The sequence below is a fragment of the Rattus rattus genome, chromosome 10 (genome assembly GCF_011064425.1).
Source record: "Rattus rattus isolate New Zealand chromosome 10, Rrattus_CSIRO_v1, whole genome shotgun sequence".
NCBI classification, from domain to species: domain Eukaryota; kingdom Metazoa; phylum Chordata; class Mammalia; order Rodentia; family Muridae; genus Rattus; species Rattus rattus.
This window is the reverse complement of record NC_046163.1, coordinates 12,108,720-12,230,615: the sequence shown is the minus strand read 5'-3', so window position 1 is coordinate 12,230,615 and position 121,896 is coordinate 12,108,720. Positions and strand designations below refer to the sequence as shown.

Sequence of the window (121,896 nt, the reverse complement as noted above, 5' to 3'; positions counted from 1 at the left end):
GAACCGCCAAGGCCGAGGGAGCTCCCCGCCCCGATGCGTGGCGCGCGCCGGGTAATGATGGGTCCTCCGGTGGGTAGAAGATTATCGTGTCCGTCTCTGTGGTTACTCTAGTCTCCCAGGTTCTGCGTTAAGAGCGAGAAGACTCCAGTCTCCGAAGTTGTTTAGTAGTAGTTCAAAATTACTAGTAGTGTTTTTTTTTTTCTCTTAATTAGAAATAAGCCCACCAAGAAACTAAGAATGTAATTCACAACTCCGCTAACCCCACTTGCAGCAAGAACTGAGCACTGAGCACCACTGACCGCAGTGGGTAATTTGTATTTGTCTCGCTAAACTCTTCGGGATCATTGTTATTTTTCTTCTCCTCCCAACCCCCACTTCGTTCTTTTTTGCTTTCTTTCGATACTGGGAACCTAACCCGGGTTCTGGAGCGCGCTAGGCTGAGCTAAATCACAACTGTTTGTTGCATTGTTAAGATAACTTGTTTGGAAAGCGATGTTTGTAATATTCCTGCGTTTAGTTTCACAGTTGCATTTTCTTTTGCGGGAATAACTGGATGAAAGATACTGATAACTTTAGGACATTTTCTATAGTTTTCAATATTACTGTTTATAAAAAAATTCAGTGGCTTTACTGGAGATACCATGTGGTAAAGTGTGGGTACCCAGGGTTCAGGAGGTACTGAGTCTTTCATTATCCTCTTTTAGAATTTGCATATATATATCCATTTTCTAATGTATCATTTTGCTCTATCATATTAGTTTTCTTATTACTTATTCTAGTATGTAATATGTATCATAGCAACTTTGCCACGATAGCTGTTTGATTAGTAAACAAGTCAAACTAGGTCCCTGTCCTTGTGGGGGTGGGAGGGCAGGAGGGAGGATAACCAGTAAAAGAAGTCAATTAAATATTTAATTACAGTTTCTTTCCATGTTATAAAGAAAAGTCTGCCTACTAACAGGGCCATCTAATCTGGCCACAGGATCTGAGAATACTTTTCTGAGAAAATAAAATTTCATGTGTGAATATAGAGCTCACTCTCAAGAGGGAGAAGAATGGCAGATGGAATGCACAAAGATTTCCCTAGGAAGACAGAACCACTAGTAAGAAAGTTCTGGAACTAGATATTTGAGCTGAGCAAAGCGCTGGAGCTAAGAGCACACAGCTCCAGAGAGGTCCAGGAGGAGGAGCCTGGGTTGTTAAAGATTTAAAAGGGAATCAGATTTGTGGAGGCTGATAATCCACCAATCCACCATCTGCAGCAATGACTAGGATTGGAAACAGGTGGGGTGAAGGAACAGAAATATGGGGACACTTTATTATTGCCTAACCCTCAAGTTTGTTTGTTTGTTTTTTAATATTTAAAAACTTAAGCAATACATACTCTTATGACCTCTGGTTAACTCTTCACAGAGAGAACCTCCCTTAACTCATCTGCATTTTGTAGTTTCTATATGTGTGTGTGTGAATTATATCTCAAAGTGGAATAATATTTCACTTTTCTATTAATTTGATTTTTCATTTATTTTTCTATAATTTAATTTTCACTCTACGATAGGTTTGGTTTGTTTTAAAACAAGGTAACACTATGTAACCTTGACTGGCCTGGAACCCTATGTTTACGAGGCTGGCCTCCAACTCAGAGATCCATCTGCCTCTGCCTCCCAAGTGCTGTAATAAATGCCTGTGTCGTCCCCACTGGCTAATTTGTGCATCTTTTAAATCAGTAGGCCAGGAAAAATTTTCTTTCCTGCAACTTAGAAATAGAATTGCTATATGAAATTATGCAATTTAGTAATTTAGTATTTGTTCAAATAGCACAGTGTATGAAAATGTATATAGCATTGGAGATCCAACCAAGGACCTTAGCCATGACAGTCTTGTGTGCCTGCGTGTGTATGTGAGAGAGACAGACAGAGAGCGTGTGCGCATGCAGTAGATGTCAGAGACAGCCTACAGGAGCTGGTTGTCCTACTGCATACAGGGCCAGGCCACTTTTCTGGACTTGTTTGTGCAGTGCTAGAGTTCTAATCTAAACCTTCCAGTCCGCTACGTGCATCCCTCTTTTTTAACTTTCTCTTTTTACTTTTTTGCTTTTTTGTTTGTGAAAGTGTCTCAAGCCTCCTCACTTGGCCTACAACTTGTTCTGTGGCGAAAGATCATTTTGATCTTCCTGCCTCTGCCTCCCCAGTGCTGGGATTGCAGGATGTGTCATCATGCCTGGCTTCTGTCTCATTTTTCAGTTTAGATTTTCTTGTCTGCTATTGAAATCCGTCTTTAATCATGGTGCCACTGTTGGGACACTTGCAGAGTTGCTTCTCTATTCCCAGGCTTTCTCAAGGGCCTTTACTCACTGAGCAGTATTACCAACCATATCTTTGTTTTTGTTGTTTTTGTTTTAATGCAGCTCAAGCTAACCTGGAATTGGCATGTATATAGGTTTCCTGGAACTACGTACACTCCTATTGTGACCTTCCAAGTGCTGGAATTACTTTAGTAAGCTTCTGCGTTCTCATTTGGGATGTCCCTTTTCATGTCACCCATTTTCTTCTCTTGGGTTGTTTATCTAGTTACTATGGTTTTGTGTTGGTATCTTCTGGAGGGCCAGTGTATAGCAGGCAAGCACTCCATCACCAAGCTGTATCTCTGAAGAGACGGATGATTTGTATTAACTCTTTGTTAAACTACAGTTTTAGCCTTCAAAATATCTTTTCAGAAATTGTTTAAAACTACTTTGTCCTATTACTCTTTGTCTTTTGATACTTTCTCAGTTTTTTGCTTGAAACATATTTTATTTCATGCTATCATGGATCTGTGAAAAGAACTTGCTATCATGATATTGGGTTTTATTGTTCAAACTAACAGTAATCTAAAAGGTGCTTTTCTGTAGATAACTTAGAGTAGTTTTTGACAGCACCAGGATAAGGTGACAGTAGAAAAGCAATTTGGTAGTTTCTTAGGAAATGTGGTTATAGTGCATTTGGAATATTGTTTTCTTCTAAAAGACTTCTTTGATAAAATTAAGCATATATAAAAATCAGAAGGAAAATAAGGTTTATACTCTCAAGGTACTTACAATAAAGTAAAAGAATAAGTCTCTGATTATAATAAGAGGTTCAGCGGAAGTGTGCTTTATTGACTAGCATCAGGATGTGTTTCTGTGAGTGTGATGGAACTGAGTCAAAAGGAAGAAGTAGGAGTTAATTAAAATAGAACATCAGAACACTGGAGTCCACAGGCAAAGGAGGCCAAGCACCTATTTAAAAGCTACCTGCAGAGAGCTGTACAGCTGGTGAACCTTGAAGGCTGGTTGGCTATCCCAGATTTTTAGTTATTTCCTGGGGCTAAAATCTGTAGTACACATTGTAAAATACTATTATATATTTGGTCATTTTTCAGTTCATGGGTATTCACGTTTTAATATAGTAATATGATCTTAAAATTACCCTTTTGAAAAGAACAGATCCTGCTTTCCTGTGTTCCTGTTGCTCTTTTCACACTGTGTCTAGCCTCTGCCTGGGAGCACCTCCGCTGGTGGTGGTTACTGTAGAGTTGTGCTAGAGTATCCTGACAATTCCAGTTATTTGTCTGCTCTGCCCATTTCCCTTTTTCTGCATTTTTCTCCTGGAATTAATAATTGTCTTTATGTGTACTTAGCTATTGTTTGCTTTGCTCAAGTCTCTTAGTTGTAAAGCTAAAGACACTAGATTGATGGAGGAACTGTGAATGGTGTTGGCATTGCATATGTTTCCTTCCAATCTTGTATTTAGTATTTTCCATTATAATGTGCAATATTTTTATATAACTAGTAGCTGTTTAACTGTTTAACTTTAATGTTCTTAGTATAACTTTAAGCATAAAACTTAGTTTAAATTTATTTGAACTTTACTGAAATAGATAATTACTTGTATTTTGAATGCTCAGTTTAGAAAAAAAGCAAAACTCAGAATCTACCTCTCTGGTGTCTGGCACCTTAGGTACTACTTACGGACCCCAAACACTTGATGAACAGCGTGAGGGACTGCTTTCTCCTGCTAGATCAGCTCCGTATAAAATAAGACACTAAGTTTGAAAAGCTGCAAGCATTGATCTATATTAATAGGTGTTTTAAAACTTCATGTTAAAATCTAGCTTTAAAAGTGAATTTTGAAATGAAAATTGAATGTATTGTATTCAACATTTTGATGTGAAAAGTAATGTGTTTCAACTTTTTCAAATTAACACCGATAGCCTTACTAGATCCCACCATTAATTTGACTACAGGTTGCTGCTTTTCCTTGCGATCACTTTCACTGATTCTGTACTGGCAGAAATGCTGAGCTTCCTACGAAGAACGCTTGGCCGCCGGTCTATGCGCAAGCATGCTGAAAAGGAGCGACTCCGAGAGGCGCAGCGTGCTGCCACACACATTCCTGCGGCTGGAGATGCCAAGTCCGTCATCACATGCAGGGTGTCCCTTCTGGATGGTACAGATGTTAGTGTGGACCTGCCGGTAAGTAGGACTTTATTAGTGTGTGAGGTCACTATTACCTGTGCTGGCTGGGTGCTCGGTGGGATAGGGTGAATATGCATGAGGCACAGGGGCCGTCATGGACGTGGACAAGTGACTGTAAGCCCAGGGGACCTGGAGTTAATGTCAGTTGCAGGAAACATTGCTTGCTAAGGCAGTTGCTGATGTGAATTAAGACTGTTCATGTCTACATGCACACGCGCGCGCGTGCGCACACACACACACACACACACACACACTCAAACACACTCACACACACTTGCACTCGGGTGCCTGTTTATAGATGGGATCACAAGCTCAGATTGGCCTTGGATTTGTGAATTTCCTGCCCCAGCTGCCAAGTGTGGGAGTACAGTTGTGTGTGCTGCCTTGCTGGGTTTAAGTTTCAGAACTATTTACAGATACTAAATCTCTTTGTTCTGTTTTCAAAGACCAAAGTCTTTGTTCTGTTTCAAAGACTTGACAAAACTATAAATTATGTGATTTTGATATGAGTTTCATTGGATATTCCCTGATGTCTGCCATGCCTGTTAACATTGTACTAAAATTCAGTTTGAAGAGTCTCTTTGGAAGGCTCTGTGTCTTTGATATGCAGTTGAATCCACTCTGAAAGGCTGGGATGCAGAGGTTGAAACAAGCATTGGGTAGTCTGCTCAGGTTTCGCTGTCTCTGTTTTTGTTGTTGGTGGTGGTTTGTTTGTTTGTTAGTTAGTTTGTTTTTGAGACAAGGTCTCGGCATGCGATCCAGGCTTTTATCACTGCCTGAGTCCTGGCTCGCAGGTGTGCCCACCCCACCCAGCTCCCCAGCAGTGTTGCAAGTCCTCATGTGTATGCTTGTTATCCATAGAGACACTGGCTTGTACATTTTTAGAGTTTTTGAATTTGTAAACGTTAAGACATCCATTTTCTCCCTGTAAGGGCTTGTTGAGGTTTTGTGAGCTATTCCAACATGAGATACTTAGTAAGGTTAATTTTCATATTTTTTTTATTTGATAGGAATCTCGAAGAGTTTTTTTGTGTATTAGTCCATTAAAGTATCATTAAATATTTAGTGGAAAGCCTGAGATTGTTGTGTGAGAGCCTGCAAAAAAATGTATTACCTAATGTTTGAAATATGAAGCCTTAGGGTTGTTGATGGGTAGGCTGTACTGAGAGAGTCTGAAGGGCAGTGTGGAGTAGAGGAGAAAGGTCTCAGCCTCCAAGCAGCCGAGCAGCAGCTGTTTACTCACTGGTGGAGAATGCTCATCAGCTCTACACACATCACCAATCAACTGTAGCGACACAGTCAGTTTTAGATCGGACCTCTTTGGGAACAAAACCATGGCCTTTAACAACGGTTTTTGAAGACTTATTTTGAGGACTTTGCATACATTTGTGATCAATTGAGTTGTGATAAGGATACTAATACTGTTCAACAGGAAATTTTTTTTCTCCAACAAATGGTTATACCTACATGCAACAGAATAATGTTGAACCCTTTTTTCATACTACATAATAAAAATTAAAATAAATCAAAGACAGAAACATAAAAACTAAAACTGAAATTTTAGAAGAAAATGCAGGAATATTTATTAGATAATGACATCAATATAATGAGTAACAAAAAGGAAAATATCAGACAAATTAGACTTAATCAGGATTTAAAATGTGTGCCCTTCAAAGGGTTCCACTTAGGTAAAAGATTGTACAACATAATAACAGGAAGTACTTCCAAAGTAAATATCAGATAAAGAACTTGGATCTAGAATATATAAAGAACTGTTGCAAACCAATGAAAAGAGAACTCATTTTAAAAATAAGCAAAAAAAGATCTAAGTAGAAATTGTTTAGTTAGGACATATAAAATAGATAAGAACAAATATAAGAGAATTCAGAATCAGGCGAATCACAGGTTAGTGGCCATGTGTGCCGTCGTGTAGGAGGCCCTGACTTTAAGCCCCATTGTCAAAACCCAGAAAACAAACCACAATAAAATACTTATTCACAATCAGGATGTCTCAAAAGTCAGACAATAGCAAGGTAAAGAAACCAGGACCCTCTAAGCCTAAGATTGGGGAATGTAAAGCAGCTGCTTTGGAAAACAAGCCTATAGCTAGTCACAGGACAGAGCATTGTTATCTTGTGACTAAGTGTTTCACTTTTCAAAAGAAATTTTAATTCCACAAGAATTAGCAGCATTGTTTCTAATAGCAGAGGATATCAGGATTTATAGGTAAAGTCAAGTTACTACCCATAGAGAAATGAAATACTGACATCTATACAATGTGTCATGGGGCTAGAGAGATGGCTCAGCGGTTAGGAGCACTGGCTGCTCTTCCATAGGACCCAGCATTCCAAGCTGTCAACTGTCTGTAACTCCACTTCCAGGGGGATCTCACACACACACACGCCTTGCGCATGCGCAGCACGCGCACGCACACGCTCTCTCTCTCTCACACACACACACACACACACACACACACACACACACACACACACTCTCTCTCTCTCACACACACACACACACACACACACACACACACAGAGACAATTAACACCAATGCAGGTAAAAAAGTAATAAATTGTTTTTAAAAAGAAAAACCAGTCACAACCACATGTTTTGATTGTTTTTTTTAATAAAAGCCTAGAATAGGAAGAGCTATAGAAATGCAAAGGTAGATTAGAGGTTGCTTGGGGCAGATAGATTCCTGGGAGCTGGCAGAGAGGCGATAGAAAGTAATAGTTGTGGGATGGACTTTGTCTTAGAGGTAATGAAATGTGTACTAAAATCCAGTGACTTTCGTATTTCTGTTGTTTTTGACACAGTGTCTCACCAGGCAGTCCTAGCTGGCCTGAAGCTCACTATATATAGACCAGCGTAGCCTCAAACTCAGACATTGCCTGACTGCCTCCCAAGCACTGAGATTAAGTCTGTGACACCAGGCCTAACCTAAATTACATCCTTTTAATGGGTGAATGGGATATGAGCTACATTTCAATTAAGCTTTTTTTTTTTTTTTTTAACTTCCACCCCTCAAAACAAAAACAACAAAACAAAATACACTTTTTGGTTTTGGGTGTTGTGTTTTTGTTTTGTTGCCAGGGAATATGAATATAATGACATTTAGTTGTAATTATAGATGATAGACTTGATTTGGAAAGAAGAAAAACTAGAAACCACTAAAGCAGTGCAGGTACAAGGAGATGTAAGGTCACAGAGAGAGGAATATTTCCTTAGCACAGGAAGACGGTGAGGGGAGGATGGGGGTGAGCATGCTGTGGACCAGGTCACAGTCATGGGTGGGAATTCTGAGAGAAGAGTCAGCTGTCACAGTGGGAAACAGTGGGAGTGGAGAAAGGCACTTGGTGGGCACTTATGTTTGCTGGTCGGGTTAATCAGTGGTAGTTATGTTGTTTGGGATTTTCTATACTCTTGGACATAGTAGTTGCTTTTAACATGTTAGTTGTTTGAGCAGGTGCATGGAGGAAAAATGAAAGGTTACCAGCTAGAAAATGGCTGAGCAGGGAAACTCTTGAGTTTGTTTCCAGGGATAGGAAAATTGTTCCTTGGGAATTGGCTTTATATATGCAGACAGAGGAAGAATGTTCTGGCAGAAATAAATACCTTTACTGAGGAAAAGGAGGCTGATCAAAGCCTTTGGGACAGGAGAGATGGCTCAGTGGTTAAGAGCACTGGCTGCTCTTCCAGAGGACCTAAGTTCAACTCCCAGCAACCACATGGTGACTCACAACCATCTGTAAAGGGATCTGATACACTCTTCTGATGTGTCTGAAAATAGCTGTAGTGTACTCATATAAATAAGATAAATCTAAATGAATGAATGAGTGGATGAGTGAGTGAGTGGGTGGGTGAGTGAGTGGGTGGGTGGGTGAGTGAGTGGGTGGGTGAGTGAGTGAGTGAGTGGATGAGTGAGTGAGTGGGTGGATGAGTGAGTGAGTGGATGGGTGAGTGAGTGAGTGAGTGAGTGTGTGAGTGAGTGAGTGAGTGAGTGGTAATGATCATCTTAGTGTATAGCAACAGTAAATTGTAATTCACTCTGAGTTCCAGGCAGTTGATCGCACATTTCCACCCACCCAAGTTCTCTGGATTTGCAAATGAAAGACGCACAGCTGTACATGGAGCCTTTATATTTTAATATGCCTAACTAGCTCAGAAGCTGGATTTCTCTTTAAACCCACGTGGCTAACCCACTTTGCCCTCTGATATTCCTTAGTTATACTTGCTAAATCTACATTTTATCTCTGCTATCCCAGACCCAAGCGGGGGAGTGGATCATGTAAGCACAAACCAAATCCCCAACGTTAATGTCCCTGGAATAGAATGTGAAGGGAGGATGGGTCTGACTGAGATAGTGGCCTGGAGTCATTTGTTAAGGAGAAAGAAACTAAGTAGTAGTTCTAGGATAGAGGCAGCTGGTGTGGATTTGTAGTGGCCTAGAACTGTGCAGGTCAGTGTCCCACTCTGTCTACTTGGTATTATCTTAGGTTGTCTATTGCTGTAATAAAGCATCATGACCAAAAGCAACTTGGGAGGAAAGTAATTATTTGCCACACAATTTAACAGTCCTTCAACAGAGAAACTCCAGGCAAGAATCTAAAAGGCAGAACCTGAAGCAAAGTCCTGCTTACTGACTTGCTCCTCCTGGCATTTTTAGCTTGCTTTCTTATACAAATAGAACCCAGAACCACCTGCCCACAGTGGACTGGGCCCCACAATATTAATCATTAATCTAGAGGATCAGTGCCTTGTTCAGACCTCATCAGCTTTTTTTTTCCCCCCAGTAGATAGACATTAACACAGAGAATCACAGCTGGACAGTGTACAGAGAGGAAGACTTCTAAATGAGATGTCTTCACCAGACCCCTCCCCTCCAAGCTCGGGTATCTGTGCAGGAAAAAGGGGGGTCTGGAAAGAAGTAGTGGATGACACCAGGCAAACAATATATTCTAGCACAGCAGGACTGATGAGGGGTGCACATACGAACTCACAGAGACTGCCGCAGCATGCTTAAGACCTGTACTGGTTCAAGTCAGTAAGGTGCCAGCACTGAGAGGGGGACATGAACATGAGGTCCCAACCCTGACCAGAAAACTATTTGCAACTGAAGACAGCTGAAAAAGAGAAAATCAGTTTTTCCAATGGTTTGTCACTGGGCATGTCAACTGCCCTGCAATGCAGACCCACGTCCAGGAGTAGTGAGCCAACAAAGCAAACCCCGGGGGGGGGGGGTGTTACACCTTGGCGTTGTTGACATTTGATTTTGTTTTTAGTGTTGTTGGAAAGAGAGAACAAAGTTGGGTGAGTGGGTCTGGGAGGAAGTGGGGGAGAGGAAACATTTTGCATCTCATAGGTACCTATGCCTGCTCATCTTACTCTTGCTTGACTTCTGTCTGTTTCTGCTCTCCGTGCCACCAAAGACTCAGGACCCCCTCCTATCTTTATTTTGTCTGCACTGAAAGTGGCAAAGCTGCATTTGTCTTTTAGGCTCAATTTGAAATAAACCCCTGAAGCTATTGGTACTTTGAGGCAGATCTATCAAACTATAGTCATTCCTTTATTGCAAAAATAGCACTTGTGGCATGTTTGTTATGTTTAAACTATTGTTCTTGGATAATAAGCCTTTAGTTACTCTGACATTATGAACTAGGTTTGTCAAATATCCATGCTATTCCAACAGCCAGATTATTTTAAGAAATTCTGTTTTAGATGTAGATTTGTTTTAGATTGGGCATCACTGGCTTAAGGAATTTGAAAATGCCCATGTCTGCATTATTGGATGGTTCCAATTGGCTTCTTACTAAAGAAGGTAAAACACATAACCTTCATACATCCAAGAACTGGCTCATTCTCTCTCTGTCTTGCAGAAGCCCATCCTCTCTAGGACACAGCTATCATACTTCAGAAGGCTGGGACTGATACTTGGACAGGAGGGGGTCATGGTGGTGGTGGTGGTGGGTGGTGGTGGTGGTGGTGGTGGTGGTGGTGGTGGTGGTGGTGGTGGTGGTGGTGGTGGTGGTGGTGGTGGTTGGTGTTTTGTTTCTGGAACAAATACAGAATGTTGATGGAATGTGAAATTAAATCTAGAAGGGTACTTAGAATTGATGTAATGGAAGTTGGACACTTTGGTGCATTGGGAGTTAGGGGAGAGGATCAAGAGTTTAAAAACATTTTGGGCTCCCTTTTTGTTGATGGCACTTTATAAAATAAGCATAATATTACTTTTTATATTTGTTAACAGTGAGACCAGAGAGGTAGCTCAATAGTTAAGAGTGTATACTGTTGTAGAGGACTCAAGTTCGATTCTCAGCACTGTATCAGAAAGCTCACAACAGCAGAGGGGTCCACTGCCTCTGCCTTCACACACACCTACATTTATATGTACATCCCATACCCAATCAAAAAAGGTATCTTTGTCATGCCCAATAAACTACTGTTCCCTTCCTTCCTACCACCCGTATTTGTTTGTAGACTGTTGAGACAGCAGGCTTGTTCTGTTTGCCTATTCAGTTTCAGTGTTTAAGGGTTAATAATCTGACACATTGGGCTGGAGAGATGGTTCAGTGGTTAAGAGCCCTGGCTGCTCTAACAGAGGTCCTCAGTTCAATTCTCAGCAACCACATGGTGGCTCACAACCGTCTGTAATGGGATCCAATGCCCTCTTCTGGTGTGTCAGCAACAGGGTTCTCATACACAAAATAAATAAATAAATCTTTTTAAAAAAGGGGAATCATTCCACTCTGCTTCAGCTGTGCTGGACTTGTCCCTGATGGCCTTTGCCCTTCCAGTGTAAGGACTTTGCATTTCTGTAGGGAACTGCTTCCTGTATTCATAGTTCATTGAAATTTTTCTTGCTTAAAAGAGTCTTCCTATTTGAATAGTATCTCCCATTTATTCTTCATCTTGTCCTTATAATCTTTAACAACATTATATTATTTCTTAAAATATAAACCTCTTGAAGACAAGTGCCCTCTTGTTTTGTTCTTCTGTGTAGTTCGTTAGAGCATCACCTGGCACACTGTAAGTGCTCTATTAATATTTGTTAAATTAATCAAAGAAATTAGCAGTATTTGAAATAAATCTTTAATATAGAATATAGATTGATCCCCAAATGAAGTTAAAATCATCCTCAATCCCAGATTCCTTCATGAAACATTTGGCTCTATTGGGACACAAAAGGAATTTCTGATTTCCTGCTTAAGACTAGCCCATGAAGGAATGTTTATAAAACCTAGGAAATAAATGCAAATATTAGCAAGAGTTCTGGTTCACACCTCCTATTATTTCTTCCCTCTCTCCTGTGTCTTTCTCCTCTGCCTCTTCTGCCCTGTCTGTCGGTCTCCCTCCCTCCCTCTCTTCCTCTCCCTCTTGCCTGGGATAGGCATGGGGTTATCCTGGCTGCAGACTGGAGTGTCCCTGGAAAGAAAGATAACTGAAGAAAACAAAGTTTGAATACACGTCTTGTTCTCACCCTTCCATGCCCATTGTGGTCTTGATCTTTAGTGTGTGCCCTCCAGGGGGTTCTGTAGCAAAAGAAGCTTGGGACAAAAGGCAGGCTGTGGTGCCTGTTAGCATAACAAAAGGGGTGCTGGCCCCTTGCTCCCTCCCTATCACCAGTACCTGTTCCAGAGCCAGGATGCCAGCCTCTCAGCGCTTCTCACCCTGCCCTCTACTCTAGGCTTAGCTCACAGGGCTCCCTTCCCCCAGCTTCCCATTCCCTTATAGCCTGAGGTTCAAGCTCTCCGCTTGCTCGTTTGGTCTCCTCTGCCTGCACTCTTGGGCTTCATCTCTCTCCTCTTTTCTCATGGCCAGCTAGTCTGTTGACCATGTTTATTTTATTAATCTTTCTGCTCTGGACTCTTCCAGATTCTTCTGCCTGTATTCTCCCTTACATACTCTGCTTAACCATACCTTGGAGCTGTCATGCCGTCTATTTATGTATCCTTGCCTCATTCTAGAACCCCCTAACCTGGACAGAGTTCCTTCCCTATTGCCTGGCACCCAGTTACAGTTGGAGGAGTGTCCCTTCTAGGGACGGGAGTGGATCTCTGTCCTTAATGCTATGCTGTATAAAATGCAGCAGGTATAATGGTGTGGGAGGGAGCACTCAGTGAACTGCCACGGTTCCCCTCAGGTGAGCCTCAGGACTCACCACTTAGAATGGAGAAGGTTTATTGGTGGAAAGGGAAGGGGACCTGGAAAAGGAGTAGAGGCAGAGAAAGGAATTCTTGTTGAAAGTTAAGTGATTAACTGATTTTGTGGTTCTTAGGGCTCTCTTCTCTAGGATCCTACCCAGCCTGCATCAGAGCTAAATGAAGCAGTCATAAACTTTAGGGTTAGATTGGTTTTTCTCGTTATATTTAGTCTGGAGAGGGTAACTTCCACTCCTGAAATACAAAGACAAGTACATAGAAGTATCTCGGAAGTCAAAGATGACAAAAACTACATTACAGATCATCCTCAGGCAAAGGCAGGTAAAGTCAGGAAGGTTAACATGGGAAATAAGAGCAGTGGCTTATTATATCCCCGTGGAAGGATACATTAGGTGGGAAAGTATAATTAAATAGAAAATACAGAGAGTGGAATTTGGGATTGCACATCAAGAAGAAATTTGGGCTGGAGAGATGGCTCAGTGGTTAGGAGCACTGACTGCTCTTCAGAGGCCCTGAGTTCAATTCCTAGCAACCATATGGTGGGTCACAACCATCTGTAATGGGATCCACCGCCCTCTTCTGGTATGACTGAAGAAAACAACAGTGTACTCACATAAAATAAATAAATAAGTCTCTTTTTTAAAAAATGAAGAAATTGGTGAGGTTGTATATGGAAATCTTCCAATTGGAGGAAAAAAAGCATTTAAGAAAATTTAGAAATAAGTGGAAGACTAAAAGAAGTACTTTTTCTCTCTAAGATCAGAAATAGGACAATGACCCTGCTTAAACCACTTATTAATTCATCTTCTTGCCATTTCAGAAAAAAGCCAAAGGACAGGAGCTGTTTGACCAAATTATGTATCACCTGGACTTGATTGAAAGTGACTATTTTGGTCTGAGATTCATGGACTCAGCCCAAGTAGCAGTGAGTATCTTTTGGAAGTTCTGTTATGACTACAGAAATAGCAATTTTCAGATCATGGACTAAGTGCTAAAATATACTCAATGCTTTCTTTATTTTTGTGTCATTTCCTATAGCCTGAAACACAATCTTTATCTTATTTTACTTGTTGGTTAAAATAGGGTCTTGCTCTGCAGCTGGGCTGGCCTAGAGCTTGACACTCTTACCTTACCTAAGCCTTAGGATTAGAGTTGGGTCCACTATACTTTGCAGTTCTTTACAATCATCTGAAATAATTTTTTACAAAAAGATCTGGCCCTAATCTGACTTATGAAAGCACATTTTTGAATATGAGGTTTGGAAATCTATCTAGGGTGCTATGAACCACTGTGTAAAGAATACTAATACTGGAGTTTTATTTGCTCTTAGACAATTGATGTTAATTTCTACTTTATAAAGCCAGCAGACAAGCATCTCTAAGGTTTCTTTCAGATCTGTGATTCTGTGTCTATAAAGACTATTTGTGCCTTTCAGATGAGCGAACAGAGTAGGAAGTTGGAAGCTACTCAAAGAACTGAGTGCTATATTATGATTTCACTGAGGTGTGTGTGAAAGAAAGTAGGTGGTAGGGTTGAGAGGGATTAGTGGTTATCCTTAAAACTGACTATCAAAATTGTTAAGTAATACTTGGAATACTTATTCTTCAGTAATTGGAATTGGATCTTTTGCAAGCAGATTATTTTTGTTTGAGAAAGTTTTTTTAAATATTTATTTTATTATTTTTATGTTGGGGCATGTTTTTCTACATGTATGTCTGAAGTCAGAAGAGGGTAGCTGATCCTCTGGGACTGGAGTTACAGATGGTTGTGAGTCACCATATAAGTGCTGGGAAGCAAACCTTGGCCCTCCACAAGCGTATCCAGTGCTCTGAACTCTCTGTCTCTTGTTTCAGAAAATTCTATATAGAAAAATCGTATAGGAGTCTTTAGAATAAGATAGACTGAAGCCAAGAAGAGTTAGCGCTGGAGAGATGCTCAGCAGTTAGAGCACTGGCTGCTGCTCTTCAGTTGGATCCATGTTCAATTCCTGGTCCCCACATGTCTATAACTCCAGTCCCAGGGGGCCTAACATCCTCTTCTAGCCTCTGAGCACTGCACTCACTTGGTTCACAGACATAAATTGAGGCCAAGACCAATACATAAAAATAAAAAAAATCTTTAAAAAAAAATATAAGAAGTTATTGTGATAACACTGGTAGAAGTAATAGTAGTGATGGTGGTGGTGGTGGTGGTGGTGGTGATGATGATGCTGATGATGGTGATGGTGATGATGATATAGTCAGAGAAAGCAGAAAGAATAAGGGCATCAAGGTATTGCAAGGTATTGCATGTGTGCAAGCACATACATACATGCACACCCCCCAGAACTCTGAGATTATGGGAAATACCTACAGATCTCTTCATATGTATACACATATATCTAAAGTGGACAGCAAAATATAAGGATCCAAGGTATTAATGTATTATAGTTTAGTCATAACCATGTGGCATGTTCATACATCTAAAACTAATGTACCACATTTTAATTCATTAGTATTACCAAGCAGTCCTAAATGTGTATGATGCCTATTGAATAATGGAGTCATCATAGAGATAACCAAAATTAATAAGTAGATTGGTTACATTTATTTTTCTGTATGTATATATAGATAATTGTTTGGTTTTTTTTTTTTTTTTTTTTTTTAAACAGTCTCACCTTTTATTCCTGGCTGTCTTGGAATTCTCTATGTTGACCAGGTTGGCCTTAAATTCAGAAAGAGCTGTCTGCCTCTGCCTCCAATATACCAGGATTAAAGGATTAATATACCTTACTAAAGACTTTATTTCATTCAGTCATTTTATAGTTGCATACACATTCAATAATTTCATAGTTGGAACAGTCTCATATGCACAGAACAGTCGTAAGAATGATTCAAATATCATTTGAAAGTTGGAGAGTAAGATGTCCCATCATCCTTAAATTCTTTCATGTATGCTTTCTGTAAACAAGCATGGTTTATAATTTCATACCACCATCAAACCCAGCAATTGAGAAATCTTCACCATCCAGTCTTTATTTTAGTCAATGGAGTTGTCTCTAGAATGCCCTTGGTAGCCCCCGAGGTCCAGTCAGAACCTGTTTTGCTTAGTTATCATGTCTAGTTGCCTTTAATCCGAAACACTGTGCTTCTGTGGCATTTTTATTTTCATGACTTTGAAGAAACAAACCGGTTACTTTGCATGCTGTCCCTTTCTGTGGATTCTGCATGCTGTCCCTTTCTGTGGATTCATTACCTGCTGAAGTAGGTTCATTTTAGAGTTAATCCTGTGTTCCATTCTGTCCTACCCCAATTAGTGACACTAACTTTATCACTTAATGACATAGTGTGTCTTCCAAGCCTCATTTGTAAGTCACTTTCTTTCCCCTTTGTATTTTTTTCATACATCCCAAACTCTACTGTGTAGGTGAGCTAGCCAGCATCTGTGAAGCTCCTGCCTCTGCCTCTCAAGCACTGAGATTGCAGGTGTGCACTGCGTGCTCCGGTTTCCATTTTTCCCTTTGTAGTTAATTGTTTATTAACAGTTTCTCTGAGACTGTTCCCCATCAAGCTATTTGTAAATAGATTCCTATTTCATTCAGTGTCCTGCTGCTCTCCTTTATTTTGATGCTCACATTTTCCCAGTTTGGTCAAATGGGAGCTACTTCAAAGTATCTTCATGTTCATTTAACATGAATATGTCATTCTTTGTGCACTAGCTTACTTTATGCCCAAGGAAATGTTCCAGGTTCGTCTGGTATTTCCACCTCAGTCCTGGAATTAGCAAGATTTTTAGCAAGCATGGTGATAAGATTTGAGAGCATAAGTTCACAGTGATTTCTATATAGAGATGTATAGTGGATGCCATGCAACGTCTATTAAGTCCAATTTGAGTCGGATACTACAAAGGTTTTCACCTTCCATATTTGTAATAATAGTTCTCATCTACGAAGATGCCTACTGGAATTCCTTGACTTAAGATGGAGTATGTCCTAATAAATCTATTGTAAATTGAAAATGCTATAAGTTCAAAATGCATATATCTATGGAATATATCATTCTGAGCAATCTGTGATTGCTTACTCAGCAGTCATAGCTGAGCGCTGGAGTGAATGGCAGAGTCCTGGCTGTTTATCACATGATAAGCAGCCCTGGAACTGAAACTCTTGACTCACTGCCACTGTCTCTCAGCCGAGAAGGTAATGCTACTTGTATTATTCGTCTGGGAAAGAATCAAAAACAGAATGTTTCTGTTAAATGTGTGTTCCAACTACATACCTAAAGAATTGTGGCTGTGTAACCAAACCTGATCAGTCGCTCCATTTCCCTTGTGCAAATGCTGACTGTATTCAAGCCATTGAATTATTCCTGGACTCTTTTTTTGGGGAGGAAGTAGAGCTCATGTACTGTAGTGTTCAGTTCTCTCGACTACTGTAGCACAGTCGTTAGGGAACGCCTTCGAAGTTGTCTACTCTGGAGATACTGTTTGACAAGGAAGATTAAAAGGCATGCCTGAGGAAAACAGTTGATCTTAGCTAGGAGCGCCATAGCATTTTTTTGTCAAAATGAGGCCACTTTGAAAAATCGAGATATATTTTTCATGCTATAAAATTTGCCACTTTAGATTTTATAATTTATTTTTATCACATTCAGAACTATGCAACTATTATCGCCAGTTTCAGAACACTCCATCATTCCTTAAAGGAGCCCTGGATATATTACCACTTGGTTCTTATTAAACGTCTCCAATACTTTACTTTGGCAAGTACTGTATTTCTGTCCATATTGATTTACTTATTTTGAAATTTTTATATATTTAGTGTTTTTATATCTTATTTTTTTATGTGGTTACAGCCTTTCTTGTCAGAGTGTTCAAAGCTAGTGTTTGTTGTACTTGATCCTGTGCTGAAGCTGGATGACTTAGGACTGACTGTTCTACGCTTTTCGTGTTCAGTAATGGATGTGCATTTCCTTTGCTTCCGTTTGACTGTTACGAATGCTGCCGTGACCATCAAGTCTCAGTTCTCCAGGTTATGCACCAAATGGTGCATAGAAAGGATTGGGTTAATCTGGTAACTGTTGACATTTCTGTAGAAAGTTCAAACTTTTCCATAGCAGATGCACCATTCTACATCCCCACTAAGTGCATGAGATTGCAGTGTTACATGGTGGCTGCACGGGCTCACCTTCCCACAACAAGGTAGAAGGGGTCCCCCCACTTTGGTGATAGCCATTCTCCTGGGGTGAGAAGGGGTCTCAGCTGTAGCTCTGATTTGTCTCTTCCTGAGAAGCCTAAAGAGGCTGACTTGTCAGTGTACTTGCCAGCTGTGCTTTTCATTTGAAAAGTGCATTTTCATTTCATTTGCCCATTTTCTGTGTAGACTGTATTCTCTTAGGTGTTTGATCTCTTATGTCCCAGATACTGGTCCTCTTGGAGATGAGTAGCTGGCAAGGTTCCCTGCCGTCCTCTTGCCTCTGGTGATTGCTTCTTTCACATTACAGGAACTTTTAATTTTATGTGTTTTGGGTTTGGGGTGCGTGCGTGCGTGCGTGCGTGCGTGCGTGCGTGTGTGTGTGTGACTCGAGTGCACATACATGACAATTTGGGGAGTTGGTTTTTATCTTCTACCCTTTTGGGTGGCACCTCTTTTGATTCTGCCACCGCAGACATCCTAGTTGGCTTTTCCGTCCTCCCCACCCTCTGCCCAGTTCCCTGTGGCCGTGTTAGCACTACAGATGCATACCCCCGCATTGGGTTTTGTGGGTTGCTTTATTTTGTTGTTTCGTCTTTTTTTTTTTTTTTTTTTTTTTTTTCTTTTTTTTTTCGAGCTGGGGACCGAACCCAGGGCCTTGCGCTTTCGAGGTAAGCGCTCTACCACGGAGCTAAATCCCCAGCCCTTGTTTGCCTCTTTTAATCTGGGTTACAGGGTTCAAACTCAGATCCTCTGATTTATATAGCAAGAATTTTACCTACTGAGCCATTCCTCCCAGCCCCAAGTGTGATCTTTAACAAGTTGTTCTATTCTAGTTGCAAGTCCTGAGAGGTTGTGCATCCGTGCTCATCACGGAGTTCTTCATGGTTTTTTGTTTTGTTTTGTCTGTTGAGTCCTTACCTGGTTTTATTATCATGGCAATACTAGCTTTATAGCAGAGAATTGGGAAGCATTCCTTCCCTTTGATTTTGTGTAGTACTCTAAAGATCATTCATTGATGTTGGTTATCTTTAAAGTGAGTATATTTGGTACTGGGCTTTGTCCTAGTCGGGAATTTTTATTACCATATCTTAAATATTGTTTTTAAGATTTAATTTATTTGATGTATATGGGTGTTTTTCTTGAATATAGGTTTGCGTATTATATGTGTACATTGCCTACAGAGGCCAGAAGAAGGCATTAGACCCCTTGTAACTAATTATAGAGAGATGTTAGCTGCTGTGGCAGTGCTGACAATTGAATGTGGGTTCTCTGGAAGAGTACTCAGTGCTCTTAACCCCTGAGCCATCTCTCCAGCCCCTCAATATTATTCTCGTTCAATCTCTAGGTTTAATTTTGGTACATCATTTGTCTAGGAGGTTATTCTTCTTTCTCTCTCTCTCTTTCTCTCTAACTTACAAGTTTTCAAAATGGACGTCTGCAGTATTTCTTGTAATTTGTCTCTAGTATTATAAATATAACTTATAATTAGAAGTAGTTTAGCCTGTGGCTCACCAATAACTGCTTATCCTTCCAGGGAGCCATCTCTTTGTTATGTTAATACTGTTTTTTTTTTTTATTACTACTTCATTAATCTCAGTTCTTGCTGAGTTAGGTTTGGCTTTCTTACTGGTTTTTTGACCTTGAGGTGCACCATTGGGTCATTGATCTCTCTGATTTCTTAATGTTTAAAAGATCTATTTTCATTTTATGTGAGTGCCTGCATTTATGTATGAGCAATGCATATGTGCCTGAGACCCCTGGGGCTACCTTCTGTAGGTACTGGGAACTGAAGCATTATGAGTGAGAAAGAGGCTGACTTAACACCTGAACCATCTCTCTAGCTCCAGTGTATGCACTTTAATACTTTTCTTGTTGCTGTGACGAAGTACCTTAGAAAAGCACCTTGTGGAAGATCTGTATCCTTTCCTGACCTCCACAGGTACAAGCATGCATGTGGTGCACATAAGATAGGCAAGACAGAAACACAAAAAGAATAAGTGTATTTTTTAAGGTGATTTACATACTTAGGTCACCTATATTTCAGACATGAATTTGACAGTTTACAAAATGTTAACAAAGATACCTTGAAAATATTTTGTAATGGCTGGTCTAAGTCTTTTGAAATATTTAGGACAGACTTAACTCTAAGGAAAGCAGTCACTAAGGAAGTGTTTCTTAGCATCTAGACTAAGCAGAAGTGTTTTATTACAAATCCTCTTCTCTCTCTCTCTCTCTCTCTCTCTCTCTCTCTCTCTCTCTCTCTCTCTCTCTGTGTGTGTGTGTGTGTGTGTGTGTGTGTCTTTTTTCAACAGTTCCTAGAGTAGTTTGAAATGTTAAAAATGCCTCTGCTTACAGAGCTATTTCTTGCGAAGGCTGTTTTGAAAGATAGCTAACATTTCTGTGTTTTACATGCCCTTTGCCCTCTCAGCAGTGGTGGGAGCTTCTTCAGGCACTCAGAGGCTGGGCTCACTGAAGCACTGCATGCACACTATTTGGATGGAGGGCATGGAGTTTGTGTGTGTGTGTGTGTGTGTGTGTGTTGTTGTTGTTGTTGTTGTTGTTGTTGTTGTTGTTGTTTTAGAAGCTTCCTAGGTGATTCTTCTTTGGTTAGTTATACCTGTTATTTTTGTGATTATATATTATCTTTTAAGATATATGAGTAAATTTTTATTCCATAACCAGATGCTGAGAGTGAAAGGAAAGACAGCTTTCTATATTGTTTTTAATACCTTAGTTTTTAGTATCAACTAAACTTTAAAACTAAAAGTCAGAGGGAATTATTTTTTTTCTAAAGTTTGAGTTTTGCCCCGGGAATCAGTGTCTGCATGCTTTCCATCTTGATCTTCTTAGCACTGGAAATGTAACTCTTCAGACCTGGTTTAGGAAGCACATCAGCTCCTGACTCTGAGCTCTGAGCTTTCTAGTCCCTGGCCATGGAATGCAGAGGAGAGGAAAGAAAACAGACTTGAGAGTCCATGAACATGAGCTCAGACCTCCCTCATAAGAGTGGTGACCAGGACTCCCCCAGCTCCTAAATTGCATTTTCGGTGTGTTTGTTTGAGTTGTCCACTGAAGTGGAGCTACAGGACTCCATAGTGAAGACCGAGATTACTGTACTGTGTGGTGTACACCTCCAACCTGTCTCTACCGGCAGAACTTTGTATTAATGGTAGTAAGAGTAGAAAAGTGTAATCAGGAAGATAGTCTTTCGGTTTTTGTTTTTATACTTTGTGTCGTGTGTTTACCTACATGTGACACACATGGGAAACTCAAGGGCAAGTTGGAGGAGTCTGTTGTCTCTTCCACCATGGTCCTACAGGTCTAAGTCATCAGACTTGCCTGCAGACGCCCTTTCCTGCTGAGCCATCTTAATGCTCCTGAAACTAGCCTTGAGTAGATCCAACCAGGAAGAGGGTTCTACACCTGGGCATGATTTTAGTAAGTGTTCTGTTTCCTTCTCTTATTTCCTCAGTATAATGAATTGGCCGAGCGTTGTAGAGTGTTCCTTTAATCCCAGCACTAAGGAGACAGTGACTCTCTGAGATCTAGGCCAACCTGGTCTACACAGCAAGTTCCAGGCCAGCCGTGGCTATAAACTGAGTTCCTATTGCAAAAGAGAAAGAGGAGTAGGAGGTGAGGTCTTAAGTAGCCTATTAATTTATCAGTGCAATGTTAACTGTTCTTCAGATATAGACATGCAAGATGGTTCTTCCAGTTTGGAAAAAGTTGAGAAGGAATCACATGAAACCATACTCGAGGAAGTGCATATATTTGTAGTGGATAGATCTTGGAGTGTGTGTGTGAGAGAGAGAGACAGAGAGAGACAGACAGACAGACAGACAGACAGACAGACAGACAGACATGTGTGCAGGTGTGCATGGAGGCCAGAAAAGGGCATTGGCTCCCTGGAGCTGGAGTTAAAGGTGAAGCACCTGACGTTGGTTCTGGGAATTGAACTCGTTCTCTGAAAGAGAAGCAGGTACTCACAACAGCTAAGACAACCACATAAATCTGCACCATAGCAACTGAGTGCAGATAACTGCCTCCGCTTTTTAATATTCCTGCCCCAAACGTGAATATATTATCTATTATCAGATGTATAATAAAGGTCTGTATTATTCTTTGAAAGAAATGTGTTTGTTGCAGAGTAAATTGAAAATATAAGAAAGCAGAAAAATATCATTAGTTATCTTCTTTTAAATACTTTTTGCTCGCTGGAGAGATGGCTCAGTGGTTAAGAGCACTGATTGCTCTTCCAGGAGTCCTGAGTTCAATTGCCATCAACCATCATGGTGACTCACACCATCTGTAAAGGGATCTGATGCTCTCTTCTGGTGTGTCTGAAGAGAGCAACAGTGTACTTAGATACATAAATAAATCTCTTTAAAATACACTCTCTGCAGTTTTATTTTTCTTTTATGTGTGTGGGTGTTTTACCTGCGTGGATGTCTGTGCGCGGCATGTTCACAGTGCCTGTAAAGGCCAGAAGAGGAAGTCACATCCTCTAGAACTGGAATTGCATTAGGCTGTGAGCCACCTTGTGGATGCTTGGGAGTTGAACCCAGGCCTTCTGGAATAGCAGCAGTCAGTGCTCTTAACCACAGAGCCATCTCTCCGGCCCCTCACCAGTGATCTCATTTACTGTTTTATTGCTACCTCAGTGTTAAAGAATATGCATTTTATGTGTATACATTTGTACATTTTGAGGAAGGAATTTGTAATACTTTACAGTATGTCCTTTAGAATACAGCAGTATGGCCAGGCATGGTAGCACACACCTCTAATCTCAGAAGGAAGAGGCAGAAGTTCAAGGCCAGCCCAGCCTACATAGATCCAGGCTTTCCGCCACCCCTCCCTATATCCTCCGAAAATACCAGTAAGGTGTTTCAGATCTTTTAAGTATTTGCTTTCACTTTTTAATTGCTATATTTATGCTATACCTTTGTCATATTTAAATGTTTTATCCACTCTATTTTTGGATTGTTGTCTTGGCTTTTTCTTATGAAATTCCTTGTACATTTATTTCTGAGTTAGACAGTCAATTGATATTTCTCGATCTCTCCATTCCTCCCTCCCTCCTTCCCTCCCTCCCCCTCCTCTTTTAAGATTTATTTATGTATGTGAGAACACTATAGCTGTCTTCAGACATACCAGAAGAGGGCATCAGATCCCTTTACATATGGTGTGAGGCACCATGTGGTTGCTGGGGCTTGAACTCATGACGTCTGGAAGAGCAGTCAGTGCTCTTAACCACTGAGCCATCTCTCCAGCCCTAGTCGTGAGTTCTTGAGACATTAGCTGCTGTCTACTAATAAAAATTCCTGCCTGAGGGGTGTGCTCATTTGTACTCAGTGCCATGCACAACAGGACTCCATGAGTGAGTGACAAGCCATGGATAGGGTTTTGGGTTTGTCTTTTGCAGACACTCCCCAACTACAGTAAGAGAAATAAAACCTAAGCAATGTCTAGGTTTGTGGTTCTGAGAGTAAACATTCTGGACACAAAAACTTTTTATTTCATGCTCAGTGTGTAATAGCATTAGACTGTCGCAAGTCTGAGATATTTGAATATGGGTTTCTAAGCCAAAATGAAAGCACTATTTGCTGTCCCAGGTTGAAGTCATTCCCAATAAGTCAAACTTTTCTGTCAGTAAGATTTGTACAGCTGACCATTTTCCATGCTGAAAGATGTTTAGAAGGGGGGCATCCAACAGTTTATTAAATGAAAAATGTCTAAGTAGCATACATAACTTTGAATCCAGAAGAAACATTAACATGGGACTGGCATGTGACTCAGCTGCAGGTCTCTTGACTAGGATGTTTGAGGCCCTGGGTTCAGTCCCCCCTAGGCCCAGAACCAAGACAGAAAGAAAGCCTTGCACAGCTGCACTGAAATGCTTACGAGAGCATCTTATTCAAGGATAGGGGGCACACTGCTGGCACAGTTTTCTTTCCTTATGTTGGGGAAGAAAGGAGAGAAGAAGCCAGGCATTTGTAAGGAGAGCAGACAGAGCCATGGCAACAGTGCTGCCTAATTCATTCTTTGCTTAGCAGGATCCTTGAAACTGTATCCTCGGCTCTGTGGACTAGTTAGCTAGCACAGAGCCTCCCTTCTTTGGTGCTTGGAGTTGAAAGCATGCTGAGGAGCGCTGCCCCTTGGGTCTGGTCCTTCAGCCTGCTGCAGTAGGGTCTGTTAGGAGGGGTGTGTGATGAGCGCTGAGCGGATGGTGCTTTGTCAATGCAAGCATGAGATTGATTCAGGTGTTTTGTGTCATGAGCAGTTCCCCGTGAAGAGGCCATGGAAATTAAAAGGCTGATACTGCTGTACTGCTGAAAGCAGAACTCTGCTTGTCAAGTAGCAACATTTTTATTTGTGAAGCAACTGCTTCATTCGATAGATGTCGTAATTTTGAGAAGAATCTTTTTTTTTTTTTTTTAAAGCCCTTCCAGCTCTTTGAATGAGTGCTAAAATCAGTTTTGCCGTATTTAAGAAACATTCTCTGCTCAGTGTTAGGTCTGCTGGAGAATCTTATAAAAGAATGGTATTTAATGTTTCTCTAGATTTTATTTATATACATGTTTGTAGTGCTATCCGAGTGGTATCTACAGCCGTCTTTTCTCTAAGTCTCAAGAGCTGTTCAATTGGGAGCTGGGGAAATTAGGGTATAATCTAAGCCCTAAGAGCCACCTCTTTCAAATTCAGTCCCTTTGTAGAATATCGCTTTGTGGTTGTCAACAAAGTTACAGTAAGCAATAACTCTTATTAAACATTAAAGTCCTGCCAGTTGCATAAGTACTCAACTGTTATTTTTTCTTTTTACAGCATTGGCTGGATGGTACAAAAAGTATCAAAAAGCAAGTAAAAAGTAAGTGTTGGGAAATCATGTGAAAATAGTGCAAATAAAAGATATCAGAAATGCTGATTCTTAATAGTAAGGACATTTCAAAAATTATGTTCCCTATGAGTTTCTTTACCATCTGCTTTTTGGGGAGTAGGCTAAGGGTTATGTCAGCCAAGAGTCTCAAGATACGTAGCCTAGGCTGGCCTCGTGCTCAGAACCTTCTCCAGCCTCCCAAGCATTGCTAGGATTTTTGGTGTTCTCTACTTGTGCCTCACTGTCTGTTTCAGCATAATGTACCTACTCCAGGTTTAACCTTAACCTAGACTCTTCTAGAGTCTTATAATTTGAGTTTATAGAAGAAACATTTGCAGCTTACAAATTAAATTGAACTTTTATGCAATATTTTGCTTCTCTGTAGGTAATTACTTGTGTGTTGAAGTTTCTTGATTGGTTGGTTGGTTTTTGGTTGTTTTTTTGTTTTTTGTTTTTTTACTGTTGGTTTTTTGTGGAACTCCCTCAACTAGGCTGGCCTCAAAATAGAAATCCATTCTGTCTCTGCCTCGACCTCTGAGTACTGGGATTAAAGATGTGTGTCACCACCACCCAGTGTTGAAATTTTTGGGTTTATTTGGGGGGGGGTGTTGTTGGTTTTGTTTTGAGAGTTCTACCTGTCTCTAGGAATCATTTTGAAACCTTAAGACTGTAATAATCTTCTGCCCTTGTCTTTTTGGAGATTCATGACACAGACTAGGCATAGTGGACTGATAAGAACTACATGGTAGATTTATTGTCTCCTCTGACTTCGTGTAGTCAGCAAACAGCAGAAGCCTGTCTTTTTTTTTAAACGTTTTACTTAAATTTATTTTTATTAGGTGTAGGTGTATGAGTGTTTTATTAGGTGTATGAGTGTTCTGCCCGCATGCATATATGTGAACCATGTGTGCCGAGTGCCCTGGTAGGTCAGATTCCTGGGAACTGGCGTTGGACGGTTGTGAACCAAAGAGGTGCAGGCAGGCAAAGCCAGGTTCTTTGTAAAAACAATTGTCTTAAGCAATGAGCTATTGCTCCTGCCTTTACCTGTATTTCTTTTTAAATTAGAATAGTGAAACAGTGCTGGAAAGATGGCTCAGCATTTAAGAGCACAGTGTGGTCTTGAAAAAGATCCACATTCAGTTCCCCACACCTGCAGCTCGAGGGGAATCTAACATTTTCTTCTGTACTCTGCATGAGCTATCTTACCTAGCTAGAATCCAACACATGCACATCGCCCCTCCCCACACACACAATTAAAAATAAGTCTTAAGAATAATGAAGTAATTCATATAAAATGAAGTATTATAAGTGGGCAGAACTAGAGAAAATACCCGTGTCTGCTCCCCACAGTCTGTCTTGTTCCTGTAGTGTCAGATTTCAGGGCAGTTTAACTGCCTTTATAAAATACATAAACCATCTTTATAAAATATTGGAGCAGACTTGCTGAGAACATAGCCGTTAGTGAATCCACTGGACTGAATTTGAAAGTGTGGGATGCTTGGCCTTGAGCTACTTCATGTTGGCGATCCTCGGTGCTCACTAGAAGGACAGATCAGCGGTTTTCCGGGCTGTTCGATTGTTCCACTAAGATTATACATTTGCCCCTTAACTGTTAGAATCAATGTTTGACAGATGAATGTGATAATGCTGTGCTGTGCTTGGTATGCTATGTTCTTCTTAGAAGCAATGTTAAGTAATCTGTTCTTTCTTTTTTTATTTTAGTAACTTTGAGCAAATTTTCTCACTGAAGATTACTAGTAAATTAATAAAAAAATTAAAGCTCTTTTCTTTTTTTTTTTTTAATGGCAGTTGGTTCACCCTATTGTCTTCATCTTCGAGTTAAGTTTTATTCCTCGGAACCAAATAATCTTCGTGAGGAGCTAACCCGGTAAGACCACTGCTCAGAGGTGTGTCAGGAGTGCTGAGACCTTTAGAAGACAGATTTTAGGAGTCTTCAGGCCTATCAATTAAGTGTCAGACGAATTTTTATTCTAGAACAAGATGTTTAAGATACTGGATTCTAGCCACATAAGATAGCACGTCTGTAATCCCAACACTCAGGAAACTAACGCAGGAGGATTACTGTGAATTCAAGACTAATCTAAGTCCCAAAGTGAATTTCAGACTAGTCAAAGCTACAGTGTAAGACCTTGTCTTAAAATATTAAAAATAATTGAAGTGTTTGATTATTTTATTTGTTGTAAAAGATGAAGAGCTGATATTCATGCATCCGTTGGGGGTGACCAGTGAGCCAGTTGATGGGATTTGAAACAGAATTGATAACATGTTAATCAGTTATGTTTATTGACTTCACTCTAATGTGTCTTCTGTTAGGATGTATCTCTTTATTTTACACTGGCTCTTAATTGCATATGTGTTGCTTCGTGGTGGAAAAGCTGAGTTGTTAATACCGTTTGAGGGATTGTCCTTTGAGTTGACTGCTGTTATCCTTAGGCCCCTCAGAGAAGGCGTGCACGTTGACACAGTTGGATAACCAGGCCCGTTTGCACACCGTGCTCCTGACGTTTGCACACCGTGCTCCTCTCATTTGCACACCGTGTTCCTGACGTTGTACACCGTGCTCCTCTCGCTTGCACCCTGTGCTCCTCCCCTGCTTACACACCATGCTCCTGACGCTTTACCCTGCTCCTGACGCCACACACCGGCTTCTCGCTTGCACACCTCCTCCGCTTGCACACCGTGCTCCTCACGCTTACACACGTGCTCCTCACGCTTACACAATCCGGCTCCTGACGCTTTCTCTGGAGTTGCTCCGCCCATTCTGCTCCTCTCTGTCCTGCTTTTCCATCTCTTACTTAGATTTGCCGTCTCCCTTCCTCCTTTCTGTGCCCTCTTTTTTCCTGTATTGTTTTTCCCCTTGTACATTTTTTGGCAGTGAAATTCTGTAAGATGTTCTGTCAGTCAGGCAGTGATGGCACACGCCTTCAATTCCAGCACCCAGAAGGCAGAGGCAGGCAGATCTCTGAGTTGTAGGCCAGCCTGGTCTACAGAGTGAGTTCCAGGACAGCCAGGGCTACACAGAGACCCTGACTTGGAAAACCAAACCAGAAAAGAACATTTTCTCAGGGTGTGGATGTGTACACCTTTAATATCAGCAGTTGGGGGAGAGAGGTAGGAAGGTCTCTGATTTCCTAGCCATTTAGGACTGCATAGTAAAATCCTGTTTGAAAATAAAAGTATTCTCAAGTTAAAGTGATAGGATTTTTTTCTCTAGTGAATTGTTCTATTTAATTAATTTGTGCCTTTTATTTTTCTTAGGTATTTATTTGTTCTTCAGCTAAAACAAGATATTCTCAGTGGGAAGTGAGTATTAAATTACTTAGTATATAACTACAAAATCCTTGAGTAGTAGAAAAATAATTTAGAAAATAGGTTCAGTTCAGGGCTGGAGAGATGATGACTGAGCAAGCAGAGTCTGACTCTTCATCCCGCACCCATCCCAGGAGCAGTGTCGGTGTCTGTGGCCCCAGTGCTAAGGGCTCACTGGCCAGCACAGTAGCTCAGTGAGCCCCAGGTCCGTGAGAAGCACTGTCTCAAACACAGTAAAGTGGGAAGAAACAAAGGAAGATTCTTCAGACAGGCCTTGGGCTTCCACATACACATCCCTGGGGACGTAATGTGTTTGCACACTAGTGAACACAAATAAGTTCAGAGTTGTGTAAAAACAGATGTTCAAGGTGCTGTTCATCTTAAAATTAAGACTGTAAATTGATGGAAATTTGTATTTTGTTCTTAGGTTAGAGTGTCCCTTTGATACAGCAGTTCAATTGGCGGCTTATAATCTGCAAGGTACGCGATTCTTGTGCTTGATTGTTAAGGCTGAGAATAATTCTTTTGTGTGATACATGTCTAAGGAAAAATCAGATGACAGGCTAGAAAAGCTACAGCCCTGTTTCTGTGAAAAACTTCCAGTGTCCAAGTCCTGATTTCTGCTTGGTTTTACAATACTCCTTTAAAACGTTATTGTCTTCATGTCGCCTTTTCCTCTCAATATTTTCCCTTTTTTTCCTTTCCTTTTCTTTTTTTTAGTTATTGTACTTTAAGTGTACAGGTATTCTGACTGCAGTTGTGTCTGTACACCCTGTGTGTGCCTGGTGTCCATGGAGGCATTGATGTCCGGGAACTAGAGTTACAGACAGTTGTAAACTGCCATGTAGGTGCTGAGCATCAGGCCTGGGTTTCCTGGGAGAGAAGCCGGTGCTCCTTATCCTTCTGTAGTACAAAGATACAACTGGCAGCCTCCCTGGTAATTGAATAGATGTTAATATAGAATGCTAAGTTGATTTCTTTTCCATGGTTCCTGCATAACTTGCTTTCTTTAGTCTTCTTAAAATTGAGTTCATGGAGACTCAGGATGCACTTAGACAAGATCAGGCCAGTACATATATTAAACTCCTGTTGCTCACTTTATTCTTTAGTAAATGAGATTAGTGGAAAACTTACCCAAAGGGTTAAATTGCTTCTTGTTAAACTTAGGGATTTTCTCTTAAAAGTTGACATTTTAAAGGAAAACTATAATTTGAGTCCTTGTTCATGCATTGAAAGGAAACATTTCGTGTGTGTGTGTGTGTGTGTGTGTGTGTGTGTGTGTGTGTGTGTGTGTGTGTGTGTGTGTGTGTGTGTGTGTGTGTAATGAATGCTGCTGTGACTAGAGTTGCTCAAGACTAGGTTTTTGCCTTCTTAGTGGTTGTACCTTCGCATTCTAAGATCAGTAGTGTTTGTCACTGTGTAGATAATAAAACTGCATTTGCATCTTTTACAGTAAACCTGGTGTTTTTATTTGTTTCGAATATATGTTACTAAAGAATATTTTTCTGGTGATAAGAATTTTTACCTACTTGGTTTTTTTTCATTATTGTAATCTGTTTCCAAATTTAAACATGCTTTCTATGTGAGCAATGAAGGGGAGACATTAATTTAAAAATGCTATCTGTGTTCTGTTTGACCCCCATGACAGCCAGAGTATGTGTTTACAAGTAGGGTTTATGTGGGACTGTTAGATCATTTAGTGAGTAAGGGTTCTTAATCTGCTGATAGAAAGATACCAGTACATGGCCCCATATCAGTATCTGCCAAAGTCTCCTAGAATTTTTGAGCCAAGATCCAAAGGGTTAGAGTCTCTGGCCATGGTGGCAGGGAGCATGGCAACAGGCAAGCCAGCATGTCACTGAAGCAGTAGCTGGTCGCACATCTAATTGGGAAGTGTGAGGCAGAGAGAGGCTGACTGGGAATGGCATGGGAATTTTAGACCTCAGCGCCTACCCCATTAACATGCTTCCTCCAACAAAGCTCCCTCCGAATCTTTCCCAAACAGTTCTACCAACCTGGGGGCAAGCATTCATGGGCCTGTGGGGTTCTTCTCAAACTGCTACCTATGTGTACGGACCAGTCCTAGGTCTAAACTAAATTTAGAGGGGAATGGTCTAGGCATTGGGAATGTCCGGTAGCTTAGGAAGGAGTTTTACTATTCTTCTTAATCTTTGTTTACAAAAAAATTTTAAAGCATTTTCTTAGTGTTACTAATATGACATAACTGTGTTAATTTGTATCTGTAGCTGAACTTGGCGACTATGATCTTGCTGAACATAGTCCTGAACTGGTCTCTGAGTTCAGGTTTGTGCCCACCCAGACTGAAGAGATGGAACTGGCTATTTTTGAGAAATGGAAGGAATACAGGTAACTCATCACACTTTTAATATCACCACCATCATTATTTTATTTTTTTCTCTCTTTAAAAAAAATCACTGTGTGCTTATTATCTCATAATTACTATATTTAAAATTTCAGAGGTCAGACACCAGCACAAGCTGAAACCAATTACCTGAATAAAGCCAAATGGCTGGAAATGTATGGCGTTGATATGCATGTGGTCAAGGTGAGCCCTGTGTGTGGTACCTTTGTAAAATGTTATGCTGGAGCTAGAGAGATGGCTCAGCAGGTATAAGCAAGCCTGTGCTGTTCTTGTAGAAGTCCTGAGTTCAGTTCTCAGCACCTGTGGTAAGCTCCACAAATACCTGCAACTCCAGCTCAAGGGGTCAAGGGGGTCTGACACCCCTTTTCTGGACTTTGTAGAGACACGTGTCCTCAATGTGCGCATATATATATATATATATATATATATATATATATACATATATATATGTATATAGTTAAAAATAACAAAGCATTTTTAAAAAATCCATTCCAGGATTAAAGGCAACTGTGAATGTTATAGTATTTGGAAGGCATAGAGTTTCTATTAAAATATCTGTGAGTATTTTGGATGTGTAGTAAGGTAAAATGGTTGAAATTAGAGATTGAAAGACTAGAGTCACCTGGGATGGGTAGCACACACCTTTAGTCTGGTTATTCAGGAGGCAGAAGCATAGGCAAATGAATTTCTTTGAGTTCAAGGACAGCCTGGTCTACGTAAGACAGCCAGTGATGTGTAGAGGGACCCTATCTTAGAAAACAAACAACAGAAAAAGCAAAAGACTAGAATCTAAAGAAAAATTGATCATGAAACAAGAGAAAACTAAAGTTCCAAGAATTACATATAATCCTTGTAGTATAAATGTTGATTTTTTTTTTTACACTGAGAAAAAACATTTTTAGATTACTTTTTATTATTTGATGCAGTTTGATATCACCAATGCTCACTACTAAGGAGACTTTTCTAAAAAGTAGTTTAGGGAGCACGGTTGACACTTTATAACCTGAAGAGGATTGTTTGTCAGAAACATCTGGAATATTAATAGTAGCCTGTGTATAATTAATATTTAGTGTGAAAAAAGAACCACTTGTATAAAAACATGAAACCTGCTTCGTGTATACAAACACAATGTACTTTATTCTCTCCTTAAATTAGGCTAGAGATGGCAATGACTATAGCTTGGGACTGACTCCAACAGGAGTCCTTGTTTTTGAAGGAGAGACCAAAATTGGCCTGTTTTTCTGGTAAGCAATGTTAAATATCAGAAGTACTCTTGTCTTGTTTGAATGAGTCAATGTATTTATATCAATTAATGAAGAAAAAATTGTGGAAACAGAATCAGGAGACATCTGCAAGGGAAGTTACTGTTTCCTATTTTCTCTTACTACTCCTCTGTAACCTCTCACCCCAGAGGCAGACTCAGGTCTGTAGCCCATTAGTTTCACAGTGTGTCAGTGCATGTCTTAGTATTCTTATCTTGTGTTGTGTACTTACAACATAGCATGTTCCTTAAACGATGACCCCACCCCACCTCCACCCTTCCCCAGTGTGGCTGTCATCTCAGTGTCTTCCATAGGCTGTCTGACCTCCACAGAAAGGGAGGGAGATGATAGTGCTTCTGTTCCTACTTTCAAGCTTGGCTCTTTCTGTTTTCCAATTTCTGTCTTCCATACTTAGAGTTGTTGTACAGATTTCATAACCTAAAGCATAGAATTGGGAAACTATTTACATTATTTACATTATTACATTTTTGTTAGAACTAATTCAGAGTTTTGGCATATGTTACAGATAAGAGCTAAAGATGGCCTATGCTGCTCATTTTGTGGCATGTCAAGACTGTTGGCTTCAAGCCTTTCCACCTAAACTCAAATTCATTTCCAGGTGTTGCTGCTAAAAATATAGCTGAAGATCATAACCAGAGATACTTTCTTTTATGCCCTTCAAAAATATTTAGTGTCTTTTTGCTATATCTAATTCCTATGCTGTTTAATCTTGAAACATTTTACCTAGGGTTACAGAATTTATTATGCCACATTAGGTGTGCAAAATACACTGTATTTCTTATTTCCTTTATAATTTTAAAGTCTAATAGATGGGCAGCATCATTTTGTCAGTTGGTTGCTTTTGAAATATGTGTTTGCCTTCTTTCCTTAGAGACTTTGACAGGCGGGGCTGGCTGTGCTTCCCTTACCAGTGTTGAGAGTTAAGATGAGGAAACCTACTTAATGCAGAAGAGGATTTCCCTTATCTCACTGTTGGTCTCATATTATTGCAGGCCCAAAATAACCAGATTGGATTTTAAGAAGAATAAACTAACTCTGGTGGTCGTGGAAGATGATGATCAGGTAGGAATCTGCTGTACTACTTGCTTAACAGTTCTTAGGTGATAAACAGATGGTGTCGTACCCCATCGTATGCAGAGCCTTCAAACAGAAGCTTAGTGTTACTCATACGTGGAAGTATAATACCTCATTCAGGCCATTCTGTGCCACCAAGCTCAAATGTTTATCATGTGGTGAAAGACCCCCAGATCGGGGAGACCCTCACTCAAGTCTCGGGATAATGCAACCCCCCAAGAACTCACACAAGACCATCTTTGCTGTAATCACATGAGGTTTATCGATAGAAACCAGTGCACTGGGGTTGAGACTTGTATCCCACGCAGGGACAGTGGAGTTCGACCCCGAGAGGCTGGGAGAAGGGGTATTTAAAGGGAGAAACCACAACCCGAGGGGGCAGGGATGGCGTCATTGGAAAGTGTGTAGAATAACAGTGAAAAATCACAAGGAAAAACTCTCTGTTTTTCAAGATTGTTTCCTAGGAGAAGCTGCTTCCTGCTTCTCAAGATTGTTTAACTTCATGGTCCGCTAGTTCCTAGGAGAGGCTTCCTGGAACATACAATTCTGAGGCCTAACCTGTTTCTTCTGCTCTAAACTTTGTGTCTAGGGGGCAACTTTAAAACTTTTATCTTTCAGTGGTTTTTTTGTTTTGTTTGTTTTTGTAGTGTACAGCATTTAGATGACTCTATGCTTTAATTCCTAATGAAATTGTTAAAAAGAATAAGCCAGTTGGTTTTTATCCCAATACTCTGTAGGCACAGACAAGTGGATCTCTGAGTTCAAAGCCATCCTCCTCTACATAATGAATTCCAGAGGGCCAGTAAGACCCTCTCTCAAATAAACAAATAAGAAAGATCCACCTGCTGGTATTCTTCACAACAAACTCTGATTTCTTATTTTTGTTCATTGTTTTAAATATATAATTTCAGTGTTCTCCCATTTAAAATTATATTCTCTTAGCTTTTATCATATTCAAATATATTTTCGTGTTTCCATTCAGCTTACAATTGACCTTTTGTTTTTTCTTCTGTAAGAAGTGATAAGCAGCAGGCAACAGTTCTAACAATTTTCTGAAGTTTGGAAGATATAAGATTTTAGAATCTTAGTGTTTTAAGTTTCACATCTTTTAATTGTCAAAGATCAGGTACAAAGATTCTTGTGTTTTGATAAGAGCCTTCTTACATTTCCCATAGTTAAGGGTATATGTGGCCTGATAAACATCGTAACTGCCCGAAAGAGTCAGATTGTAGCTTAAGTGAGTCCTTAGACAGCTGTACTGTTTCTTAAACTTCTTTAATACAGACAGGTCGCTTTTGTAAGAACAGCTCTGAGTATGGCATTAGTAAGATAGTTGGTAGTTTATCAGAACGGTTTTTCAGGGGAAGCACTGCTCTTCACTCAGTACACTTTGATCTTCTCTTGTTACAACTCTAAACCTGTTTATTAAATAAAAACAGGATTCTTGTGGCTGACACAGTGTAATGCTTTTTACTTCACAGAATGAATGAGAAGCATTCATATTCTCGGGGAGTTAGAATGCAGTGGGATTATCCATTGGGAAAGTTATTTTAATAGTGTGGTTGGTTAGTGGTAACAGGAATACATGGTCTCGGCAAGTCTGTAAAGATAGCTAGATAGGAGTGCTCATGGTGCCATTTTCATGAAATAAAATGATTCATAACTGAGAAAAGTACAGAATTGACACAAAAAACTTTATAGTGCTATAGTGAATGTTTGTGGTAGTAGTTGTATATTTAGGTCTTTTAAAGCAAATTTTGTATTTGAGAATTTCCTACCTGCATATGATGCCTTGTCATCAGATCACCCACACTGCCTCCCCGCTAGTCCTCCCCCCCCCCTTTTTTTATTTGTTTTTTGTTTGACAGTACTTCATGGAGAGAGAAAAAGGAGTAGGGCAGATTTCAAGCTGTTTTGCCTTTCGTTGGAAGGGTAGTTTTAATTTTGGATGATTTCATTTTTTCTCTCTTGTTTATATTTTCCTAGATGTGTTTCATAAAACCAGGGACAAGTCACAGGAAATACAAAGGTTCCAAGTTCTGTTATGTTTATTTTTATTTATTTGTTTGTTTTTTGGTTTTTGGTTTTTTTTGCTTCTAACTAATGAGTCACCTCAGAGGTCCCTGAAGAGGTCCTTCCTGAAAATAGTTTATATTACTATCACTTCCCTCTTTGTGTAAGTATAGATGTGCTCTTGGTTTTGATTTTAAAGTTACTACCATGACCACCGCAACTCTTAGAAAAGGAGAATATGGGGGTTGGGGATTTAGCTCAGTGGTAGAGCGCTTGCCTAGGAAGCGCAAGGCCCTGGGTTCAGTCCCCAGCTCCCAAAAAAAAAAAAAAGAAAGAAAGAAAAGGAGAATATTTAACTGGGTCTGGCTTACAGTTTCAGAGGTTTCATCCATTACAGTCAAGGTGGAAGCGTAGTGGCATGGAGGCAGGCATGGTGCTGGGTTCTACATCTTGATCCACACACAAAAGAATATTGTCACACTGGCCAGACTTGAGTTCATAAGACCACAAAGCCTCCCGACAGTGACACACTTCTTCAGACAAGGCCACACCTATTCCAATACGGCCACGGCTGGTATTAGTGCCACTCCCTATGGGCCAAGCATTCAAGCATATGAATCTGTGGGGGCCATTCCTATTCAAACCACTGCAGATAGAATATATGAAAAAATAAGATATTTATGTATTACAGATAGAATATATAAAAAAAATAAGATAATTATGTATTTAGGGATATGTGGTCATAATTTAATTGATAACCTTGTTCTTTGTCTCATTTGGGAGTTTTTGGTTTGGTTTTTTGACTTTCAGTTTTTGAGACAGGGTTTCGCTTTATAGTCCTGGATGTGTTGGAACTCAGGCCTCAAACTCGTGGAGACCCCTCTATCCTATCTTCTGGGTGCTGGGATTCCAGGCATGGAACACCACATCTAGCTTTAGCATGCCTTAAGATTTACTAAAGCACATGCTGGGTGTTTGTTTGTTTGTTTGGTTGGTTGGTTGGTTGGTTGGTTGGTTGGTTGGTTGGTTGGTTGGTTGGTTGGTTGGTTGGTTTGGTTTGGTTTGGTTTGCTTTTTAGTATTTGATGACAGGGTTTCTCTGTATAGCTATGGTTGTCCTGGATCTTGCTCTGTAGACAAGGGCTGGCCTCTAACTGAGAGTTCCACCTGCCTCTGCCTCCTAAGTGCTGGAACTAAAGGCTTCTATGCCAGTGGCTTAGCACATGATCCTGGGCTTTTCATGTGTGTTGTGTATACATGTTCATATGGAATTGTGTATGGTACACATGTACATGTTCATATGGAATTGTGTGTGGAGGTACACATGTACATGTTCATGTGGCCAGATCCCAATGTTGATTACTCACCACCTTACCTGTTTGCATGAGGGTCTCTACTGAGCCTGGCACTTACCTATCTGACAAGACTAGGTGGCTAGTGCCAAACTCACCCATCCCACCAAAACATTTCAGAGAACAAAGTAGAGACTTTATTGTTCTTTAGGGTTTATTTTATTTTCAATTAAGTGTTCAGGGTGTGGGTGGGTGCTTAGTGCAGATGACCTTGGAGAGCGTTAGGTGTAGAGCTGGAGTTACAGGCTGTTAGGAGTTGTCTGATATGAGTGCTGGGAACCAGACATGTCCTGAAAGAGTGGTGCCTACCCTTAACCATGTAGCCATCTCTCCAGCACCTTTGTTGTTTCCTTTTCTGTCCAGCTGGCCTGGCATTTACTGTGTATGCAGGGTTGGCCTTGACCTGGTGGCGTTCCTTCTGTTTGCTGGGATCATAGGCCTGTGGCACATGCTTGGTTAGCTGCCCTTTGGTATTGGTTGGTTGTCTTTCCCTTGCAGCAGTGGAAGACATGGCCAGTTGATGTAATAAACACTGCTTTCTTTGTCTTTTTCAGGGCAAAGAACAAGAGCATACCTTCGTCTTTAGATTGGATCATCCTAAAGCCTGCAAACACTTATGGAAATGTGCTGTGGAACACCATGCCTTCTTCCGACTCCGAGGACCTGTCCAAAAGGGTTCTCATCGATCGGGATTCATTCGACTAGGATCACGATTTAGATACAGGTCCATTTCCCTACATTTTCACATCATTTACTCTTGCATTCAGGCCAGAAAACTACTCATAACTTTTGATTTTACTGAGACAGAAACAAGACAGGAAATAAAATGTTGTCAAATATATCCATTAGCCAAAATTTTTAAAGAAGTAATGTTATTGTTAATAATTTCTTGACTAAATGGGAAATCAATTATATTACTGATATTTATATTGACACATTTTATACATAATAAGCCACAATTTAAATTTATGTAACAAGGTAGATTGTCCATCTGACAGGTTTTCATCTTATACAGAAAATGTATGGGACATTAGTATTGAATGCTACTGTGGCTGAAGACCAGTTGGCTTTTCCAACTCCTCTGTCGTGAGCTGGAAATGTCCATGCTGTGTTTGAATAGCGGGGTCAGTTGGGTCTTCAGTTAAAGCTGGGTGACAGTGCCAGTGATGTAACAAGTCAGCCCTAGAGAGTCTTAAGATGATCTCAGTTCTGCCCATGTCAGAAATGTGGGGAATTTTCTTAGCTGGAAACCAAAGAAGTACAGTAGTGGTTTTAAAAGCATATCTAGACTTTTTTTTGTGGAGATAATCACAGAAAAAGTACCTGGAATTGGGACTGAAGATATAGCCCATTGGTAGAGTGCTTGCCTAGTGCGTGTAAGGCCTGAAGTTTAATCCACAGGACTGCAAAAGATGAACTATGGAAATCTTGAGGAAAGGAGAGGGTGCTTCCCTGATAGCATGGGCATTTTCTTCCATTTTAATAGGTGATATATAGGTATTTGTATAGATGATATATATATGCTTAGAAGAAATCCTATATTATTGTTACATATTTCACCAAAGCCTGGAGAATAAAAAAGTATTTGGATAAAGAGAAAATCATCCAAAACTACGGGATAATATGAGTGTAGACATCTTACCTGTGTGTCTGGTTGCCTCATACTGTTTTCCTGTTGACTTGCTTCAATTATTTTAGTGGAAAAACAGAGTATCAGACCACAAAAACTAATAAAGCAAGAAGATCGACCTCCTTTGAAAGAAGGCCCAGCAAGCGATATTCCCGACGGACCCTGCAAGTGAAAGGTGAAGTGTGGCCCTGCTCCCCAGGCTCGTCCTTCTTTGCCAGTCTTCATGTACTCCACTTCCTGTTTGCTGGGAGGAAGCTGCCCGGGTCTTCTCAAGTCTGTTTTAGATAACTGAAAATATCTTTGTAGGGCTTTCCTAAGCTGCTTATAATGGCTCCCGTATTTGGCTGAGGTTAAACTCAGTAGCAATCTCAATGCAGATGCTCTGGGCAGTGTTGCACTTAGCGTGTCTTCACTAGGGTGGTGTTTTCTCTCTCGTGCCTTTCCAATCTCGTGATGAAATGCCAGTTGATCCCCTTGGATATTTTTTAATATTAGCGTGTAATGAATACATTTAAATTTTTTTACTTGTACATGTGTACCTATGCACACATGGAAACATGCATGTGTGGCGTTTGATGTCCCCTATGAAGGCCAGTTGTGAGCTGCCTGGTTTGGGTACTGAGACTTGAGACAAGACCTCCGGAGGAGCAGCAAGTACTCTTAACCACTAAGCCATCCCTCCCGGCCCAAAGAAGTTTTCAATAAGAATTTTTCTCTATTAGGCTGGTTAGGTGGCTTACAAGGTAAGTGCCCTGAGCTGACAAGTCTAATGACCTGAGTCATTCTCCAAGACCTACAGAATGAAAGGAATTATTTTTTATGCACACCTATGCACATATTGCACACACCATGATATGTGTTTTCACACAAAAGACACAGACAATAAGGCAATATAAGTGAGTAAATGAAAGCCGGGTGTGATGGTGTATGCCTTTAATCCCACACTCCGGAAGGAGAGGCAGACAGATCTGTCAGATACCAGCCTGGTCTACAAAGGTACTTTCTCGGTTGGTTGGTTTGTTTGTTTGTTTGTTTGTTTGTTTGTTTTTAACAAAGTTACTTTCAGGACAGCTGGGACTGTTACACAGAGAAACCCTGTCTTGGAAAAACAAATAATATAAAATAAAGATGAGTAAATGATATTGTTCCATATTACAATTTACTAATGAAAAATCTCACTAAATAAAATTTTATCAATGTCTGTCATGCATAGATATTTACAAATTCATAAATGTTGTCTGGCACTTAAGAGATTTCAACTGTGTAAGAAGTGCATAGTTAACATTATACATAAATTAAAGCGTTTGTTTGCTTTCTAAAATACAAATTGAATTTAAGCATATCTACGTCAGATCACTAGCATCACTCACGACACATCTGCCGCGAGCTGACTCTAGCAGTGGTTTTTTTTTTGTTTTGTTTTGTTTTGTTTTGTTTTTTTTGGTTCTTTTTTTTCGGAGCTGGGGACCGAACCCAGGGCCTTGCGCTTCCTAGGCAAGCACTCTACCACTGAGCTAAATCCCCAACCCCAGCAGTGGTTTTAAATTCATGTTTTGCCTTATCTATACTCAGTTTTTGTTGTGGTTTGTGAATTTAAATACATGATTCTGAGTTAAATAATTTAAAGCCTTATTATCTCATCCTTCTACTGACAGAACTCAGAATCAGTTGCCGTGGTCCAGGAGACTTAGAGAAAGTCAGTTTAAAAGACCGATGTGGCTGGCAGCCGAGCTTATGAGTGCAGTTTCTCATCACTGAGCCTGACCTGAGTTTGACCTGCAGGGCCCAGGCCATTTCAGAAGAAGAGAATGGACTCCCACAAGTTGTTTTTTGATCTTACACATGCTCTGTGACACTGACGTGCACACACAGAAAGACATTTTTAATGGAATTTTAAGACGAGTAGATGTTGGGCTGCAGAGATGATTCAGCAGTTAGAAGCAGATGCGCTCCTCCAGAGGGTCTTAGCCTGTGTCCGATGAGTCACTGTCGCCTGGAGCTCCAGCTCAGGGGAATCTCACCCCTTTGCTCTCAGGCACCTGCACATACACACGCACTCACATACACAAGCTTCTAAATAAAATAAATGTGAACATAGAGTAGGGTGCTGGAAAGATGGATGGCTTAGTAGTTAAGAGAGCATACGGCTTTTGCAGAAGACCTGAATTCGGTTCCAGCACCCACATCAAGTGGCTCACAGGCGCTTATAACTCCAGCTCCAAGGGATCTGATGCTACCTTTGGAACTCCAGGTACACTGCGCTCGTGTGCACCTACCCCCACACACACACTCAGGCCCACGGCAGTAAATAAGAGAACAGACACTGACGGTGGTTGCTGCTGTTGGCCTTACTGGGCAGGCCTGTGCACAGCCTGTGGTCGAGAAGTAAGTTTTTACAGAGCACTTAGTCAAGGTCTTACTTTAAATAGCACAGCAATTTGTCATTCAGACTGGACTAATAAGATGTTACCTTTTCTCTTTGCCAGCAAGCACAGCAAAGCCTGACGATCTTGGGTAAGTAATGCCTTGCAATGTCGGAACTAAGAAGATATAGATAGATAGATAGATAGATAGATAGATAGATAGATAGATAGATAGATAGATAGATAGATAGATAGATAGATATGGTTGCAGTTAAGCGAATATTTCTTGAAAACCTCGAGAAATGTCAAATTTTCACAGGCATTAGGATTATAGGGAACAAATAAATACCAGATAGAATTAACGTTCAGGAGAATTAAGCTATTTACAGAAGTAGATATGGTAGCTATGTTATTCATAATGAGAATGTCAAAGAAGAAAGGTGGGTTTCTAGGTAAAAGCGATTTACTCTAGGCAGAATCCAGTCGTTGTATATTACTAGATTTAGCTTGCTGATATTAGTGTCTGTGTGTCTGTGTTCATTAGAGGTCTTGTTCTGTGCTTTTCTTAGACTATTTTTTTTTTTCGCCAGTTTTGGTATGAGGGCAATTCATAGGAAGGCAAGTGAGTCCTAATTTTTGCAAAGAATGTGTAAGGACTTGATCTGAATTCTTTCTTAGCACTGTAATGGTACTTATTAATCTCTTGTTAGCTTTTAAAATTCTTAATCTGGTCACCTTCTGTAGACATTGAAATTTTTTTTCTTTTTTTTTTTCTTTTTTTTTTTTTTTTTTAACCCCATCAGTCAGGTTGGGAATGTGGAAAATTAGTCCCTTTTTTCTGTCTTAATACCTTGGAATGTAGTTCATATTTTTTCATGTTGTTTCTCTAAGGTCTTTTGCTTTGCCTGATTCCTTTCTAATTTAAACTGATTTCTTCCCTTTTTTTCTTAGTTCAGCTGAAGATTGTCAGTTTGTTAGCCTTCAATTGATTTTTGCTCTAATATTTCTTCTACTTGTTACTTAAGATTAGTTTGCTCTAGCTGCTTCCTCCTCTTCCTGGGTTCTCGTCTGTTACCCAGGGCCTAGTGCGGCCAGCTGGGAGAGCGCTCTGCAGCAGCCACCTCAGACCGAGGCTGTGTTGTTACTTTCTGTTGGTTTGTGAGACAGATTCTCACTTTGCAGCCTTGGCTGGCCTGGAATTTAGTTGTTTTGAAGCCAGGTCTTAAGTGTGATCTTAAATGTGTGGACTTTCTGCCTTCGCTCAGGGCTCAGCATTGGAAGGATGCACTGCACAAACTGACTTGTCCTTTCGATGTCATCTTAAAGTGGGCTTAGGACTTGTTGTGTACCCTACACTAAATTACTCTGTCCTGCTGATTCAGCCTTTCTACTGGTGGGCTTACAGGCTTATGTGCCAGTATAAAGTCTTTTATTTTTTAGGTAACAGTTCCAGCTGTAAAGTTCCCCTTGAGCACTATTTAATTGCATTTTGTAAATCTTAGTGTGCTTTGTTTGCATTTTGGGGGTTTGTCCCACTTGATTTTCAGAAACAATTATGTATTATTGTTATCTCCCACATGCTTATTAAACAATCAGATTCAAAGCTGGGTGTGCTGGCACACAAGCCTTTAATCCCTGCACTTAGGATCCAGAGGCAGGTGGATCTGGATCTCTATGAGTCTGGGGCCAGCCTGTTCATATAGCAAGACCTGGTCTCAAAAAGGACAACAGCAGCAGCAGCAGCAGTAGTAGTAGTAACAATAATAAGAAGAAGAAAACAATAGTAATAATAACAACAACAACAAGAAAGTGGTAATGGTGGTGGTGGTGATGATGATGATGATGATGATAAGGAAGAGGAGGAAGAGGAGGAGGAGGAAGAGGAGGAGGAGGATACAAATCAGATTCAGGCCAATCCCGATAAACATACCTTTGTGTGGGTTGTAACTGGATGAGTCTGTCTGTCTGTCTATCTGACTTAGGACTTCTCCAAAAGAGGTTTGTTATTTTAAGGTACTGAGTAGTCAACTTTACCTTTAAAAGAAATTTTTATTACATTTGCTTGTTTATTGTGTTTAAGTTTATTATACTTCCAGCTTCCAGCTTCTGAATTGTCTTCCTCAGTTTTATTCACTTGAAGCTGTTCAAGCTGGGTTGTGATCAGTGGTCCATTACAGAAAGACTCTGCTGCTGTGAGCAAGGACTCTTTTTTTTTTTTTTTTTTTTTTCTTTTTTTTCGGAGCTGGGGACCGAACCCAGGGCCTTGCTTCCCTAGGTAAAAAGCGCTCTACCGCTGAGCTAAATCCCAGCCCGAGCAAGGACTCTTAAGCCTTTCTGGGCACTCTGCCTCCCTTCCCCCCTTCTCCTCCCAGCTAAGCTATTTCGAAGCTGTGCTTGTAAGGAAATTGGGAAGTAATGTAATCTTTGTGGTTTTTAATGTCGTTGTTTATTAGTAGGTCATGTCTTGCTTTGACCTTACAGATGGGCCAGGAAAGAAGTAGGAATAGGAAGAAAGCATTTAAGCAGTGACGTGATACTGAATTGTTAAGTTTTATTTGCAAAGTAAAAAGCCCCTCCTGTAAGATGTACTGAAGTACAAATTTTTAATCAGAGCATAATGAAAATAAGCATGGTCCCTTTCTTGATTAGTTTCACATTAGTGGATAAATGCCATTGTCTCTTCATTGGTGGTACTTTTGACTCTAGAAGACCACAGAAACAGGCCACTTAAGAAATGGTAGTCCTGGGGTTGGGGATTTAGCTCAGTGGTAGAGCTTGCAAGCGCAAGGCCCTGGGTTCGGTCCCCAGCTCAGAAAAAAAGAAAAAAGAAAAATAAAAGAAATGGTAGCACTTTGGAGGGAGGAAAGGGAAGGGAGACATGATATAATTGTGTTTTAATCTCAAAAATTACACAAAACAAAGTTCAGTGGCTCACAGCCCCAGGTGATCTGAGTTGGCTTCCAAGGACACAGTTACATGCATGTACTCACACACAGACACATGCACAGACACATAAATAAACCTGGATATGGGCTTTCAGAAGTTAAAGGATGAGAGAGCGCCATCCCTCCTGAAGTAACCTCATACAGTACTCTGGAAAACCCGAGTTCGTATTGGCATCCATGCCCTCTGTTCTTACCCTTGCCTCTGTTTGCATGAATGGTTTTGCTCCAGTGGACCATGGAGAACAGAGCCTTTTTTATAGGGTACAACTATTTGACCTAGAAGTTTCTTGACTTTGTACTCTGCTCTCTCATAGAGTATACCGGTTTGAGTAGCAGGTTTATAAGTCTCTTTTTTCTTGTTATATTTTCCCTTCTTGTGAACTTGAACTAAAAATACATTAAGAAAAGGTAGTGTTTTAAAGGATAGTTGATGGTTTGGGTTACAAATACAGTTTTTTCCTTCTCCCTGAGTGGTGAGACTGTAGGCATATGCCTGCATATGTACCTGGGTTAGAGATCTCTGAGACAGGGAAGGGGAAGGAGATTAAGTAAGTGCTGTACATGAGCAAAAAAGGGTCAGTTATTACATGTGGTATTTTATACAGAGGCTCTTCTCTAAGTTGCTCTAAATATACATTTTTGATCAGAAATCAAGTTACTAGTAAGTATTTTGGATTAACGTCAGTTGTCTCTTCATCACTGCTGCTTAGTTTCTACCAGTGAGCTACATCTCAAGCCCTGTCTTTTAGTTATTAAGTTCATATTATTCAAAACAGGAAGTTGTGATTTAGTTTAAATGGCTTTATTTGTTTTTCTCACTTGAAATCTTTATTTATTTATTTATTTATTTATTTATTTATTTATTTTGGTTATTAATGAAGTTATTCCCAGCTAAAAGAAATGTTCCAAAGCAACAAGTGGACCATAGACTCATTGAGGCTAACTTCTGCTCCAAGCAGGCTTGGTGAGATTTTACACATAGACTAGGAAGTCACTTTCACCAGTATAATAGAGTCTGGAAACAGCAACCACAGCTCTTTAGAAAAAAAGGGCAAAGGGAGCTAGGACTTAATGGTGGGTCTCCTAGACGTGGTACAGCACCCTTAATAGTCAGTCATAATGTAATAATTAAGATTCAGTGCTTTAGCATGCTGGCTGGTCTTGTGGAGGCCCCAAGCTTCATTCCCCACTCCCACATTGGGTCATTCACAACTGCCTACAACTCCAGTTCCAAGGGATTCACGCTGCCTTCTGGCCTTTTCAGGCACCCTCATACATGTGTGCACATATGCATACACACACAACACGCAAATACATAAAAATAGAACGAATCCTTTTTAAGGGTGAGGGATGATAAGATGAGTCCACGGATAAAAGCACCTCCCCCAAAGCCTGGTGTTCTCACTTCAATCCTAAGGACCCATGAGGTAGAAGGACCCTCTCGCCAGCTGTCCTGACCTCCAAACACACACGCGCACACGCACACGCACACACACACACACACACACACACACACACACACACACACACATAAAGTAAATGTTCAAAAATAAACAACAGCAAAAACTTTTAGAATTCATATTGTTTTGAGTGAAAAACATTTTACAAAGGTATAATGTTTATGATGAAGCCTAAGTCCCATTACCAGATTACTCATACTAATTAGACTAATTATGCACAAGTTATATAAAATGAGTGCTTTGAATATAATTTATTAATGAAAATAGAATTACTAATTTAAAAAAATTAACCTATAACAAAAATGAGTTATGGGGAAGGAAGAATAACCAATTAGGTCAGTGGTTCTCAATCTGTACATGGTGACCCCTCTGGGTTACATACCAGATATTTACATTACAATTCATAACAGTAGTAAAACAACAGCTATGATGTATCAACAAATAATTTATGGTTAGGGGTCAGCACCACATGAGGAACTGAGTTAAAAGGTCACAGCATTAGGAAGGTTGAGAACTACTGAGTGAGGTTATATAGATTTTTAAAATCTCTTCAGAGATCTGGAAGAGAGGAACTTGAAGGTTCCAGATATAAACGATCCTGGGATGGGAGCGCTTGGTGTCCTGATTGGCTCCTGGCACCTGATGGTAGCATGTGTTGGAAGATCCCTAGTAGTGTAAAGCAGTTGTAGCTGTGTCTATGAAAAGTGCAAATACCCATAGAAGTAAGTGTCTGATAGTGAGTGTGACAGGTGCAGCTTGAGAAACCACCAAACCAGCTTCACTGGAACAAGGCATTAGCCTGTTGGGGCTGCTTTGAACAGTACATACGCAATCTTAGACAGCAAAACCGCTGGCCGTGGTGCCACACGCCCTGAAGCTCAGCATCCGGGGCAAGGGCTGGTGGGTCTGAGGTTAAGGCCAGGCTAGTCTACATAGCCAGGTCAGGTCAGGTCAGCCAGGACTGTGTAATGAGACCCTGCCTCAGAAAGAAAGGAGAGAGAGAGAGAGAGAGAGAGAGAGAGAGAGAGAATTTTATATGTAGGGTTTCTTTAACCTAGAATGCTTTATGTCATTGGTAATAATAGAAAAATTGTAATTATACATCATTAAAAATAAAAGTTAATGAAAAATAACAGGTAAACCTTATGTGCATGTATACATATGTCATTGTTATCAAAAAGATTATACAGTTATGCTCTTGGATCTTATTTTCTCAGTGATTCAGTTGCAAAGCATGAATTGATTCGTTAGATCTAAGATAGGTGAGCTCATAAACACAAGATGTTACTGATAACTGGTTTCATGAAAAAAATTTAAAATGCTATAAAGTAGCACTTTAATATAAGTTTTTTATTATGTTATTTTCTTCTTTACAGTGTTCATAATGCTTCGGCCCAGAACAATGACTCCCAACAGGTGAGACAGTAGTAAGTTTCTAAAGTACTAGAGCACATAGCTAATTACAGTGACTGTCATGGTATTGGTTGGATTTCTGTAATGTGTGACCTTTTACAAGTTTTGTACATTTTCTTACCCCCACCACTTCTCCTGTTTTACTAAGATATGTAAGTAGAACCGATGATTCATAAAACATTTTCTGTTCCTATAAATCTGGCACATCCATAAGTTGTGAATGTTCGTTTATTATTTAAGTCTACTATGTAAATTCAGATTCAAACATTTGACTGCCACTGAGTGTCTGCCTCGGTGCCTATGGTGCCCGGATTGCTGGGAGGCAAACACGGTCTGTAACGGGTGTCCTCAGTCCCTGTTTTTCCAGGTGGGAAACAGCAAAGTCTGTGGTCCCCAGTCTCCTGCATATCTTGGTGCCACTGGCTTAGTCCTGGGATTTGGAAAAGGGGTTCCTAGTCAGAGCTTTCCCTCAGGGTGTCCACGAACCAGGCTGGAAGGGGAAGACGTACCCCTCGGGGATCCTGAGGAGAGGGTCCTTGCTTATTCAGACCGCTTTATTTGTTAGCAAATGTGAATGAAACACCTTACTCAGGGTGAAACAGGGTTCAGATACCTTCTGTGAGAAGGGATGCCCAGGAAGGGAAGCTCATTGGCTGGGGCCTATCTAGATAGCACATTAGCACGGAGAACTCCAGGTTCTATGCTGCTAGAGGCAAGCACAGGGGCTTAGAAGCCCCCAAACAAGGTCAGTGAAGGAGAAAACTTGCTAACAAGGGGGTCTCCCATTTTGTGCTGAGCTCAGAGGCTGTCCAGTCATGGTGGATGGACTTTAATATTAATTTGCAGAGTGTTCCCACATTTGAGCACACCTTTTTACTATACAGAGGGCACTCCATTTTAATATTGTGTTTCTAGATGTTAGTGTTTCTGTCTGTTAGTATTTAACTGTCCTTATGCTTTGTCCAAAGGCTTGGGGTATGAAGTCTCCTGTGCCTGTCACTTCTTTCTCATCCTCTGGTCCTGTGCTGGTGGAGACAGAGAATCTTCCACAGAACTCTGCAGCGGACCAACATGACAGGAAACGGTTTGTCAGCTTCCTAAACCAAAATACTGCTTGCATAATTTTATTCTAAAATTTAAGCTATAGCCTTAAAGCACTTTAAGTATGATTGGAAACAAAGTATTCATATTTGTGAGCTGAAAGGGAGCATGCTGAGCAGCCAGAGGGATGGTGAGCATACGGTTTGTGGATGAAGGAGGGAGACATTGTCAAAGGCAGAATGTAAGCCAGCTGACTTTGCTTTCCTTAGTCAGGTCTGGGAGTGACTGCTTAAAGTCCTTTCAAACTTCCAAGGTAAAGATATTTATATAAATGGTAAACACACAGATGTGGATACTTTGTGGCTTGTTGGATTTAATCGTTTTAATCGGTTGGGTTCATGCTTTCCTGGGAGCAGTGTGGCTTGGTGAGGGGCACCTTAGAAATTATTTGGACTGAGCAGTCCTATTGGATATATCATCTGTTCAAGCTCTCATGTCTGTTTATTCAATGCACTTGGATGATTCATGAGATTCCTTTCTTTTTCTCTTGCTCTTAATTTGTTAATATCTGAAATCTAATGAGATTCTGTGGTGATGTCAAGGTTCGGGTTGGATTTTCGCGCAGCCGTTCTTCCTGCATGGTGCTGGGAGCGGTGGTGGTGACTGTCTCTGCTCTGTGCTGTGCACTCTTTCAGTGGTATTGTCGGCTTACCTACCGGGCACTTTGCTTGTGGTGCTTGGGTATATTTTATTTCAGTTTAGGTAAATTACAGTTGCCATCAAAGAGGATTCCTTTCTTGTTTGGTTCTTTTTAATATTTTTTCCCTTTTGTGGTTTTTTTTTTTTTTTTTTTTTTTTTGGGAATCTGGTAGAGAGTACATAGGTGTGTATTCATATACACATACCAAAGGTTAGGTCTAAAATGTCGTTTTAGTCTTTATTTAAGACATTAAACGCTTCAGTTTCTTGCTGAAGCTAACAGCCCTGGCAAGCAGTTATGCTCCGTAATGTGCCACTGAAGCTCATTGTCACGGAAAATAGCGGCGAATCTTCAGCTGTAAAAGGACTGTCTTAGTGTCTGCATGTCTTACTTAATTCCAAGTGAGACTCTGATTAGTTACCATCCTGTGTTACAATGCTGTCTTTATTTAATTCCATTTTAATGAGTACATATTTAAATCTGCTTAATTTGATTTGCTAGGCACTACCATTCTTTTTTTGATGTAGCCTTTAGAGAGAATATTGAATTTGAGATTCAAGAAAATTGAAATATCTTGGAGCTGTGTGTCCTCTGCTTTTATAATGGTTGTGCCGAGACCTCCTTTGCTGAAATGGAGTAGAGATGACCCTAAAAGCCTGATGAGCCTCAGTACGTTAGCAGAGCATGGAACTGAACTACGGCTGGCATGCCTTAGAGCTACTGATTCTCTAGCCTCAATTCACGGTGCATTCTGCCTCTTTCTTTGTTTCTGCATGCTTAGATTTCCTGTAGAAAGTGGGAATAAAATTTGGAAACTGAGTACTGCATTGAGCAGCACAGAGTGTGGAACATCTCTCTGGCAGATAATCGGGGGCAGTTTAATTTAAACTGGTTCTCTGGTGCAGTCTCCAGCTTTTGTTTCCTGGCATCCTAAATGAAACCATTAACCAGGTGAATGATGTGATGTGTCAGCAACTTAGAATTTTTACTTCACGTCACTTGGAATCCACAAAGTGTTTATTTACAACAAGAAACCACCAGACTGTGGTATGTGCTTGAGAGGCTAAGGCCTAGAACTTGAGTCCAGCCTGAGCAACAGTGTAAGGCCTTATCTCAAAACAAAACAAAGCCTGCCTGTAACCCCAGTGCTTGGGAAGAACCATGATTCCCGGCCCAACCTTATCAAAAGAAAAAAATAAATAAATAAAACTGAGAAAATACTCTATCTATAAACAGAGCAGAAGCCTAATTTAATTTCTAAATTTTTAGAGACTCTAAATCAAGGGCCATGAATTTTGCTTGTTGGATCTGATAAGCAAGTTGAATTTCATTGGAAATAAAATGATGGTAGCACTTAATTCAACATCCTGAGGAGAAAATATTTAAAATTAAATTAATATTTTATTGCGTTTGAAAAATAAAACTATTTTTTTAAATCTAGATTTTTGGATGCCTTTTATAATTGGAACGATCATTTTCCCTTTGTGATTGTGTGACATGTACTCCTTTGTCACATCACAGAAGTTTGACTTTTAAACTAGGGCAGGTGTCCTTTCTACGGGAAGACTCTTGTCACTCCACCCAGACCTGCTTTTGTGCATGTGGGATGCATGTCTGCCTTCTAGCTCCTGTGTTTGTGATTCCTGCTCTTCCTTTGTATGTGCACCTGTGAATCCTGATTACAGAAGGTACAATCATCACTGTTAATCAGTCTGTGCCCATACCACCCTGAACACACCAGTCTCACCCGTCGCTTAATTTGGAGCACTGATAGAAACTTGCTTGATGTCTAAAGGCAGGATTCTGTTTTTTGTTTTTTAATCCTCCTGAATTTTGTTTCCTGGATTATACCTTTTTAAAATTGTATAATTTTGGACATCATTTTTATAATTCTTCTTTTCCCATATATGTTTTTGTTCTTCAGTTTTCAAATATTTGAATAAAGCTCTACTTGGATTTTTTTTTCCCCCCACTAGAATCAACCAACTTTTCTACCTTGGAGTTACCCAGAAACATCGGGACTAGAGAATAGTATTTTGCCTTCTGTGACTTTGTTATACTAATTAATTCACTTGACTCATCACTGCTTTTGTGTGTTTCCACATTGGGATTCTCCATTCCCTGTGCCATGTTACTGTGGCTTTCCTCCTTTGCTGGCCTTGAATGTTGGCACTGCACGGTAATGCTCGGCACAGTGGTGCATGCTGACCACATCGCCTCTCCTTTGCACATCCGTGTTCTCTGTTCTACTGACTAACTGTACTCCCCACTCCTCAACCATCTAGGCTCTCTGCTACCAGTGACCGCTGCCAGCGAGGTGGAAACCAGTGGAACCCAAGGGCCTTGCCCCCACCCCAGACTGCATATAGAAACTACACTGACTTTGTACATGAGCACAATGTGAAGAATGCAGGAGCCCATCATGATGCTCATTTAGCTGGCCGTGCAGCCATGACTGACATATGAGTCATTACACCTTTTAGGCCATGGAACTCTGTCGTCTAGGTCGATAATGTATTTTGTGACATTTATATGGAGGACCGATTTCATTAGGAATATTGGAGAGAACTTGTTTCATACTGAGTCACTAGTTACACAGTGCTATGACTGACTTCTGTCTGCTGTGGAAGGGAAGAGGATCTGAAGAAGCCGCAAACTGTCACTGACATGGCAGATACTGCTGTGTTGAAAGGGTGTACATACCCCTGTGTCCTTGGGAAGGGTTTTCATAATTTTAGCATTTAACACATCACCTAAAACATCTCAGGAGGTTAGTGTTTATGACAAACTGTCAGTTCTCATCCACATGCCATCTAAGAAAAACTGAACTGTAAAGATAAGGCACAAAATGTACACCCAAAAGGAACCATGTTCAGTCATGGTGTGTCAGCCTTTGTGGTGCTGTAGTAACACTGTTCTCAAATTCTACTTTCTGAAGGACTCGTGCCTTCATTTCAGCTAAGTGCCTGCAGTTTAATAAAAATTTACCATCCTTTTTTTAATAAACATATTTTGTTACCACAGGTCTAGAAATTGCAATAACAGCGTGATTCCTGTAGAAGATAATTGAGTCTAAGTGGTTTCTCTAGGTGGTTACCTTACAGTTAACTTGACTGGTTACATTGCTAACAGGTAGTTACACCAAGTGCAAGGTGGAAAGCTTCCTTTACTGTTTCTCTTTCTTACTGACATCCTTGACTGATCACTCAGGTTTGTAATGCCCTCATAATCCGACCCAATCAACCTTTAAAATAAAATTCAGAAGTCAAAGTATTACCATTTTGAAATGGATTGCCTATATTTTCACTTTTAGTCCTTTTTGAACTTTACAATGTAGTTAACTCAAGCTCTTTGGTTTAACTCACTGGATGCAAGTTGGCTGGAAAAGCACGTGATGATTGAGACACTAAGGAAAAACAGGGTTTCCTCTTTTACAGTTATTTTTAATATTAGAAAAATTTCTGAACTTTAAGCTATATAAAGAGAAGTGAGAAGGGTTATATTCAGAACTATTTATGCTTTGAAATAATAAAGCTTTATTATATTTAACTTGTCCTGCTGATCTCAGAAGTTGACTTCATCCTATAGGTTCTCTCTGCTGGGCGATGAGACTTCAGAGGGCTTTGACAGAAGGCTGCTGTTGCAGATATAATAGGACTTGTCACTAGAAGACAGGCGGGTAACCAAGAACACTTACAGCATGAAACTCACAGACAAATATTGATGGGATTTTTTTTATTATATAAGAGTATCATTGCTTAAATGTACTGTAGATGTAGGATGGATATTCAAAATATTAGTATATCCTGCATAAAAACTTAAATAGCTGATCTTCAGACTATCACTGTCTAGTGTGCTTTAAACTAGCACTAATGTAGGACCCTCTGAGGGGTTTGTGGTTTTGTTTATAGCTCAGATTGTAACCACTAAGTATTCCCTATGGTGTTCTTTCCCCTTTTTAAGACTTGTTTATTCTTGTTCACTTTATGCGAACGGGCGTTTGCCTGCATGTATGTCTCTGTATCTGTGTACCCATTAGTATGCTGCCCTGCAGACTGGAAGAGGGTATTGGATCCCCTGAAACTGGAGTTGTGGATGGTTGTTGGCTGACATGTAAATGCAGGGAACTGACCCTGCATCCTCGGGAAGAACACCAGTGCTTGTGATGCTGCACTATCACTCCAGGCCCGCCCCCCTTGTTCTCTCTCTCTCTCTCTCTCTCTCTCTCTCTCTCTCTCTCTCTCTCTCTCTCTTGCACTTACAGGCAGCAGCAAGGAACCCAAAGCATTGTATCTGTTTAACCATCAGCCCACGTCCATAAAAACTTACATGGTTCAAGTTCCGTCTCACAAATACTTTGTATGTGTGCATGCACAAATATTTGAAAATCTTATCTGAAATGGAAAACATTCCTGGTTACAAGTGTTTGGGATAAGGGGTATCCATCCTGTACTGTAAATATTTGCTCTTGTGAATGCTAGTCTCAAGATGGTAATACATTTTTCTGGAGCAGTGAAGGGATTTACAAGTAGTTCAGCCTCAGTAAATAAATTGTCTCTGATATATTTCTGCCTTTGTGATCCTCTAGCCCTAGACTTGAAGGCAGAGTGAGATGATTGAGTAGGTAAAGACACTTGTCACCAAACCTGGCAACCTGAGTTTGATCCCTGGAATACGCGTGTTACAAAGTAAAGGCCACCCCAACTGTGTGTGCACACATGCAAATAAAAGTAATTTTCAAAAATTGGCAGATTTTGAAGTTAAACATCACCTAGAAGGCTCACTCAAACTTGGGAGTTTAAAGTCAACCTGAGCATGATAGTAAGACCCCTGTCTCAGTGCACAAAACAAATCTAGATGGGAGAAATACTTTTTCCATAATCACAGGACTGAGCAATGTTTTGGATACTGTTACTGAATATAAGTATAACATTTTCATTAGATTGGTTATGTTCTATGTGTTTTTATAAACAGGATTTTTAGAGAGGTAAAAATCCAGTGTCCTTCATAAACAAGCTCTGCTAATCATTGTTTTTGTGATTAAAAACATTTCTGCTGACTGGGCAGTGGTAGTTCACACTTTTAATCCCAGCACTTGGGAGGCAGAGGCAGGTGCAACTCTGAGTTCAAGGCCAGCCTGGTCTACAGAGTGAGTTCCAGGACAAAACTACACGGAGGAGAAACCCTGGAGCGTGGGGAGGGGAGGTCTACTGGACATGGCAGTTCGTGAGTGGAAGAGGGGGAGGAGGGAGGCAGGAAGATTGTCTTGAGACTTAGACCCTCTGAAAACAAAAGTCCTAGGGGTTTTTTCTAACCTGTCTTTTAAGTATGCTATAATTTTTCTGATCTTGAGATGATAATCACTTGCATATTTTAAATGAAGTTACAAAAGAAAACTATTTTATCCCATCCTGTGCCTGTTTTTTTTTAATTTGAAGATTATAAAATATTGGTTTATTGTAGAAGAAATAAAAGAATAGCTGGTTAAATTCTTTCCTGCATACTACCCATTGCAACCAGGATGTCGTGAAGAAAGAAAGAACACAGAGAGAAAGGGTTCTCAGGTCTCCTGTAGTCAGCACAAAGGGTTTGATGAGGTCAGAGTGCTGTCAGGCACCAGGGCTGCTAGACATTGAGGATAAACTGAGGACGCTTGTTTTTTATAGCAGCTAATACACAGTTTGATATCATATCAGCTTAATTCATCGTGACTTGAGATTCTGGGCACATGCCTGTAATCCCAGTACTTAGGAGGCAGGAGCAAAAGCATAAAGTCAGCTTAGTTACATAGCAAGTTCCAGGCCAGACAAAATAAAACCAAAAATGTCATTTCCCAGGGAAGTGACCTACAGACATACACCCCAGCGTACACACATACAGTAAATTATTGGGTCAACCACAAAAAAAGTTGAACTCTTAAGTGGGAATTAATTGGTAACACTGTCTGGGATGTAAAAATTATTACGTAAATATACCATATAAAAACAATATATATGTAGAACATTGATATAAAAATATTCTAAGCGAAAGGTTTTTTAAGGTAATGTAGTTCATTTACATGCCCTCCCCAACGCTCAGTGTAGAACCTCAAGCCTTGCACATGGTGAGTGCTCCATCGCTTAGCTACGTCTCTAGCTTACTTGGGTTTGTTGTTGTTTTTTTTAAATTGCATTACTGCACATTTGATTGATGATTTTGATTTGTTAATGTTGCTCTATTACTTTTGTATGTCCCTAAATAAATAAATTTATCTTTCCATTTTCCAAATCGGTAGCTGAGGGAGATTGGGAGGGGAGGAACTTACTGGGGAGGAGACCGTCTTCCCTGGCACGGGACCCACCCCTCAGCCTCGGTTCCGCTCCTGCCCCCATGTATTCCCGAGTGTGAACAAAGGTCAGGAGTGGTTGCTGTGTATTATCCAGCACTGATGTGCAAAGCCATGGATAAGCACAGAGGGGCTCTGACCTTTCAGTCAGTAGGCTCTCCTTTCTAACCTATTCCCGGTTATTTCCAGTGTGTTAAGACATTAGGTCTGAAAATCATCCCACGTTGGATACATTCATTTTATTTTTGAGATTAGAGCTTAAGGATTTTCAAAAATAAGATGTTGGTTCCATAACTCTAGTGTCTCTTCCTCTGAAGTGTTAGTTATCATTGTGTGTACCCTCCATGGTACATGGAAGTCTGAATACTTGGAGAGTCATTTCTCTCCTCCTGCCTTTCTGCGGTTTCTAGAATTAACCTCAGGTTACTAGGCTTACAAGACAAGTTCCTTTGCCTACTGAGCCATCTTGCCAGTCCTTCATACATTTTGATATAAATTATACCACAGTATTAATTATATCTTTTGTCCAGAATTGTTATGAGCACTCACATGTAAAATGCTTTGACATTTTACACACGAAACATTGATCTTTGGAACATGAATCTCTGTGGTATAGAAATTATGACATCATGGCCAGAAAGATGACATGTTAAAGTTCTTGCTACCAACCCTGGGACCAACTCTTACTGCTGATAACACACATGCATGTGCATAGATTAATTTCAAAAAAAGAAATGAGCAAATGAAGCGCATCACTTTCTATGTAAAATATATTAAACTTCATTTTTTCATTAATTCTTGTCCATTGTTAAGTACTACTTGTTGTCTGAGCAGTTTGGGATACTGAAACAGAACTTATAAAGAGAAAGGAATTTTTTGTAAGTTGAAAACATTGTGTGACTTCATTACTGAGAGTTTAGAATACATGTTCCTGTTCTTCTGGAGGAACTGTTCTCATGATTTTTTTTTCTTACTAATTTCCTATAGTTGTGTTCCCAAACGCTGCTAGCTATGTCACTAGCTACACAGTGGTTGGAGGTGGCACAGGTTGAGTGAACGTTGTACAATGTGTTCCTGACAGCTAGCCAGCTGTGTTTATATTGGCAGGAAAAAGGTAACCCGACCAGGAGAGCAGCATTCTCCAGGGACTGGGACCAAGGCCTTGTGTGTGCCACAGTGAATTTGTACCTCACTTTCAAAAGCAGGCTCAACTGGCTATAACTGTTGTTGTTGTGGGGGAGGGGCTTTTTAACTCATTCTACTACTAAAGGAAAATGTAGATGCATGTATTTGTGGCTAGGATTTGCAACAAATTGCATATTCTTTAGTAATGGCTTGCTACAGATGCATAATCTTTGTTAATAAAATAAGGGTGAATAGTAGGAAGGGAAATGCTGGTTTGCCTCATCCTGTGGAGTAGTGTGCTTTGATTGAGAGAGATCATGCAAAGCACCCCAGAGTGTCGTGGCCATTTTTACCTATCAGGGATCTCTGAGTGGTCCAGCCACGGCTTCATAGGTAATTGTGGACTCTAGGAGTTGGAAGATCTAGGTATGACACATTGCCTTAATTCTTTCTGGGGACACTATTAGCAATCCTCTGGGAAATCTTTGGAAAGACCTGCAAACATTTGGATAATTCTGAGTATCCAGGCTATCAATCAAATTTCACAATACTGTAGAAGTAGTAACATGAAAATGTGGTGATACACAGCCTTACCACTGATGAAGAGCAAGCTGGTCAAACTCAAAGAGATCTGTCTGCCTTTACCTGTCAAGTATTGGAATTAAGGTGTTGTACCACCATGTGCAGCCTTTGATAACTTTTCGAAAAATATTATGTGCAAGTGTGGAATCCATTCCATGACACACAGTGAAGGTCAGGACAACTTTGGGGAGTTGGTTCTCTCCTTATATCCTTATATGGCTTCCAGGGGTCAAACTCAGGTCATCAGGCTTGCAAGGCTTTGCCCTTTGAGCCACATCTGTCAGTATTTTAAACGCCAACCTCAGCACCTCTTTGGTCCTCCCGCACACTCACTCTGCTGTGTGCCCTACATTTTCTTGGCCTTCTCTGCACACTTCTGGTTAAATCCAGCTGTGCCCCTATATCAGTAATTCCCACAGGTCACACATCAGATCCTTACATTATGAGGTTACAACAAATACAATTTCGTGGTTGAGGGTCACCACAACATGAACTGTGTTAAGGGACTGCAACATTGGGAAGGTTGAGACCCACACTGCTGCCTCATGGCTTTGGTCCACTAACAACCATGGAAGAGGAAGTTTACATTTTTGATAGTGGCTCTCCAGTACATGGTGCTGTCTTGATCACCATGTTGTATGTTCATTTTGTAAGAAATAGAAGCCTGTCTCTAGGAAATCCACATAGTGATACTGCATGATCTAGTCACAGTAATACCACCTCTGCCAGATAGTTTGCTTGGGTCACAGATGACCTCCATAATCGGTTCACAGTGGATTTATTGGCACTGACAGCAGCTGCTTTCTTCCCTTAGGGACACTGCTCCTGTCTCCTAACCTCCCCAACGTTTTTAGTTCTCTTGCTAGCCCCGGTGTCTGACCCTGTAAACTGTTTAGTACCTTTTTTACTAACTCTCTGGGTAATTTCCTCTAGTGTAATGATATTAAAGCCCATTACAGGACGAAGGAGATGGATGATTCAGTGAGTAAAGTGCTTGCTGTCCACACAGGAGAAACAGCTCGAATCCCCGCATCCACAGTGCTGTGTGCCTGAAGCTTCAGGGCTGGAGAAATAGAGGCAGAGACGATAAGGAGGAAGCTAAGCCCTAGGCTAGTGAGAGACCCTGTGTTAGAGACTGTATACTGAACAGTGTCTCGTGTTGACCTCGGGCCTCTCACACATGTTCATATACCACACACACATGAAAAGATCATGTACATTCTTGCAGTTTCTGGTTTACATCATGAGCTTGGGCTTGATTTCTAGATGTACATAGCATGTACGTGACATTTTTTACTTAAGTATTGTAAGCAGGCCTTTTTATTAAAAAAAAAAAAAAAGTGGGAGCAGTGTTAGGCTCACTGCTCAGTTGCAAAGATGATGCTGAGAGCTCCCACAGCCCTCACTTTTGTCTTGCTGGATGCTAATGTCCTGCCTGACACTGAATTCTAAAATCTAAAATTAGGGTGGGGGAAATCGGTCGGTAGTGTTGCCTTGCAGACGTGAAGGCATAGGCTCCGTTTCAAGACGCCATGTCTTCAAACATCTAGGTGTAATGGGTTGTGGCCGTAGCCCTGGTGCTGGAAAAGTGAAGACGAGGAAGAAGATCCTGGTGCTCATTTAGATCGCACACTAAGCTCTACACGAGCCGTGTGCACACACATGCAGAAAAATCCAAAAATGAACATTGCCTCTATCGAAGCTGGACAGTGTTTAAGTTTTGTTAGTCTCAGCCCAATGTTCCAGGGTGTGGCATTTAGCCCCCTTGAGTCTGTGATGTTTTGTGGTTTTAATGATATTTGAAAGAGTACTTGCCAGATACGTCACAGAATGTCCTTCAATTTGGGCTTTTGCATGTGATTCAATTGAAGCCATGGATTTGAAGGAGAAATGCTGGGCTGATACTATGGCATCCCAGACTTAATAGATATCATTCGTTTTCCCATCTCTACAGATTTTCCTGCCTTAATAAATCTGTTATCTATCCCTTTCCTATTGCCAGCCTTGGCTAGAGCTTTTGAACAGAAACTATGGCGGACAGAGGGTCCTACAGATTTCCATGCAGACTACTAGTCACCTTTGCTCCTCTTTGCCTTCTTACTGGGGAATTCTGTGAATTCTGCAGAATGTGTCCAAAGCCACCGCTCGCCCCCATCTCTTCTGCTGCACCTGCTTCAGTTTGTTATCAGGAGTGTCCTCTTACCAGGCCTTCCAGGCAATGTTCTCTTCTGTTTTAATTTTCTTCAGTACCCATGCAGCCATAACTTAGATCATACTACCCTCTGCTCAAACCGTCTAGACGTCTCAGTGCCAACTGAAATAAATCCTTCCCTTAGTACACATGATTTCCCCTCTTCTGATTCTCTGCTGGTCTGATCGTGTTTCCTTGCCTCCTCATCTCCTACCGTTTCCTGTCTGTATTTCATTGCTAATGCCTCCAACCTTAAAGCTTTATAGTTCATTCTAATACCTTCACGATTTGTTTGTTTTTAATATTTTTAATCTTGAAATTTTCTTACATAATCCCCCTTCCCATGGTCCTCTCTTTTAAAATGATAGCCCACTGTGTTTAATTAGGTTCGCTCGACTGAGTCTGTGGGGTTACTGCCTGGATAATGAGAAAATTGACCAGAGGCTGCACCCTGAAGAGTGGCCCTCCCTCCTTCCCCCAGCAGCCACTCATTACCAACAGCTCCACAGCTGGAGGGGCTTTTGTGCCTTCCCATCCATGGTGGAATGTTGACTGCAGGTAATCACAGCTCCCGTGAGTTCTTGAGTTTAGCAACTATGTAGTGTCCAGAAAACAGCATTTTACAGCACACCTCTACCTCTGGTCCATAACCTTTCAGACCCCTGTGACAATATTGCCTGGGGCTGGGGCTGGGAAGTTGTATAGATGTTCTATTTAAGGCCACACGCTCAACAGTCACTCACTCTTAGCACTCCAACAAATTAGGAATCTATATTCACCACTACCCTCTACAAAAATAATCTCTAAGGTTGAAAGCAACACTAATCTATGGAGATACACACACACACACACACACACACACACACACACACACACAAATATTTAGAAGGCTTTTGACAACATGTCCATTTAGCAAACTAACAGTAAGTAGGTTCTCAGGGTCTACGATGCCATCAGCTATGGGTTTCTGGCCAGGTTTGCAGTAGCCGCATGAAATTCTCCTGTCAAACAGGCCTCAGATCTGATCAGAAAGAGGTGGTTAACCCCAAACATTCATATCACTGTCGGACTAATGGGCATACCTTGTGTAGTGGATCAGTATGTAGCATGCAAGGTGAACCACTGGGTAGAAGCTTAAATGTTTTCTCCCTGGTGGCACTCTGTAAGCCAGCCAGCAGAAAGGAAGATCAGTGCCAGCTCTATTTCTCAAAACCTTACAACCTAAGTATGTAGTGTCTTCAGCCACGGGGTCTGGTTCTGTATGGCTTAGAGCAATGGCAAACCCTGCCTTGCTTGGGGGTCTCTGGCCCTTCCTGGCCAACAACTCAATAGGGAGGCATCTCACACCAAGCACCTAGACTTCTACTTAATACCCCATGTTATTAAGTTTCTTAGCAGTAAATCTCCTGACCACTCTGAAATAATTGTGTGCACACTTAATCTTGGCCTTCTCTAGTCCCTTTCTCCATTTTTTTCTCCTCACTTCCTCTTATATAGTATGTTTAGGGATTTCCTCTCCATATTTCCTAGATTGTCGATTCCATTAAAGGAAAGCATTTGCTTGTCTTGAGAATATGAACTTTGTACATAATCTTTGGATGGATGGATACATGCATGCATGCCCGCCATGCAAAATATACTCAGAACTCTTTCATGAAATTCACAAGCTGGGGACAAGCAGCTTTACAAATGCCTGACAGAAGCATATGCCGTTAGGAAAACAAACAGCCTTTTAGGAAACTTAGAGCTTGAAGTTAAGACTTTGAAGTCAGTGCAGACCAAGTCTCTAGTAAGGAAAAATAACTTTTTACAACTTTGTCTTTCTAGCAAAAACAAAAAACAAAACCCTTTAAAGTAGCAAAATACAAGGTGTGTATAGTTGAGGAATGATGAATCATAGTTGGATAAAGTTATCTAAATGGTGAATACGTGTTGTTTATTCAAAAGACAGCCCAGAGACTTCTAATTCAGATCGCCTAAGAACCACACAGGTTAGGTACCACTTCATGGCAGCCTTGGTAGGGCCTAGAGTGGAGAACAATGGAATACAATAAAAATTGTGAGCTAGAAAGATGGCTGTGGAAAGACCAGATGACGTACACAGCACAGCAGCAGAAACAAGGGATACTCTCCCTCAGCAAGGTGGAAGGTCAGAACTGACTCAGCAGGGCTGTCTCCTCCCTCTGCTCTCCTCTCTCCCGCACCTCTCTAACACACACACACACACACACACACACACACAAAATCCATCCCTCCCTCCCTCCTCTCAACCCTTTAGAAGATAAGCTTGGTGACTTATGCTTTAATGAGAGGGGGAAGCATTTAAATATCTGAGATATGGTCCCAGCTTTCAAAGAAGTTAACCAAGCCATGTATGTTTGTGTACATACTCCTTTTTTTAAAAGAGAAAAGACTTAACTCTCACCAACGTACAACCTGCCCACTAGGCTAGGCTGCACAATCTGTGGGCCCTGAAGATGGTAAAATGCTACCATCTCACTTGGTTGGTGATCTACACCCTATATCTCAAAAACCAAGAAAATAGATGTGTGCATACACACACCTGCTCACGATCTGCCATAGCAGCATTAGAAGTCCTAGCCAGGAGTGACAGCTCAGGCAGAGTCCCAGAACTTTTTCTTCCCCCAACGTTAAACATTGAGTGTACTGTTTCCAGGACTTTCCTCACATGCCTACGTAGTTTTCATTTAATTACATATCAGAATTAGTAACTAAACTATATCTAGTGGCTTGGACTTGTAATCTGAGCTATTTGGGAAGCTGAGACAGGAGGATTGCAAGTTGATGGCCTGCCTGAGCAATTTAATAACCTGTCTCACAAAGAAAAATGAGGGCTGGAAATGTAAGTATGACTCAATGGTAGAGCACTTCACCTAGCATGGCGACGCCCTGGGTGCAGCCCTCAGTACTGGGGGAATTCAGTGCTTCTTGTTAATAAGTCCATTTCTTGCTACCCTAGGTTCTAAAAGTAGAACAGTAACGTGCTAATGCACCAGTAGATGAAGATGCCGTGATCACTGTGGGTGACGACAGCGTGAGAGGTGGAGATAAGGAGTAACCACGGATGACAGTATTCCATCACTACGCTAGTTCAGAGACCCTGAGATGAAGGGAAAGTGGTGACAGTTGAAGGATAGAGTGAAAACCGATGGGCAGAGCTTAGTCAAGGAAGATGATGGCTCTGAAGGACTAAGCAAGGGATCCCGCACCTCATGGGCCATGGCTCTCACAGCTGGGAGTTTAGTAAATTTTAAAGAAGAGAATAGCATGCTGATGCTTTTAAGACTTCCTTGTTTAGGAAAATAGGGGTAAAAGTGGATTTCCCTCCCTGTATTCATTGACAGCAATTTACAGAGCTTCCACGTACAAATTCTTCAGTGGGTGTGTTTTAAGAGGAAAACACAGTTCTCTTTTTTCATACATCCTCGAGGCAGCTGCTGCACTGACTCAGAAAATCAAGGAGCTAGAAAGATGGATGGTTCAGCAGTTAAAAGAATGCTGACCAGTCTTGCAGAGGACATGAGCGTGGTGCCCAGCACCCAGATATCTCTAGTTCCAGAAGCCAGACACTTCTAGCCTCAGAAGGTACCTGCATTCACATCATTTAAAGTGATAAGTTATTTTAAAATGGCAATAAAAAGATACTGCTGTTATATAATAGTCTCTTCCACATTCTGATTTCTTGGTTTTCCCAGTGTTTCCATTCATAACAACATCTTTGATCCATACCAGATTATATGTATTAGTTTATTGTGTTTCTTGGGTCTAATCATCAGTTCCTTACCCAGGCCTATCCTGTCTTTTTAACACTTGTTACTTTGTTTTATTTGTGTTTCATCTACGTGTAGGTCCATACCATGTGTGTAAAAGCCAGTGAAGGCCACAGAGGGCATTAAATCGAATGAAACTGGAGTTAGAGATGGTCATTAGTCACCATGTGTGTGCTGGGAGTAGAGCCTAGGTCCTGGAGGAAGAGCCAGTGCTCTTAACCATCGCGCCACCTCTCCAGCCCCAAAGCTTGGCTCTTAAACAGTATGTTTGTTCCACAGACAGTTTGGATTAACCTGATTGCTTCCTCTTGATTCGATCTTAGTTATAAATTATTAACAAGATCTGTGATGGGGTTGGAAAGATGGCTCAGCGGTTAAGAGCTCTGACTGCTCTTCCAGAGGTCCTGAGTTCAAATCCCAGCAACCACATAGTGGCTCACGACTATCTGAAGCAGGATCTGATACCCTCTTTGGTGTGTCTGAAGACAGCTACAGTGTTCTCATATACATTAAATAAATAAAATCATTTAAAAAATAAAAACGAGACCTGTGATATGCCTATAATCCATCCACCCAGAACCCTTGATGTCAGTTTGTCCTATCTCTGGCATTAGATTACTTGGTTATAATGGGTAAAGTAATATATATCAGTTTTTTTGGTTGGTTTGGGGTTTTGGTTTTCAAGACAGGGTTTCTCTGTGCAGCCTTGATTGTCCTACAGGGCTTGTTTATGTGTCTGTTTGAATACGTTTGACTTTTTTAAGGATTTTATGTGTATGAGTGCTCTGTTTGCATTTTTGTATGTATGTGCACCATGCTCATGCCTGCTGCCTGAAGAGTCAGGTCTCCACAGCTGGAGTTACCGATGGTCACAAGCCACCATGGGGTGCTGGGAATTAAGCACAGGTCCTCTGCAAGAGCAACAAGAGCCATCTGTCCAGTCCATATATCTATCAAGTTTTCCGTTCTCAAGTTAACCTGTGTTTATAATAAATTTACCACATGCACTGAATTAATATTTTCTCTCCCTCAAAGATAACCGAGGGCTAGCAAGGTCAGTCAGGTAAAGGCATTTGCTGCCAACCCAACAACCTGAATTCAACCCCCAGGATCCAGATGGTGGGAGGAGGGGACCGACTCCCACACGAATTGTTCTCTGACCTCCACACCTGCTCCGTGGCGCACGCAGTAAGCAAGTTAAAATGTAACCTTCATACCTCCTCTGCACTAATGCTGTGCTGTCCTGGTTACTGTTGCTCTGGAATAAGTTATCAGTGGGATAAGTTGTTTATTCTGCTCCTGTGGTTTCTTCTCTGCTGCTTCTATGAATACATAGCTGGTGCACTTGGAGTAGTCTGACAGTTTTACTTTGTTACTTACTAAATAGTTTGGTTGTCCTTAAGTTTTCTGAGGTGTTTTCAGGTGTGGTTTACCTGGTAATAGGTTGAGCCTATTAGATCTCTTCTTATGGTTTGTTAGGTCTGCAACACACGGTGCTTCTGTGGGCTAATGCTTTCACTACAAATCCCATGCTCCTGTGACTCGGTGCTCTGTGAATTATGTCTTCATTTTTATCAGTAGAAACAAACACTTGGCCCAGTGTAAGGACTCAACTTTCCTCTAATCCCTTTATTCTTTCCCAGGCCTGGAAACACCATCTCTATGCTTCTCTCACGCCTCTTGGCATCCCCAGGACACTGTAAAGTTTGCTCCTCTGGCACTCGGCCTTTGATCTCTTTCTGTGGCAGAAGCTAGTAAGGGGAGAAGGGTTTCTTTGGACTCCCAGTTCAGAGGAATGCAGTCCATTTCTACTGTAAGCATGCTGGCAGGTGTAGCTTGGTGCATGGTGCTGACAAAGAAACATAAAGGTGAATGCCAGTGCTCAGCTGGCTTTCTCCATCTTCCCTTCCTTTTAGCTATTATTTTTGTAATTGGTGTGCACTTTTGTGTGTGAGTATGGTTGAAGGGACAACTTGAGGTGTCGGTCCTCACTTTGCATCCTGATAGAGTCTTATTGATCTTCACACACTCTAGGCTAGCTAGCCATTAAAATGCTCCTGTCTCTGTTTCGAATCTTCTGGTAAGGGTATTGGGATTAACATTTTTGTCTGCTACTGTGTCTATCCTTGTGTGAGTTCTGGGGCTCCAGACTCAGGCCTTTATGCTTGCAAGGCAAGTGTTTTCCTGTAAACCATCTCTCTAACCCTTTCCCCTTATTCATTCTGGGATCACAGCCCATGTCTGGTACTGGTCACATTCCACACGTCCCTCTTCTGATAAACTGGTCTGGAGACACCCTCAAGGATCCTAGCAAGGGTGTGCCTCAGTACTAACCCAGGTGTTGGTTCACAGAACTCTGGCTACCTTGATCTCCCCAAACTCATCTCTTCCCGATACCTAAGATAGTCCCCTGTTCTGCCACCTGTCCCCACCTCTGCACAGTGGCCTGAATGTGTTCTCCAGGCAGTCATTAGGGTCACCTCTTATATCTTGAGTCTAGTGATATTTCAGGTAAGAAACTAACCCATTCCCTTTTACTCCATCTTGACTGGAAAAAGTATATCCAAAGATTTTGAAAGGTGAATAAAGTCAGTTCAGTAAACTCTTGAATTAATTTTTTCAATATTGCTTCTTGTTTGTATTTTAATGATAAATTTCCTGGTTTAAGTAAACTTTCTGTTACTTTTCCAGCTTGCCCCTGAGCATTGATTTGCTCAGTAGCCCAGACTTACTAGAAACAACCATTGGTGATGTAACCAGGCCATCAGATACTTCTGCACCATTCCCAGCACCAGATGACGTTAATGTAGCCACCAGGTCACATGAATTAGAGGAACTCAAAGCTGACTGTGAGAGTAAGTACCTGCTCTGTAATTTATGACATTTAAAACATTCTTACTGCATGTATGTATTTGATGCGGTATGCCATGTTATGTATGTGGACATTTGAGGCAACTTTGAGGGTCTTGTCTCTCCTTCTACCCTGTGAGTTCAGGAATCAAACTGAGATCCACATCCTCAGGCCTGGAATAAAGCACCTTTACCCTGATGAGCCATCAGCAACACCAGCACCTTTTGGATCAAGATCTTTAAACCACTTCTTCCAAAAATGTTGTGTCTAATAGCTTGGTTGAGAATATTTAAATCCCCTTGCCTTTTGATTTAAGAAGACTACTGTGGAAAGTTTAAGATAATACAATATTACTAGGTTTATAATATGATGGATTGTACATGTATGACTATTCACTCTGGGTTTATAATTGTTCTTTGAGTACAAACTGAGAAGCTAAAGGAAGCAAGAATGCAAGGATTGTGAGTTCAAGGCTGCCTGGGTGACATAGTCTCAGGCCAGTCTGGCTGTGAATAGTGAGTGAAACTCTGTCTCTGACAGTTTCTCTAAATGTCTTCTGGGGCACAAGATTGAGCGATGTTTTCTCTTAAGCACCTTTTAGCTACTAGAAGATATTGTCTATTAGTGCCTACTTGCCAAAACGAAAATGCAGAATGAATGCTGCTTTCGTTAGTTTTTTTTCAGGGGATAACAAGTAGGAAGTAAGTTGCTCATTGAAAAAACATGTCTATTTGCAAGCTAGGTTTGATTGCAAAGGGTAAATTTGATGGTAAAAAATACTGTAAGTGTAAAGTTTAAAACTGTTTTAAACAGGTCAATGTAATAGGGTTCATTTCCAGGCAGATCATGTTTTATATGGTTCTTGCCACTTTTGGTTTTGTCATAGGTAAAATTAGATGCCATCTCTCTGCCACCTAAAATCTTTACAGCATAGCAGTGGTATTTAGTAATTCAGGATGAGAGTGTTAGATAAAGAGCAGTGCTTTGCTTCACAGAGCATGCTGAAGTACCACTGGCGAGCGGAGATGATCCTGGGCCGGCCCGCTAGCGCTTCTTGGTAGTGTTTAAACCGTGCAGCAAGAGTTGCATAGTTATGTTGGTAATGTTAGAGTAGTATCTTTTAGCTTTTCTAAAAGCAGTGAGATATTGGACATTCTCCACTAGAGAGAGATGGTGTAGAGATTAAGTGAACATACGCTTTGAGTTTGGTTCCCAGAACCCATATATTGGGTGGCTCACAATAGCCTGTAGCTCCAGGGCCATACATCAACTCTGGCCTCTAGAGGCAAACTGCACACACATGCACCTACCCAAACACGCAAACACTCCCACACATAATTAAAAATAATAGTATAAAAAGATATTTTCTATTGCCATTTGTCAGATATTATTGTTTCCTCTGCCATAATTTCTTTTAGGTAGTTAATTTTGGTAACCCTGTCCTGGACTCTACCATCTGTTAGAAATAGTTACTCATCCTTTTTTTTTTTTTTTTTTTTTCCCGGAGCTGAGGACCAAACCCAGGGCCTTGCGCTTACTAGGCAAGCGCTCTACCATTGAGCTAAATCCCCAACCCATAGTTACTCATCCTTAACTTAGAAAGATACAAGATAACAAACCAAAGCTGTCAGGATCTAGATCTTGCCAGGAGCAGGACTACCTTAGAGTAAAGCACTTCTAGGATCCGAGTAGAAATAGTGTCCTGTTAGGAGACTTTCTCCTCAGGGCAGGTTTCCTGGACAAACCAAAGTATGATTCCACCAGAGTTCATGGTGGGCAACTAGTGAGTTTATTGGGCTTCCATACTGAATGTGAGTGAGAAGCTACAGCTGACCCTAAAGCAGCCGCACCGGAAGATCTGCATCCAGCATGACTGATAACTCCCTCATAGCCACTGCACGTGGGGCCTCTCAGGGTCTTCCTCTGCCTGTATAGTCTGGCCTCGCTCTCAGGTGCCTTCTCCCAGCCCTTGTGCAGATAGGGGAAAATTGTATCCAGATGGCTAGGAGGAATGGCTGGGTACTCAGATGAGGATCCGGTGACCCATCTTCTGTTCTATGAGCAGTCCACAGGGCCAATCACAATGGACTCATGTAGACAGAATTGGCCTCATCAATAAATACAATGACTGCTGGACACAAAGAACTGTTCTACATCCTGTCTGTTTGTTTTGGGTTTGGTTTTTCAAGATAGAGTGATAGGGTTTCTCTTAACAGCCCGGGCTGTCCTTGAACTTCTGCTGTAGACCAGACTGGCCTTGAACTCAAGAGATCTGCTTGCCTCTGCCTCCCAAGTCCTGGGACTAAATGCATGTGCTCCCACACCCATCTTCTTTATGGAGGTGGAATTGTTATTTACGTTCTATTTGATGTCTTATGTTAAATTTTAAAAGTTTAATTGTTCCTTTATTGCATAATTTTGTATTGCCAAACAGTTATTGAGTATGTAATTGTTGGATGATTGTGTCAGGTAGAATAGCATGATATAATGAAATAGGGATCCCTGTAATGATCAGATCTGGGGCTAGTAAGGCATCTCAGCCAGAGAAGTGCTCACTGCACAAGTCTGATGGCATGGGTTTAATCTCAGGAACCCACATAAAGGTGGAAAAGAACAAATTCAACAGTCCTCTGACTTATGGCATGGGTATACTCCCTCCCACACACACATCATGCACTAATAATAATAATAATAATAATAATAATAAAAATTTATAACATTAAGATATGATAATTCTCTTTTTTTTTTTTTTTTTGGTTCTTTTTTTCAGAGCTGGGGACCGAACCCAGGGCCTTGCGCTTCCTAGGCAAGCGCTCTACCACTGAGCTAAATCCCCAACCCCATGATAATTCTCTTATACTTTCCAATTATATATGAAATAATTTATAGAGTTTTATTGGTATAGAGAAGAAATTTACAAGTGTAGAAAGCAAATTTTGTATCAATTTAAGAAAAATATTTTACGGGTTGGGGATTTAGCTCAGTGGTAGAGCGCTTGCCTAGCAAGCTCAAGGCCGTGGGTTCGGTCCCCAGCTCCGGGAAAAAAAAAAAAAATATTTTCCGTTCTTTCTGCCATACCCTCGCTATAGATGCCTAAGAATTAGTGTTTCTCATTATAGAAAGTGTTCAAGAAGGGATTGAACATTATGGAAGGGTTGGAACAAGAAATTCTTCCAAAGTTTAGAGAGCTCATTAATGTAGCATAGTTCATATTATAGCGTTTGCTTAAAGTCAGTCAATGAGACTAGTCAGAGCGTTTTTATTTTGAGCGTAAGTCTTAGGTGTGGGGAAGATGGCTCCACTGGTAAAGTTTGTGCCACTAAAACATGAGAATCTAAAGTTCATAGCCACATAAAATCCAAGCATGACAGCACATGTCGATGACCCCAGCATGGCAGGGGGAAGGGCAGGCAGGGTCTAAAGGATCCCCAGAGCTCATTGGCAAGACAGTCTAGCTAAATGGATGAGCTCCAAGTTTAGAGAGAGACCCTGCCTCAAAAAAAAAGTGTTAAGAGAGAGAAAACTAACATTGACTTCTAGCCTCCATGCTATGCACATGTGCACACATACACATAAAAATACATACATGCATACATACCATACATACACACAAAAAAACTTTGTTAGAGAATGAAAGTCTGTGGTCTTGCTTTGTTTTGACACAAGGTCTCAGTACAAAGGCCAGGCTCTCCTTAGAACATGCTATGTAGATTAGGCTGGTTTTGATCTTGTAGTGATTCACTACCAGCCTTCAAGGTGTTGGAAATACAAGCATGTATTCTTACGCCCAGTTTGTCTTCTCAGTCTTCCCATCCTCTGTACTGTGTATTTTGTAATGGTTCTGGTATGAAAATGAAGACTCATGTAAGTCATTTGAAAAGAGTACTCCTAGGGTTGGGGATTTAGCTCAGTGGTAGAGCGCTTGCCTAAGAAGCGGAAAGCCCTGGGTTCCGTCCCCAGCCTCCAAAAAAAAAACCAAAAAAAAAAAAAAAAAGAAAGAAAAGAGTACTCCTGGCCTCACAGAGACGCATGAAGACAGCCACAGAAGCTCAGCAGCATAGCTTTTGTCAAGGGCGCTCTACCACCCAGACCAGGCAGGCAGGCAGGCAGGCACCCCAGAGTAGGAAACTCACTCAGTTTCTATCCTGTCGCTGGGTACTGACTGTCACCCCATTGGTGGAAGCTTACGCTGTACAGTGTGACGTGATTTGCTGATTCCTAGATAGTGCCAAAGGAAGGGGTGTAGTAGAGTCAGGTCTCAGGAATGTTTGGCATCCAGGAGTCTGGCAAACAGGCATGTATGCAAGAGGTTTAGAAAGTGGAGGAGGTTTGTAAAATACTGGCTATGGGTGGTTCCCATCTTTATAAGAAAAGACTTTCTGACAAGCCCCTGCCCCCAAGCATACATTTATTTCATACTCAGCCAGCATGGACTGACCTTCTACCGTCTCTAGTAGCAGTCAGTTATTGTGGAAGTTGACTGGGAAATGTTGGTTGAGAGTGGTCTGATGCACCCTAGGACAAGGGCCCTAACACATGGAAGGAATTTGCCATCATGGCTTAAGGTGAGCCATCTTCCTAGCGATGATGGTCCTTGGCCACGAAATTGACCTGGACCAACTTGAGTGGTAGGCCAAAACTTCTCTTGACTAGAAGTTTTCTTTTAATGAGCCTTTGCCTTTTCTAACATTATCCTCTCTGAAAAGGTAACCTGACCATTTAAAAACCACATTAGAGGTCAGAGCTCCCAAGCACTTCTGGAATCTCTAGCAAGAACATTTCTGGCTTCCGTGGAGGGGCAGAGGCCTTCCTACCGTAAGCTGTCAGGCACTTTCTGCCTCCTGTTCTCCTCTGAACCTAAGGCCAGGATAGGCCTGGGCGGTGTCCAGTATGGGCAGACAAGGTACAAGGTTAAGCCCACAGGCCTAACCAAAAAATGACAAGAGTACACTGGAAGTGTTATTTAAATTACTGCCAGGATGAGGGGGGAGGGGTCCTTGGCTGATGCCTGGGAAAATGTGAGGGAGAATTAAAGGCAAAAGCTGTTCGCATTACAAGGCCTATGCCAGGGATCAGGAGAATCGAGAATACAGGATATTTTTTAAATATCAAGATCAAAATCCACTACAGTTCCTTAATGCACTCACAAGTGCATTTTCCATTTGGTTCTATCTCTTTTTTTCCCCTTGGGTGCCTAAGGCTGGTCCTGAAAGGGTCCATTTTCAGGCTCTTTAATGGCTCTTTAAATAGCTAGTATCACAGTCCCTCCAAGATAGCTTCTCAAGTACAAGGGAAGGAGGGAGGGAGGGACAAAAAATTTAACCATCATCTCATTCTTAGGTTAAAACACTAACGGGCCTGCCTCTCTTGGTTGTATGTAGGTGCTGGAGTGTTGAATTGAGCAATCTGACATTTTTCTTCCCAAGAAGAGAATTGATAGTGAAAAATGGTTCTTTAAACATTCTGTACTTCATGGCCAGGTTGGCCCTGACCTTGCAGAGATCGGCCTGCTTCTGCCTCTTCTTGCTTCTGAAGTCAAGGGTTGTGAAACCGTGCCTAGCTCTAGGACTAATTTTTTTTTTAAACAGGGTCTCACTATGTAGACCAGGATAGCCTCAAATTCATAAAGATCTATCTCTCTCTAAAGCCATACACCAAAAAGCCCAGCCGTAAGATTAACTTTTAGTTGAGTTATTAGAGAGTTATTGGAAATGTTTGTGTTCACCTTGATTAATCCACTTCTAATGAAGGGAAAACAACTTCAGTGTATACCCTCATGTAACCATCAGCCAGGCAGACTGATGAGAAGTTTTGCTTTTTCTTTTCTTTTCCAGCATTAAAAGATGACACGGAGAAGCTTAAACAGCTCGACATGGAGCAGAATATCTTGCCATCTCTTCACCCTGCCATTGACATTAATGTCAACAGCCAGGTATTGGGGCCTCTCTGTGTCTACCTGATGCACGGCCGCTTCCAGAGAGACCGTGCCTTAACTTGCTTTCTGCTCCTGGGGTACAGACTGTGGCCAGAAGCCACTTGGAGAGGGATGGGTTTATTTCATCGTACACTTCACCATCGTCATGAAAGAAAATGTGGGCAGGAAGTGAAGCAAAAGCCGCAAGAGGGCTGCTGCTTACTGCCTTACTCTCCATGGCTTACTCAGTCGCTTTCTTTTCAGAAGATCCTAGCTTGTGTCAGGTCGACAGAAAAACTAACCAGCACTGCTGTCTCATTTTGGGTGGGAAATCTGTCTGTGTTGAGCTCTAATCGACCTGTTTTCCATTTCAGACGAGGAAATGTGTGGATACATAGGAGGGAAGGGAGAAGTTTGCATGATAACATTAAGAAATTCATGGAGCTGAAGAGGGCTAGGCTCGGGGTGTGGTGCTAAGAGATGGCTCAGTGGCTGAGAGAGTATTTGTTGCTCTTAAAGAGGACCCACATGTGATTCCATGTATCCACGTGGCAGGCAACAACCATCTCTAACTCCAGTTATCCTCTTTTGAATTCTAAGGGCACCATACACACGTGTGATACATATATGCATCCAGGCAAAACATGTGTACACAGAAAATGAAAATAAATCACAGAAAAAAATTAAGGTCAGAAATAGGCTTATCTCAGTGAGTTCCAGGCTAGCCTGGTCTACATAGTGAGTTTTAGGCCAGCCAGAACTAACTAGTAAGATGCTCTCTTAAAAATAAAATTTAAGGTATCTTGTTTTTTGTTTTTTTTGAGACAGGATTTCTTTGTGTAGTCCTGGCTATCCTGAAACTCTTCTTTGTAGACCAGGCTGGCCTCAAACTCAGAGATCTGCCTCCCAAGTGCTGAGACTAAGGACTTATGCTGTTTTATAAAGACACACTGAGGGGGGGATGGTCAGTGGTTGAGATTACTGGCAGCTCTTCCATAGACCTGAGTTCCCAGCACCCACATGGAGGTTTACCCGAATAGAGGCTCGCAACCATCTGCCGTGCAGTCCCAGGATATCCAGTGCCCTCTCCTGACCTTGCACTCACATGCACATACAGATAAGTACATACAAAAATTTCAAAACTAAATAAACACAGTGAAAAAACATTATTAGGCTGACTTAGAGTAATAGATTACATGGTTTGGTTTGGTTTAGTTGGGGTTTTTTCCCCTTTTTAATTCCTTGTGTTTTGAGACTTTACAATGAGGGTTGTTGTAATGTGCAAAAGATGACTAAGGAGTACTCAAGTCTCAGGAACACGGGGAGATGTCAGTCTGCTTGGATGAGCCATGATTGTACAAGGACAGAGACAATCTCTGTGACCTGAGCTTGGTGACTCAGGGCCATAATCCCACAAACCTGGGAAGCTAAATCAGAAGAATCAAGGCCTATCACCTTGTGATGTCACCATCAGTCTGGACAGCTTAGTGAGATCCTGTCTCTAAAACCAAAGAGGGAAGGGGTTGGGCGCACACACTGCTAGGATCAGTCCCCGGAAACACGCGCACAGGGACTAGGACTAACTTCTGCTATAGGAGCTAGGAGATTACAGGGAAGGTCAAGTCTTAAAAAGGGATTTTCAGATTTTTATATCAGAATTACATAGGAGAGCTTGTTGAAAATTCAGACTTAGAGCCAGACCTGCTAGTATAGTCTTATAAGCTCAACCTTTGGGAGCCTGAGTCAAGATTACCAGCTCAAGATCAGTCTGAGCTACACAGGGAGAATATCTCAAAAAACAAAAATTTTAAGTTCAGATTTTGGGGTGCTACCTAGAGGCTGAAATAGAGACCACATTGAGAAATATCAAAAGTGGAATAAGAATATCAAATACGTCCAGGCATGGAAGGTGGTGTGGTATTCAGACCTATGCCCATTAGTCATAACTACTTAAGTTAAGCAAAATAATAAATGTAATAAGCTTATATTTCTTTCAAAAGTATTGGTCTGCCTCCCTTTGTGTATTTCTAACTACTGATTTTAAACTACAGTTCTATTGAGTGAATTTGTGCATTATATTTTATCAGTGTGTCTGAGAATGTTTACATATTTGTTACATTAATTGTTACATATAATTTGTTACAAAAAGCCACCTCCTTCATTGGTGACAACTCCAGAGTTAGAACCGTAAAGGATGAATGGTCAGGACCTAATGTCCAGTCTTTAAGCAACTGAGTTACTGAAATGTTTGAATTAAAACAGTCACAGAGAATATATGATACTTGCTGACATTTGTCCCAGGTAGGTTTCAGACTGGACTCTCTAGGGGCCAGTCCCTTTGATTCTGGAGCTCTGTATCTGCAGGTAGATAGTTAGAGGAGTTGGGTATGTCTGGAACAGGAGGTAGCTGCTCGAGGCATGCTATTTCTTCATTGTCTGAATATGAACTTTCAGCATTCCTGTTTCTGCATAACTGTGGCCTATGGAGAGTGATTATATCTTTTAACCTTCAGGAAGAAGTGGTAAAGTTGACTGAGAAATGTCTTAATAATGCTATTGAGAGCCCAGGATTGAACGCAGTAAGGGTTCCTCCTGACTTCAAGAGTAATATTTTGAAAGCTCAAGTAGAAGCTGTACATAAGGTAAGCATCTTTAACAGACACGGTCCTGAAGTATGCTGGCTAGTTTTATGACAACGTAATACAAGCTGTAGTACTCAGAGAGGAGGGAGCCTGAACTAAGAGAAGATTGGACTGTAGGCAGGTATGTAAAACACTTTCTTAATTAGTGGTTGATGGGACAGGGGCCCAGCCCCTGGACTTGTGGTCCTGTGTTCTATCAGAAAGTAGTCCGAACAATCATGATAAGTAAGACAGTAGGCAGCACCCTCCATGGCCTCTGCATCAGCTCCTACCTTGTGTTTCTGCCTGACTTCCTCCAATGATGACCAGCAATGTGGAGAAGTGTAAACCAAATAAACCCTTTCATCCCAAGTTATTTTAGTCAAGGGTGTTTCATCACAGCAATAGTGACCCTGACTAGGACAAAAAGTTCAGTGATTGACATCTGGGACCTGCTCCCAATTCTCTGGACTCCAAAGCACCAAAGTAGCTTCACTTCTCAGGCTCTACCCTCTACAGAGCACATAGCTTTCGTCCTGGGCTCAAAAGCTCCACACAAACTCTACTGCTGTCCTTGATGATTAATCCATGGTACCAGCATGTCCAAAATTCTGGAGTCTCCACTGTAACTAAGGCTGCGCCTTCACCAATGGTCTCTCCTCACCTCTCTTCAAGAACTCCGACCCTGACATGCAGTGCAGAGCCTCAGCTGTTCTCCATGACCTTGAGAACCAATACAAACAGACTGACTCTTACACATTACCAAGTTTGGCTGCTGGCATAGGTATGGCCTTGACTACTTCTGGCCACAGCTTCTGTATGATAAGCCTGAGGAAACACTTCCCACAAGATATCGCCGCAATGATCACAGTTGATTCTGCAGCCCCAGCTGACCAGAACCACAGAGTCGTCATACAAAACAGCATACCAACAGCTCCAGTAGAGTCTTTACTTCCCTCTAAGATTTTATAAAGTAGACCTTCATGATCTGCATGTTCTCAGCTATGTCTTCTAAGTTCCCACAACAGCTCATTAAGCTGTGAGTATGCAACTGCCTTTCTAGCCCAAAGTTCCATAATCTGCTCCAAATTACGGCAGGCCTATTTCAGTAATTCCCCATGAACCTGGTACAACCTGCCTCAGTCATCTATTGTGATAGAACAGCATGACCAAAAGCAGTTTGGGGAAACAGTCCATCACTGGAAAACATGATGGCAGCAGGAACTGAAGCAGAGGCCATGAAGGAGTGCTGCTTACTGGCTTGCTCCTCTTGGCTTGCCTGGCTTTCTCCTTTATACCCAGAGCCACCTGCCCAGGAGTGGTATCACCCACAGAGGTCTGTGCCCTCCATATTTGAATTAGCAAAGAAAGGGGCGGGGCATGCTGCCAGGACTGACAGTTTCAATTTAGTCCTCAAGCCCCATGTGGTGGAGGCAGAGAACAATTCCCACAAGTTACCGTCCAACCTCCATGCTTGTGCTGTGGCGATTGATACCCATCACCCAAACACATTTATAAGTAGAATGGTGGTTTACAAATCATGATGCTCTAAAGAAATAAAAACTAAATAAATAAGTAAAAACTAAAGAAGGCAGCTTATATGACATTGTATGAATGTTTTCAGTCAGGGGAGTAGTGAGAATGTTGTATTTGTTACGCAGCTGTGAATGTTTTTCAGAAATCATCAGTTGAAGCGAGCACATTTACCATCTTAAACATTGCCTTAGAAATGTTGGATAAAACTGAGCTCTTTAGATAAACATTTGGGTTTCCTCCTTGAACTATTCATTTCTTTTAAGGAGAAATGGGATCAGTGATACCGCTAACCATTTTCTTTTTATCATTGAACTTTGAAAACTTTGGCATTGAATCTTTGTGAATTTGTCTGTGTTGGGTAGCACTCTGTGTGTCTTAAGTAAGTAACAGCTGTGGATAAGAAGATGCACCATGTGTATTCTGAACTTGAGTCTTTGTTGGTCTGGCTGTTGGATAGGACTGTACTAGATGTGACATTGGTAAGATATAATTAACCTCTTACTCGAATTGAAGCAATTGATTTCTCTATTTTTAGAAAAATGAAAGATAAACTTGTTACTTGAGTATTCTTTCAAATATTTAGTGCTTTCATTATTTAATTTTCTTAGGCTACAAGAGAAGATAGTTTATTAACTCATAAAAATGCCAGCGTTCAGGATGCTGCCACAAACAGGTACAGTCTTGGGTAAACTGCATTAAGTTGATTTTCTTGTTTTTTTCTTTCCTTCTACTTCTTTGTCCATCGTCAGTGCATTGACTATCTATTTGAATTCACTGTTTGCTGTCCATCAGAGAGCCAGCTCGTATCTAGTTTTAGATTGTTTGAAGATATTCTTAGTCACTCTTCATCCTCATTTTTCTTTGACTCAAACTATAGAGCAACAAAATCAGGTTTAGTTAGTGTGTCCTAAGACTTCTGAGTTCACAGTTCATCTCAGCTTCGTCTTGTCGTCACCGTAAACTGACATTAACTCAGCAGAGGTGTTTGCTGTCCCTCCTTTTATCTTTATTTCTCCCTCATTCTTGAAGGGTAGCTCCTTGGATGTAGATTCTAAACTGACATTTTTCTTTTTTAATAACTTTTAAATATGTCATACAATGCTGTCTAATCTTGGGTTTTCCATTTGGGTTTGTTGTTATTGGATATTTGGCAATTTTATTTTTTTAATTGAAAAAGTTTTTCTTCATATGCTATCTTCTAATCATGGCTTTTTCCTCCTTCAGCTCCTTCTAGATCTTCTCCGGCTTGCCACAAACCAACTCCACACCCTTTCTTTCTCTCTTTAAAAAAAAAAAAAAAAAAATTTAAAAAAAAGAAAGAACAAAAGAAATACAGCCCCCCGACGGACACACACACACACACACACACACACACTCTCTCTCTCTCTCTCTCTCTCTCTCTCTCTCTCTCTCTCTCACACACACACACACACACACACACACACACACACACACACACACACACAAAGACTGAAATCAGAGTATAAGCAAAAGGCCAATAAGACCAAAAAAAAAAAAAGCTTAAACAAAGCAATTTGAGACAAAAATTCTACAAAAATACCATTAAGTTCATTTTCTGTGGGCCATCTTCTGCTGAGCCTACCATGGTTTGTGGTTTATATTCCCAGTAAGACTCTGTTGGAAAAATTATTCTTTATTCACAAACAGTTGTCAGTTACAGAGAGCTTCTCGGTTAGAGGTGAGAGTCTATCTCTGCTTCCCCCTCAGTAATGAGGCCCTGTCTGGCTGAGACCTGTGCAGCTGTTTGTCCGCTGCCACGATCTCTGAGTTCACATGTGCATCTGCCCTGCTGTGTCTGGGGCCATTCCCGCTGTTACCGCCTACCTTTACCGTCTTTCTGCCTTCCCTTAAGCGTAGCTCCCTAAGCCCTGGGGGGTGGTTGGATGAAGACATCCCATTTAGGTTGAATGCTCCAGAGTCTGACTGTCTGCATATTGTCCAGTTGTGGGTCTCTTGTTCCCATTTACTGCAAGAAGCTTCTCTGATGACGGCTGAGCAAGGCCCTGACCCATGAGTATAGCAGAATGTCGGGAGGAATCATTTTATTTCTCTGTTTCTTTGGCTGAGTAGTAGTATTTGATTTTCCTTAGGCACATGTCCCATTCAGTCTCGGCTCCTGACCACCCAAGCAGTGTCCGTAGGAGTCCTGTGTCTAGAGTGTGTGACCTTAACTCCAATCAGAGCGCTATTGTTCTTCCCAAAGCGTGTACGCCACTATCCCACAGTGTATCTTGTAGACAAGATCACTGCTGTAGATCACAGGGTTTATAGCTGGGCAGGCAGTTACCTTCCTCCTAGTAGCATGCAGAGGACCGTCCAGTCCGTGAACAATAATCAGTCAGATAAAACCAGCTTGACTTCTCCAGGTTTGTTGAGAGATGTCAGTATTGTCTTCAACAACAGAACCTTACCCTCAGTTGTAGACACCCACCAGTGACTTTGACCTGAGATGTTTGGGGGTGCCCCTCTGGTTAATGAATAACTGGATGTAACTCATTCCTACCACCTAGGTTTCACTTGATGGAAGATGTCTAAGTAGGTCATTGTCTTCCCTTGTTTGGTGACTCCATCTACATTACTTTCATATTTCAGTGAGCCTTGGTGTTAGTTGACCTTCCCCATATCCCCTCCTTTATTCCGGTTTTCCATCCTCCTCCCATTTAATCCCTCCACACACAGGGTTCCCCACCAAATGTCTTTATATATAAAGTGTTCAATTTTCCCACTCCCAACCCCTTACTATGTGGCTGATCTCTGTGTTTATGTAGATCATAGCATGCACACCAAAGGCTTAAAATCCAGCATCCATGGGCTGGAGAGATAGCTCAGTGGTGAAGAGCACTGACTGCTCTTGCAGAGGACTCCTGTTCAATTCTCAGCACCCACACGGCAATTCACAGCTCTAGTTTCAGGGGTTCAGACATCCTTTCACAAACAGATGTACAAGCAAAACACCAATGCACATAAAATAAATGAAACAAAACAAAACAAAAAAATAGCTGAGCAGTGGTGGACATGCCAAGAAGAGGCAGCAGAGTTCTGAGTTCGAGACCAAGCTGGTCTACAGAGTAAGTTTCAGGATAGCCCAGGCTACACAGAAATCCTTTCTCAAAAAAACAAAACAAAACGAACAAGATCAACAAAGCCAACATTCGTATATAAGAGAAAACATATAATATTTGTATTTGGGGATCTGGGTTACCTCACTCACTCAGGGGAACCACCACCTTGATTTCCATTACAAGTTTGTACTCCCACCAGCAATGAGTAAATCTTCCCCTTTCTCCATGTCCTCATCATGAGCTGTAATTTGTTTTGTTGACGTTGGCCATTGCGACCAGTGCAAGATGAAATCTCAGAGTAGTTTTAGTTTGCACTTCCCTGTTAGCTAAGGCTGGTGAACATTTCTCTAAGTGTTTCTCATCCATTTGTGTCTCATCATTAGAGAACGATCTGCTTAGTTCTCTACCTCATTTTAAGTTGGGTCATTTGTTTTCTTGATGTCCAGGATTTGGTTGGTTTTTGTGGTTGGTTGGGTTTTTGTTGTTGTGGTGGTTTTAGCTCTTTATGTATTTTCAATACTATCCTTCTCTCTGATGCATAATTAGTAAAAATCTTTTCTCTCTCTGAGGCCCAAGGTGTGTCCAAATGATGGTACTTCCTTTACCATGCGAAGCTGTTCAGTTTTATGAGGTTTGTTTGTTTGTTTGTTTGTTTGTTTGTTTGTTTGTTTGTTTGTTTGGAGCTCGCTCTGTTGCTGTCTCATGAAGAGTATTTTCCCGTGCCCATGGGTTGAAGGTTGTGCCCTGGCCTCTCTTCAGTCAGGCTCAGGGTATCTGGTCTTCCATTGAGGTCCTTGATCTATTTGGAGCTGAGGTTTGTATGGGGTGATAAATGTGAATCTCTTTGCATTCTTTTATATGGAGCTGTCCAGTTCAACCAGCACCATTTTTTTTTTTAAGATGCTTTTTCCCAATGTGTATGTCTGGCTTCTTTCTCAAGAATCTGGTGACCATAGGTGTGTGGACTTAGTCCGGCTCTACACTTTAATCCCATTGGTCAAACTGCCTGCTTTAAAGCAATTTTTATTTCTGTTTATTATGTGCTGTTTTTATTACTATATCTGTAGTATAACTTACAATGTAGGATGAGATACCTTCATCTGATCTTTTATTATTTAGAATTGTTTTAGCTCTTTTGGATTGTTTCCATATGAAGTTGAAAGTCATGTTTAAAAATTCTGTGAAAAATGGTGTTAGAATTTTGATGGGAAGTGCATTGGATGCTTATTTTACTATATTAATTCTACCAATCCATGAACATGGGGAATCTTAAATCTTTTAATGTCATCTTCAATGGCCTCATTGTCTTATGGTTTTTATTATATAAGTCTTTAACTTGCTTGGTTAGAGTTGTCCCAAGATTGAGGCTGTTACAAAAAGTACTGTTTCCCTGGTTTCTTTGTCAGTCCGTCATTTGAATGTGCAAAGGCTACTGACTTTTATGTGTTAAATTTGTATCCAGATATTGTACTAATAATGTTTATCAGCTGGAGCAGTTTCCAGGTGGAATTTTTAGGGCCATTTATGTATTTTGACTTCTTTCTTTCCTATTTATATCCCCTGATCTCCTTCAGTTGTCAATAAGATGACTAGCTAAGAATTCAAGTACTAAATTGAATAGGTATGGAGAGTGAATAACCTCATTGTTTCTGATTTTAGTGGAAATGCTATGGGTTTCTCTCCATTTATTTTGGCTCTGGGCTTGCTCTATATCACCTTTATTATATTGAGATGTGTTCCTTGTATCCCTAGGCTCCAGGCCCTTTATCGTGAAAGGCCCTTAGATCTTATCAAAGGCTCTTTCTGCATCTAAGGAGATGATCATGTGGTTTTTGTCTTTCAGTCTTTTATGTGGTAGATTATATTTATCAAATCATATTTATTGAACCCTCCTGTATCTTTGGGATGAAGCCCACTTGGCCACGGTAAATAGTCTTGTTTATGTGTTCTTATATTCAGTTTACAAGAACTTTATTGAGGATCCATGTTCAAAAGGAATATTGGTGTGTAGTTTTTCTTTTTCTTTTTTTTTTTTTTTTTTTTTTTTTTTTTTTTGTTGTTGTTGTTGTTTTTTTTGTTTTTTGGATCTTTGTGTGAGTTAAATATCAGGTTAATTGTACTCTTGGAAATGAATTTAGAAATGAATTTGGAGATAATATGAGAAATATTTGGTATTCTTTTTTGAAGGTTTAGTAGAATTCTGCCCTGACTCCAACTGGCCCTGGGCTTTTTTTGGTTCGGAAATTTAACTGGTCTATTTCACTAAGGATTACAGGCTTATTTAAGTTGCTTATCTGATTTAGCTTTGATAGGTCATATATATCACGAAATTCATCCATTTCCTTTCAGTTTTCTAGTTTGCTGGAGTACAGGTTTTTGAAGTATATCCTTATGAGTCTCTGGATTTCCTTAGTCTGTTGTGATGTCCCTTTTCATTTCTAATTTTATTAATTAGGATCTTCTCTCTGTTTCTTTACCTAATTGGGCTAAGGGCTTTAAGTCTTGCCCATTTTGTCAAAGAACTAACTCTTCGTTTCATTACTTCTTAAAATCTTTTTCTTTGTTTATTTCTGTTTCATTTATTTCAGCCCTGAATTTATTGACCACTATGTCTGCTCTTTTGGGGTGTTATTTGTTCTTCTTGTTCTTTGGAGAATGCCACTAAGTTATTGATACAAGATCTCATCAATTTTTGTATGTATGCACTTGCCTCTTAGAACTGCCTTTATTGTGTCCTATAAGTTTGGGTATGTTATATTTTCATTTTCATTGAATTCTAGAAAGTTTAATTTCCTTCTTCATTTCTCTCTTGACCCATTTTTCATTTGGTCCTCAGTTTGAATACTTTCTTTTATTTCTGTGGTTGATAACAACCTGCAATCCATGGTTATTAGATAGGATGCAGAGTGTCCTGAATTTCTTTTATTTGTTGAGACTTGATTTTTGTCAAAGTATGTGGTTAATTTTGGAGAGTTCCATAAGCTTCTTTTGTGTTTGGGTAAATGTAAATATCTTCTAGGTCCATTGGAATTTTGGTATTATTTAACCTCTAGCATTTTTTGTTGAGTTTTTCTGGCTAACCTGTGTATTGGTAAGAGTGCAGGATTGAAGTCACCCACTATGACTGTATGGTTTTAGCTGTAGTGGTGTTTCTTTTATGAACTTGGGTGCCCTTGTGTTTGGTGAACTTTAGAATTGATGGATTTTCCTTTGGTGAGTTTGTAGTGTCCTTTTTCTTTTGATTGGTTTTGGTATGGAGTCTATTTTGTCAGATATTAAAATGACTACACCTACTTGCATCTTAGGTCCATTTGCCTGGAAAACCTTTCTTCATCCTTTTACCATGTCTATACTTGATGCTAAGGTGTGTTTCTTGGACCCTGTTATCTAGTCCAGTCTGTTAGTCAGTGCCATTTTACTTGAAAATTGAGACTATTAATAATGCGTTACCCATGAGCATGTTTATCGATTCCTGTTATTTTGTTTTTATGGTGTGGGTTATTCTTCCTCTTTAATGTACTGTTCTGGGATTATTTATAGCTTGTGTCTTCTTGGGTGTGGTTACCCTCTTCAGACTGAATTTTTCCTCTTGTGCCTTCTGTAGATTTGGTTGCTAGATAGATATTGCTTAAAATTGGCTTTATTTATAGAATGTTTTTCTCTCTCAGTCTGTTGTTGTTGATAGTTTTGATGGGTAGTAGACTAAGCTGGCATCTGGGGTCTCTTAGAGTTTGTAGAACATTCATCCAGGCCCTCTGGCTTTCAGAGTCTCCAATGAGAAGTCAGGTGTTTTGGGCCTACTTTTGTCTTTCTCTTGAACCTTTTAATATCCTTTCTTTGTTTTATACATTTAATAATTTGATTATTATATGTTGTTGGGAATTTCTTTCCTGGCCCAGTCTCTTTGGTGTTCTTTATATCCCCTATAGACTCATGTGTTTGCATGCTTGGCCCATAGGGAGTGGCACTATTAGAAGGTATGGCCTTGGTGGACAAAGTCTGTCACTAGAGGGTGGGCTTTGAGGTCCAAAAGCTCAAGCCCAGGATCATTAGTTCAGTCACTCCTGCTGCCTGCTGATTCAGATGTAGAACTCTTAGCTCCTTCTCTAGCACCATGTCTCCCTGCGTGCTACCGTGCTTCCAGCCATGACAATAATAGACTAAACCTCTGGACCCGTAAGCCGTCCTCAATTAAATGTTGTCCTTTATAAGAATTGCTGTGGGGGTTGGGGATTTAGCTCAGTGGTAGAGCGCTTGCCTAGGAAGCGCAAGGCCCTGGGTTCGGTCCCCAGCTCCGAAAAAAAGAACCAAAAAAAAAAAAAAAAAAAAAAAAATTGCTGTGATCATGGTGTCTTTTTACAGCAATAGAACCCTAAGATAGTTTCTTTTTTTTTTTTTTTTTTTTTTTTTTTTTTTTTTTTTTTTTTATGAGCTGGGGACCAAACCAAGGGCCTTGCGCTTTTTGCTAGGCAAGCGCTCTACCGCTTAAGCTAAATCCCCAACCCCTAAGATAGTTTCTTATACCTTGTTAGGCACCACGTTCTTTAGATTGGAGACATTTTCTTTTTATTGTGCCTTTAACCTGGGTTCTCTTTCTTCTGCATTCCTTATTTGTAGATTTGGTCTTTTCATAAGAGTCCCAGATTTCCTGGCTGTTTTATGCCTGGTCTTTGTTTTGAACATTTTCTTTGACTGAGTTAATCATTTCTCCTAACTTGCCATCAGCAACTGAGATTCTCTTTCCCTGCCTTTACCCTGTCAGTGAGGCTTAACTCTAACTTTGTTGACAGCCTACATTTTTCGTTTCCAGATTTTTTTCAGCATGGGTTTCTTTAGTGATTCTACTTCTTCTTTCCTGTTTTGAACTGTTTATTTCATTCCTCGGTCTCCTTGTGTTTGCACAGACTTCATTAGTGGATTTATTCGTGTCCTCTTTAAGGTCCTTGAATATGTCATACTTGCTATTTTGAAGTCCTTGTCTTGTGTTTCAGCCATATTGCATTTCTCAGGGCTACAGTAGGTCTTGGTGGAGGCATGTTGTACTGGCTGTGCATGTTTGTTCTGTGTTGAGGTCTAGGCATCTGTAATTAGGATTGAAGTGTTTCTAAGTGTTGGCCCCTGGTTGTCTTTGGATGGGGATCCATCCTTTGACTGCTGTTGCCTTCTCAGGATCCCAGGTAGAAAGTTCTGCCAATCAGCGGTTGGCCAAGAGGAATAGAAATGAGCTTGGAGAAATAGCTGAGAGGAGCTTTGGGAAGAGGTGGGGTGATCCAGTCCTCACCAAAACGCAGGTTACCCAGGGAGTGGAGGTGTGAGGGGAGGAAGGGCTCCTTAAAGTTGGCCCAGGAAGACAAAGAATATGTCTGGAGAGACAGAGATGAAAGGACTAGGGAGATCCTGGGTCAGCATCAAGAGTCAAAGTCTTCGGTGAATAGAATTGGCGTGGGAAAGGGGGGGGGACCTCTAAGCAGACTACCTCAGAGCTGAGGTAGGACTGGAGAGACTGTAATGGAGGAAGGAAGGATGGTGAGTGAAAATCACCTTCCTGAGTCCCAACAGAGCATGGCCATTGTGGGTTCTTGGGAGAAAGTCTTTCTGGATATTGGCAGCTCATACAAAGGAGTGGGGATGAGTAGAGGGGAAGGCTGTGAGACGATTGGAAAGGAGCTCAGCTGGGTCTGCATCAAGAGGCAGAATGCCCAGGGAATGCTTTGTGTAACCCAGGCTCCCCATGACCTGCTCCTATTTCAGTCAGTTGCTGGGGTTACAGGTGGAGGTTTTCTGATGAAAAACTGACCTTGTCCATGTAAGGATCCATTGAGTGAGAGGAGTCATTTCTCAAAAGTCTGCTTATCTCTGGCTCTCAGTACTGACTGGTTAATACAAATGGCATAGACTTGAGTTTACTTACCCTGCAGAGTTTAATGCGCTTATGCACTTTCTCTTCTCTGATCGTTCCCAGCTGTCGTTCTTTCAGGCACACTGCCTACACACTTCTCCTAACTCTGTTTTCCATGTTTGGCTTCTGCTCTTGATTTTTCCATAGACTTGGTTGCTCTGTTCAAGCCTACTGATTCTTCTGCCTTACTAAATCTGCTGTTGAAATGGTGTAGAAAATTTTAATTAAACAGTTATACTTTCTGGCTCTAAATTTTCCATTTGGTTCATTTTTCGTCTGTCGTCACACTGTTGTGGTTTCATGTAGTATGTTTTCTGAGAGAATTGACCCAGTTGAGCCCTTTGCCCACTGAAGCTCTCTGTGCTTTCTGAGCTTCTGCTACAGTCTTTCTTCTTGTGAATGAGGCATGGTTTGTCACATTTAATTTGAAAAGTGGACATTTTGATCTTGATGATGTAATTCTCAACGCTGAGTCTTCTCAGGCTTTCTTGATTCTGCCTGCTGTGTGGTTATATAATAGTTGGTAACTGTCCAAAGTAACATTTTGAGATGTCTTTGTAATCTGTGGTCTCTGATGCCTGCTGCCCTAGTTTAGAATTCAGCTAGTGATTTGAGAGTTCATATGACTAGAGCCAAGACATAAAAGAAAGTGAAAAAACAACAACAACCACAAAAGAAAAAAAAAAAAAAAAAAACAGAGAAAAGTAGGGCTGGGAGCTGCCTAAGAACAGCCAGCTCCTTACCGAGGGCCTGGGTTCACTCCCAGCACCCACAAGGCAGCTCATAACCATCTATAACTGTAGTTTCAAGAGATCCAACTCCTCCTCCTCCTTTTCTTCCTCTTCCTCCTCTTGCTACTGCTGCTGTGTGGCACCAGGCATGCATATGATGCATAGACATATATGCAGGTGAAATACTAATACACATAAAAATAAAAGTAAATAAATCTTTGTCTATTCACTCAGTGAATAGAGGGGCTTGTTGCCAAGTGTGACAACCTGAGTTTAATCCCTGGACCCATGTGGCAGGAAGAGAACTGACTCCCACAATTTGTCCTTCTAGCCTCCACACACGCACACATTGCCTGTGCACAATAGCACATGCACTCGTGCATACACGCACACACACACTCACACACACACACACACACACGTGCGTAATAAAATGTTTTAATAGAGAAAAATGTTCTCGAAGTCTGTATAGTTGGCTGTGATGGGACATATTTTGCAGCATTTAGAAGATTGTCAGGGCTGGGACTGCAACTTAGTGGACGAGCGCTGCCTCCCATGCAAGCTGAGCTCCAGTCTGCTCTCAGGAGGAGACCTAAAGTCCTACCCTTGACACGTTCAGCATTTTTCAAATTGCTCCATTTTGTTGGGGTTCAAGGGTTTGTCCCCCAACTTTCTTGCTCTGTGGCTCTGCCTCTTAGCCTTTTTTATGTGCACAATGACGATGATTGGTGACGGTGGTGGTGGTGGTGGCGGTGGTGGTGGTGGTGGCGGTGGTGGTGGTGGTGGTGGTGGTGGTGGTGGTGGGGAATTGGTCTGGGAGTAGAGAGAGAGGGTGTCACCCTGAGCTGCAGGTGGCTTACAGTATTTCCAAAATGCACAGGTTCCTGGCATCATTTTCTAGGGAATTTGTGCCCAGAGTAAAGCAGAACCAGTGCAAGTCTGTAATCCAGCCTGCAAGAGGCTGGGGTGCAGAAGCCAGAGGAACGCCTCACTGTCCTGTGCTGTCACTCTGCCTCCCTTGAGACAGGCTCTGTCACCAAGTCTGGTGCTATACTGGCAGCCATCAAGCCCAAGTGAACCTCTGTCTCAGACACCTATAGGTGTCCTCACTCTTCTCCTTTGTCCACCGAGCTGTCTCACTGTGCAGTTTATCACAGATCAGAGAGAGAGGCGGCCAGGCTTGGAGGCACCACATCTGCAGTCCCAGTACTTGGGAGGCAGTGGTGGGGATGTCTGTGAGTTCAAGGCCAGCTGCTCTACACAGTGAGCTTCAGGACAGTAGTGAAGGCAGAGCAAATAGTGAGCTCCTGCCTCAAAAGAGGAGGAGATCTTCCTCAACTCCTACATAATCCCTCCAGATTTGAGCCTCTGACCATACTTTTCTGAAGGGTTTAAACTCTACTAACAACTCTTAGTTTTTAGGTCCTACCTGTGATTTTTTTCCCCTAAAAACGAGTTTTCTATCATTTTAGTGTGATTTAGGAAGGAAATAAGATAGTGTCACCTTTATATAGGTCCTCCATACTCTTCCTGAGGAAGTAGTGTCACCTTTATACAGGTTCTGCATGGCCTGCTTTTTTTTCCTTTCAGTACTGTGTTCAGTGAAAATAACATGCCTCTCTGCAAAGATTCTCTCACTCCAGTGCATGGCACAGCTGCAGACAGTGACTCTGTACTAAAGGTAAGAAGACTGCTTTCCATTTTTCTAAAGACAATATTGAGTTTAACCTATAATATGACCAGGGATATCTGGGGATTTCTAGTTGACATTGGGACTTGAAGCAGGAGGAACAGCTGAGCCTCCTCTCTTGGGAAGACCCTGTTTCCCAAGAGCAGCTAGAATCTGCTCCCCACTTTCTACATGCTTATGTCTGCTTCAGCTGGGGATAGTCTGGTTGCTGGCTGTGCTTCTGCCTGTTTTCCTCCAAGACACATTGTTCTATGCAGATAGATGCATTGAAGGTGTTTGGTAGATGAAAGTGTTGAGGCTGTGTATGTCCCGCACATCTACCGCTTTGCTGAAGTTTATAGTCTGATTTTCCTAGGTCACACAGCTGTGTGAGTGGACTGACTTGTTCTGTTGAGTCAGCCCCTTGCTGTGGCTCAGGCTGGCCTCGGTGGTCAGTCCCTCCACTCTCTCTCCCTAGGCAAGGATTCCGGCAGGATGCCAGCAGGCCCGGATAGTCTGTTTGGTTCAGTCTTGTATTCCTCGTACCTCAGGTGGTACCTGGCAAGTAGTAGGCACTAAGACAGTGTGTACAGCAACAGGCACATCTCACTGCTTTACAGCATAACCACCTCATTCCAGCTTCTGCCCTTGCATGTTCACTTCCTGTATCCTAACCAGTTCAGAAATGAGAGGCTCAGGCTCTTTCCAACTCCACCATTTCACTGCACAATGAACATTGTGTAGAAATTTACCAGGTCTTCACAAAAGGGAAAACTATGAATCGCCTTTAGTCCTACTGTGCAAGGCCAATATATAGTTGATATTTACTTATATTACATTTCAATTAGAGTTTATCTTAGTTTGAGTTCTTTTTGTTTGTTTGTTCGTTTTTTTCTTTTCTTTTTTTCAGAGCTGGGGACCGAACCCAGGGCCTTGCACTTGCTAGGCAAACGCTCTACCACTGAGCTAAATCCCCAACCCCTTAGTTTGAGTTCTTATTGTTTTGCTAAAACATCGTGACCAAGAGCAACTTGGGAGGAATGTAGCTTACGTTTCCACACCATCCTCCATCCCACAGCTGAATGAGGGCAGGAACTGAGGCAGAAGGCATGGCGGAGCGATGCCAGTTGGCTGGCTCCTCACAGATGCTCAGTCTTTTTTCTAATAAAACCCAGGACCACCAGCCCAGGGGTTACACCACCCACAGTGACCTGGACCCTCCAGTTCGGCTGTGTCTGTTAAGATTTTTTTTCTAAGTATTAAATCAAAACAGAGCACATATTTAGACTTCTCTTGAAAATAATTGTTTTCTTTATGCAAAGGTGGTGAAATTACAGCCCAGAGCCTCATCTAGAATTGAAGAAACAGCACTTTGGTAAACATCAGTTTGTTTAGTAAATGCCGCAAAAACAATTTCAACAGCACATGTTTTCCCTGAGCTCTCTGTTGTCAAGAGCCCTGCATTTCAGACAGTAACTTCTTTTCGTACACGGTCACAGTCTGTTGCTGACTGGCATTGGCCTTCCGCTCTATGTATTAGATGGCCTGCATCTCACCACCATCTCATTCCCTTCCCCTTCTCATCTTAGAAGAACTCAGCCAGGACACCATGACTGTCCTGTCCAAACCTGCCAGGCCCGCTGCAAGCCAGTCACTCTTTTAACTCTCCAGGTTTTCTCTGCGTAGATGCAATAGCTCCATGAATATTTACAGAACACTTCTTTTTCTAGTTCTGATTGTAGTATAGTTTCTTCCCCCTAGAAATGGAGCCATTGATAGCTCATTTCTGAATGTCCCGTTTTGCGTAAAGGTCCAATACTAGCTAGATCCTGGTCACTATTAGAAATCCAGAGATTGGGAGAGCTTAGTGCGATGGCAGTCATCCATGGGTTGGCGGTGCCTTGTCTTCTCTAGGATGCTACTGATGAGCTGGACGCCTTACTTCTTTCTCTGACTGAGAATCTGATGGATCACACAGTAACACCTCAGGTGAGTGCGTCTTCAAACAGCTAAGTCAAAAGATAATTTGCTTTGAAAATGTTCCTGCTCGGTTACAATTTTTTTTCTTTTTCTTTTTCTTTTTTTTTTTTTTTCAGAGCTGGGGACTGAACCCAGGGCCTTGCCGAACCTAGGCAAGCGCTCTACCACTGAGCTAAATCCCCAACCCTACAATTTTTTTCTTATTTAATAATTTTGTAAAATTTTCATTTATTAAGAGTTTTTAGGACTGGGAAGGTGGCTCTGTGGATAAATTACATGCTGTACAATCACGAGGACCTGAGTATGGGACGAACACTCATAAAGCTGGACACAGTAGTTCACATAAAATGACGGTTAAATAGAATTTCCTGAAACTCTTAGACCAGGAGCCAGATATACACACTGGAACACAGGAAACCCTCCCTCAGACAAGTAGACTGACACCTGAGACCTACACATGTGCAGTGTGGCCTGTGTGCACCCAAACAAAGAGCCTGTATTTGCTTCTTTAGCCTTGCCTTTTTGTACTCACATTCTGCTACTTTGAATTGGTATTTCTCTCTATGGAAATCACATGTCACTATAAAACTATTCACAATTCAATACCATATTAACTAGCATGAGAGAAAACCTGTAGCCTGTTCCAGTATAAAGAGGTAAGGTGGGGTTGGGGCTTTAGCTCAGTGGTAGGCGCTTGCCCTAGCAAGCGCAAGGCCCTGGGTTGGTCCTCAGCTCAAAAAAAAAAAAAAAAAAAAAAAAAAGAGGTAAGGTGGTTGAGAGTTCTGGCCGCTCTTACAGAGGACCTAGGTTCTATTCCTGCCATCCATACAGTAGCTCATAATACCAGGTAACTCAGTTTCAGAGGATCCATTGCCCTATTCTGGTCTCTGCATTCATTGAACACTTTTACATACATATAGGTAAAACATTTTTACACTTAATTAAGACAATAATCTGTGCTTGGTGTCTTATGTCTGGATTCCAAGCATTCAAGGAGATTGCCACGAGTCTGAGGTCAACCGGATCCATGAAGCAAGTTCTAGGCCAGCCAGAGCTATAGCAAAAGCCCGTCTATGTTTATTACAAGTGTTACAGCTATAAGGGCGTTATCTTCAGAAAGATAGAGTCATAATTAACAGTTAGTATTGAAAATCTCACCCCTTGTTTAGCCTGCAAGGCAGCGGTACTCAATACCATAGCCATAGAGCAAATAAGGCGGTTCATTTCTTCACCTACACTTCCAGTCAGGTAGAGATATGAAACAGCGTCAGGGACTGTGGGACTAGAGATGCTGAAGGAGCCTCATCCCTGTCTAGGGATTCAGGAGGTGCAGGTGGCACGTTCTGTAGATGCTTATGTAAACCGTAATTAAACAAACGAGTGTATCTCAGAGTTGCCCAGAAGGTGTACTAAATAAATAAATAGACTGTTGGGCTTCACCTCAGAGCTTCAAATTGTGTATATCATGGAAAGATCCCAAAATTTTCATTTCCAAACATGTTTCAGGTGATATTAGTGATACAGATTACCACTTAGATAAATAAACAAGAAGACATTACCAAAGGAGAAGTAATCCCAAATCTGATCTGGACCCATAATAAGTCTTGAAAGAGACGAGACGTAATCTCTAAAATCAATGCCTAAATTACCTGAAGCCCAGAGAGATGTAACCCCCAAGAGCATCGCTCAGAATGCTCGTTCTGTGTCCCACTGTGTGCCGAGCCTTAGCAACCAAACAGCAGGGTGCAAAGTGGTCCTCACCTTAGGCCAGCACTTGGGAGGCAGAAGCTGGGGAGTCTGCTACTCTCTGCTGACTTCGTGGGCTTCTGCACATCTGCGGTGTGCAGACTTGGGTCAGCAGTAGCACGCTCACCTGGAAAGCAAGTTTGTTATTTTATGTTTTGTCTAGATGATGGCTCCTGTTCTGAGGCATTCCCAGGGATGCAGATGTAGTCAGTGCAGTGATTTCCTGGGTTCAGTCCTCTAATATAAGCTGGTCTACAGGTCACGTTCCAACCGTTAGGTTACAGGTGTGAGTCTCCACCACACCTGCGTATCTGACTTTTAAAACTTTATTGCCATGTGTTTATGTGTCACGTGTGTTTATGTATGTGCGTGGGTATGTGAGCCACTGTGCATGTGGGGTCAGAGAACAACTTACAGGGGTTATTCTTCCCTAAGATCATGTGTGTGGCAGAATGGTCAGGCTTACTTACCTACACGCGCCTTTACCCCATGAGCTCACTTACCTGTCTGACTTTCTAATTTTGTCCAGTTTAATGCATTATCTCACTGTTTCAATGATGTAAGTTAAATTGGATATCGCCTCCATATTGATTCTAATCTAGGCTTCCTGTGTGTAAGGATCCTAGTGGTGGCGTGTGCCTCTTCTTGTTGCTTCTCCTTTTTCATACTCATTTCTAGAGCTGTAGTTTAGATATCAACTGGAGGTTACCCACTATGCATTCCACAGAGAGGAAGGTCAGCACAGGAGAAATGTCCTCCATGCTTCTAAGCAAAGCTATGGTCAAGCAAGGCCTTTGACTTCTGTAGACAGCACAACTGGCCAAAGGAGCCAGTGCCTTCCCTCGCCTGGTGACCTCTGAGGGCCAGACCCGTTCATTTGTTTGTTTTTAAAGTGATTGGTTTTGGCCACCTGATGTTCTCAAGCACCCTGTGTGAGGTATATTTGAACCAAAGTTCAAATAGTGGATAATAGAAACCAACCTGGGCTATGCTTAACAGGTCTCTGCGTGACTGACGTGCTAGGTGGAACAGTCACAGCCATCCCAGATGTGGCCAAATTTAAAGGACTCTCATCCTCTTCCTGGGGTTCTGTGTATATTTATGATTATTCTTCTCATGTCTCCTTTGGTTTATAAAGTTTGTAAAATCAGACTAAGACCACACCAGATACCACCATCTTGTTGGTGAATGGCTGTAGTCCTGGGTCTCTGGACCTTGCGTATCCAACACTATTTTAACCCTCCACTCATTTACAGTCTAGCCACATTTAGATGCTCCTGTGATAACCTAACTCCAGTGCCTGGAAGTCAGCCAGAGTGGAGACCATAAATCCTTCTAGGGCCCAGTGCCCACTAGCAGTTCATGTCCTATGCACGCATGCATGCTCGCTCTCTCCCTACCCCCCTCTCCTGTGTGTGTGTGTGTGTGTGTGTGTGTGTGTGTGTGTGTGTGTGTGTTTGTGTGTGTGTGTTTGTGTGTGTACACAAATCAATATAATTTAAATATTGAAAAAAATATTTTAGTGGTGGCACTTGCCTTTAATCCCAGCACTCAGGAAGCAGAAGCAGGTGGATCTCTTAAGTTCAAGGCCAGCCTGGGCTACCTGGTCTACAGAGACAGTTTGAAGACAGCCAGAGATACACAGAGAAACCCTGTCTTGTGAAAGTAGAAAGGGAGAGACAGTAATAAAGGAGCTAACAGTGGTTGTAGCATCCTGAGTTACAGCTTTTCCTGACACTGTCTGTTAAGTAGTTTGAGTGTTGCAAAAGCCTGGGCTGAGAGTTGATGTTAGCTCAAGAGGCTGGTTGGGAAGTGCACCCCTGTGGTGTGTTTCACAATGACAATGTTGTGAGTGGAATAAGTCCGTCTTCCCTGAAAGTAAGTAGCTGTGCACTTTTTTAGGTTTCCTCGTCATCCATGATCACACCCCGGTGGATTATTCCAGTAAGTTCCTACTCTATGATTCTTTTGCTCATAATTTCAGAACATTAAAGGACTCTCAAGCTCTTGTTTTTCCTACAAGTATTGGAGCCATTATCAATGCTCTATTAATTTAATGGCTTCAGATTTGTGGCTCAACTTTTCTGTAAATGCTGCATGATTCAGACAGAATAAAAATAAAAATCTGAGGTGGAAGGGGCTCGGACGATGATTGGTGGTCGAGTACTTACTTTTATTGCAGAGGGCCTAGGCTTGATTTCCAGCACCCACGTGGCAGCTCATAACCATTGGTTATTCTAGGGGGTCTGACTCTTTTCTGGACTCCACAGGTAGACTCAGGCTCACCTGTGGTACACAGACAGACATGCAGGCCAAGCACCCATGCGCATAGACACCTGGGCTGCTCCAGTGAGTGAAGGGGATGTGAAGCTTCTTATGGGACAAGGCTGTCGTCTCTGTAAGACATGTTTGTTGTTCCTCTTCCACAGCAGAATTCTACCATCTCCAATGGGCTCGCAGGATATGGGGCATCTTTGACAGGGACAGAAGGATGTAATCAGAAAGATGGATTCTCGCTGATTTCCCCCCCAGCACCATTCTTGGTAGATGCTGTGACCAGGTGAGGAAATGACCTCTTAGTTGCAGCTTTCAGAGCACCTGATGGAAGATGTAAGCTGATTGTATTTAAAATGATAGTGTTCCTTTAAGGTCTTAATTGAACCTTGTTGAAAGTGTATAATAAGCCTTTTCTCTGAATACTGTTTAACAGTATTTTTTCTTGGTATTGGTAATTATTCATAAACCTATTAGGATTTGTTTGTGAATTCTTTAGTAGATAAAAATATTAGTAGACTTATCTTTAAATGTCTTGCATTTTGAAGTTGCTATTCACCCATTCCTGCTTTATTCTTCTGATTGTGCCTGCAATCCTAGTAATGAATGGTGGTACTCTACCACACAGGGCAAGGCACGTGTGGGGTGGGAGATTGGGACAGTCCCAAGGTGAGGGCCCTGGTGGAGCTTTTACTGGATAGGAGTGTGAGCACGGGTGGTATGGGTCCTCGGGTCAGCCTAAGTCTCCTCACCATAGAGGATGAGCAAAGTCAGTTCAAAGGGAAGCAGGGCGTGTTGCTCTTGTGTTTGGTACCATGCGGTTCTTCCTATTCGTGAAGAAAGGTTTGACTGTACTTTAGGCTGGAGTCAGGGGAGCAGGAGCATCACTATGTAGAAACCGTGCCCTGCAGAATTCTCACTGCTCATGCGGTAGCACTGCATCTCCAGTTAGGTCTGTCATCTCTCTTCTCAGCATGTCTGTGTGGGTACTGCAGACATGAGCCCATCGCTTACTGGGCCTCTCTCTTCCCTGCAGCTCTGCCCCTCCTCTGCCTGGAGACTCAGCCTTGAAGCAGAAGTGCTTGCTGACTACTGAGCTCTGAGGGCTGCTGTTCCCTACCTGTACTGGGAATGCCCCGCACCATCCCCGGTCAGCCCTGGGGCCAGCTGATCAGCTCCTTTACTTGGGGAAAGCCTTCTACCAGGATTTGACTTTAACTCCATGAAGAGAGTAGCTACATTCTCCGTCCAACTGGAAGTCTACCCCATATCACTGCTTAATGAAGATACCTCCTCCTGTAACTGTACTGCATCGCCAAGTCCTGAAGACATGAGGGGAGTTTCCTGCAAACTGTTGGCTCCACCTAGCGGTTGCAACTGTTTATAGCTTAGAGCAAGGCTTGCTGTCCAGAGCCTTTCACTGCTGGTCCCTGTAATGTCAGGTGAGCACACCCGACCTGACCTGCGACCTGCGTGTCTGCTGCAAAAATGAGTGGCACTTTCCTGTGCATTCCCTGGAAATCAGAATTGAGGAAACAGATGAAAACCCCATGTCAGTAGATTCAGGCCAGCTCTTGCATAGTTCCTAGAATTCTTAGAGAAGCTGAGAACATAGAGGGGTGAAGATGTCACCCACACTTCCACTTCTGAGCAGTGTAACCTCAGTATGTAACCCATTTATCAAAGATAAATGTTGTCTGTGGGTAACTACAGAGAGGTCGGTCTCTGGGCATGTCCTCCTTAGACCCCTTTTCCTGTCAGAAGCATCTGAATCATCACCTGTCTGTAACTTTGCAGCCTAGAGGCAGCCGGTGTCTGCTCAGACCCGAGGCCTCAACCTGAGGCCTGTGCTCTCCTGAGCAGTGGAGAATGCAGCCCTACTAGGCTTTCCAGTTGGGAAGGGCTGTCTTTAGGCATAGCTTCCAGTTCCTTTTGGGATACACTGAAAGGAAGAGAAAACATCTGGCAGAAATAGGGAATGGCGGTGAGAGGGATGGGTCCTTGATGAGTGTAATGACCGAAGTCAGTTTACATTAGGGGTTTTGTATTCATTTTAAACTTCTCAAGAGTTCCCTATTCCCTTAGCCTGTACCAAAAGAAGTGATGATGTTATAGTACCCACTCATCATAGCAGAGTGTATGGAGGTGTCCCTGTCGGCCCAGCACAGGGAAAGGACACTAAAGTAGCTTTACCTTGTCGACTGAGACCTGAGGCCTCAGTTGCCATGGAGATGAGGGTGATGTGCAGACGTTGGTGATGCCAATAGTGTTGCCTTGTTACCACACACTGATGCTAAGCTGTAACAACCCCCGGGGGGGAGGGGTGCTCAGCTCTGCCCAGCATGTGCTGTGTGTACTTGAGTAGTCATCCTTACTTCTCAGTTACGACAACACCCAGCTCTGCGGTCTTTAAGGGGCTATGATTTGAACTGCCCTGGCTTCCTTGTGACATAGTATATGCTCAGGCAAACACTGGTGTCCTGATTGGTAAGCTCAGAGGGTTCAGTTTCACAGTGTCCAAGAGAGCTGGACAGTTTAGAAACCACTTTTGCTAAATGGTTTGCTGGCTGTCTCCCCTTAGCCAATATAGTGTAGCTTGCCAGTCCTCAGTGATAAGACATTTCTTAGAGTATGACGCCTAGTACTGGTAATGTGACCCAGGACACACTGGATTGGCTATCAGATTCCTGCTGTCTGGAAGTCCTGGGTGGCCCACAAGGCTAGCTGTTCTACTAACACAAAGCTAAGACACAGTGACTTAGAGGTCCTAAGTGTCCTGTTCTGTTTAGGAGCAAGCACTGTCCCTTCAAGATTGAGTCGCTGAAAGTATCCATGACATTTTTGTCTGCAGGTACATGAGTTCTTGCTAGTGAGAATGTTTGTTACGGACTTGGTTAGGATTCACTTAAATCTCCAGTAAAAAGAAGTCCTATGTGCTACTGTCGAGTCGTAAGCTTACCCGTTACTACTTGAGTGACTGATTTGCCCTGACAGATTAGACATTTCCTGTGCTGTTACAGTGTGCAGGACTCTGCTCCTTTGAAAATGGTAGTGCTAATGAGACAGGCCTGAGGGCACCGGTGAACAGTAGGAATGGGGCAAGTGCGTGAGGCAGTGAGGATGCTGAGTGAGGCTGGAGGTGTCAGCTAGGTAAAAAGGCAACTGGCCAGTGAGCTAAATCAGGAAGATGGGCAGCTGCCGGCCATGTGGGTTTATGTCACAATGGAGATAGAGCCAAAAGGCTGTCCTGCTGCATGCCTAGGGAGGGAGGGAAGGAGGGGTCTGGACAAGGTTCATATTGTGTTAGGGACTTGGCATTGCAGTTTCCAGTAAGATATGAAGGTTCAGTTAGCACACAGAAAGGAGTCTGTACATGTGAGGGAAGGATCTGGATTCTGACAGCTTCTGGGTAGCAACTCTTTCCACATAGGCAGGACTCCTGGTTACATTCCTGCTCCTCAGGATGGTGAACAGCAACAAGCACACAGGCTCCTTGGCATTTTACCTTGCTTTGAGAGACATACATGCCTTACAGTCCTGCTCACTGTCCTAGGCCCTTGCTTTGCACAGGTTCCGCTCTCCTGGGCATGCCTGGGGCGAGATCTCTGGGCTGTTACTAGGATCTCCTGCTTGTTTTTCTCAGTTCTGGCTAAAGCTTGGACCTCGCTTCTCTTAACTGAGCCCCAGAAAACTGCTGTCCCTTGCTAGATTGTTTACTAGCCACTCAACTGATGGAAAACTGGAATTCACTCTATAGACCAGGCTGGTCTCAGATTTAGAGATCCTCCTGCCTCTGCCTCTGCCTCCTGAGTGCTTCATTAAAGGCCTGTGCCAGTGCACCTGGGAACTTATTTTCTAAGTAAGGTTCTTGTCTTTTCATTTGACAGGTATCATACTCCTTTGTTGTTTTGTGTTGTTTCACTTTGTTTTGTTGTTTTGAGACAGGGTCTCACTATGTAACCCATAATGGTCTTGAACTCCTAGCAATCCTCCTGCCTCAGCTTTCCAGGTGCTGGATTTTCAGTCATGAACCACCAAGCCTAGCATGTACTTGTTCTGACAAGTTTTTTGTTTGATTGGCTTTGTTTCTGAGTTGCTAGGGATCAGAACCAGGACCTTGGAGTGGAGATGGTGGCTGGTGCCTTTAACCCCATCACTCAGCATTTCTGAGCTGCAGGCAAACTGAGGCTACATGGTGAGGCACTCTGCCACCGAGCTATGTCCCCAGACCCACTGCGCTTGTTCTGTAGAGAGCCTGAGGTCACAGCTACTTCAGTAACCAGTTCTGCTGGTGCTGTAGAGCACAGAGGGCAGCGCTCAGCACAGCTGACTCCCTGGAGCTGGTTTACCTGCCGCCTCCCAGCTCTGAGCACAGAGAGCGCTGCCTGCAGTTCATGTTCTGCAGCCCTAGCAGCCTCGGGCAGGCAGCACCTCTGGACACTGTGGAGTTGTCCACAGGGCTGCCAGATGAGATTGTGGGTCTCTCTCAGCCGTTAAAGTCTTGGTCCTATTATTTAATCCATCTCTTGGCCATCCAGTTGACTGGAAACCTTCATACATGTATACAATAAAGAATGTGGCTTATAGGTCACTGATGCTTCTTTTCAGGAAATAAACTTGGGTTTGGATGGTCAGAATGGACAAGAAACCTTCCTGTGTTGCCAGCTTCGGGACTTGGTTTGCACTGTGGGAACTTGTCCTGAGCTGTGCTCTGCTGCGCGAACTTGTTGGGGCCGCTTCTCTGCCTCCTTATTGCACTGTTGGGAGTGATGTCCACTAATGCTCAGGATTCCTTCTTACGTTTGTGTGTGTGTGTGTGTGTGTGTGTGTGTGTGTGTGTGTCTGTCTGTGTGTCTGTGTGTGTCTGTGTCCCTGTGTGTGTGTCCGTGTGTGTGTATCAGTCTGTGTATCTGTGTCTGTGTGTGGATCTGTGTCTGTGTGTGTGTGTATCTGTGTGTGTCCGTGTGTGTGTATCTGTGTGTGTGTATCAGTGTGTGGATCTGTGTCTGTGTGGATCTGTGTCTGTGTGTGTGTGTGTATCTGTGTGTGTATGTGTGTGTATCTGTGTGTGTGTCTGTGTCTGTGTGTGTATATCTGTGTGTGTGTATGTGTATCTGTGTGTGTGTATGTGTGTGTATGTGTGTCTGTGTGTGTCTGTATCTGTGTGTGTGTGTGTGTGTGTGTGTCTGTATCTGTGTCTGTCTGTGTGTGTGTGTATCTGTGTCTGTCTGTGTGTGTGTATCTGTGTGTGTGTGTTTTCATGGAACTCTGTATTCTTTCTGTTTTCACATCTGGATACAATAGATGGTTATGAGGACTCACCAGCTATTTTGTGTTTACTTTTTCTACTTGTTAAGCTCTGCAGTAGCTTTGGAACTGTAATTTATTTTTGTATCACGTGCACTATATTCAGTGACTTCCTGTTGTATGTGGCCTGTATTAGAAGCGCTGCACTGAACTGTGAGTTGTCTATACACTGAACAAGAACTCTAGATATGACCCACTCCAATAAAACTCCACAGATGTTCATGTTTTATGTGCTGTTTCTTGAGCATGAATGGCCCTGGCTGAATTGTTAAGTCCGAGCCACCATTAGAAGTGACCAGATGGAGTGAGTTGCTGCACTGACACAGTTGGGATTCGTGTCAGTGTGGGTGTGGGAGATTGGGAGTGGAAATGTTTCCAAAGACCAAAACCCTCACTGGTGGCTGGGGAGATATCTCCGTGGGTAAAGCACTTGCTGCACAAGTGTGAAGACCTGAGTTCAGATCCCCAGAGCCTGTGTAGAACCAGACACAGTAGCACACCTATAATCCCAGCACTCCTGCAGTGGGGGATGCAGAGGCAGAAGAATCACCTGAAACTCACCGGCCCCTTTGCAGAGATAAACGAGAGACCCTGCCTCAATGGATGCCAGCATCTCCACATGAGGCTGTCCTCTGACCTCCATATGCATGTTTCTGCACTTACACACGTGAACATGCACACAGCACAAAGTTTTTGAAGGCATTGGTCAGCGCACAGTACAGTACATACCTGTAATCCCTCCCAGCACTGTCGGAGTGTCAGCATAGACTAGAGCAACACTGTCTCAAACTAAAAACTCTGACTGGTCATACGCAAGCTACCCTGGAAGGCCACGGTGTCATGGAAGGCCACAGCGTCATGCTGGGGAACACGGGATAGTAGATACATATCTGGGCCTTGAGTGCACACTGCTTACTACCCACAGGCATAGAGTTAGTCATAGACTACCGTGTCATGTCAGTATTATCCTGAAAGGACCCATGCAGTGTGACTCTCACCTCCACCTTCTGTGAACAGCAGGACTGTCCAGGTCATTTGTCAGGCTTCTCCTGGTAGCAAGGCAGCAAGGCTTCCAGGAAAGTCAGACCTTCCTCCCATCCCCTCCTTTTCCTGGAGAAAGGTGGGCTTTGCTAAGCCTTCACCTGTGCTGGAAACTAAAGAAAATGCCTGACAATAAGTAACAAAAGCCATTCTGACATAAGCAGGACAACCCATGGGAAAAGTGAATTGTTCTCCGGAGCCACAGGAAGCTGTCGTGGACAGAAACGAAGTGGGTGTTGGTGCTGACAGGTTTCCACCCAGCTGTTCTGACTCAGAGGGTGGGGCCCCTGCCCAGGCTGCACTTCCCTGAAGTAAAAGGGAATGGATGCTCAGCTCCAAAACACCCCAAGTACCAGGTGGGCTTCTGAGGCCTGCACTCGGCGAGCCTGCAGGTGCAGAGGTAGCAGATCCTGGGTCAGTTACAGTCAGGGCCCTGACGGGTCAGACTAGAGGAACTCGGGGTGCTCTGTTTGTCAACAACAACAGGGAGCACAAATGTCCTAGGCCAGAGTAAGTCTAGCTCATGCTCCTAGGCTCGACAGGTGCTGGGGAGGAAAGAAACAGGATGAGCTGTCCTGGCTCCTCGGGGTAGTTGAGCATTTACCCAGCACGAAGTCTGGAATTCACTACCATTCATCCAGGCATGAAAATGAGCTCACTTAACCCCAACATGGGAGGGAGGAGCAGAAGCATCAGGAGCTCGAGTCATCCTTGACCACATAAGGACTTTAAGGCTAGCTTGGGCTACATGAGAGTGACACACACCCCCTCCACCCCCATGCACAAACTAAAGAAAGATGACCTGTTCGGGATCCTCAGTGTATAGATAGGAAACAGCCCCAAAGAGCGACAGGGACTTGTCTCAAGCTTGTGGCCCAGATCTTGAGACTCCAGGGCACTGACTCACTGCTGTCTGGTTCTTGTTGCTTCCATTGCTACTGCTTGTTGCCTTGAAGCAGAGCTGCAGCTAAGAATCATGGCTCCGTTGCTGCCCCACAGAGTCCCTTCCTGTGGGGATCTGGGATCCCCGCAGGGAGAGTTTATCACTGTTAAAACAAAGCAAACATCCACACACAGGTCAGGGATGTGTGTTCCTGTGCCTTCCTTTTGGGTTCCTCCTCTCTCCTGAGTACAGCCAGCACTTCCGACCACCGTATGTTCTCTCCGTTCCTGGCATGCTCCCCAATCCCCCAGTGTACTGTTTCTTTAAGAGTTCTAGGTAGCCAAGTACTTTAATTCCAGCACTCAGAAGGCAGAAGTAGGCTGGTCTCTGAGTTTGAGGCCAACAAGTTTAAGGACTACATAGACCCTGTCTCAAAAAACAGAGGAGGTGGGGTGGAGGGGACACAGAGGAAGAGAAGCATCCATTTTCTGAGAGGCCCTACCAGCAGCTGACTGAAACAAATGCAGATCCTTACAGCCAACCACTGGACTGAGGTTGGGGACCCCTATGGAAGAGTTAGGGGACACCTGAAAGGAGCTGAAGGAGATGTCAACCCCATAGGAAGAACAACCAACCTACAGCCTTCAGAGCCACCAACCTGAAGAGCCTAATCCTGGGGAGACTTGATTCCCCAGGGAATGAGGATACTAGGGGAGAGGGGTGCACCCTCTCAGAGCCAGAGGGGAGAGGGTGAAGAACTCGGGGGGGATGGGAAGGGGGCAACATTTGTAATGTAAATAAATAAAATAATAAAAAACATAAGTTAATCTAGAAAATTACACACACACACACACACACACACACACACACACACACACACACACACACACACACACGGTCTAGTGCTCAAGACCAGCCAGAAACTCACTGTAGCTCACTATGATGATCTTGAATTCCCGATTGTCCTGTCTCCATCTCTCAAGTGCTGGGAATAAAGATGTGCACCATCTTCCCCGGTTTTATGGTGCCTGGGATCGAACCAGGCACTCTACAAGCTGAGCTCCACCCCCAGCTTGCTCCTGGCTGGAAATTCTGTTTCAAGTTACAGACCTACAAATCTGGACAAATGGGAGGTCTGCCACATAATTTCACACACTTCCTGATCTCTAGGGGCCTTAGCTGGCGGTACTGATCATTCGGCATAACTGTCAGGTGAGCCAGAGAATCAGAGGGGTCTGCTGTTCAGAGAAATCCAGTATGAAAGAACTGCTCTCCATCAGCAGAAAGCGCAGAGAGGCTGAAGAAAAGCAGACAGATCCAGGAGTACCGGGTGCAATTTCATTTGGGCTCAGAGAAGCCTGGCCCAGAGCAGCAACTGGACCATTGGATCCCTGAAACTCAAGTCAGAAGATGAAACTGGAATGTTCTTAGTTTATCTCAAGCTGTTATCAAGGGTGCCAGGCACATTCCTGATGCCGACAGGACTAGAGTCTGGCTACAGAATTCCACACACCACCCTAGGGGTTTTGTTTATCTGTACCAGTGGTTCTCAACCTGTGGGACATGACCCCTTTATGGGTTGCAAAGCAGATATCCTGCATGTCAGATACAATTCACAACAGCAAAATTACAGTTTTCGAGGTAGCAACGAGATAATTTTATGGTTGGAGGTCATCACAACACGAGGAACTGTATTAAAGGGCTGCAGCGTTGGGAAGGTTGAGAACCCCTGCTCTAGAATATGCCGAGAGACTGCAGAAGGGGGAATCATGGGGTTACTCAGAAGCCAACATGACAATTCAGCATGGCTGCAGTCAAGTCAAACTGGGTCCCTGCACAGTTTTCAGAGTATAAAGTCCATGGCTAAGAATGCGAAGTCCCATGACATTTGGAAACCAGCCATTTAGAATATTGCTGAACTACAGAACATGCTAAACCCTGTTGGAACCCTGTTCACCATTCCCTTCTGCCTGGCCCGTGTCACATGGGGGTGCTTATAACGACACCTGCTTCGTGTGTGGTAAAGACTGAGTGTGTGCTGCAGAGACGGCTGCACACAAAGCAGGGAGGTGGCTCATGAGGACCCGAGTCGGAATCACCAGCAACCATTTAGCTGGGTGTGTGCATGGTGTGTGCATGTAACCTCGACGCTGGGAGGAGGTGCACGAGAAGGTCCGTGGGGCTTGCTGTCCAGCCAGTCTAGCGAAGTAGTAAGCTCTGGGTTCGGTGACAAACTCTCAACAAATAGGGAATAAGTTGACTTCTGACCTCCACGCGCAGGCAAGTGCGTATACGTAGACCCACGCTGTAGTGGCTTGACTGAGACATCCCCTACAGTATCAAGCATCTAAATACTTGGTCCCCAGTTGAAAGTCCTGTTTAGGGAGGCATAGGAGGTGGGACCTTGCTGGAGGAGATGTGTCACTGGGGGTGGGTTTTGAGGGTTTAAAGACATGGCCAGTTTTTGAGTTTGTGCTGCTTTCCGCTTGAGATTTGAGATGTGAGCCCTCAGCTGTTTCTGCCACCATGCTGCCACAATTCTCTGCCATGGTAGGCTCTCACCCCTCTGGAACTGTAGGCCCAAACAGACCTTTCTATAAACTGCTTTGGTCATGAGGTTTTGTTTTAATATTTACTTTTTTATTTAATGTAGACGAATGCTATATGTACATATACACCTTTGTGTCAGAAGAGGGCCTCAAACCACATTGTAGATGGTTGTGAGCCACCATGTGGTTGCTGGGAATTGAACTCATGACCAGTGCCCTTAACTGCTGAGGCATCTCTCCAGCCCCTGTCCATGGTGTTTTATTACAGCACCAGAAGTTCGAACCAGAGAGTGGGCTGTTGCTGCGATAGACCTCACCATGCTGGGTTTTGTTTTGTTTTTGATCAATGTGGAAGGCTTTGGACCTCCGAATTGAAAAGTGGCAGAACTCTAAGGATGCTTAGTGGGCCGTCCTACCGGGAGCTTGGAAGACAGTGCTGAGAGCAATGTGAACCTGAGGGCCCAGCTCAAGTGGTTTCCAAGGGAAACATTAACAAGCCGGGCTTCTCACAGTTTGGATTTCTATTGCCGTGATATAAGATCACGATTAACAGCATATTGGGGAGGGGTTTGTTCAGCTTAAAGATCCCAGAGACTTAGGAGGTGTGACCTTGCAAGAGGAGGTAAGTCACTGGGCCTTAGCGTTGAGAATTTTAAATCTTATGCCATTTCAAGTCTGCTCTGTTTCTGGCTTGTGGTTTGAAGCCGCAGACTCTCAGCTGTTCCAGCCAGCATTACTGCCACCTGCTGCCCGGATCCACCTATCTTCCTGGAACTATAAGCTCAATGAAACCCTGAAGGGCTCTTGCAGGCCCGGGTTTGGCAAATGTGGTGCTACCAGGCCTTGCCTTTCTTCCCCATTCCCTCTATCTTGCTAAAAACCACTAGATTACATTCCTAAAGCCATTCCAAGGTCTGTTCCTTATTTGGCCGCTTCCTGCCCCTCCTGAGACTGACTACCAAGGTCCAGCTATTGAAGTACTGAAATCCAGCCATCAAAAGACCCCTTTAGCTCACCTAATTAACATTCCCAATTAAAATTAAACACCTCATCTTAGCATGGGGTTTCCCCTTCAACCTTCATAAATTGCCATTTTCCTATGACCCATCTCTGTCTTCTCTTTTCAGAGAAGGAGTCCTTCCCCTCCCCCTCCTCCCTTGTCCCCCTCCCCTTCTCTCTCACCCTCTGTCTTTGTCTCTTAGTCCTGCCCTCTGTCTGTCTGGGGCAAATAACTCTTTGGTGCTGAAAAACTTGGTCTTGGGAGTCCTGAGCGCCAATACTGTTCCTTTCGAACACTTTCTTCTATAAGTCGGCCATGGCCATGTTTTATCACAGCAATAGAAAAGTAACTAAAACACACACACACACACACACACACACACACACACACACACAGAGAGAGAGAGAGAGAGAGAGAGAGAGAGAAAGAGAGAGAGACAGAGAGACACAGAGAGAGACACAGAGAGAGACACAGAGAGAGACACAGAGAGAGACACAGAGAGAGAGGCCACAGTTCCATGTCAATTTCTTTACAGGAGCTGGAGGCATGTCTCATGACATCCACGTGTCAACTCTCTCCATCCATCATGTGTATCCCAGAGCTCAAACTCAGGCTGAGCACGGGGGGCCAGTGCCTAAACTACAGAGCCATCCATCTCATGGCCCTGAATACTTCACGCTAGACGTTAATGGTGATGGTGTTGTGTCCCTGGCCTACCCTCACCCCTGCTCAGCCCACTGACCTGGTCATTTCCGTATTGTTGGATAGATCCTGCCACCACTCACAAGGGCCCGATCTCACCTACAGAGAACTGCCTGACTCTCCCCTCAGGGTTTCCTTACTCTAAGTACACGGTCTCATACATCCATGATTAAAACAGAGTGTCTTGGGCAGGACCATTCCCAGCAGTCCTTCCTGCAGCCGTACCTGCTCTTCCTTCCTGTTGAAACAGAAGTGGAGTACTAATGGATCCATTGTGTAACACTGCCTTCCCTGTACTCCCCATCCTGTCTCAGTGTGGTACTGAAACCTTTCCACCTGCTTCTGATGTGCCCAACTCCCCCTGCCGTGTCTTCTAGCTCTCTTTCATACACACAACTCTCGAGAGAGTTGCTCCCTGTCTCCTGACTCCAGCAGCCCTGACCAGCCTTGCCCGGCCTCCTGGTAGCATTTGCTGTTTGTTCTCTGCCTCCCTTCTGAGGAGCAATGCTTGGGCTTGTCCCATCTCTGCCGGAAAGTGACACCCGTCCCTGTTGCTGAGCAGAACAGATCACAAAGGTGTGTCTGTATTCAGAGAGGTGGGGCAAGGGTAGAGCACAAGCTGACTCCACAGTGTGCCTCTCGGGCTTCGCACTACGTGTCCTGTTCTCCTGCCTCTGTGGGATTCACATACACCATCCCTGTCCTACGCCTGTCCGATGCTATTTGGCTTGTTTTGTGAATTCCTTCCTCCAAGGCAAGGGCCTAATCCCTGTTCTTACTCTCAGGCTCCCGAGGTGTGGCAGGCAGCTCAAATGGCTCCACTTCTACAACATCAGATCTCCAGTCTGCATCTCCCCCTGCCCTCCCTCTGGTGCCTGTTTGGGTTTTACATGAACAACTCGGTGTCAAGAGGAGCAGTTTTTTTCTGTTAAAGACAGTCATCCCATATTTCCCAAACCTCCCTGTTCCCCTCTGTTGTTCCCAGTTGCATTAGATTGGGACGAGTTTCCCACCAATGAAATGAGACTCAGTCACCACCTACATCAGCGATAAAAGGCAGCATTCGTTTCGGTGAGTGTGTTTGGATGCTTGCTTACCTCTTTTTGTAGAAGAATCACCTTAGCAAATTGCTTTCACTTTGTTCATGTGTGTGGCTTAGTGCAACACCAACGTGATTCTTTTGCCAATGGTGTGTCTTAAGCAAATCCCACAAGGACACAAAAGAGCTCTCAGCTCTGTGAACAAAAGTTCCACAGGAGCTGCACCTTCCACCATCCCTTCTGCAGGGCTAGTTAGTTTCCGTGCTGGTGTAAGGCTTGCAGTATCCAGAGCCCAATTACAGTTTAACTTGGGCTATATTTTTAGTCACCTAAATAGCCATTCCTTGCCCACCTCTTTTTTTGCATCTGACAACCTGTGGCAGATTGTACACCTTCCATCCCAGCACTGTGGAGGTAGAGCCAAGTGGACCTTTGTCAGGTCAAGGCCAGCCTCGTCTACATTGTGAGCTCCAGGCTGGCTAGGGCTACACTGAGACCTTGTCTCAATAAAAAGGGGTTGAGAGGATTTAGCTCGGTGGTTGAATGGAAAGAGGAGATGTTTTAATAAAACCATAGTTGTCATTAACCAAAAGGCTAAAAGTCCTCAGAGAGCATCTGAGGCCTACGGTAGAGATCCTCCATGTTGCTATAACATGTTTCCACCGGTGTATTTGGAAAGTGTCTTGATTTATGTCTTTCTTTGTTCTATCACTATAAAAACTTCACAAAACTGATTCCACATTGGAACATGGATTTTGATTTGATCTTAATCCACACTCTGGGCATAGTCACTCATATTTGGCTCTTCAATAAACTGTCCCTTTGAGGTAAGAGTTGTGGTTTTGTGTCAACATTCTAAAGAAAATAAGAGTGTATAATGAAACAAGAGGGGGTTGGGGATTTAGCTCAGTGGTAGAGCACTTGCCTAGCAAGCGCAAGGCCCTGGGTTCGGTCCCCAGCTCCGAAAAAAAGAAAAGAAAAAAAACAAAACAAAACAAAAACAAATGAAACAAGAGACAGCATGGCCTGCAAATACAGGTTCATGATACCCCCCAACCACCATGTTCCAGCATGGTAACGGTTTCATGGATTTTTATAGTAAAAGAACAAAGGCAGTTAACAATCAAGGCATTTTATAAATTCATGTTTCTACCAGGCAGACAGGTTACAGCAAAGCAGGGAAGTCTCTGCTGTCGGCCTTAGATGCTATCAGGTGACGTTCTTAGCCTTTGGGATGAAAGGGAAAAATCTGTTGTGCATTCCAAAGGATTTACCTAACAGTCACAAGGCTGTTAGGTCAGACAATGAGGTGAACAATAAATGGCCATTGCAGCCTAACGCTAGCACGAGGGAATGGCTCCTGATCTGTCACAGTGCAGCTCTCTGCAACCAACCAGTTTAACAAGCCTGGCTATGCTGCCTCCCAGAGCCCCGGATAGCATTGGTCTTGTTGTGGGGTATTCACCAAAGAAGACTACTCAGACCCGGGTTTAAGCCGACTACACTGGGTGTTTGGAATCACAGTCTAGCCCTGAGCTTCCTCAGGGTGAACTTTCAAGAACAAAAACCATGTTCTGGGTTGACAAGATTAGGTACTTCAGTTAACAAGAATAGGTACTTCAGTTAACAAGAATAGGTACTTCAGTTAACAAGAATAGGTACTTCAGTTAACAAGAATAGGTACTTCAGTTAACAAGAATAGGCAGCCAGAAGCAGAAGTACAGCAAGGTGAGTCCGTTTAGACCTTTCCCAGGGTTGTGGGCTTCGATGGATCGTGCCTCTGCTTTAGTTTTGAAAGGTGGTGCTGCCTGTGTGCATGGCACTTTTGTCATGGGGTCCACAGTGCTAACGTTTGGGGCCTGTTACAGATATGTCTTAATTCTTTTATCTCCTCTTCTGCCTATCAGTCTTTGGTGCCTACAGCCAAAGTCCTTTTAAATTATCATGTCATGTGTGGGGTTGAAGTGCACAGCACACAGGAAGGTCAGAGGACAATGTGCGAGAGTCAGTCCTTTCCTCCTGCTATGTCAGTCCTAAAATGAGAATTCAGGTCATCTGGCATAGTGGCAGGCATAGCGGTAAATTGTCAGAGTTCGCTCTATGCTCCCAGTGGGCGTGCACCTCCTCTGCACCTTCACGAATGAAGTCCGCATGCTGGCTTCTTTTTTAATACGCCTTAACTAGCTCATTGGCTGGGCCCCCCTGAACCTCGAGGTGGCTAACACATTCCCCTCCGCTATTCCTGAGCTAACACTTGCTGAATCTGTATTTTTATCTTTGCTGCCCACGGACCCTTCTGAGCGGCTCTTCTGGGCCTGCTTTCCCCTTTGCACCTACATTTCGGCTGTCTCTCCCTCCTGCAGCTTCCTGGCAGCGTGGTGAGTCCTGTGCCTTCTCTTAGCAGACTCCCCTCTTTCTCATCAGCAGGCAGCGGATTTCTTCCCTGGGGATCCTAAAGGTCCCCCCTCTGTCTCCCTGCCCAACCATTGGCTGACGGCAACTTTATTTCCCAATCAGACCCAACTGGGGCCAAGCTTCCGTTAGCCTAAGTGCAGGACACTACAAACAGGTTTTTGGGTAACAACTAGCATGAGAAGACAAGCCGCAGGCACTTTTACTCTCTGAGCTGTCTCCTGAGCCCTCTAACGTCCAGTTTACCCCAGATGGGCACCAATAACCGACTAAAATGTGGCTTTTTCCAGTCTACCGTAGTGAGACCAGGTGGTTTACTGGACTTGGTAATGGAGCACAGGTGACCCAGAATGGCTTCATCATAGCATTAGTCCCTCCTCATCATGAGTAGTGAAGGGCTCTAGCAGGCCAGAGCATGGTAAACGTAGCCCTGGCAGGCACTTTTTCCTCTTCTCCACTTGCTAAAAACCTTTAGATTACATCCCAAGCTAGCCCCCAAGGTCCTATCCCATTTTTGGCCACTGACTCATTCCTGAGACAAAACACCAAGGTCCAACAATCAAAATTCATTATTTGGCTAACATGTCCAATCAGGATTTACCAACTCACCGTAGCACAGACTTCCCCTTTCCCCCTTCAAACCCATTCCTGCAAAAATACCTGTTTGCTGCTGCTGCTGCTGCTGCTGCTGCTGCTGCTGCTGCTGCTGCTGCTGCTGCTGCTGCTGCTGCTGCTGCTGCTGCTACTGCTGCTGCTGCTGCTGCTTTTGCAGTCTCCCCTCCTAAGCCTTCTGGGGTAATAAGTCTCCTTCGTGCTGATTACTTGGTGTCTGGGTGTGCCGTGTACAGATTGGGGCTGGAGGAAGGACCTCCCTTACACGTACCAACCTCGTTGGATTACAGGAGTATGCATCATAATCCACCCCCAGGGAGTTTGGGTTTTTCATTTATTTGTTTGTTTATTCCCAGCCCCTTCCCCACTCCTCTCCCAATCACACCCACACAAATTCCTCCCCCATTATCCCCCCCCTTCTCTGAGGAGAGGGGGAGCCCCCCTTGTGTACCGCCCCACCCTGGGACATCAAGTCACAGTAGAATTAAGCACATCCTCTCCCACTGAGGCCCAATCAGGTAGTCCAGTTAGGGGAAGGGGCTCCAACTGCAGGGAACAGAGTCAGAGACAGCCCCTGCCCCATTTGTTCGGGGTCCCACATGAAGGCCAAACTGCACATTTGCTACAAATGCAGTCCAGCCCCTGCAAACTCCCTGGTTGCTGCTTAGTGGCCCAGTCTCTATGATCCCCCATGGGCTCAGGTGAGTTGACACTGTAGGTCTTCCTGTGGTGTCCTTGTCCCCTCTGTTTCAATCAAACCCATCCCGCACTCTTCCACAAGGCTCCCCGAGCTCTGCCTAGTGTTAGCTGTGGGTCTCCGCATCTGCCTCCATCCGATGCTGGCTGAAGCCTCTCAGGAGACAGTTAGGCTTGGTTCCTGTTTGCAAGCATAGCAGGATATCCATAATAATGTCGGGGGTTGGCTCTCTCCCATGTGTCAAGATGGGCTAGTCCTTGGTTGGCCATTCCCTCGATCTCTGTTCCGTCTTTATCCCTGTCCATCTTCTAGGAAGGACAAATCTTGGAACAAAGTTTTTGTGGGTGGGTTGATGCCCATTTCCCTCCTCTGGAAGTCCTACCTGGCTACAGGAGGTAGCCACTTCAGTTTCCATATCCCTCATTGGTAGGCATCTCAGCTAGGGTTACCTCCATATCCCAGGACCCTCCCCTATCCCAGGTCTCTGGCCAGTCCCAGAGAGGCTCAACACACACACACACACACACACACACACACACACACACACACACACACACACACACACACACTGATTTCTGTTCTCCCAGCTCTCTCTCCCACCTTATCCCCATACTTGTTCCCCTCCTTACCTCCCTTTCCAAACCAGATCCCTCCCTCCACTGACCTCCTCAGATGACTTTATTTCTCCTTCTGAGTGAGGTTCAAGAATCCTCCCTTGGGCCCTCCTTGTTACTTAGTTTCTTTGGGTCTGTGGATTGTAGCACTGGTATCCTGTACTTTGTGGCTAATGTCTACTTATATTGAATACGTGGTAATGCATGTCTTTCTGGCCTGGCTTCCCTCACTCAGGATGATATTTTCTAGATCCATCCATTTGCCTGCAAATTTCATGATCTCATGGAGTTTAATTAATCTTCTTATATATTCTACCTACCGTAGGGTAGGCCCTCACACATCAAACCTTAGTCAAGAAAAAGCATTACAGACTTGCCAGCAGGCCAGTGTGATGGAGGTATTTCTCAAATGAAGTTCCTCTTCCAAATAACTCTTGCTTGTGTCACATTAACCACAGCAGAATCTGACCAGCAGCACACCCTGACTAGACCCATGTTCTTATGGCCATCAGCGTAGAGCCTGATGACATCACCTTATGGGCGGAGGAGAAATTGCTAACCATAGACACACCAAATAGAGCTCTGGATTTTCCCCATTAACTCACCAATCCAGTCAAATGGATACCTTGAACCAACCTTCACTCCTAATCGCCACATTGTTGATACTGAAATGTTCTTTTGTGCATATGAGTGTTTTGCCTGCATGTGAGTCTTCCTTGGTGCCCAAGGAACCCAGAGGAGGGTAATCAGATTCCCTAGGACTGGAATCATAGACAGTTGTGAGTTGCCATGTGGGTGCCGAGAATTGAACCCAGGTTCTCTAGAACAGCAGCCAGTGCTTTTACTGGTTCAGCCATCTCTCTGGCCCCCATCCTTGACACACTTTTGAGGTGTTTACAAACAGCTAGCAAATCTCAGTGCTAGAAGAATTGGACCAAGGTTTGTGTTTGGAGCAGACTCTCATGTAGCCCAGGTTTCCCTCAGCCTCTCTAAAGAGCAGATGTCCTTGAAGGTCTCGTCCTCTTGTCTCCCCCTCCTGATGTTCAGATTACAGGTGCGCACCACCACACCTGGTTTATGCAGTTTCTGGGGACCGAAGCCAAGGTGTTGGGCACGCCAGGCAGGTACTCTGCCAGTTGAGCTACACCCCCTGGTGGCGGGGGTGGAGGTGGGTGGGGTGAAGCTGACTGCCAGAGGTTAGCTCTTCTGGAGAAAGACAGAACACTGTCTATGCTCACCCAGATCGAGTCACAGCTCCCTGAGAAAGGGAGGGGTGGTCCCAGTAGAACAGCAGTGGCAGCCTTTTTTTTTTTTTTAAGATTTATTTATTTATTTATTTATTTATTTATTTATTTATTATATATAAGTACATTGTAGCTGTCTTCAGACACATCAGAAGAGGGCATCGGATCTCATTACAGATGGTTGTGAGCCACCATGTGGTTGCTGGGAATTGAACTCAGGACCTCTGGAAGAGCAGCCAGCTGGGCATGCGCAGAGTCCCGGGTTCCATCCCCCAGCCCTGCACAAGCGGAGTGTGGTGTGTACACCTGCATCCTCAAACTCTGGAGGTGGATACAAAAGGATCTGAATTCGAGGTTATCCTCCAATTCTTAAGCTGACTCAAGGCCAGCCTGGGCTATATGCTACCCTGTCTCGAAAGACCAAGGGAGAGGAGGGTCATAAAGAAAAGGAGACGGAAGAAAAGCCAGCAGAACTTTGCAGGTTAGGGCAGTGTGTTGGCCTGTGGCTGTGACAAAATGTCTGCCGTGAAACAACAGGAGAAAGGAGTTGTGCTGGCTCACAGTTCCAGAATACAGACCCATAGTGGCGGGGAAGAGGGAAGTGGCTGAGAGCGTCACCTCTTCAGTCAGTGGAGGAGAGAAGGAGGAGGGGAGGAGGGGGGGGGAGGGGTGGAGAAGGGGGGGGGAGGGGGGGGGGAGAGGGAGGGGGGGGGGGGGGGGGGATGGAGGAGGGAGGAGGAGGAGGGGAGGAGGAGGAGGAGGCATGGAATGTGGGTACACATAGAATTGGCCTAAGTTTGCCTCCTAGTTGATCCTAAGCATCACAAGCTCTGGGTGAGTAGGGTCCTTTTGTACTTTTCCCAGCCCTGTTGCTCACGCATGCCTCACCTATGACTGACTTGCTCTTCCAGCGGGAGGGCGTGGTCAGTCAGCCCCTCCAGTCTCAGGTAGCAGAGGGAAAGGGGCTTCAAGGACCTCAGGACTTCTTACCCAGGCTTGTTCATTAGGTCACACATCTTTTCTTTGTCAAAATGCTCAAGCCACCACTCTCCTGTGCCTTTGACCTGAATCTCCACTGGGCATGTGGCCAACCCATCAGAGTTGCCCCTGACACATAGAGAGTAAACAAGGAAGGAGAGGGCACCTAGGTTGAACCACTTGCTCACATTGAGACCTAGGCATGCCCTCCAGACTGCTGACATGGGCCTAGTGGCGCTGTTGGGGTAGAAGCAGCAATGAAAAGAGGACTTGCTATGGCATAGATGCTCACAATGGTGTCTCCTGTGGTAGGGCGGGGGTGAGCCCTGGGCATGAGGCAGAGTCTGCCTAGACCTTGGCACCAGGTGCTGTGCCTCTGGTTGAGGCAGTCTGCCCCTCGGGAAGGCAGGTGATGATCCAGGCTACCCAAGAGGGCACTAAACATGTGTTCATGACTGGAACAAGTTCCAGTGTCACATTGGCCTCTGGGATGTGGAAGCAGTGGCCACCTCCCTGGAGTGGGGAAGCAGGGCCACTCAGCACAGTTCTGGGCCTTCTCATCAGAGCCGGTCACCTTCCTGTGTTCTTCCTAAGAAACCTCTTGTGTGAGGCATGCTGTGGAGTGTACTTCGTGCTATTCCTCAGAGCCACAACACCACCGTCAGGGAAATCCTCCCCCTCAGAGCCGTAACACCACCATCGGGGATGCCCTTTCAGAGCTGTAACTCTTCACAATGACACAGCTAGAGGAAGAAATGGCCCAGATGCCTGAGTGGAGTCAGGAGCAGCAACTGGCAAAGCTTTGTAGTCTCTTTCCCCCTTTGCTGAGAGGAGAGATTGTCATGTGCCTTGGTGAGCCACACAGATGAAGGTAGGTGCATGCCAGACATCTCAGGAAGGGGTGGGGTCAGTGTCTATTTATATAGCCTCCAGGTACGTTTCTGGTTTTTTGAAAACCCTTTATCAAGTGACTAGACTTGATACTAGACTCTAGTGACTAGAGGTAAGACAGCCACATGACCTCGTTTCTCCAGCTCTACAGGGTCCAGCGAGAGCCTACACCCAAGGCTGACACAACTCTGTCCTCCTCCTCCTGGTCTCTAGCAGGTAGTTATGTGACAAAACTTTTCCTGGGAGACACAACACAGGTCTATTTACTCCAGTTAGGGAACCCATACATGGATACCACCAAAGCCCGAGTTGATGAACCAGTGAGTTTCGTTAGGGTTATTTATAGCAGTAAAAATTATTCAAAGAGAGCAGTATCACCAAGGCCTACTCCAGCATGGGTGACAGCTCACAAAGCTGGGAACCTGGAGCATACTGCACAGCCTGCAGGCAGCTCAACAGGTTGGAGAGAATCCTTTCCAGGTGCCTCAGTTGGTCTGAACCTCTTCCAGGCAGCATGGTTGGTTTCTGCTGCTTCTAGGCAGCTTCTTTGCAGTGTGGCTTTCTGAGTCTTTGGCCAGTGCTTTCTATGCAGGGAGGGGCCTAGTGAATCCTGTTCAGTTTCAGGAACTTCCTGAAGCTATTTTGAGCTATTTACCTTCCTGCTCCTTAGGGAGCTTCCCTGCAGGATGGACTGTGTCAATCTCAGAGAAGACATTCACAAGGGTGGTTGAGGAACTTCTGGGGCAGGAATGACACTATTAGTCCCTTTTGGTGGTAGAGTCATGTTGCCAGTGGCAGTGGTTCCAGTGGCAGCCTCTTTACCTCCTGGTTCCCTGAGGTACTTAGCCCTTGACTCGGGTTCCAGGTGTGGCTTCCAGGGTCCCAAGCATGTACTTCCTGCTGCCTATTACCTCGGGAGCTATCTCCCAGTAGTTTCCTGTTCTAACCCTGAGCCCTGGAAGTGGCCAGGTGGTGGCTGCTGACAAGGCCACTGTCCTCTCTGATTTCCACATTTCCCAGTACCCTCTACCTGGATGGCCTCCTTGTACCATCCTGACTCTTCCAAAATAACCTTCCAGCAAGGCCCCTCAACTAATGTGTGTGTGTGCATTTGTGTATGCCGTGGTGGTGGGAGGACTCCCCCCTTGTCAACCTTCAAGACAGGGTCTCCTATTGCTTTGGAGCTTGTCAATTAGGCCAAGCTGTTGGCAAGCAAGCCCCAAGGGCCCTCCTAACTTCTCCCCACACCTAAGGGCACACCACCATGTTTAGCAGTTTTACACGGTTTCTGGGGCTTGGCCTCAGATCCTCATTAAAAGCTAGTGCAGGACCTTGATATCACTCCAGTAGTTTTAAAAATACTTTTATTTTTATTTTTGTTTCTGAGACAAGATTTCATCCAAGGCTGGCCTTAAACTGATCTTGTTTCTTCCTCAGGAGTTGAGACTGGCACTCTCATAACACTGTGCTGAATAACTGCTGAGATTCCCCTCCACTGTTCACAAAAGGACCTGAATAGGACCTTCCCTGGGTTCCTTTCAACAGTGGCAGCTTTTGAACACTGAAGAAACCAGTGATCTACAAATCTTGGTTCCTTTAGAACCACCTGTAACACTTTCAGTTCATGGACTGACAGCTCCCTGTGTAGACTGACTGCCTTTTAGTCCCCTGGACACATACTGCCTCCCCTGACAGGCTTGCCCATGTTCCTGGGCCGCTGGAACTGAGCGGGCTGGCATCTGTCACCTGTGAGCAGGAACTATTTGTGCTTGCAGACTTTGGCTTGGGCTCCTTCAACCTGGCATCAAAGAGACCTGGCATAGATCCCAGTCCTGAGTGTATTCCTCGGCCAACTTGCAGCTCCGGGGAGGAGTCTGTAGTTATGTCTGTTTACACTACTGTTTGTGTGAGTACAGGTGTACTCACGCGCTACAGCATCCTTGTGAAAGGCTGAGACTTTTCAGGCGTGTACTCACCCCTTCCACCATGAGACGCAGGGATCTAACAGCTCATCAGCCTTGTGCAGAGCTTTTTCCTTCCATCTTCCAGCTTTTTAAGGCCCATCTTGCTGGGCCTTAAAAAAAATTTTGTCCTTAGGGTTTTTTTGTTTTTGTTTTAGACAGTCTCCCATTGGCATAGACCCTCAACCCAGGGGACCCTCACCTGTGCCTTCCTTACACTGGGACTCTAAGTTCACGCTGCTCCTGGCTTTTGTGGGATTCTAAGGTCCTTGTGCTTGGGGGCCCTCGTGGTTACACAGCCACACACTCACTAAGACAGTTACCCAGCCCAGCCACTAAGATCTCGGAAGTTGTGGAGAAGCAGAGACATCCCTTTGCAGAAGCTGTGACAAAACCGACCTGCGCGAAGTGTGGAGCTGCTGTGCACAGCCCTCTCTCTTCTTCAGCTTCACAGGGTCAACGACTGACCACAGTCCTCCACTGATACCTGAAAGTCTTGATGTAACTGAGGCCGGGGACAGGGATCTAGGTGGGATATTTGTAGCATGCGTGTGACACTGGCTCTCCGACACTACTCCCATTGCTGGGAGAGCACTACTGAGCGTTACAAACCCTCTTAACCAACCCTTCAGTTGCTTCAGAAACACCTGCTCCTCCATCCCTAGATATTTTATAATTTATTTTGTGAATATGGGTATTTTTTAAAAATATGGAACACTTCACGGATTTGCGTGTCATCCCCGCACAGGGCCCATGCTGATCTTCTGTGTATCCTTCCAATCTTGGTATATGAGCTGCTGGAGTGAGCACACAGATGGGTATTTTTTTTTCTTTTTTCTTTTTTTCGGAGCTGGGGACCGAACCCAGGGCCTTGCGCTTGCTAGGCAAGCGCTCTACCACTGAGCTAAATCCCCAACCCCACAGATGGGTATTTCGCCTGCGAATACGTCTATGTACCACATACATGCCTGCAGAGCCCAGAAGAGGGAGCTGATCTCCTAGAACTAGAGTTACAGATGGTTGTGAGCCACCGCCTGAGTGCTGAGACTTGAACCCAGGACCCCTGGAAGAGAAGCCAGTGCTCTGACCTTGAGCCATCTCTCCAGGCCCCACCTTTAGGGGGTGAAGCAGTTATCAGAAACTCTGGGCGGGGGATGGAGGAGAGGTAGGGATGTGGTGAGGGGGGGAGGTAGAGGAGAAGTAGGTGCTGAGGTAGGGGTGTGGTGAGGGGGGAGATGAGGGGAAGTGGGTGCTGAGGTGAGGGTGTGGTGAGTGGGGAGGTAGAGGGAAGTGGGTGCTGAGGTAGGGGTGTGGTGAGGGGGGAGGTAGAGGGGAAGTAGGTGCTGAGGTAGGGGTGTGGTGAGGGGGGGAGGTAGAGGGGAAGTAGGTGCTGAGGTAGGGGTGTGGTGAGGGGGGGGGTAGGGGGTGGGGTGCTGAGGTAGGGGTGTGGTGAGGGGGGGAGGTGGGGGGAAGTAGGTGTTGGGGTAGGGGTGGGGGGGAGGGGGAGGGGGGGAGGGTGCTGAGGTAGGGGTGTGGTGGGTGGGGAGGTAGAGGGGAAGTGGGTGCTGAGGTAGGGGTGGGTGAGGGGGGAGGTGAGGGAAGTGGGTGCTGAGGTAGGGGTGGGGTGAGGGGGGAGGTAGGGGAAGTGGTGGGATAGGGTGGCTGCCTGAATCACAGGTGAAGGTCACCCAGAAGCCAGCAGAATTCTTTCATGCTACTGTGTCTGCTCCCACACAGGGGATCACTATGAGAAGCAACTTCTCAGTGTCACTAGGAGCCCTGAAGCTTTGGAAGCACTCACCCCCACTGCTGTTCAATACTGCCTTACATTCCCCTAGCCAGTCCAAAGCAACCACATAGCAGGTACACAGAACTCCCCAGTAGCTTTGCATGTTGTTCCTTAGCACGGATACAGACCGTATTTTCACATGGTTTTGAATGATGCTAAGACAGTCCATTCGTCTTGTTTGTGCATCTGCATAAACCAGAGGTGAACGTCAGATGGCTTTCTTTATTGCTCTCCAAGTTTTAAAGAAAACTAACTTCATGTGTCTGGGTGCTCTTTTCACACACACGTCTGTACATCACCTGTGTGTCTGTTGCCTGCACAGACCAGAAGAGGGCACTGGGTCCCCCCGGAGTTACAGTTGTGAGCCACCATGTGGGTGCTGGGAATCAAACTGTGGGCCCTCTGGGAGAACAGCCAGGGCTCCTAACCACTGAACCATCTTCCCAGCCACTTTATGTTAGAATTTGATGGCCAGAGGACGACTTGAGAGTTGGTTCTCTTTCATCACGTGGATCCCAGATCTGGAACTTAGGTCATCAGCCTCGGTGGCAGGCACACTTACCTACCACCATCATGCGGACACTCCACCTTGCATTCTGAGGCAGGCTCTCTCACAATCTGGAGCGCCATGTTTTAGAACGGCTAGCTAAAAGCCTGGGAGTCCAGCTGTCCCTGCTGCTCTCCTTGCTGGGGCTGGCTGCCAGAGGTGTGAGCACAGGTCACGTTTGCACCGCACACTTTACCAGCACCTGACTTTCCCTTCAAATAGGACAGGACACCGTGCCACACCCAGAGCAAAGGAGCACTATCGCCATGGGACCCGATGTCGGTAATCCTTAGTAAACTGACAACCGCCCCACCCCGGTCTTCTCCTCGTTGATGAGTACTCCATGTTACTTTAACTTCCATTTTCAAGTATTTATTTCTTCCCAGTCAGAACCTTATTCTGAGGAGCTCTGGCTTTGTCCTCTGGTTTTGATTTCCTGGGGTGACTCCAGCTCCTGAAGAAACACTGTACTCATCTTTAAAAATAACTAAACATTTGTTATTTGTTATTGATGAACCAAGGACGTCGGCCCTTACAAGACCTCACGCTGTTGGTTATCACGCTCAGCGTCCCAACAGTAATGCTTGACATTATGACAGACCTTAGGAATGGCCAAACCGTGTGTTGCGTATTTTGGTTGTTCCTGGAGAGATGATACCACCAGTGAGAAAGAAGCCAAGGTGTTAAGTGACAGTGTTTGTGGCCTGGCACCATACTGGACATGTCTCAGTGTCTATTCTGAGTGGTGGTGCCCCTTTTCTCTGGGAGTGCAATCACACACTTTAAAAATTTGTAGCACTCCTGTTATCTACCACACCAGACCTTCATTCCTAGACTCAGACAGGGTCCCATGTCAGGGACATATTAGCATCTCGTTCAGTCTTTAAGGATAGTTTCAATAAATACGGATCTTCACACAGAAACTTAAAAAAAAAAATACTTTAACACAACACATTACTGCCAAGAACTACAATTCAACACAGATAACACTGCTAAAACATTCACATAGGTACTAATATACGCAGAGTCACTCCATTAGAAAATTCTATTAGAATACTAGAGACCTGTGTCAGCAAAGCCCAAGGGAAACGATTTGAACAGTAGGAGTGCTAGAAAAACCAACTGTATGAGGTTTATGGAACGGGGGTGGGGGAGAATTTGGTACATTTACCATTACGTCACAATGGGCACAATCTGATATACAATTTTAGACTAGCAGTATATAAAAATACTTTTTAAACAATACTTTTGGTAGGCATAGGTAGCACTTTTAAAACAAACAGCTATGTAGTTTTCAGGTCTTTGGAAGGCCTAGAAACAATTCTATTTACCGCCTTTGGCTAGCTCGACGAGGACCTGGAAAGCAAGCTCTCTTGCACGTTATGTACACCCCCCCGCCCCCCAACTCTACAGGCTGCAGCTTCTGCCTACACAATGACCACTGCAAGAGGTTTCCTTCTGTCTCACAGTGGGTGTAAAATGAGGAGGGCCTGTTTCCAATTCCAGGACTGGATGAACACAGGGGAAAAAAGCAAAGTGGCATTCATGGGTATAGGGTTCCTATTTCACTTTAAGGCCCAGCCTGTGAGTTCAGTCTGGCATATCAATGTTTAACTTGGGAGGTGGAGGGACGTATTTCCCAGGGCTCTGTGTTATAACTACCCGGGCCTTCTTTCCAAACATTGGGGCAATTTTCGGAGCTTCTAACGCCGACGCGTCTTCAGCATCTTCGCTGTCTTCGTGATGGAGATCGTAAGAGATATTCCCATATTCTCTTAAAAATGGGAAAACCTCAAGTAGAAACTGACAGAAATCCCTGCGAATACCGAACCACCAATGATTGCCCCCTTTCCGCCTGAACGTCGTGGCCATCAAAGTCAGTAATGACAGCCAAAGAGGGGTGAATATGGAAATGTAAGAGAACGTATTGTGGCCATCCAGTCTGTGAACTAGCAGGACCTCAAAGGTGAGCAGGGGCACGACAATCGTGATCCAGCTGATGGCCATGGTCACATGTGTTCTTCGCTGCTCTGCAACCACATCCAGGGACCGCAGGAACAGGAGGGACCACACGATGTAATAGAGAACCACCAGGCAGAGGAAAGACATGAGGATCCACAGAGGCACGAATACCACCAGCCACGGCCAGTGGATAATCCTGTCCAGCCTCAGAGCGATGAAGATAAACTGCAGGATGTTGACGGAGCACAGGATTTCCAGTTCCAAAGACCTGTCATGTCGGAAGCCCCAGACGCAGGCGGCCACGGACACCGGGGAAACGAAGAAGAGTGGCATGAAGACCAGCAGCCAAAAGTGGGTGCCCCTCTCCACCCGGTCGCAGACTAGTATCTCAAACATGAGCAGCAGCAGGTGGATGCCCACAGCGATCAGCATGGCTTTGAATTCCACACAGGCTTCCCCCTCCGTACGGTAGCGAGGGTTGCGGGCCCACACGCCCGCACCCACCGAGGCGCCCACGATGACCAGGAGCTTCCACAGCCAGATGGGGGCGAAGACCGCCCAGTAGCTCCACTGGATGATGCCGTCCAGACGCAGGGGCAGCAGCACGGAGAAGAGCAGCAAGCAGGCATAAATGAGGAACTTACTGGGGTTGAAGTCCTGGAACAGGCCCCTGGGATTCATGGCGAAGGCTGCACAGCCACTAGATGGGCATCCGCCCGCTGTGTGGAGGAGACTCCAGATCACAGCTCCGAGGGGCCGGAACACGTGCGCGCAATCACGTGGTCCGGCCGGAAGCGAGCCGAGGACACAGCGTGCGCTGGCCGGGTACGGTACGGTGCCTACGCCGGGGACACTGCCTCGGCCCCGTAGCTCAGGCTAGGGTTGGTGCCCACGCCGCCTGCCTTCATTCCGCACCCTCGAGGCCGACGCCGCGAAGCGTGCGGTATCGGGTGGGACGTGGCGCGCTGCGGACTCGGCGACCCGCGGGTCGCTGGCTGTGAGCTAGCGGAGACCTCCGGAGGACGCTTCCTGGAGGAGGCCGGAACATGGAGGAGGGAATGAGCTCACATCCTCCCGGCAGGCTCGGGGGCGGGGCCCAGGGCGGGGCGGGGTCGGAGAGCGGAGGGGAGCGGAGGGAGCGGAGCTAGGCGGAGGGGCAGGAAGAGCCTGTCACGGCCGGGGCCGGGAGCGGGCGCGGGGTTTGAGGTCTTTGGGAGTGGGGAGAACAAGAGCAGCGACTTGCCTGGTGCGGGAGCCTGGGTTTGCACGGGCAAAGGCGGGTGGCTGGAGGGCAAGTGAGTCTGAGAGCGCGCCGGTAACTGTGACTGCCCAGCACCGATGGACTGGCGCGCGAGGATCAGTGGCTTTGACCTTGGGTTCGGCGCGAAGGTCAGGGGTGCAGGCAGTCAACGGATTAGGGCTGTGCCCAGGGCAAAACTCCAGAGCGGCTAGCGATTCTCAGGCTGCCCCTAAAAGGTAGTGCGGAGCGCCTAGGTGCTTACCAAGGCGCTTCTACCTGTGTCACCCGAGAAGTGGAGGGGTACCCGGGAGGTTGACCCACCAGGACAGAAACAACTCCTTGAGGGAACAGGTCTTGAGGGAACAGGTGAAGAAACTGGACCCGGAGATGTCCTGGTGAACGGCAGAATTAGGACCTGGATTTAGGGATCCCAACCTCGAGTCTCATTTTCATTTATCTCGTCCTGAGTGAGTCTAACCCTTTTAGAACTGTGTTAGGAGAAGGTGCAAGGGTCAAGAAATTTTGGTTGCACGCCTGCCACCCACCGGCTGAGAAAGGAAGCAAATCCATCCCACCCTACCCCCTCTCTGCTAAGCTGCAGTGGGTCTGTGGTTTAGAGTACTATTTTTTCCTGACTGCTGGGCAGAACTAGAGGATTCCCCTTGCTTAGCAGAGCCCTGGTTGCTAGTCCTTGCTTTTAAGCCCCGGGCCTCTCCTTCGGGTTTCCTGAAATGGGATAGTGCGCTGAAATGAAAGTCTTAGGTCGTTAGAGGAAAACAAGGGGGTGGCAACCGATGGCTGCCAATCTCTGCAGTTAGGAGAGTAGGGCTCCCAGTGTACATTCGTGAACCGCTACTGCCTCTGCTCTCAGCCTCCCAGAGATAAGTGAGGACCGCCGCTCCACCCCAGGCTTTCCTTGTGCATGGCGGGCACCAAGGAGTTGCATAGGGTTGCTGGAGGAGACCAGTCCAGATGGCCGAGATCTCCCCAAGCCCAGAGGCTGCAACAGGTGAACCAGTGCCCGGGGACCCGTTTCTACAGAGTCCATTTGAGTGATGGCCTGTACTGGGGATACCGTGGTCTGTTTTGTTTCTTGGCTTTTTTTTTTTTCTTTTTTCTTTCTTTCTTTTTTTTTTTTTTTGGTGCTTCTACCTTTCAAAAAAGAATGCTGCCATAGAAAAACAGATCCTGGGTTGGGGATTCAGTGGTAGAGCGCTTGCCTAGCAAGCGCAAGGCCCTGGGTTCAGTCCCCAGCTCCAAAAAAAAAAAGAAGAAAAAAACCAAAAAAAACACAGGTCCTTCTATGTGTGTGGTGTGCATTTGTTTGAAGGTGTGTGTGTGTGTGTGTGTGTGTGTGTGTGTGTGTAGGTGCACATAGAGGCTTGAAATTCACATCAGGTGCCAACCAGTTTGCCCAAGGGATCCGTTGTCTGCTTCTGAAGGACTGGATAGTAGAGAGCTATTTATTACCCCTGTCCAGCTTTCTATGGGCTCTGTACCAAACGCTGGTCCTCAAACTACAGGGCAAATAGGCAAGTACTCTATCCACTGTTCCTCCAAGCACAGCTACCCTGAGGCTAGCATACAAACTGAAGATTAAAACTGCTCTGGTCCTGGAGTGTGCACAGCGTAGTGCTCCCTGCCACCAATGCCTCCCTTTTCTGAGGGCGCACGGCTTTGGGAGACAGATGGAGCCTGATCTAGTGTCCTCCCACCACTCGTGTCCGGCAGCCTCTATCTGAGTCATGGCTCTAACCTGAGTTTTCTCCTGAACTCAGCTGGCCACCTGCTGACCCCTTCCTTGTGTTGGGGAAGAGGATGTGTGTCTGCAGGGGACAGACAGTGTCAGGCATCCTGATCTGCCAGTCTCCACCTTATCAAACAGAATCTCTCTCCCAGCCTGGACATGGGTTGGCCAGCAAGCCCCAGCATTCCTGTCTACCCCAGCCCTGGCCTCCGTCCAGCACAGGAGCTACAGGAGAACCTGCCCTGCCTCTTGTGCAGCTGCTTGGGATTTGCCCTCAGGTCCTCAAACTCCACAGGACCACACACTTTAAGCATGGAGCCTTCTTCCCAACCCCCACCCCAGGTGACACCTGGCCATGCTTCCAGCCTTTGGCTCAAGCCTCCACCTTTCCAAGGCCTCCGGCCCCTGATGAACGTGCTCTGAGTTAATCCTGCAAACCTAGGAAATTCCTTTTGAGATCCATGTAGTTTCGTCCTATCTACTGTGTCACAGAGAAGCCATGGTCCACCTGTTGCTTTCTGTCAGCCTCCATCCCTAAAAAGAGCATAGTCCCGTCTCTGCCTACAACAGCAGGGTCCAGCTCCCACATCCCTTTCACATTCTGTGGAGGTGGAGGAGGCCCCACGCTGTGGCAAGCTACCAAGGCTGTCCTGCCCTATCTGGCAGAAA

General features: G+C 43.5%; 2 protein-coding genes and 1 non-coding gene across 5 annotated transcripts; 1 reads left to right on the top strand and 2 right to left on the bottom strand.

Annotated features, from left to right (window-relative positions):
* The first annotated feature begins 3,483 nt into the window (after positions 1-3,483).
* Positions 3,484-94,068, top strand: Epb41l5 (erythrocyte membrane protein band 4.1 like 5). 3 transcript variants are annotated; one of them, XM_032914611.1, is made up of 24 exons: positions 3,484-4,492; positions 13,481-13,585; positions 24,656-24,698; positions 26,517-26,595; positions 27,987-28,031; positions 28,465-28,517; positions 30,284-30,404; positions 30,516-30,603; positions 31,576-31,664; positions 32,696-32,765; positions 36,696-36,865; positions 37,840-37,946; positions 40,258-40,285; positions 45,916-45,955; positions 46,921-47,036; positions 64,399-64,562; positions 70,393-70,490; positions 72,986-73,114; positions 75,238-75,302; positions 85,933-86,023; positions 87,926-88,000; positions 91,640-91,681; positions 92,170-92,297; positions 93,048-94,068. In XM_032914611.1, the coding sequence occupies exons 1-24, from the start codon at positions 4,313-4,315 to the stop codon at positions 93,112-93,114; spliced, it is 2,193 nt and encodes a 730-aa protein (XP_032770502.1). In that variant the 5' UTR covers positions 3,484-4,312; the 3' UTR covers positions 93,115-94,068. The 3 variants fall into 3 exon arrangements, with proteins under 3 accessions (XP_032770502.1, XP_032770503.1, XP_032770501.1); XM_032914610.1 differs by having other exon boundaries at positions 4,311-4,492; positions 92,167-92,297; XM_032914612.1 differs by lacking the exons at positions 64,399-64,562; positions 70,393-70,490; positions 72,986-73,114; ... (4 more) ...; positions 92,170-92,297; positions 93,048-94,068 and adding an exon at positions 49,979-50,716.
* A 20,577-nt stretch (positions 94,069-114,645) lies between these two features.
* On the bottom strand, positions 114,646-114,752 carry LOC116911885. The gene has a single exon (XR_004389399.1). It is a non-coding gene; the product is annotated as a U6 spliceosomal RNA (small nuclear RNA).
* A 2,449-nt stretch (positions 114,753-117,201) lies between these two features.
* On the bottom strand, positions 117,202-119,290 carry Tmem185b (transmembrane protein 185B). Its single transcript, XM_032915296.1, has one exon. It carries the CDS (start codon positions 118,919-118,921, stop codon positions 117,869-117,871), a length of 1,053 nt encoding a protein of 350 aa, XP_032771187.1. The 5' UTR covers positions 118,922-119,290; the 3' UTR covers positions 117,202-117,868.
* Positions 119,291-121,896: the final 2,606 nt, after the last annotated feature.

Coding starts and splice junctions, on each gene's coding strand:
- Epb41l5 (XM_032914610.1), top strand. CDS start 4,313: ATGCTGAGCTTCCTACGAAGAACGCTTGGCCGCCGGTCTATGCGCAAG. Junction 73,115..75,237: donor AAGTAGAAGCTGTACATAAG/GTAAGCATCTTT, acceptor TAATTTTCTTAG/GCTACAAGAGAAGATAGTTT. Junction 91,682..92,166: donor CACCCCGGTGGATTATTCCA/GTAAGTTCCTAC, acceptor CCTCTTCCACAG/CAGAATTCTACCATCTCCAA.
- Tmem185b (XM_032915296.1), bottom strand. CDS start 118,921: ATGAATCCCAGGGGCCTGTTCCAGGACTTCAACCCCAGTAAGTTCCTC.